Below are 142,968 nucleotides of genomic sequence, written 5' to 3'. Positions count from 1 at the left end.
CTGCACTCCAGCTTGAGTGAAAGAGCAAGCCCCTGTTTCTTAAAAAAAAAAAAAAACAACGGCCGGGCGTGGTGGCTCACAACTGTAATCCCAGCACTTTGGGAGACTGAGGCAGGCAGATCACAAAGTCCAGAGTTCGAGACCAGTCTGACAAACATGGTGAAACCCCATCTCTACTAAAAATACAAAAATTAGCCGGGCATCGTGGTGGGCATGGTGGTGGGTGCCTGTAATCCCAGCTACTCGGGAGGCTGAGGCAGGAGAACTGCTTGAACCTGGGAGGCGGAGGTAACAGTGAGCAGAGATCGTGCCATGGCACTCCAGCCTGGGCAACAGAGCGAGACTCCATCCCAAAAATAAGGAAAAGATACAAAGATCTTGTGTTTTGGCTGGTAGCCAAATATTCAGGGAGGTGTACCTATGAAGCATTGAGGAATTAACTACCTTCAGAGTTCTACATGGAACTCCGATAAAAGTTATTTTTATACCCCAACTGTCCTGACCACACTAGCAATCAACAATCTTTGCTTAGACATCTATTCAGAATGTGTGTAAAAATCTTTTACAGAGCCTCCCAAAATACCCTTTCCCATAGAGTGCCAGAACACTCAGTCTCCTTTGATGAGATCTAAACACAGTAGAAGTCATTTCTTTGGAATCACCATTGTAAGATTTTTCTATATGACTTCTGCAATGTCATAGCAGGATCTCTCTGTTGTTATATTGGTGAACAGATGTAAAGTTTTAGCTTCAATATAAAGGTCACTGCATAAATTCTGTATGCCTTCGTAAGTCCTGTGACATGGTAAATAAAGTAAAAAACCAGCATCTACACAATATGCTATAAAAGTCTCATATCAGTTTTCATCAGCAGATGAAGAGTTACATACCAAACATGTGCAAACATGTAATATTAGAGCTTTCCAACTCAAAAAAAAGACTAAGCTTTTTCTCAAACTAACAATGATTATACTCCTCTGAGGGCTATGAATATGTAGAGTTTGAAGGTTTTATGTCCAACTATTCTTAAAGTTATTTGAGGGCAGGAAAAGGTCACTGGGATTTTTTTTTTAAATCATTTTATAGAAAAACAGCTGAACCGATTTACTCTAACATCTTCCAGCTATGAAATGGGAAGAAATCTGCCCTGCATAAACCTGAACAGCACAACAACATTTCAGAAAGAAAGCAAGGTTTCTTGGCTGAGCGTAATCCCAGCATTTGGGGAGGCCAAGACAGGTGGATCACCTGAGGTCAGGAGTTCTAGACCAGCCTGGCCGACATGGTGAAACCCTATCTCTACTAAGAATACAAAATTAACCGGGCCTGGTGGCACATGCCTGTAATCCCAGCTACTTGGGAGGCTGACGGAGGAGAATTGCTTGAACCTGGGAGGTAGAAGTTGTGGTGAGCTGAGATCACACCACTTTACTCCAGCCTGGGCAATAGAGTGAGACTCTGTCTCAAAAAAAAAAAGGAAAGAAAAGAAAGAAAAGAAAAAAGAGGCTGGGCGCGGTGGCTCAAGCCTGTAATCCTAGCACTTTGGGAGGCCGAGACGGGCGGATCACAAGGTCAGGAGATCGAGACCATCCTGGCTAATACGGTGAAACCCCGTCTCTACTAAAGAATACAAAAAACTAGCCGGGCGACGAGGCGGTCGCCTGTAGTCCCAGCTACTTGGGAGGCTGAGGCAGGAGAATGGCGTAAACCCGGGAGGCGGAGGTTGCAGTGAGCCGAGATCGCACCACCGCACTCCAGCCTGGGCGACAGAGCCAGACTCCGTCTCAAAAAAAAAAAAGAAAAAAAAAGAAAAAGAAAAGAAAAAAGAAAGCGAAAGCTAGAAGACTTCCGTGCTGAAATTTTGAAATTCTTGGATTTGATCAACTGTTATTTATTAAAGTTGCTACCACTCATAAGAATATGACTTCTTGGCCGGGCGCTGGGGCTCACGCCTGTAATCCTTGCACTTTGGGAGGCCGAGGCGGGCAGATCACAAAGTCAGGAGATTGAGACCATCCTGGTTAACACGGTGAAACCCCGTCTCTACTAAAAATATTTTAAAAATTAGCTGGGCTTGGTGGCGGGGCGCCTGTAGTCCCAGCTACTCAGGAGGCTGAGGCAGGAGAATGGCTTGAACCCGGGAGGCAGAGCTTGCAGTGAGCTGAGATCGCACCACTGAACTCCAGCCTGGGCAACAGAGCAAGACTCTGTCTCAAAAAAAAAAAAAAAAAAAGAATATGACTTCTTGGTCGGTGGCTCATGCCTGCAATACCAGCTCTTTAGAAGTCCAAGGTGGGCAGATCACGGGGTCAAGAGATCGAGACCATCCTGGCCAACATCGTGAAATCTGTTTCTACTAAAAAATACAAAAATTAGCTGGGCGTGGTGGGGTGTGCCTGTAATCCCAGCTACTTGGGAGGCTGAGGCAGAAGAATCGCCTCAACCTGGGAGGCGGAGGTTACAGTGAGCGGAGATCGTGCCACTGCACTTCAGCCTGGCAACAGAGCCAGAGTCTGTCTCAAAAAAAAAAAAAAAAAAAAAAAGAATATGACTTCTCATAACAAATAAATCTGAATAAGAACATTTTTTTTCCTGAAAGTTGGGTTATACCAGGTAGAAGAGAAATCAGAAACTCAAAACATCATGACTTAATTGTTACATTTACTACATTTACTATTTCTACTTGTCTACATGTATATAAATAAACAAGGAGTAACATTTAAAGAAGCTGGGCCAGGCATGGTGGTACACACTTGTCATCCCAGCACTTTGGGAGGCTGAGGCAGGAGGATCCCTTGAGCTTGGGAGTTTGAGATCAGCCTGGACAATATACTGAAACCCTCGTCTGTAAAAATAAATAAACAACTGAAAGACTATAGACTATTTCTAAAACCCTATTAAAGTTCAACTTATTCTCACATCACAGATTTCTTTCCTTTTTCTGTCGCCCAGGGTGGAGTGCAGTGGCCCAATCTCGGCTCACTGCAAGCTCCGCCTCCCGGGCTCACTCCTTTCTCCTGCCTCACCCTCCTGAGTAGCTGGGACTACAGGCGACCGCCACCAAGCCCGGCTAATTTTTTTGTATTTTTAGTAGAGACAGGGTTTCACTGTGTTAGCCAGGATAGTCTCGGTCTCCTGACCTCGTGATCCGCTCGCCTCAGCCTCCCAAAGTGCAAGGATTACAGGCATGAGCCACCGCGCCCACCCCTCTTCCCCCAACCCCGACGGAATTTTGCCCTTGTTGCCCAAGCTGGAGTGCAATGGCGCGATCTCGGCTCACTACAACCTCTGCCTCCCGGGTTGAAGCGATTCTCCCGCCTCAGCCTCCCGAGTAGATGGGATTACAGGCGAGCACCACCATGCCAGGCTAATTTTTTGTGTTTTTAGTAGAAACAGGGTTTCACCATGTTAGCCAGGCTGGCCTTGGACTCCTGACCTCAGGTGATCCAGCCACCTCAGCCACCCAAAGTGCTGGGATTATAGGCGTGAGCCGCTGCACCCAGCCATTTTTGGTGTTTGTTTCTTTGTTTTTTGAGATAGAGTCTCGCTCTGTCACCTAAAACTGGAGTGCAGTGGCGCAATCTCAGCTCACTGCAACCTCTGCCTCCCAGGTTCAAGTGATTCTCCTGCCTCAGCCTCCTGAGTAGCTGGGATTACAGGCGTGCACCACCACACCTGGCTAATTTTTGTATTTTTAGTAGAGACAGGGTTTCGTCGTATTGACCAGGCTGGTCTCAAACTCCTAAGCTCAAGTGATCTGCCCACCTCGGCCTCCCAAAATGCTGGGATTGCAAGCATGAGCCATTGCGACCAGCCTCTCCTACATTTTTTAGTTAGTCTTTCACTCTTCACCAAAATATTAATCTTGGCTTTGAGTAGTCTCTGCCTTGTAACTCACTCAATCCTTTATAAAAGTTTGTCTGTGTGTTGTCATACCATCCCCACAAGTGAGATGGTTATGAAACATGGTATATTTGTTCATTCTAACTGATGAGCCTCTTAGAATATATGCAGATTTCCACTGGCTGTAAGAGAAATCTATTTATTGATATGGATAGATATTCAATATTTTATTGAATGTTTTATGGGATTTGGAAGGGGAGAGGAATTGGAATAATGCCCTTGAATTATTTGCCAATATAATTCAAGAAGGAACACTTTAAAGTGGTTAACATAAAAAACATTATGCTATGTATATTTTACTATGATAAAAAAAAAATTCAAGGGGGGAAAATACCAGAAAAACATGAAAAAAAAATAAGTTTACATATATTGAAGGAGTTCTGGGACTACCTTGAATAAACAATATAATGGCATCAAGTTCTTTGATTATGGTATGGCAGATTTATGTATCTCATGCCTAGCAGTAGAGCAAAACTGAAATGGCCAGCCAGTATAAGAAATAAAATCCAGGCCGGGCGCGGTGGCTCACGCCTGTAATCCCAGCACTTTGGGAGGCCCAGGAGGGTGGATCACGAGGTCAGGAGATCGAGACCATCCTGACTAACATGGTGAAACCCCATCTCTACTGAAAATACAAAAAAATGGCCCAGCACGGTGGCTCACGCCTGTAATCCCAGCACTTTGGGAGGCTGAAGCAGGTGGATCACGAGGTCAGGAGATCGAGACCATCCTGGCTAACGCTGTGAAACCCCATCTGTATTGAAAAATACAAAAAATTAGCCAGGCATGGTGGCTAACGCCTGTAGTCTCAGCTACTCAGGAGGCTGAGACAGGAGAATCACTTGAACCCAGGAGGTGGAGCTTGCAGGGAGCCGAGATGGTGCCACTGCACTCCAGCCTGGGTGACAGAGCAAGACTCTGTCTCAAAAAAAAAAAAAAAAAAAAAAAATTAGCCCTGTGTGGTGGCGGGAGCCTGTAGTCCCAACTACTCAGGAGGCTGAGGCAGGAGAACGGCGTGAACCTGGGAGGCGGAGCTTGCAGTGAGCCACTGCACTCCAGCCTGGGCGACAGAGTGAGACTCTGTCTCAAAAAAAAATAAAATAAAAAAATAAAATCCAGCCAGCCATCAGATTTTATGTTAGTGAAGTATGATTATAGTCACTTAAAGAGTAAAAGTAACACTTCTCAATTTTTAATTTCAAGAATTAAGACGTATCTATCATCCTAGAATTACAAAATTTTAAGACAGGAAGAGATCATTTTTTACTAATAAAGAATACTGGCCGGACTGGTCACAGTGGCTCATGCCTGTAATCCCAGCACTTTGGGAGGCTGAGGTGAGCAGATCACAAGGTAAAGAGTTCAAGACCAGCCTGGCCAACATGGTGAAACTCCATCTCTACTAAAAATACAAAAATTAGCCAGGCATGGTGGCTTATGCCTGTAGTTCCAGCTACTTGGGAGGCTGAGGCAGGAGGATCGCTTGAACCCAGGAGGTGGAGGTTGCAGTAAGCTGAGGTTGAGCCACTGCACTCCAGCCTGGGTGACAGAATGAGACTCTGTCTCAAAATATATATATATATATATATATTGGCTGGGCACGGTGGCTCATGTCTGTAATCCTAGCACTTTGGGAGGCCAAGGCGGGTGGATAGATCATTTGTGGCCAGGAGTTCAAGACAAGCCTCCCCAACACGGTGAAACCCCATCTCTACCAAAAATATAAAAATTAGCCAGGTGATAGTGTAATCCCAGCTACTCGAGGGGCTGAGGCAGGAGAATCGCTTGAGCCTGGGAGGCAGAGGTTGTGGTGAGCTGAGATCATACCGCTACACTTCAGTCTGGGCAACAGAGCAAGACTCCGTCTCAAGAAAAAAGAGAATACTGATCCCAGATGAGAATAAAATATTTGCCTCAAATTACACTGTTACTCTAGACTGTGGGTCTTCAATCTTTGATACAACAAATTTGTATTTGGTGCCTAAAACATGCCAGGCATTGTGAATTGTTGGGACTATAGAGATGAGTAGGACACTTAGACCCTGCCCACATGGAAGTGCATGTCAAACAGGATAGCAGACGTAGGTAGATGGCTGCAATGTAGTGTGATGAGTGCAATGGTGCAACTACATACACACTTCCCCAGCAGTACAGAGAGTGATTCTGTCTCAAGAGGTCTTTATGAGAAAATGAGAAAAAGTAAAGAGATGTCTTCATAAAGAGAAGGCATTCTTTTTTTTTTTTTTTTTTTTTTTTGAGACAATGTCTTGTTCTGTCACCAGGCTGGAGTGAAGTGGCAAGATCTCGGCTCACTACAACCTCTGACTCCCTGGTTCAAGGGAGTCTCCTGCCTTAGCCCTCAGCCTCCCAACTAGCTGGGATTACAGGCAAGCACCACCATGCCCAGTTAATTTTTGTATTTTTAGTAGAGATGGGGTTTCACCATGTTGGCCAGGATGGTCTCGATCTCCTGACCTCGTGATCCACCCACCTCGGCCTCCCAAAGTGCTGGGATTACAGGTGTGAGCCACCGCGCCTGGCCAAGAGAAGGCATTCTTTAACCAGATCTCCATTTAATAAGTAAAGTAGGAAGAAAAAGGAGACATCACACAGTCTGAAGTTCAGCATGGCTACAAGGATGGGGGACAGGTGAAAAATGGGGTGGGAGGAAAGAATGGAAAAATCACGCAGCTTGAAGGGAAGATAGAATTGCAGATGTCTAATGAACTTGTGCTAAATCACTTAGATTTTATTCTGGAGGCCACGAAGGCAAGACATTCAAGCTCGAAGTGGAAACTGTATTTTTGAAAGAGAACTCTCACTCACAGTGGGCTGCAGAATGGATTATAAAGAAAGAAACTGGAGCCTGGAAGGTCCATTGCCAAGCTGCAGCAATGGTACACTTACTACTTTATTTTCGTTTTCCAGCGAAGACCTTTGGGACTATGATGTTTTCACCCTCCAATATAAAGCCAAGATGTCAAACTGTGAACTGCAGTTCAACCCTGACCAGTCACTGGCTTCTTCTGAAGCTTCTACTACTTCCCCGTCTTCATATGGACGGAGCATTCCTTTTCCCTCAAATACATCAAAATGTACTCCTAGGGGCCAGGCGCAGTGACTGACACCTATAATCCCAGGATTTTGGGAGGCTGAGGCAGGTGGATCATTTGAGTTCAGGAATTCAAGACCAGCCTGGCCAGCATAGTGAAAGCCTGTCTTGTACTAAAAATACAAAAATTAGCCGGGCGGGATGGCAAGTGCCTGTAATCCCAGCTACTTGGGAGGCTGAGGCAGGAGAATTGCTTGAACCTGGGAGGCAGAAGTTGCAATGAACCAAGATTATGCCACTGTACTCCAGCCTGGGTGACAGAGCAAGACTCCATCTCAAAAAAAAATTAAATTAAATTAAATTTAAAAAAATTTTTGTTCCTGTCTCTAAGACTTTCCTAGAGTGGAGAAATGGGATTGTCTCTCTAAACAATAGTATACAGATGGGCACAAAGAGGATATGGGTTTGCATCTGAAGATACAGATCTGGAAGGCATCTATGAAGCACGAAGTCACAGAAAGAATCCAATCACCCAGGGAAACACACAAAATGGAAGAAAAAGGCTTAAAGAGTGGACAGAAGGCCAGGCACAGTGGTTCACACCTGTAATCCCAGCACTTTGGCAGGCTAAGGCAGGACAATAGCTTGAACCTGGGAGGTGGAGGTTGCAGTGAGTGGAGATCGCCCCATTGCACTCCAGCCTGGGTGACAGATAGAGACTCCAACTCAAGAAAAAAAATGAGTGGCCGGGCGTGGTGGCTCAAGCCTGTAATCCCAGCACTTTGGGAGGCTGAGACGGGTGGATCACGAGGTTAGGAGATCGAGACCATCCTGGCGAACACAGTGAAACCCCGTCTCTACTAAAAAATACAAAAAACTAGCCGGGCGAGGTGGCGGGCGCCTGTAGTCCCAGCTACTCGGGAGGCTGAGGCAGGAGAATGGTGTAAACCCGGGAGACGGAGCTTGCAGTGAGCTGCGATCGTGCCACTGCACTCCAGCCTGGGCGACAGAGTGAGACTCCGTCTCAAAAAAAAAAAAAAAAAAAAAGAGTGGACAGAAGATAGGGAATCAGGCAAAGAAATTAGTGAAGAGTACCCACCTGGAATAACCAGCAAGGGCATCCACAGATATGAAATATCCCAAAGCCATACCAAACAGGCAGGTTATTTATATGTAAGCCAAATTTCAGCTGCCTGCCTGACCCCCACATTCTTCAGTCATCTTGGTTCAATCTATCCTTTAAGATTAAAATATCAGGCTGGGCCCAGTGGCTCACACCGGTAATCCCAGCACTTTGGGGGGCTGAGGTGGGCGGATCACGAGGTCAGAAGTTTGAGACCAGCCTGACCAACACGGTGGAAAGCCATCTCTACTAAAAATGCAAAAATTAGCCGGGCTTGGTGGCGGCGCCTGTAGTCCCAGGCACACAGGAGGCTGAGGCAGGAGAATCGCTTGAACCCAGGAGGCAGAGGTTGCAGTGAGCCGAGATCGCACCACTGTACTCCAGCCTGGGCGACGGAGTGAGACTCCGTCTCAAAAAAAAAAAAGATTAAAATATCCTGTGGAAGTCAGGTGTTGTGGCACATGCCTGTAGTCCCAGTTACTCAGGAGGCTAAGGCAGGAGGATTGCTTGAGCCCAGGAGGTCGAGACTCGAGACTGCAGTGAGCCATGATTGCATCACTGTACTCCAGCCTAGGGGACAGAGCAAGACTTTGTCTCCAAAAAAAAAAAAAAATTATCCTGTGGAACTGCAAATTAATACAATCCGTAAAGCAGGTCACTTGAGAATGTCTACTAAAATTTTAAGCACACGTGTATTTTATCTAGGAATTCTACTCTTAGGGATTTATCCTATAAACATATTGCCACATTTGTAAAACTACTTTTAAAGGATTAGTTAAGTAAATCATGGTACTTTTAACCATGAAATACTACGCAGCCAAAATCTATTAAAAGTGGGGGAGGGGGCTCTATCTGTAACAATATGGAAAGATATAACAAACATATACCATTACATGAAAAAAAAAAAAAAACAGAAGGTTATGCAAAGTATGCTACCAATTGTGTGAGGAAAAAATAATGTGTAAACTTCTGTGTTAAACAAATGTTTAATATCTCTTGAAGAACACTCAAGCAATTGATAACAATGGTGGCTGGGAGCCACTAAGATTAGTGGCTCACACCTGTAATCTCAGCACTTGGTGGATCACCTCAGGTCAGGAGTTCAAGACTAGCCTGGCCAACATGGTGAAACCCTGTCCCTACTAAAAATACAAAAATTAGCTGGGCCTGGTGATGTGTGCCTGTAATCCAGCTATTCTGGAGGCTGAAGCAGGAGAATTTCTTGAACCCACAAGGCAGAGGTTGCAGTAAGCTGGGCTCGAACCACTGCACTCCAGCCTGGGCGACACAGCAAGACTCTGTCTCAAAAACAAACAAACAAAAAACATAACAGTGATATCTACATAGCTAGGAAACTGAAGAGGAAAGGATGCTTATTTTTCATTATATACCCTTTTGAACTTTTTGAATTTTATACCATGTGTATGCAATACCTGTTTAAAAATTAAGGTTAGTTTAAAAAATGAGCTGGGTATGATGGCATGTGCTTGTAATCCCAGCAACTCGCAAGGGTGACGCAGGAGGATCCCTTAAGCCTAAGAATTTGAGACCAGCCTGGACAACCCACCAAGACCCCATCTCAAGATAAAATAAAATATCAAAATAAAATAAATGTTAAAAATAAGCAATTACACCATCCTGGCCAACGTGGTGAAACTCCATCTCTACTAAAAATACAAAAATTGGGCAGGGTGGCGTGCAGCTGTAGTCCCAGCTACTCGGGACCCTGAGGCAGGAGAATTGCTTGAATCTGGGAGGTGGAGGTTGCAGTGAGCTGAGATAGCGCCACTGTACTCCAGCCTGCCAATAAAGCGAGACTCCGTCTCAAAAATAATAATAATAATAATAAGCAATTACATAAGAATTGTTTAAGCAAGAAAACATTTACAATGAAATAAAGAAAAAAAATTTTTTTTTTTTTTGAGACGGAGTCTTGCCGTGTCGCCCAGACTGGAGTGCAGTGGCATGATCTCGACTAACTGAAACCTCTGCCTCCTGGGTTCAAGCAATTCCCCTGACTCAGCCTCCCAAGTAGCTGGGACTATAGGTGCCAGCCACCAAGCCCAGTTAATTTTTGTATTTTTTTTTTTTTTTTTCTGAGACGGAGTCTTGCTCTGTCGCCCAGGCTGGAGTGCAGTGGCACGATCTCAGCTCACTGCAAGCTCCGCCTCCCGGGTTTACGCCATTCTCCTGCCTCAGCCTCCCGAGTAGCTGGGACTACAGGCGCCCGCCACCTCGCCCGGCTAATTTTTTATTGTCTTTTTTTTTCTTTTTTTTTCCTTGTTGTGGAGAACGGGGTCTCGCTGTATTACCCAGGCAGGTCTCGAACTCCTGGGTTCAAGCTATCCTCCCGCCTCTGCCTCCCTGAGAGCTGGGATTACAGGCGTGAGCCACCGCGCCCGGCAAATTTTTTAAATTTTTTTAGTAGAGACGGGGTTTCACCTGGTTAGCCAGGATGGTTTCGATCTCCTGACCTCGTGATCCGCCCGTCTCGGCCTCCCAAAGTGCTGGGATTACAGGCTTGAGCCACCGCGCCCGGCCAATTTTTGTATTTTTAGTAGAGATGGGGCTTCACCATTTTGGTCAGGCTGATCTTGAATTCCTGACCTCAGGTGATCCGCCCACCTTGGCCTCCCAAAATGCTGGCATTACGGGTGGGAGCCACTAATCCTAGTGACTCCCCGCTACCATTGTTATCAATTTCTTGAGTATTCTTCAAGGGATATTAAACATTTGTTTAACATAGAAGTTTACACATTATTTTTTCCTCACACAAATGGTAGCGCCTGGCCAGAAAAAAAATTTTACATTGAAATAACTCACTTTCCCACTTTACCATTAGTTTTACAGGGGAAAACTAACGTCCCTCCTAATATCTTTGAGGATTCTTGGGGAGAAGAGAGGACTTGCATTTCTCCTAGTGACCTCCAATTCTGCTATCTTGATTTCACTGGATTCTTAGGCTCAACTCTCATTCCTGACTCCCACATATACTACTTATCACTGTGAATAGTGGCAGCAGTCACTGACTCTAATTAAGCCTGTTTTTCCCTACAAAGCCCTCCTTAGAGCTCTTTTCAAAACTATGTCTACTAGTAACAGGAATGGGGATGTCTTTTCTCCGTCTAGTTAGTACTCAATCAAAAAAATTGAGCCAGGCACAGTGGCTCACATCTGTAATCCCAACATTTTGAGAGGCCAAGGCATGAGGATTCCTTGAGCCCAGGAGTTCAAGACCAGCCTGGACAACACAGTCAGACCCCATCTCTACAAAAAATTTAAAAAAAAATAGCTGGGCACAGTGGTGTATGCCTGTGGTCCTAGCTATTGAGGGGGACTGAAGTGGGAGGATTGCTTGAGCCCAGGAGTTTGAGGTTGCTGTGAACCGTGATCACTATACTATATTCCAGCCTGGGCAATAGAGCAAAACCCTGTCTCAAAAAAAAAAAAAAGTTTTTTTTGTGGCCAAGTCACTAAATCAAAGTCCTCAACATTTGTCCTAATTCCATATTCACTATTTCTGGCTGTATCCTTCCTCCCTCCTCCAGTGGCTCCACTATAGTCCAGTTGCTCGCCCCGTAGTCTAGACCCAGTCTCTAGGGAGTCCTCTCCTAGCAAGTGGAGCAGGGTAAGGACACTGGACCAATCAGGCCGGGCACAGTGGCTCATACCTGTAATCTCAGTACTTTGGGAGGCTGAGGTGGGTAGATGGCTTGAGGCCAGGAGTTTGAGACCAGCCTGGCCAATATGGTGAAACCTCACCTCTACTAAAAACACAAAAATTATCCAGGTGTGGTGGCACGCAGCTATAAGCCCAGCAACTCAGGAGGCTGAGGCAGGAGAGTCGCTTGAGCCTGGGAGGTAAAGGATGCGATGCAGTGAGCCGAGATTGTACCACTGCACTCCAACCTGTGCAACAGAGCAAGACTCTGTCTCTCAAAAAACAAACAAATAAACAAACAAACAAAGACCAATCAAAGCCTGCCTGCCCAGGAACCTGTGATCCTCCCTAACTTGCTATTTCTGCAATGAATTTTTTGGTCTTGACCACTCTAGGAAGTTCACACAATACTGCATACCTTCTGCCTAAAACACCTTTTTTTTTTTTGAGAGAGAAAGTCTCGCTCTGTCACACAGCGCCCAGGCTGGAGTGCAGTGGCTGGATCGCGGCTCACTACAGTCTCTGCCTCCTGAGTTTAAGCAATTCTCTGCCTCAGCCTCCCAAGTAGCTGGGATTACAGCTGCGCACCACCATGCCCAGTTAATTTTTGTATTTTTAGTAGAGACAGAGTTTTACCATCTGGGCTAGGCTGGTCTGGTCTTGAACAGGCCTGAGCCACTGTGCCCAGTCTAAAACCTCCTTTCTTAAACTATTGTTTCAAGCATCATCTCAAGCAGTTTAGAAGAACTTCTCTGTAACCCCAGTTCTTTGGGAGGTCTCAGGCAGATCGCCTGAGGTCAGGAGTTCGAGACCAGCCTGGCCAACATGGTGAAACCCTGTCTCTACTAAAACTACAAAAATTAGCTTGGTGTGGTGGCACACACCTGTAATCCCAGCTACTTGGTAGGCAGAGGTAGGAGAATCACTTGAACCCAGGAGGCAGAGATTGCAGTGAGCCGAGATCGCACCACTGCACTCCAACCTGGGAGACAGCAAGACTCCATTTAAAAAAAAAAAAAAATCTGACTTTGAAGTCTCCTTCAAGAACTAAAATACTCTGTGCAGGTGAATTTGTTAGCAATGGCTGGTTACGTGTAGTATTCCTAGCAAAGATGCACTCTTAGCTCAGCGCTAGAGGGATGACTAAAGCTGACATGCAGCTGGGTATGGCACCAGAGTTCAAAACTGCTTTAGACAGGATCCCAAAATGGAACCCAGAGGTCAGCCACCTGGATGCTAATCTTCCATCCTGCAGGGTTTATTCTGATAGAATTTCTATATTAGTCCCCACCTAAATCTCATGTCGAACTGTTATTGCCAGTATTGGAAGTGGGGCCTGATGGGAGGTGATTGGATTGTGGGGGTGGATTTCTCATGAATGGTTTAGCACCATCCCCTTGGTGCTGCCCTCACGATAGTGAGTGAGTTCACATAAGCTGGTTATTTAAAAGTGTGTGACACCTCTCCCCAGCTCTCTGTCTTAGTCCTGCTTTCACCATGTGAGACACGTGCTCCCCCTTCACCTTCCACCATGATTCGAAGCTTACCAAGGCCTCCCAGACACAGGTGCCACTATGCTTCCTGTACAGCCTGTAGAGTCATGAGCCAATGAAACCTCTTTTTTTATATACATTACCCAATCTCAGGTATTTCTTATTGCTGGTTTTTTGGTTTTTTTTGTTTGTTTGTTTGTTTGTTTTTTTTGAGACAGAGTCTCACTCTGTCACCCAAGCTGGAGTGCAGTGGCTCGATCTCAGCTCACTGCAACCTCCGCCCCCTGGGGTTCAAGCAGTTCTCCTGCCTCAGCCTCCCGAGTAGCTGGGATTACAGGCGCCTGCCACCACACCTGGCTAATTTTTGTATTTTTAGTACAGACGGGGTTTCACCATGCTGGCCAGGCTGACTTCAAGTGATCCACCTGCCTCAGCCTCCCAAAGTGCTGGGATTACAGGCGTGAGCCACTGTGCCCGGCAGGTATTTCTTTATAGCAATGCAAGAATGGCCTAATACAATTCTATACCATGATATTTGAATTCAGGTGATTCAAATACTATCTCATGTATGACAGGACACCTGGGACCCCCTCCAATATATCTGGGGATTCTTTTTTTTTTTTTTTTTTTTTTTTTTGAGGCGGAGTCTTGCTCTGTCGCCCAGGCTGGAGTGCAGTGGCCGGATCTCAGCTCACTGCAAGCTCCGCCTCCCGGGTTCCCGCCATTCTCCTGCCTCAGCCTCCCAAGTAGCTGGGACTACAGGCGCCCGCCTCGTCACCCGGCTAGTTTTTTGTATTTTTAGTAGAGACGGGGTTTCACTGTGTTCGCCAGGATGGTCTCGATCTCCTGACCTTGTGATCCGCCCGTCTCGGCCTCCCAAAGTGCTGGGATTACAGGCTTGAGCCACCGCGCCCAGCTATATCTGGGGATTCTATGGAAAACAACTCTCTTCTCATCTTTTGTTCCAATGTCCTGTACCTGCTGAATTCTCAGTCCCTCTCACATGTCATCTTGTGAAGCTTTTTTCTCTTTCTTTTCTTTCTTTCCTTTTTTTTTTTTTTTTTTTTTTAAAGACGGAGTCTTGCTCTGTCGCCCAGGCTGGGAGTGCAGTGGTGCAATTTTGGCTCACTGCAACCTCTGCCTCCCAGATTCAAGCAATTCTCCTGCCTCAGCCTCCTGAGTAGCTGGGATTACAGGTTCGTGCCACCACACCTGGTTTTTTTTTGTTTTTGTTTTTGTTTTGTATTTTTAGTAGAGATGAGGTTTCACCATTTTGGTCAGCCTGGTCTCGAACCCCTGGTCTCAATCTGCCCGAGTTGGCGTCCCAAAGTGCTGGAATTATAGACATGAGCCATTGTGCCTGGCCTTCTTTATATATATATATATTTAGACGGCATCTGACTCTGTCACCCAGGCTGGAGTGCAGTTAACACAATCTCAGCTCACTGCAACCTCTGAACCCTAAGTTCAAGCAATTCTCCTGCCTCAGCCTCCCAAGTAGCTGGGATTACAGGTGCCCACCACCAAGCCTGTCTAATTTTTGTATTTTTAGTAGAGATTGGGTTTCACCATGTTGGCCGGTCTGGTCTCAAACTCCTGACCTCAAGTGATCCACCCGCCTCAGCCTCCGAGAGTGCAAGGATTACAGGCATGTGCCATCTTGCCCATCCTTGGGAATTTTTTTTCTTTTTTTCTTTCTTTTTTGTTTTTTTGAGACTGAGTCTCACACTGTTGCCTGGGCTGGAGTGCAGTGGCGCCATCTTGGCTCACTGCAACCTCTGCCTCCCAGGTTCAAGCAATTCTCCTACCCCAGCCTCCTGAGTAGCTGGGATTACAGCCTCCCATGATCATGCCCAGCTAATTTTTTGTATTTTTAGTAGAGACGGGGTTTCACTATGTTGGCCAGGCTGGTCTCGAACTCCTGACCTCATGATCCGCCTGCCTCGGCCTCCCAAAGTGCTGGGATTACAGGCATGAGCCACCATGCCCAGCCTGAGAAGCTTTTCTCTACCTCCAAAATCTCATTTTCAAAGCATCCCACCCTCCGACCCTTCCCTCTTATTCTTTTTCTTTTCTTAAGACAGGGTCTCATTCTGGTTCCCAGGCTGCAGTGCAGTGGCACTATCAGGACTCACTGCAGCCTTGACCTCCTGGGCTCAAGCAATCCTCCCACCTCATTCTCCCAAATAGCTGAGACTATAGGCACATGCCACCACATCCAGCTAATTTTTACTTTTTTTGTAGAGACAGGGTTTCACCAAGTTGCCCAGGCTGGCCTTGAACTCCTGAGCTCAAGTGATTTGCCTGCCTCAGCCTCCCAAATTGCTGGGATTTAAGGCGTGCACCACCTCACTCAGCTGGAACACCATTTTTACTTGCAAGAACAACTGAGAGATGTGTGATTATTTAGGCTTCGGTGTTTGGCACATTGTCTCAATATTAAATGAAGTGAATCTGTCACTTTAAGGAATATAGCTGACACTGTTGGTTGCCAGTAATAAAATTTGAGCTTTCAAGCAAAAACTAGAATTTTCAAAAACTTGAATCTGCCACTGTGAGCTTAAAACCTTCCCAATACTTAAAACTTTTCTGCTGAGATCAATGGTGATAATAACAAATGTGATTCTTTTTTTTTTTTTTTTTTTTTTTTTTTTTTTTTTGAGACGGAGTCTCGCTCTGTCGCCCAGGCTGGAGTGCAGTGGCCGGATCTCAGCTCACTGCAAGCTCCGCCTCCCGGGTTCACGCCATTCTCCTGGCTTAGCCTCCCGAGTAGCTGGGACTACAGGCGCCCGCCAGGTCGCCCGGCTAGTTTTTTGTATTTTTAGTAGAGACGGGGTTTCACCATGTTAGCCAGGATGGTCTCGATCTCGTGACCTCGTGATCCGCCCGTCTCGGCCTCCCAAAGTGCTGGGATTACAGGCTTGAGCCACCGCGCCCGGCCCAAATGTGATTCTTTTAATACTGTGTAATGTAAAGCACCAATATTTGGAAGATCTGCGTGATTCAGGGAAGCAATATTTTCCACATGACCAGTGCATGATGCTACAAAGTTATGTATGGGCAAAAGACCCATTCATAGGGCAAAATAAATCAATGAATTTTTTTTTTTTTTTTTTTTTTTTTTTTTTTTTTTTTTGAGACGGAGTCTTGCTCTGTCACCCAGGCTGGAGTGCTGTGGCCGGATCTCAGCTCACTGCAAGCTCCGCCTCCCGGGTTCACGCCATTCTCCTGTCTCAGCCTCCCGGGTAGCTGGGACTACAGGTGCCGCCACGTCGCCCGGCTAGTTTTTTGTAGTTTTTAGTAGAGACGGGGTTTCACCGTGTTAGCCAGGATGGTCTCGATCGCCTGACCTCGTGATCCGCCCGTCTCGGCCTCCCAAAGTGCTGGGATTACAGGCGTGAGCCACCGCGCCCGGCCTAATGAATTTTAATATAAGAGTACAAAAAGTTCATTGAGGCCAGGCGCGGTGGCTCAAGCCTGTAATCCCAGCACTTTGGGAGGCCGAGACAGGCGGATCACGAGGTCAGGCGATCGAGACCATCCTGGCTAACACGGTGAAACCCTGTCTCTACTAAAAAATACAAAAAACTAGCTGGGCGAGGTGGCAGGCGCCTGTAGTCCCAGCTACTCGGGAGGCTGAGGCAGGAGAATGGCGTAAATCCGGGAGGCGGAGCTTGCAGTGAGCTGCGATCGCGCCACTGCACTCCAGCCTGGGGGACAGAGCGAGACTCCGTCTCAAAAAAAAAAAAAAAAAAAAATGAAAACAAACAAACAAACAAAAAAAGTTCATTGATATGAATTCAGATTCTACACTGCAACTACATTTTAAGAAATTACCACTTGTCAAGTTTTGGTAAGGGACCAAAGAATAACACCTATGATTATCTAAAAATGCTACTAAAATACTCCTCTGCTTTCCAGCTTTATGTCTGTGGAAGGCTGAATTTTCTTCAACTACTTCAACCAAAATAACACTGCAACACATTGATTGCAAAAGCGACTATAAGAAACAAGTGCGGTTTTTGTTTTTTTTGTTTTTTTTTTTTTTTTTTTGCTCTTGTTGCCCAGGCTGGAGTGCAATGGCGCCATCTTGGCTCACCGCAACCTCTGTCTCCCAGGTTCAAGTGATTCTCCTGCCTCAGCCTCCCTAGTAGCTGGGATTACAGGCATGCGCCACCACGCCCGGCACATTTTGTATTTTTAGTAGAGATAGGGTTCCTCCATGTTGGTCAGGCTGGTCTCGAACTCCCGACCTCAGGTAATCCACCCATCTCGGTTTCCCAAAGTGCTGGGATTACAGGCATGAGCCACCGTGCCGGGCCCCAAGTGTCTTTTATTAGACCAAATATAAAACAAATTTGCAAAAATGTGAAACATCATTCTTTTCACTAAATCCTTTTTGTTTTGGAATAAATAGTTATTTTCCTAAAATACATGTCATTTGTGCTAACATGTATAGGGTTTTTGTTATTTTAAAATGAATTAATGATTATATATTTTTTAAAGTTTCTCTAATTTCCAATACAGTAAACATCGATAAATAGAACTTACAAAATCAAAGCTCTTTTTTTTTTAAGAGTAGAAATGGGATGCTGAGACCAAAAAGTTTAAGAACTTCTAGTTCACCGAACAGAAAAAGTCACTTTAGAACGTATCTGTTTTTTGTTCAGGGAAAATCGATGACTGGCCTTCCTTAGTTATGTAAATATATGATGAACAGGCACCTACTGCTCTGGGAGAAGGGGTAAGAGGACCTTTTGTGCCCTGACAAAGTCTGTCCCTCGAAGCTTGGTATACAGAGGTAGTCACTAGGAGTAAATCTGCATGAGGACCAAGAAGCATCCTGGGAAGAAAGCAAACAAACCCTGGCCCCGTCTGTTTGAGATTCAATGTCCTTGCAACCACTCACAAGCCTTGAGAACTGGTAGGAACAAAGGACATCAAAGGCTTCAAAGGGTTAAACTCACCATGAGACAGAGAAGAATTCTGCACAGGTGACCCGGGGCCTAGAAGGCTACATGGGAGGAATCACTCCTGCAGTGTGAAATTGAGGATGGCAAACCTCTCTGGATCTCTGGATCTCTGGATCTCTGGATCCAGCTACTTTGTCCCAGTAATTCTGTCTTGGGAATAATGACTGAGCACGAATATGAACTAGAATAGAGATTCTCTGGGAGCCCGTACGTGGGTATCTGCAGAGACCTGAAATAGCAGTGGCATCATTCCAGCAGTGGGGCTGCAACCCAGCCAGGTGCGGTGCCTCACACCTGTAATCCCAACACTTTGGGAGGCTGAGGTGGGTGGATTATGAGGTCAGGAGAGACCAGCCTGACCAACATGGGAAACCCCATCTTTACTAAAAATACAAAAATTAGCCGAGCGTGGTGGCGCATGCCTGTGATCCCAGCTACTCATGAGGCTGAGGCAGGAGAATCACTTGAACCCAGGAGCCAGAGGTTGCAGTGCACTGAGATCACGCCACTGCACTCCAGCCCGGGCAGTAGTGTGAGACTCTGTCTCAAAAAAAAATAAATTAATTAAAAAAAGCAGCAACCCTAAACCAGAGCCCACTGAGGAACTGATTTAATTCTGTAGCTTTTTTGCTACTTGATGTTTGAGAGCAGACTTGATCGCTTTGAACTGAATAAGCCCCTATTATTCTGGAATAATTGGAGGGTGATGGACAGTTTTAAAAGAGGGATTCTGTGGTCAGGCACATAGCTCATGCCTGTAATCACAGCACTTTAAGAGGCTGAGGCAGGAGGATTGCTTGAACCCAGGAGTTCAAGACGAGTCTGAGCAACATAGCGAGATGCCATCACTACAAGAAGAAAAAAAAAAGGATAAATACAGAGTGCAGAGTGCGTCGGAAACAGATAGAGAGGTATCCAACCAAGTCTAAAGGAAATATAGAAAAAACTTCCCAAAGTACATTAATCAGGACACTTATTGCCAGCTGGTAAAACAAAGAATCCTAAATATCAATGATTTAACACAATTAATTAATATTACATATTTATATTTTTGTTCTGCACCAACAGATTTCCTCTTTCTTCTCTCTCTCTCTCTCTCTCTCTCTCTGTCTCTCTTTTTCTGTTGTTGTTAAGGTGGAGTCTCACTCTGTTGCTGAGGCTAGAGTGCAGTGGCGCGATCATGGCTCAACCTGTGCCTCCCGGGTTCAAGTGATTCTCCTGCCTCAGCCTCACGAGTAACTAGGAGTACAGGCATGTGCCACCACACCCAGCTAACTTTTGTATTTTTAGTAGAGACAGGGTTTTGCCATGTTGGTTAAGCTGGTCTCGAACTCCTGACCTCAAGTGATCTTCCCATATTGGCCTCCCAAAGTGTTGGGATTACAGACATGAGCCACCAAGCCCAGCCAAACCCACAACTTTCACTTACACTCCATTCTCCAGAACCAGTCACATGGCCCCACCTAGATGAAAGAGAAATGGATAATATAGGTTTTCTGGGTCCCAGGAAGGAAATGAAATGGTTTGGTGAACACATAGCATTTTCTCTGCCACACAGAAGTGATTTCTGACTTAAAGAATGAGGGAGTGATGCCCAGCGCGGTGGCTCACACCTGTAATCCCAGCACTTTCGGAGGCTGAGGCAGGTGGATCACCAGAGTTCAGGAGTTCAAGACCAACCTGATTAATGAGGAGGAATCCCGTCTCTACTAAAACTACAAAAATTAGCTGGGCTTGGTGGCACATGCCTGTAATCCCAGCTACTCGGGAGGCTGAGGCAGGAGAATCGGTTGAACCTGGGAAGCAGAGCTTGCAGTGAGCCAAGATGGCGCTATTGCATTACTTCGGGAAACAAGGGCGAAACTCCTCCTCAAAAAAAAAAAAAGAATGAGGGAGTGTATGGAGAAGGTGAAGGTGGAGAGTGAGCATTTTGGATACAGAGCACTGCATATTTATTAAAAGCCCCAGACTGGCTGGGCACGGTGGCTCATGCCTATAATCCTAGCACTTTAAGAGGCTGGGCCAGCGGATCACCTGAGGTCAGGAGTTCGAGACCAGCCTGGCCAACATGGTGAAACCTTGTCTTTACTAAAAATACAAAAATTAGCCAGGCGTAGTGGCATGCATCTGTAGTCCCAGCTACTCAGGAAGCTGAGGCACAAGAATTGCTTGAACCCAGGAAGTGGAGGTTGCAGTGAGCCAAGATCATACCACTGCATTCCAGCCTGGGCGACAGAGGAAGGATCTTGGTGGGAAGTGACTGGAGTCAAAAATGTCAGGGGAAGGTATGATAAGCTGTGAGACTAAAAAAGTAAGCAGGGCCCTATCGTAAAGAGTCTGTGTGCCATGTAAACTAAACTGGGTTTTTATCCAGTTTAGTTTACATGGCACACGTGGAGAGCCATTCAAGGGTTTTAAACAAGGGAGTGATGTGACCGTATCTTAGCTTCTGAAAGATCATTTGGGCTGAGGCATAGAGACCAGATTGGAGGCCAGGCACAGTAGCTCACACCTGTCATTCCAGCACTTTGGGAGACCAGGGTAGGAGGATCATTTGAGGCCAGGAGTTCGAGACCAGCCTGGGCAACATAGCAAGATCCCACCTCTAAAAATAAACTTGCTTAAAAAAATTGTGTGAATGAAGAGTGTGGCAATGAGGGGTGAGCAAGAGGGGGAAAATGGTGTTGTATACTGAGACAAAGAATTTTTTTTTTTTTTTTTTTTTTTTTTTTTTTGAGACGGAGTCTCGCTCTGTCACCCGGGCTGGAGTGCTGTGGCCGGATCTCAGCTCACTGCAAGCTCCGCCTCCCGGGTTCACGCCATTCTCCTGCCTCAGCCTCCCGGGTAGCTGGGACTACAGGCGCCGCTACCTCGCCCGGCTAGTTTTTTGTAGTTTTTAGTAGAGACGGGGTTTCACCGTGTTAGCCAGGATGGTCTCGATCTCCTGACCTCGTGATCCGCCCGTCTCGGCCTCCCAAAGTGCTGGGATTACAGGCTTGAGCCACCGCGCCCGGCAGAATTTTTTTTTTTTTTTTTTTTTTGAGACGGAGCCTCACCCTGTCACCCAGACTGGAATGTGGTGGTGTGATCTCAGCTCACCGCAACCTTCACCTCCAGGTTTCAAATGATTCTCCTGCCTCAGTCTCCCCAGTAGCTGGGATTACAGGTGCATGCCACCACACCTGGCTAATTTTTGTATCTTTAGTAGAGATGGGGTTTCACCATGTTGGTCAGGCTGGTCTTGAACTCCTGACCTTGTGATCTGCCCACCTTGGCCTCCCAAAGTGCTGGGATTACAGGTGTGAGCCACCGTGCCTGGCCAAAGAATATTTTTTTAAAGAGCAGTTTTAAGGGGAAATATAATGTGCTTGGGGAACAGCCAAGTGAAGTCAGAGTTATTTGGAAAACTAGCCCTAAAGACAGATCTTAACAGGAGATGAAAGATGTGATGGGCATCAGTATAGGGATGGTGCTTGAGACTGTAACTGGGGATTACCCAGGCAGGCTGTGAAGAGCAGGAATGGAAGAAGTGATGGACAGTTAAGTGTTTAACAATCACCTCTCCAGCTAAAGGAGGCCTGATTTGTAGCATTTGCTGATGTCTGTGGTCAACTTCAAACTACCAGCTTGTCATCACTGAGCCTAGAGTTGTGAAGAGATGCACCCAATTAGTTTTTATGAGCTGCTGGTAGCCAACTCCATACAACGGTGGATACAAGAGAGCCCTGCATACATATTTAAGAGACAGACAGAATAAAAGAAATCTTGACCGGGCTCAGTGGCTTACGCCTGTAATCCCAGCACTTTGGGTGGCCAATGTGGGTGGATCACTTGAGGTCAGGAGTTCGAGACCAGCCTGGCCAACATTGTGAAACTCTATCTCTACTAAAAATACAAAAATTAGCCAGTCCTGGTTGCACATGCCTGTAATCCCAGCTACACAGGAGGCTGAGGCAGAAGAATTGCTTGAACTCGGGAGGTGGAGGTTGCAGTGAGCCAAGATCAAGACATTGCACTCCAGCTTGGGTGACAGAGTGAGGCTCCATCTCAACAAAAAAAAAAAAAAAAAAAAAAGAGAGAGAGAGAGAAATCCTGAAAGAAGAAACCTCAGAAAGAATATAAAGGAGGAAACAGTTACAGTTGACACTTTCCTCACTCTATTCCCGCAAAAAAAAATCAAATAAATTGAAAACCAAAAATTACCAACTGGATTTAGTATCAAAGAGTCATTAGTATTTTTTTTTTTTTAATTGAAACAGAGTCTTGCTCTGTCACCCAGGGTGGAATGCACTGGCACAATCTCAGCTCACTGCATGCAGCCTCGACCTCCCAGACTCAAGGGATCCTCCCACTTCAGCCTCCCACATAGCTGGGACCAACTACAGGTGCACGCTACCACCCCCAGCTAATTTTCTTTTTTATTTTTTGGAGAGATGGGATCTCATTATGTTGCCCAGGCTGATCTCAACCTGGGCTCAAGCAATCCTCCCATCTCAGCCTCCCAAAATGCTGGGATTACAAGCACGAGCCACTGTTTCTGGCTAGTGTTCTTAATAAGATCACTTTTAATGGAGTAGCAGGAATACAAGACAGATGATGGGGGGCCTAAAAGTAAATGTGAAATCAGATGTTGAAAACCACAAGTGTAGCTGGGTTCGGTGGCTCACACCTGTAATCCTACCACTTTGGGAGGCCAAGGTGGGTGGATCACCTGAGGTCAGGAGTTCAAGATCAGCCTGGCCAAGATGGTGAAACCCCGTCTCTACTAAAAATACAAAAATTAGCTGGGCATGGTGGCACATGCCTGTAATTCCAGCTATTCAGGAGGCTAAGGCAGGAGAATCCCCGGAACTTGGGAGGCAGAGGTTTCAGTGAGCCGAGAGCTCACCATTGTACTCTAGCCTGGGCAACAGAGTAAGACTCTGTCTCAAAAAAAAAAAAAAAAGAAAGAAACCACAAGCGTAGATGATTCTCGGACACCAAAGACAGTGAGGCTGAATTTGATTTTCCAACAGAAAATAGAGCTGGACAAATCATTCAAAACCACAACAGCGCTATCCTTCATTCCTCTCTATTCCACTCCCCCCAAGCATGTGCCTGGATTTCTATAACATTTTATTTTCTATTCTGAGACGGAGTCTCACTCTGTCGCCCAGGTTGGAGTGCAGAGGCTGGATCTCAGCTCACTGCAACCTCCGCCTTCCAGGTTCAAGTGATTCTCCTGCCTCAGCCTCCTGAGTAGCTGAGATTACAGGCGCCTGCCACCATTCCCCGCTAATTTTTTTGCATTTTTAGTAGAGACAGGGTTTCACCATGTTGGCCAGGCTGGTCTCAAACTCCTGACCTCAAGTGATCCACCTGCCTCGGCCTCCCAAAGTGCTGAGATTACAGGTGTGAGCCACTGCGCCTGTCCTGGATTTCTATAACTTTTATGCCTCTCACAATGGACCTCAGAGTGGTACCATTTTCCCAGGAGACATAAGAAAATGTACGCAGTGGCCGTGCGCGGTGGCTCAAGCCTGTAATCCCAGCACTTTGGGAGGCCGAGACGGGCGGATCACGAGGTCAGGAGATCGAGACCATCCTGGCTAACACGGTGAAACCCCGTCTCTACTAAAAATACAAAAACTAGCCAGGCGAAGTGGCGGGCGCCTGTAGTCCCAGCTACTCGGGAGGCTGAGGCAGGAGAATGGCGTAAACCCGGGAGGCGGAGCTTGCAGTGAGCTGAGATCCGGCCACTGCACTCCAGCCCCAGCGACAGAGTGAGACTCTGCCTCAAAAAAAAAAAAAGAAAAAGAAAAAGAAAATGTACGCAGTCTGCGCTGATTCTACTATCGTCAACGTAATTAATGACAGTTCCCAAAATCCCTTTCCTAGTCTGCTCCAAGTTAGAATTGACCAAAAAAGGAATTTGAGTGAAATTTAGAAAGCAGAAGTGAAGCAGGAGTCGTTGCCCTCGGCAGATCTACAGTCTTGTGTGTGGACAGACTCCCAGCTGCCTGGCAAGGCCCCAGCTGATCGTCACTCTCACACTGCATTCAGCTCAACCTCCCAATCACTGGCCATAAGACCAACAGCAGCCCCAGGTAAACCACCTGGGTGTAGTGTGCACGTGCAGACCTGTGAAGGTGACAGCTTCCCAGAGACCCATCTGCGAGCTCTCCCCGTAAGGTCCCACTGCAGGGCCTGAACGGTGCTTGGCCTCTCACATTTCTTTGCAGCTCCAACTTGTCTACCCATTTTGGTGCTTCCAGCCAATTGAATGACGACTTTTTTTTTTTTTTTTAGAGTCAGTTTTGTTCTGTCTCCCAGCCTGGAGTGCGACAGTGCAATCATAGCTCACTGCAACCTCAAACTCCTGGGTTCAAGGGATTCTCCCACCTCAGCCTCCCAAGTAACTGGGACTACAGGCATGTGCCACCCACACCTGGCTAATTTGTTGTTGTTGTTGTTTTAGAGGTGGGGTCTCACTATGTTGCCCAGGCTAGTCTCCAACACCAGCCTCAAGTGATCCTCCTGCCTCGGCCTCCCAAAGTGCTGGGATTATAGGCATGAGCCACAGCACCCAGATGTCGATAACTTTTTGACCCTTCAGCTCCCTCCCAAAACTTAACTTCCCTCATTTCTCTTACATTTGTGTAATGTGTCTAATTTTTTTTCTCTCTCTGTCAATCAGACTTCACTGCAGCCTCCAACTCTTGGGTTCAAGCGATCCTCCCACATCAGCCCTCTGAGTACTGTAGGACTACAGGTGCATCCTGTGACACCCAGCTAATCTTGTTTTCTTTTGTAGAGAAGGAGTCTTGCAATATTGCCCAGATTTATGTCTCTAATTTCTAAAATAAATCCCTTATCTTTTCAGTGCTCTTTTTTCCCCCCATTCCCCACTTCTGCAATACTCTTGACCTCTCTGCTTCCTTAACTGAACCCCGACTGGTATCATTGTTTGTACTGGGCATGAAGTGAAGCCTGAACAAATCTAAAATATGTGGCTTTGGTTTCAGGAGGGGGCAATGGGTAGAGGTTGAAAAAGCAGCATGAAAACTGTTAGCAAAAACTGGGAAAATCATTAACGAAGCATTAGCAGAGGTTGGGAAAGAGGTGAAAAACTGCTACTGCGGACAGGAAATGGTGGTTTGTGTTATACAGCAGTGAAATAAATTGGCAAAACTGTCACCCGTGGTAACTTGGAAGACAGAAAATGTGCCTAATGAACTTTTGGATCTTTTCAAGCAGAATGATGAAAGCACCAGTCAGTTAGTCCTAGCTGCATGTGATAAAATGCTACGAGAGAGGTGAGGGTAAAGAAAGAACTGTGGCTAGCAAGCAGAATTTAGAGGAAAGAGAACACGCAGGACTCGCTTTTGTTGGAAAGCAAAACTTGTTCGCATCTCCAGCTGATCCAGCCTGCAAAACATTCTCAGAGTAAGGGATGGCCTCAGGGCTCTATGAGACCCTTTGCTGGCGGGGTGCAGTGACTCATGTGTGTAATCTCAGGACTTTGGGAGGCTGAACCCAGGAGTTCAAGATCAGCCTGGGCAACAGCAAAAACCCATCTCTACTAAAAACACAAAAATCAGCCAGGTATGGTGGCACGCGCCTGTGGTCCCAACTACTTGGGAGGCTGAGGTGGGAGGATCACTTGAGCCCAGGGGGCCGAGGCTGCTGTGAGCCATGATCCCACAACTGCCCTCCAGCCTGAGTGAAAGAGTGAGACTTTGTCTCAAAACATTAAAACAAAACAAAACAAAACAAAACAAAACAAAAACCCTTTGCTGGCCAGGCATGGTGGCTCAAGCCTGTAATCCCAGCACTTTGGGAGGCCAAGGCAGACAGATCACCTGAGGTCAGGAATTCCAGACTAACCTGGCCAACATGGCAAAACCCCATCTCTACTAAAAATACAAAAATTAGCTGGGTGTAGTGGCAGACGCCTGTAGTCCCAGCTATTCAGGAGGCTGAGGCAGGAGAATCAATTGAACCTGGGAGGTAGAGGTTGCAGTGAGCCAAGATTGTGCCTCTGCACTCCAGCCTGAGCGAGTCTCAAAAACAAAGCAAAACAAAACAACAACAACAAAAGAATAGTCATATTCAGTGGTTCCTAAAATAATTAAAAATAGGGCTGAGGGCCAGGCACGGTGGCTCATGCTTGTAATCCCAGCATTTTGGGAGGTCAACGAGGGTGGATCACCTGAGGTCAGGAGTTCGAGACCAGCCTGGCCAACATGGTGAAACTCTGTCTCTACTAAAAATACAAAAATTAGCTGAGCGTGGTGGCATGCACCTGTTATCCCAGCTACTCAGAAGGCTGAGGCAAGAGAATCGTTTGAACCCGGGAGGCGGAGGTTGCAGTGAACTGAGGTCGTGCCACTGCACTCCAGCCTGGATGACAGAGTGAGACTCTGCCTCAAAAATAATAATAAAAATAATAACAATCGAATTACCGGCGGGGTGCGGGGTCTCACGCCTATAATCCCAGCACTTTGAGAGGCTGAAGCGGGCAGATCATTGGAGGTCGGGAGTTCAAGACCAGCCTGACCAACATAGAGAAACCCCGTTTCTACCAAAAATACAAAATTACAAAATTAGCTGGTCATGGTAGCCCTTGCCTGTAATCCCAGCTACTTGGGATGCAGAGGCAGAAGAATCACTTGAACCCTGGAGGTGGAGGTTGTGGTGATCCGAGATCAAGCCATTGCACTCCAGCCTGAGCAACAAGACCGAAACTCCATCTCAAAAAATAATAATAATAATAACAGAATTACCATATGATGCAGCAACTCCACATCTGGGTATAATCATTAAAAATATAAAAACAGGAGCACTAACAGATACTTGTATACCAGTGTTCCTAGCAGCACTGGTCACAGTAGTCAAAAGGTGGAAGCAACCTGAGTGTCCATCAACAGAAGAATGGATACGTAAAAGGTGATATATACATATAATAGAACATTATTCAGCTTTAAAAGGGAAGACGTTTTTTACGTGGATAAACCTTGAAGGCATTATGCTAAGTGAAATCAGCCAGTCACCAAAAGACACATGCTGTGTAATTCCACTCACATGAGGTATTTAGAGCAATCAAATACATAGAAACAGAAAGTTGAACGGTGGTTGCCAGAAACCGGTGGGAAGGAGGGGATTAAAGAAGAGAGAGTTATGGATTCATGGACCCAGAGTTTCCGTTTTGCAATATGGAAAGTGTTTTGGAGATGGATGGTGGTGATGGTTGAACAACGATGTGAATGTATTTAATGCCATTGAACTATACACTTAAAAATTCTTAAAATGGTAAACGTAATGTATATTTCACAACAATTTTTTTTTGAGACAGGGTCTTGCTCTGTTCCCCAGGCTGGAGGTCAGTGGCGCGATCTCGGTTCCCCAACTGCAACCTCCGCCTCCTAGGTTCAAGCAATTCTTGTGCCTCAGCCTCTTGAGTAACTGGGATTGCAGTCATGCCACCAGTCCAGGCTAATTTTTGCATTTTTAGTAGAGAAGGGATTTCACCATGTTGGCCAGGCTGATCTGGAACTCCTGGCCTCAAGTGATCCACCCAACTCAGCCTCCCAAAGTGCTGGGATTGCAAGTGTAAGCCACAGCGCCCAGCCTACAACAAATTTTTTTAAAACTTAGCCAGGTGGTAGTGGTGCGCGCCTGTAATCCTGGCTACTCGGAAGGCTGAGGTAGAAGAATCGCTTGAGCCTGGGAGGCAGAAATTGCAGCGACCCAAAGTGCTGGGATTACAGGAGTGAGCCACCGGGCCCAGCCTCTCTCAACTTTAGATGGTTGTAGTAGTTGCAAGCATGGATACCTATTCATGTGTAATAAGCCACTCCAAAGCTTAGTGGCTTAGAACAACAATGACTTCTTATTTCTCATGATTCTGTTGGCTATATGGTTCTGCTGATTGGGTGGGGTCTCATGCATGTAGCTCCCAGTGGGTGTGCTGGGTGCTGGACTCCTCTCACCTCATGATCCTTCATCCCAAGCTTCTTTGTGGCATGGTGTTTCTAGAGGACAAAGATGGAAGCTGCAAAAGCTCCTTGGGGTCTAGATTCCGGAACCTATACAACATACTTCTGCAATAGCCCATTAGCCAAAGCAACTGGCAAGACCAGGCCACATTCCAAGGGAATGAGAAGATTCCACTTCTGGATGGGAGAAGTGGCAAAGTCACATTGCAAAGGGCTATGCATTCTAGAAGTGGATTAATTTGTGGCGGCTAAAACAATTGTTGGGCATTATATTATTTTTAGAGTCCAGGCAAATGTCAGTATAATTAATGATATAATTTTGGTTTCTAAAGCATTAAGGAAAGCAATACTCAAATAAACAGGGCCAGGCACTGTGGTTTATGCTTGTAATCCCAGCACTTTGGGAGGCTGAGTATCACTTGGGATACTCATCATTTGGGAAGTAGAAGTATCACTTGAAGACAGGAATTAAAGACCAGTCTGGGCAACATAGTGAGACCCCGTCACTGTAAATTTTTACAAAGTAGCTAGGTGTAGTGGCTCATGCCTGTAGTTCCAGCCACTCCAGAGGCTGAGACAAGAGGATCATTTGAGCCCAGGAGTTCAGGGTTACAATGAGCTATGACCACATCATCATACTGCAGCCTGGGTGACAGTGAGAACTTGTTGCAAAAACAAAGCAAAACAAAAAAACAAAGCTTCTCTCAAATTGTAAGGTTGTTATAAACATCTCCAAAAGTTTATCCTTTTCTCTACACAGACACACACCAGGCATAATTCTCACTCATCATCAGCCATGTAATTTTCCGTTCTTTTTAATACAGAAACTTTCTTTCCCTCTTTCTAGTTTGCTATGGCAGTACTTTCTTCAGTCTTGTAGCTTGGCAGTTACCTAAGTTTCCTACTTATTCTGGCCACTTGCCACCTAGAATATTAAGTCCCCTGAGACATGCTGTCAAAGGCAACACTCCTGGAACTGCCTATTGCATTTTTGTTCCACGCTTGTTGGGAAGAGCAAGACTCCCACAGGGCAAAGCAATCTCCTTTGAATCGAGCAGGAAAAAAAAAAAAAAAAAAAAAAAAAAAAACAACTGGTAAGCGCTGGACTTTGACAAGCAGCTTCTGGTAAAGTCTACAGAACTACTTTTAAGTGGCTGGGTGGGCATTAACTTTTCATGGGGCTTTTTTTGTTGTTGTTACTCAATGATTTTTGGAGGCAGCAGTTATTTTGTAACAACTAAAAAATACCTAAATTCATTCTGAAAAATAGTCTTCCATTTTTTGTTTAATCAGCAAAAAAAAATATGAACTGCTTCCTTTTTTTTTTCCTTTGCAGACAGACAGGGTCTCAGACTGTCGTCCAGGCTGGCTTGAGTGCAGTGACGTGATCACGGCTCACTGCAGCTCAACCACCAGGCTCAAGGTATCCTACCAGTTCAGCCTTGTGAATAGCTAGGACCACATGCGCGCACCACCACGCCTGGCTAGTTTTTTTTTTTCTAATTTTTTTTGTAGAGACGGGGTCTCCCTGTATTGCCTAAGCTGGTTTCAAACTCCTGGGCTCAAGCAATCCTCCTGACTCTGCCTCGTAAGTGCTGGATTTACAGGTATACCCCACCTAAACTGTTTCCTTCATCTACTTTTTACTATTTATTAAATAACTTGAACAGGCTAAGTTTAAGTTCCAAGTTACAAAAATTGTTGAAGAGAGCATTTATTTTTACATCCTAAAAATGTGAGATCTAATGTTGTAGACAAAAGAAGTTAAAAATCTGGTGCAACAAGATGAATACAGAATGAGAAAAGAATTAACTAAAAAGCTTTCTGAATTATCCATAATTAGTTCTAATTTGAATTACTGCCCATGCCAAAATATTACCTCTGAGATTTTATGATTGCTGTATCTGCTATTATTAACTGAGCTAACAACATTTGCTCACAAGGAAATAAAACATATACAAGGAAAAACTGACACCAAAATATAAGCTGACAAATTTTCTGTTGAAAATAAGCTGACATATTTCTATGAAAAATTATGGAGAATTTAAATTATTTTAATTTTTCAAATATTCTATTTGTCTCACTAGAAATTTTTTCTATTTCTCACTAGAAATTCTACAGTTTTGTTTTTTAAGATACGATGTTTTGCTCTGTAGCCCAGGCTGGAGTATAGTGGCACAATCATAGCTCACTGCAGCCTCAAACTCCTGGGCTTAAGCAATTCTCTCGCCTTAGCCTCCCAAAGTGCTGGGATTACAGGCATGAGCCACTGTGCCCCACTCAGAAACTTTACAATTCTTAAAATGTGCAATCAATTATTTCATGAAGCTACTGAATATTTTCATATAAAGAACATGCCATCATCAGTAAATTGATTGATTTCCAATCAATTTACGTAATTTATGAAAGGCCATTATATTGATGTACATAAATGTATATGTGTATTATGAATCAAATTTATTTGAAATCTTCCTGTATAGAATAAATTATGAACTTTTAGATGACATGCATATTTTTCCCATTCTCCTTAATAATATGTTGGGCAGAATTGTTCATCTAAGTTGACTTTGCTTTTTTGTGGTCATTGTTTTTTCTATTTTTATTTACATAGTCAGATGCTAAGTTTTAAGCTTTTGAATAGTATGTCTGTCTGATATATCACTTCTTCCAGGAGCCTCCCTAAGAGCACTATAAATCTGCAGTGAGAAGGAAGTATGGGCAAATGAGTGAGAAAAATGTGAAGGAAATAATCCTTGCTAAACATTGCCACAGTTGAATATTTCACACTTAAATTATTCTCACCATGTTATTTCCAAAGGGTTGCTCATTAGGTTTTCACTTGCCTTGATGACCTTAATTAGGCTTGTTCCAGATTATGAGAACTGTAAAATTAGGAAACTTTCGTTAAACCAACAAACAAAAAAATTAAAACACCCGGATGGTTTTCCAAAGCACATACAGCATTACTTAAGACTATGATTTTCGGCCGAGCGCGGTGGCTCAAGCCTGTAATCCCAGCACTTTGGGAGGCCGAGACGGGCGGATCACAAGGTCAGGAAATCGAGACCATCCTGGCTAACCCGGTGAAACCCCGTCTCTATTAAAAAAGACAAAAAACTAGCCGGGCGACGTAGCGGGCGCCTGTAGTCCCAGCTACTCGGGAGGCTGAGGCAGGAGAATGGCGTAAACCCGGGAGACGGAGCTTGCAGTGAGCTGAGATCCGGCCACTGCACTCCAGCCTGGGCGACAGAGCCAGACTCCGTCTCAAAAAAAAAAAAAAAAAAAAAAAAAAAGACTATGATTTTCAGCTAGTTGGATATATCATATCTACAGCTCTAGCCAGGTCTGTAAGAATTCTGTGACTGAGGCCTAATGGAACCAATTTTCACTCTGGCAGAACAAATTCAAGTTCTAATACTAACTTGAATTCCAGTTTCCTTTGGATGCCAGGAATCAGATCCTTTAAGAGGAAATTGTATCAGCACTTCTGCCTATTAAGTGATATTCCATATAGTTCGTCTAAATAGCTAGCAGGAACAACTGACTCAAGTCAAATCTAAGACAGAAAACAAACGATTTTTTAATTACTGAAATTGTTTTATTATTATTTTAAAATACTAGTCAAGTGCAGTTATTCTGGTGGTGGTGGTGGTGGTGGTGGTGGTGGGTTTGTTTGTTTCTGTTTGTTTGCTTTAGTCTTTTCCTTTCAGGACCTCGATTTTCTGCAAACTTCACTTATCTTGACTGTGGACCACTGATCTTCTTTAAACAGGAACCAATATATTCACTCACCTATACTAACAATCATATTACAGTCACAGACCATTAACTGTCACTCACATTTTTATTACCCTGCATCTGATGAACATTGATACACTTGGGGGTCTTCCTCTGCACTGGGAAAAAAAAAATCATTTAGATAGAATTCTAAAAGTTAGCATGTTTTGTCAATAGCTTCATTGTTCCTCATGCCCATTCATCACATCTTGCTTGCTATTGAAATCCTCCCTTGCTTTGTAACATTATTAAAGTCAGTCATTATTAAAGTCGTCTCAAAAGAGATACCTCTGCAACTTCTAAGATGTTGTCAACCAGGAATCATATTTTCAATACTTCAAATTATATTGTATTTCCAAGCTTTGGAAACAAATATAATATTCTTGCATATTTTCTAAGATGAAATTTCATGTAGACAATGATGTGATAGAAAAGATGATGCTTATCTAATGATTTTGGCATTGCCCCTTGATAACTATGACACTGAGAAAACCAGCATTGGTTTTCCTATTATCAGAACAAATTACAGTCCATGTTCTGGAGTCCTACATGTCTTACATTTAAGAGAGAAAAATCACTGGGAAAAAAAAAAGGAAATAGTTATATCTGTATCCATCTAGTTTCACTAACATATCTTTAAGGTACAGATTTTTTATAACAATCACATATGGCCGGGTGTGGTGGCTCGCGCCTGTAATCCTAGCACTTCGGGAAGCTGAGGTGGGCAGATCACGAGATCAGGAGTTTGAGACCAGCCTGGCCAATATGGTGAAAACCCATCTCTACTAAAAACACAAAAAAATTAGCCGGGTGTGGTGGCGAGCGCCTGTAGTCCCAGCTACTGAGGAGTCGGAGGTAGAAGAATCCCTTGAACCAGGGAGACAGAGGTTGCAGTGAGCCAAAATTGTGCCACTGCACTCCAGCCTGGGTGACAGAGTGAAATTCCATCTCAAAAAAAATAAACATAAAAATAACACCATATGATTTTACAAGACCAACTTAAGGGATTCTTATGTTGCTTTAGTTTTGTTTTTCACAAAAACTAGATTTAACTCAAGCTTCACGAAAAGGCTAAAATAACACACAAATAAGTCCATAGTTCCTAATTTTCCAATCCTTCTTTCAGTAGGCATTGCAGGTCATTTGAACCAGATAGTTTAAATTTTTGATGGTGCAGCTAAGTGAATAAGCATCCCTCCACAGAATGCATGCACTGTTGTGTGATTTTCAATTAATGTGAAATAGTTTTGCCAAAATATGACTGCAAATGTGAAGCTGCTATTCTGAACATTTGGAACAACTATAGCTCATTTTTCATTATGTGTTGTTCTGGTATAAAAATACTGTTTAAGCAGTTCATGAATACTCTTTTCCATTTAATGACAAAGAAATATATTCAGAGTGAACATGATCACTTTATTGGTTACCAAAGATCCTTGGCAAAGTGCAAGCACCGTGAAGAACGAAAGTAAGTCCTCAACAGTTTCCCAACTTCAGTGAAAACCTAAATGGGCCTAGATTTACAGATTATACATTAAGAAAAAGTCTGTGCATGATGTATCTGCTGTGTGTGTATTCGTATGTGGGAAATAAAACAAGCCAGAGAGAAAGTGGGTGGGGGCACAATTGCAAAAAGTTATCTCTCCTAGGAGATTTATTATTGGGAAATGCAGAAACAGGTAATTCAGCACTCTTCTTTCTGGTTGCAATACAACGCTAGGAAAAAAACTAATTTTTTAATAATTTACCATAGAATCTCGTCTCAGACTAGATTATATGTGTATATATGTCCATGTGTACACATACATTTGTCTTTTCTGAATTTTTTTTTTTTTTTTTTTTTTTTTTTTTTTTTGAGACGGAGTCTCGCTCTGTCGCCCAGGCTGGACTGCAGCGGCCGGATCTCAGCTCACTGCAAGCTCCGCCTCCCGGGTTTGCACCATTCTCCTGCCTCAGCCTCCCGAGTAGCTGGGACTACAGGCACCCGCCACCTTGCCCGGCTAGTTTTTTGTCTTTTTTAATAGAGACGGGGTTTCACCGTGTTAGCCGGGATGGTCTCGATCTCCTGACCCCTTGATCCGCCCGTCTCGGCCTCCCAAAGTGCTGGGATTACAGGCTTGAGCCACCGCGCCCGGCCTCAAATCTCTTTCAATCAAAATGAGTTGAGCTTCAAACAGGATCTGGGTGAGACAGAACCTTTTTAAAACTGTGCTCAACTCAGTGAATGCTTTAAAAGTGAATTAATGAATAGTATCCTCAAATGCAACATGCTCCAAGACTGACTGCCTCTCTACATTTTGATTCTGAAAGAAAGTGCTTGGGTTTTTAAAGAACAAAGAAGAAAAGCCTTCATTTTTCCTTCCTTCCCTTCCTCTCCACAATTTAACCAAGCATTTTTTTCTAGGTTCTTTTCTTTAATATAAAAACAATAAAGCTCTTCTGTCTTTCTTCTCTCTTCTTTTCCTCTTTCTATCTCCAGGACCACAAATTTGACTAAAAATAATTGTCCACATGGAATCCTTAATACATCAACATAGGAAGGAGACACTCACTATCCCAAGACTCAGCCCACCTGGCCTAGATTTAAAGTATTCATTACAGGCTGATTAAGTCTGGCGCATGGTTTATCTGGTGAGCGTTCCCTACCCCACTTCTTGTGGCTTTGCTTGCTCATCTAGGGGTTCCTGGAAGGCCCCCAGCACTCCCTAGCAGGGCGCGAGGTAAGTGGAGAGTTTGCCCGGGTGCTGAGTGATGTGCCCGGCAACTTCTGCTTTTTCCCCTGGGGGAAACTGTGACGTTAGAAAGGTGTCTGCAAGCGTTTCTTCTGGTTGGCCTGGAGGTTTCCCGAGCCCCTGGACTGGCGACCCAAACCCCTACACTTCCTGCCCGGTGCTTGGAAGAAACCCAGATCAGCAGACAAATCAACGCGCACCACACACTGTGCCTCAACATCGAGCGCCAACATGTGCCTTTCAGGCCAAACGAGAAAGCACGGACCCCTTGCAAGGAGTATATGACCTCGGCGTGACCCGTGGAGAGGCGGGACCCCAGTGGACAGCGAAGCACGGAGAAGCCTGGGAAGGAGGTGGTGAGAGGGGCACAGTCCAGGCTGCTCCATGCGCACTGGGGTTGTCGCCGCGCGTCCTGCGCGACCCAGTGCCCCTAGAATCTCCAAGACAGCAAATGTGAGCGCGGATTAGTTTCTCTCTTTCCCAGAAAGCGAGGTTTTTATTGAGGGGAAACTTAACTGGGAAAAGTCTGCTCCTACGTTTGTTTTGGTTTTTCGTCTATTTGCTTCCCAATTTAAAAGTGGCCGCCTGGGCGACAGGCTTGCGGTTTTCACAGTGTAAAACGGATTAGAGGAAAAGCTCCAGCCCCTCTCGACTTTCGCTTGCGGTTTGCAACCCCTGGGGAGGGTCTGACCCCGCGGGGCACTTGCCCAGGCGAGCTTCCCTCGCGGCGGCCAGACCCGCTCGCGGACTCGGTTTCCCCGCGGTAGGACCCACTAGGGGGGCCGCTAGGCCCCAGGCCTGGCAGGGCGGAGCCTAGGCCGAGAGCCCCGGGGTTGGAGGTTCCCACGGTGCTGGGAAACTGCGCGCCCCAGGTCCGCAGGCAGCCTCCCTTCCCCCGCGCCCTAGCACCCGCCCTCTGCTCCGCCGCTCCCGGTCCTGGGTGTGCGGGAGTCCCGGGGGTCGCTCTCCTGGAAGCAGCGGAGGAATTTGGAGCAAAAGGCAGGGAATTTACTGCGGATGGCACCGGAACCTGGATTGGCTTGTGCGTTTCCTGCTCTGGGCACGTAGGTTTCCCCTAGAAATCTGGAGTTCGCTGAGGACATTTATTTCCAAGAGATTGTGGGTTCACATACACATACTATTTACATACACATACCATAAGTTCACATACACATACCATTAACTTAATACCATTCCGTTAAAAATAAAGAAAAAAGAAAAACTGCACTTCGATCTTCTCCACTTTCCCTGGTGTCACCAAATAAACAAAGCATGCGGACAGAGTAGGCTGCTGCTGGGGGCTCGAGAGGTGCGCGAGACGAGGTTACCCTGCGGGTCCGCCGTTGCCCCCGGCCTCTAGCACTGCACCTGCCCACGAGTTTGCGAGATGGGAGCGCCGAAGGAGAACCCTGGACCGCCCAGTCTCACCCTAAAAACTTGTATCCAAGAGTCCTACGGTTGTGGTCGTGCCAATCCTCCGCGACCCTTTCCTGCTGGCCTTCTGCTTTTTATAAACGAAAATAAAAATTTGATTTAGGCTTAAAGAAATGCCATTCTGGTCGTTCCTCCCTGAAGCGAGACTTACGCATCCTCATACACTCGCAGGGAATTTTCAATCTCGGCTGTCGAAATCGCTAGCTGGGCATCCGCGGACGAAGTCCTGCAGGTGGTAGGGTCAAGGGATCAAGCAGATAGCAGCAGGGATTAGCACACTCCGGCCGTTCCAGACGGTCAGGCCCGCTGCTCGAGGGAGACATGCAGCGATGGAGCCAGGGCTGTGGGCTGCGGACCACGAGAGCCGCGCACGCGGGCTGGGAACCCGGTGGTGCCACCTTAAGAGTAGGGTTGGCGCAGCGGCTGTGGAGGCGCCCGGTACCTGCAGGGGTCGCTGCTGTCCCGTGGTTTCTCCCGCGCCGCCGCGTGCAGCGGGCCTGGCAGCTCCGGGGCCCCGGTTCCCGGAGGGGGTGGGGACGCTGGGGGAGGAAGGGATCGAAGTGCAGCCGTTAGGTAAGGAACCCGAGCCCTCCCGGATTTAGAAGCGGCCTCAGTGAGGCGTTTGCAGGAGGGAGCTTTCCATCATTCGGCCGCGAGAGAAAACGTGGGGAGGCGCCCTCCCCTACCCCCACCGCCTGCCTTCCTGCCTCCCTCCACCTCCGCTCCCCGACCCCGACCGTGCTTCCCAGACCCTTTGTTCTCGAGGTTGGGAACGGCTGGGTGGGGGTTCCCCGGGGAAGAGGTCCCCCGCGCCACTCGGAGGGGAAGGGACTGTCGCCTGCCCTACACCCCAGCCCTCCCCGGTGCCGTCCCCCTCTCCCCTGGCCCCTTCCATCGCGTGCTTCCGTTCTCACTCGGACTCCCCCAGCTCCCGAGCTCCGGCTCCCCAGCCTGCACGGTCTGCAAGCCCGCCTGCCTTCCCACCTCCCCGCCACCTCCGAGGTCCCCGGGAAGAGGGGAGGACAAGGAGACGTGTGGGGGAGGAGAAACCACAGAGCCTTCTCGGCGCGGAGCATTCCCAGGGACCCTTCCAGGCCCCAACCCCTGGGACCCGCTGCAGAGGCAGGGCTTTCCTGGCGCCGCCGCAGGTCGCAAGGGCCGCCCCCGCCGCGTCGCCGTGGGGCCCACGGGTGCACGGCCCGGGCAGCGAGGCAAGGCGCGCCCTCTCAGCGCCAGGACCCAAGACCCCCAGCTGGAGAGAAGGGGACACCGTGGTCCGCGCCCTGGGGAAGCTAATAGCACGCGAACGCCCCCCTCTTCCCCGCCCCCCACCGTACCCTCTGCAGCGCCACCCGCGTCGCCTCTCCGCCATGCGCCACCCTGAGGGCTCCCGCGATTGTATCTTCTTGAGCACAGTTACCAACGCGTTCAGCTTCGTTTCATACTCGGATGGAGGCGTCGCGGAGGGAAGCGAGGGGACAGGGATGCGGGAGTAAGGGAAAGGTGGGGCGGGAAACCGAGCAGAGAGGTGGGAGACGTGGCTGAGGCAATGGCACCGGGCAGGGCCGCCCGGAGTCCCGAGTCCAGGTCCACGAGGCAGGCCCCGGTGCAGCCGCCCCCCGGCCGAACCCTGCATGTCCTCTGTACTGTAGACGCGAGTCCGCGGAGCGCCACTCACACCCCCACACCCCTGCAAACTCCCACGGTAGAGGGGGCTCTGCACCAGCCGGGTCACAAAGTACGTGCCACCACCCCCCACCCCCAGGTGAAGAGGACACAGCCCGGCGCCGTCAGCTCCAGGCTGCCTGGAGCCCCCTCCGGTCTCTCGGCGTGACCCTGGTCCTCACTGGGCTCGTCGCGAGCTGCGCTAGCTGTTCTTTCAGCAGCGGGTTCCCCAGGACACACCCCGGCCCCACCCCCCGAGAGCTGGCGGCCAGCTCAGGATGCCAGGCGGCCAGGCGGGCGCCCTGCCAAATTCCGCGTTCCTCTCCAGGAGACGGGGAGTTGCGTCCCAGGCTCGGGAAAGCCCGCAGTTCGGGCTTGGGACTCGCTTGCAAAGCCCCCTAAGGCGCCAGGGACGCCTCTGCAGGTTGAATTCCTGCTCCGTATCACTTCAATTTTAATTAATCTTTTAAAACACCGCTGTCACGTCGCTTGCAGAAAATTAATCAAACTTGAATCCTTGTTGCATAGCAAGAATTTCGATCCGAGTCTTTTAAAAAGGACTTGACTTTGCAAAGTCACGTCTTTTACAGTTCCCTCATTCCCCCTTTAGCAAGGGAAATATTGCAAAAGTCAAGACATGTTTGTTTGGTTCTTTCTATCTTCAAAATGAAACTTTGTTTATTTCTGATCTTTATTTTCCTGTCTTTGAACAAACAAACAAAAAAGAGATAAATTGCCTACGTCGGTTAATTCAAAATATAATTACTTTGAATGATCTTTGTTTAAGAGCCCAGATAAACTAAGATAATCTTAATTTTAATGTGACACGACCCCTATTTTTCCTTGTGAATAATGAGAATAAAGCAGTCATTAATTAATACCAAGATATCTCCATACAAGATGGTATCTGGTCTCGCTGAGACACTGAAACATCAGTTGTATTAGTAATTGATACTGTATAATTGAACATGAAGATAGCCGTCTATTTTTAACCTCCAAGCTTAGAGTTTATTTGGTGATTACTGAGCTCCTAATAATTAATTTTTGTTCCTTCTTACTGCATAAATAATTCTTCTGACTCCCAGTTCCCATGCAATGTAGAGGCTTCTCATTAAAACCTACCCCTCAAAATATAAGATTGTGAAGCTATATTGTGCAGCAACTCCTTCTACTCCATTATTTGTGACATATTTGTTCTATTTCATATCTTCCTGGTACATTTCCTTTGCTGTGATTTTCCTACTAAATATATGAGAATATAATTATAACATCTTTTACCACAGCTTTGTCTTTCTGTGATCTCTTGGTTCAGTTTAATAACACAATAGTTAAGACTTCAATTTTTCAAGTTTCTAAAATTTGAGGATGAGTTCCACTGAAGAATCAAAAATACTTGTATAGTGAATTTGCCATGATTATATTCCCAACCTAACACACAGTCCACTTTAACTCACACTTTTCTGTTGTTAAAAATAGACTTTGCTCAAACACATTCCCTTTTTCCAACTTGAGTTGAAGATAGTTCTTACAATTTCCTGGGTTAAATGTACATGCTAACACAACCTTTGACATTAAAAAACAAATTCCCCTCCCATGTTGGAGAGAAGTCTTCCCATTATGGAAATTTAGACTGTAGCTTTAAGGTATCTAATTATTTCTTAGCCTCAGTTATTTTGGGGCATCAGAATGATCTTCACTTTTTAAGTGGAAAAGGTTATGATATTTTTCTCATATATACAAAAAACTCTACTTATTTTTCCAATAAAGTATCTCCCAAGTATGACATGTTTTATACCACACAAATATTCTTAGTACCTCCACTACCAAATCCATGCGTTTTCCTTGTCAGTGCTCTATCTAAAGTGTTGGAAAGTATATAGGGTTTCCACTTTTATTTCCCCCTTAGTATAATTAAAACTTTAGGTCAATATATAACGAAGTGATTCTCTCCACTTGGATTTTATATTTTCCACTATAATTTGGACTGAAATGGGATTAAAACAGGATCTAGAGTTCTAATCTTGGTTGATGTTTTGGTGTATTCACCGTAATGAGTCCTATTCCCTGGGGTCATGAAGCTCCCAAATGTCAATCAAGCAAACTGATTCAGAAATGCCATTGTTCGACTCCCACGTCACTCGCCTTCCTCTCATTTTATTTAACAATACCGGAGTTCTCTGATCAGTCATTCGGAATATGAGGCATTATCTGGGGAAAATTCACAAAGTGTCTTGATCTTTCTTTGGGAGATACTGTTAAGGGGTTTCCGCAAAGCAAAAAGTGCTTGTTTATATTTCTGTCTTTGGACCGCACTGTGGATGGAAAGAACCAATGAATACTGCTTGAAAGAAAATCATACCGTAAATCCGTCAAAAATTAATTTGTCCAGTTGAATGTTACATTTCTATTTTCTATTTTCGTATCGGAAGCACCCTGATTTGTCACCAGAGAAGTATGACCCGGTCTGGGTCCAGTTGACATGCCCCCACTTTCAACCCTGTCTCTTTTCACCACTTAATACTATTAACGTGTTTAGTCTACACTAGTTAACTAGGAATTTATTTGGGGGCGAGGAAGAGCCAACCTTTGTCCCCGGAGTTCTACCCAGCCCACTCAGATACGTCCGGGAGCCTCCGCAACTCGCATTTCCCAGTCGCAACCCTGGGTCATTCCTGCCTCCGTCCCAGCTCCCGGACAGTTCCCAAAGCCAAAGGCGTCGAGCGTGCTACTGGCTCCCACCAGCACAAATTAATAATCAGCTTAACTCGTGGAGGCTTTGAGCCCCAGTGCTCCATTCCCTGAAGCCTCCCAGTGCGGAGCCCGGCTCCTGCGAGGACTTCTTTGGAGGGGGGCAGGGACGGATTTCCTGGGAAAAGCTATCGCTGGCGAGTTGCACCTAGGGAGCTGTGGGCAAGGAGGAACGCACCAATGTCCCAGTTCTGGGTTCTCAGATCGGGATTCCTCCAAAATCGCGACAGCCGCTTAGGTGTTGGGTGCTCGCATTGGCAGCACAGAGCGCCAAATGCACGACCCCGCGCGCCCCGCGCGACCTCCACGAACACTTAGAGCCGAGGTGACAAGGGAAGGCGGCGGAGATGGGAACAGGGGGTGGAGCCGCTCTCTGGTGGAGCACGATCGATCACTTTAAAGTAAAGGGTTCAAAAGTTCCAAGTTCCCCTTTGGAGGGGAGAGGTAATGCTTCCCGCGGCCTGCTTCTCTCTGCGACCCGCAGGTTCCCGGCAGCCGCGCAACCACTGGGGATCTCGGCTGCCGCTTGCGGGAGCCCCTTCCGGGGAACACGCTCTCCGGCTCGCGCAGCCGTGCGACGTTGACGCAGCTGCTAGGGAGCAGTTTGGCTTCCCCGGGAGTACCGGAGTTACTCGGCACAAACGTGATCTCAGCCCGCCGGGCCCGGGGCGCGCGCTTTTCCCTTTCTCAGCAAGCGGGAAAGGCCTGTTGGCAGAGGCCGGCGGAGTGCTGGAGGCCAGGCGGCGCGAGGCTTCGGCGGAAACCTGAGCTCCCTGCGACCTGTTCTGCTAGCGGGGCTGGGGAGAGCCCCAATAAGCCGTCCCAGAGGCGGACCGTGCAAATTCCTGAGAAAAAGCCCTCTAGAAAACACCAAACCCTTCCAAAAGCCGTGGCTCTGCCCCTCCCTCGTCCTGCGGCCTTCCATCCTGTGCGCTCGCATCATCCAGCCGGCCCTCACCTGCGACCTGGCCAAGGGCCTAGCCACCCCTCTGCGTCCCCACCCTGCTCTTAAGCTCCTTCTCCCCCTGACCTTTCTGAGGCCTGGGCAAGGGTAGCCAGGGTGCTGCAGAGGAAATGAAATTGTTCTGGAGATTACAGTGGGGCTTTGGGCCAAAAGGGTTTTTTCCTCCTCCTTTTTCTCATGCTTCCATGTTAAGTGCAAACTTGTATCTCCCGTCACAAGAATAGCTAAATTTTCTCGCTTATTTGCAGTTTTGCAAAGTTCTACACACAGATCAGTGAACCTTAAGCGCCCTTGTTCAGCCCCACATTGTGGAGGTTTGTCAGGGGCCCTGGGCAGTGAGCGTAATGACAGGTGAATCCAGCAGCCCCAGGGGGAGCCCGACCTAACCCCAGGACTTACAGTAGGCCGGGGGACCAGAGGCTCCCCACACAGCTCCCAGCAACAGGTACCCTACACCAGAGCAGGCCTTCAGGGTTCTTCGGCTTAGGCCCTGGGCCCAGAAACTCCCTCAGTGACCTGGGACAGAGAGACCCCACCCACATGTCTTCCCCCAAGGTGATTCCTTCTCTCCAAATTACCCTTGGGTCACACAAGAACAAGAATCTCTGCTCTCTGTGCCACCTGCCTAGACACAGCCAGGCCTTGTTTCAGCTGCAGCAGAGGCCCTCACAGTGTAAGCCCATTGGTGCTTGTTCTTCTGACATGATTTAAAATAAAGAAGAGGAGGAGGAAAGGCAGAAGAAGAAGCAGGGAAGAGAAGGATGGGGGGCGGGGAGGAAGAGGAGCAGGGGAGATGAAGAATAAAAGATGACCAAAGGGGATCAGCACAAAATGGAACGATTCCTTTCTTACCCAAATTGCCCCATAACTCAGTCTTTCCCACACTCTAGAAGAGAGATAACTGGTTGCAATAACTATTAATACTTTCTCAAAGTAACTTTCCTGAGTGAATTTTACTCTTGCACCTGACTGGACCCAACCTACCCCTCTCCCCAACCTGAAGAGAGGAATGGGCCATGTAGCTTTGGGGAGACAAATAGCTTTATAAGGCATAATAGCCTCCTTGTAGCCAGTCATCACTCCACAGAAAGCCAGGGAGATTCAAGCTGCGAAAACCTAGGTGCTTTGTTGCATAACCAATCTCAGCCTTAATCCAGCCAAGGTCAGCCCACATTAGATTCCCAAGAAATGGGCTTAGGGTTCCTCCTCCTGCCTGGACCATTCCCAGGTAAGGAGATCCTCGCAGACAAATACATCTAGTACTTACAACCAAACTCCAAGTGAGAGCAAGTCATCATTTCTGATGAGAGTAGAAGACCATGGTAGAGAAGGGAGGAGGTGTAGATATGTATAAAGAGAGAGAGAGAGACATGTTTGCTTTTGCCCAACTCTGCAATTCTAGCCTGACTCAGTCCATCCTCACTCAACTACCAGGGTAAAATAGAAATCAGCCTCTGGGTTATCAGAGAGAGAGTAGTGGTTGTGTGTGTATGTGTTGGGGGATGGGGGTTGTTGCTTTCTCCAACCCCAGGCTTGTGTATAAGGAAGGATATCACAGGTAGGAAAAGATGGAGTAGAGGGAAAGAGAGGCCAGAGCAGAACCACAGTCTACAGTCGCTCTGAGGAAGTCATCCTCATTAAAGAAATCCTTTGTATGATGCTGCATGTCTTTCTCAGATTTGTGGCAGCCACACTGAAGGAGGAGGCAGCTGCAGGAGCTGCCGCCGCTGCATGCAGGCATCCAGCAGTGTGTCCCTAGCAGCCGACTTGGTGTCCCCGGTGTGAAGAGCCCAGGCTTTGCCCATCAGGCTGTGACTGAAAACAATCCCCCCGCTCCAAGCAGCCTCCACAGTGACTACCCCAAATCCCTAAACAGATTCCTGGACTGAGAGAACACAGTTCATAGCATGAATGTCTAAGAGCTGGATTCAGTTAAAAAACATAAATAACAGAAAATCCTACCCAATTATGAAATCACTAATGAAATCATGTGTGGTAGTGGGTATTTGTCCCTGCATGGATCACAGTTTCATACTTTTGTCCCCAGAATGACATTTCAAAAATATTCTTCCCTAAGTAGCACCAAAGGCTGTTTTTATGGCCTGCTATTGTGAATCAACCTTCTGTAAACCATATTGTGCATTTTCCCCTGGATTTTAGTGAAAGAAGAATTGTGCAAAGCAACTGCTTTGTCCCGATGCTGAAACAAAGACTAACGCAGAGGAAAGAGGCAGCCTCTCCAAAATGTGCTCTTCTCTGATTTGGGAGGAAAGCTCCCAGAGTGACCAGCCCATAATTGTGGTTGATATTTAATCCCCCTTGGTACAAAGGCTCACCGTTTCACTAAGCAGAAGCACCATTGAGATATGACTAACCTTTAGGGCTATATCCCAAATGGAGAGTCCAGGGCCTACACTTGGATTGTCTAGGCCTCTTCTAACCTGAACAAAAAGGATCTGGAGAAAATCACATTTTTCTCTTCACAACAAAGCATTCCTAATCACTTCAGCTTGTTGGTGAATTTTTATTCCCATGTCCACTTGGGGTATTGAAATCGATTGCTGCAATATTTAATATATTACACTCCTAGGATCATTGCTCTCCTAAGACCGAATTCTCTCCCTCATGCCCTCAACTCAGCCCAGTTTCTACCCTCCCACTCCCATCTGTCCAGGTCCTCTGTTTATCTGTCCACATAAAGCCTTTAATTCTCAGCCCAGCCAGGCAACTTCACGTTTATTCTGTTTTCTTCTGGTATGGAAAATGCTGAAAGCTGTAGGCAGCAGTGCACTTAAAAGGGAAAATGAGGAGCTTAGTAGATTGGATAAAATTAACCTGCCACAAACAACCTCATTAAAGAACTGCCTACCAAGAGTTAAGAATTAATAGCAAAATGGATGGGAAAAAACCCTTCAGTGAAGAGACCTTAAACCTCTTTCCTTGAAAGGTGCATAATTTACAAGCCCAACCTAACATTCAGTTTTATTTCCCTTTCCTAGTGACCTGTCCCATAACCTTGTAATCCACTGTGGGGGTGTTTTCTCTTTTGTCCCTTTCTTCTGGTTACACACCCATAGGTTTGCAAGCCCAAATATTTTCTGATATTTTTGGTTCAAAAATGCACTTAAATTGTTTGGAGCCTTTTAATTTAGAAAGACACTTTAAGAGACTCCTGGAATACCCTTTGGGAATTGTTAGATGATTTGAAGAGTGCCCTTAAAAGAACTGTGTTTGAATAGGAGGGGGGCTGAGGGAATCATGCAGAAAGAAGCATGAAAACCCAGAGTGAGGACATTTTGTAGATTTAGTGTTCTGATGGCACTGTGGTTTATTTTGCACGTGAAGTTCAAATTTAAGTAAAGCCCATGTATATGGGCTGTAAGTTGCTTTTCTAATGTTTTATTGGGCAGTGTATTCTATATTGGCATTTTATATGCATAATCTCATTTCGATGCAGAGCTGCATACTAAATCCTGGAGCAAGCAGATGAGAATGCTATATGGATATTACACTCAGTTTCATTGGCTTCAATGAGACTTTGCACATCACGATTTCTATTGTAATGGCTTATCTTTGGCTAAAATTTTACACGTTGACATGCTATTCCTTTGGCCAGGATCCTGAATGAAGAAACCATGTCAATGGAACAGCCATAATGATTCCATTCACATTATAGCAGGTAACTGGGATCAATGGTTCTAACAGAATTCATAAAAGACTTCCTGCTTCCCTTCTTTTTTTTTTTTTTTTTTTTTGAGACAGAGTCTCTGTCGCCCAGAATGGAGTGCAGTGGCATGATCTCTGCTCACTGTAACCCCTGCCTGCCTCCCGAGGCAGGTTCAAACGTTTCTCCTGCCTCAGCCTCCCGAGGAGCTGGGATTACAGGCACCCACCACCATGCCGGGCTAATTTTTGTATTTTTAATAGAGATGGAGTTTCAACACGTTGGCCACGCTGGTCTCAAACCCCTGACCTCAAGTGATCTGCCTGCCTCCTCAGCCTCCCAAAGTGCTGGGATTACAGGCATGAGCCACCATGCCCAGCCTTCTCTTTTTCTTAATATTATTTTTTTGCACTTTTTTTTTTTTCTTGAAGGAGATCACAGTTAAAATCAATCTTGGAGTATACACTAAAGTAGTGGTTCAAAACAGGAAAAGATAGGATATTCACAATCAGGATGCTTCCAATTCATCTAGAAATCCTTCTGTTGTGTCAGGATATTATATGTAGTGCCTTCATGTGTGGTAGGATCAGATCCTTTTCAGATAAACCAGTTAGAGACTCACAGAAAGGACAAAATTTAGAAATACTTGTAACCTCCTTAAGTCTACAAAATAAGTTATATTTCTTTCCAACTTACATTCTACAAAATAAGTTGTTTTTCTCCTATTTAATGGTAATCTTAAAATACAAACACAGACTGAAATGTATAAGATAATAAGAAATATTGGCTATATTAGGGAAAGTAGATGTTTCAGAGGTAGTTTCTTTAAAGAAGATAACAGAAGTGCGCAACTAATTTCCTAATTTACTTTTAAATTTATGGTGCATAAAGATGTAAAAGGATAAAAAACACAATAATTAAAATATATTTTTTAATTTTCTTAAAGTCATGAGTAGCAAAACAATTGAACAATTTGAATGATTTGAATGTTAACCAAGATCTTCCACTTACAAATCTTCCTTATTTAGGAAAGGGGGGAAAAAAAAAAGAGATCCCACCTCTTTTTAAAATCAGATAAGAAACATTCCGGTAGTAGTGATGTACACCCTTTTAATTATCAATCATAAATGTTTAAGTTTGTTTAAAAAGTCTTTATTATTAACAGAAAAAATAAAAATTGGCTTCCTGAAGGCCAATTTGCCACATGATGTATAACACTGGGAACAAAATTAAAAGCATCTCTTTACGTTTGCATCTGGCAATGTGCTGCATGTTAGAACCATAGCCATGTGTTTATGGAGTGCAGCTCTCCTGGTCTTGAGATACATGCTGTTTTTTATAGCCTAACCAGAATAGCTCAGCACATGCAGGACAAGAGGCTGGAAAGCCCTGGCCCCTCACCCCAGCAAGGAAGCTCAGGATCACTGCAGGCTTCTCTCAGCATTGGTTTAAGTCCAGATCTTACCCTCTTTCCACTTCTGGGGCAAATATTACTAAATATGGGTATTTTCCAATATAGCCTTCACCTGGGTGCAAGGTTTAGGTAGGGGGAAGGGAAGAAGGAGAAAAGCTGAAAGAGTAGGAGGAGAGAGAAAACAGAAGATACAGGGAAAAGGAGAGAAAGGTAAATAAACCTGTTCAAGGCAATTCCCATTATATCATGCAGGTTTGACTTTGAATGGATAGGATAACTAGACATCTGAAAGCTTAACCAGCCACACTGGTCTGCATATTTGGACCCAACGTAGAGGAAGAAAACTAATCTCAGACATTTGCACCACTGACAATCAGGGTATTCATTTGAAGGGAGGCGGTGGCGGGGTTGGGGGGGGTGGGTAGAGATGAGAGAATGAATGTAAAATGTGTCTTTATTCCTGAATATCCAAGAATCTAGGCCCTTGCTGAGAATGAAACCCCTGCCTACTAACCAAGTGGTAGCCTTCAGAGCTCTTATATATCTAACTTTTACAGGAAAGGGAGAGGAGGTCAGCTACCTCCACTCAGTGCAGCCTCTCTTCCACACAGTGTTTCCTTTCTACTGCTCATCATTTACCACAAGTATTGTGTTTTTCCTGGAACCAACTTAAACTGATCTTAAAGAGGGCAAGCACTAACAACAGAAATTCCATTTCAACCTCCGGTGCCCTACATGTGCTTCTCCCAGCCTCCGGGAGAATTCTGAGTTTGTTTGTTTGTTTGTTTGTTTTGGTGGCTTGAGGACGAGGAGGGTAAGCTGCCACTCAGGTGGTTTCTCTTTTTTTCTTTTCCCTCCCTTCCTTCTGTGCACTGGGGCTGGAGAAGGCCTTTGCAGAGCTGCCCTCTGCTAGCCTGGTGATATTTTAGGGTCTAAGTCAACTGACTGCTGAGCCTTTTCCATGCAAAAAGGGTCCAACACAAACGTGTTGATGGCAATGATTAGATGAATAACTGCATCTTACTGGAAGGCCTCTAGACTGCCTGCTACTATCTCTCCACCTTTTTCTTTCTTGTTCCAGTTATCTACTCTGAAGGAAGATCCAGACAGCAGGAATTAAGGAATCAGGGACACCCTGGCATCCTAGGTATTTGGGTTGTTTCCCATATATTCTTTTTAGACTATATACATACACATCTGTGGGCAGCAAGCTCTTCTGATTCTCTTTTGGAATCCCTCCCACCCCCCACATACACACCTCTACGGCCTTAAACATTTCTTGCAAAAGGGGACAACAACTGCCCTTCCCCGCCCTGTCCCCCTCGCGCCCCCCGCCCCGCCACACGCACACACCCGGTTAGGCACCAGTCGCCCCGCAGCCATGGCCGCAGCCGGAAAAGAATAGAGAGCTCGCTGTGCTGCAATCGAAGCAGCTCAGCTCTGGGCGAAGAAGACAGCGTGGGAGCTAAGTAGTGGCACAGGATAGGGCTGCTCCCTGACCAGTAAAGCATTTATTCAGCTGAGCAAACGTTTTCGGAGCATGGCACTGCTAGGTGCTGCTGTTCGGTCCCAGGAAAATAAAGAAAGGGAGATGGCAGTCCGCAAGCCAAATGTCAGAGGAGACCTGTATGGAAGCCATCGACAAGAGTTTCACACCACAGGTTTTGGGGTCGTGTTTTTCCAAGCAAACCCGAGTGATCTTTAGGGAAAGCCAAATACACTAGACGAAAACATCCTGTTTTGAGAGGCAGGAACGGTGGAAGCACAGCTATCTGAGAGTGCGTTAATCAGTCAGGATAGGGGCTTGGAAGCCCAGGGCTTGAATTTGGTGAATTCGTGCAATTTGGAGCATTTCGACTTAGTATTGATCCCTAAACTCAATTTTGAAAACAGCCTCCATTGCAGAAGTGTGGGTTGTGTTATCCCAGTATTTGCACTCATCGATTGGGCTAAAATAAAATCCATCATACTCTCCGCAAAGAAGGAAGAGGCAAGGACAGTCACAAGAGGAATAGCAGAAAGTGCATAGTTAATATGGGTTGTACGCGAATCCGTGAAACAAGTGCCTTAAACCCAGGGGGATTTCACGTAATAGCTAATTTGGTGAGAGCTAGCGCGCAAGCAAGCAGAGGGCCATCTTAGAAGGGAAGGAAGATAGCTGAATATAGGCTTTTCCGACTGGAATTAACATCTCCTTGTGATTTGCATTAGCTGATGTCTAAACCCTCACATGCAGCCCACCTAACCCAGGTTTTCTTCCACCCTTGTAGGCCCAGTAAGGAATTGTCTTCCTTCTAACTGCACTGCCAGAGCTCAGAGGCTGCGGAGAGGCGGCTGCTGCTTTTCCCCCGACCCACCGGGTCCTAAATCCCGGGAAAGGCCTCGGGGCCGAGGCCGGGGAGGCACTCTCCGCTTGTCCTCTCCCGTCCTGCAGGACCCCAACGGGTCCTCTCCTCAAAGTTAATCCAAGGAATCCAGCGCCTGCCTGGTTTTGCCCATACCCTTTCCAGGTCCCAACTGGGTGGAAAGGGAAGTGGAGGAGATGGGAAAAGGAGATAGGAATATTTTATCTTAAAGAAGACATTCTTTTTCCTTGTTCAACACACAAAACCAAAACCCATTCCTCTTATTTCTCGTCTTCCGATTCCATTTTAGTTTCTAATGGAGTGTGTGTGTGTGTGTGTGTGTGTGTGTGTGTGTGTGTGTGTGTGTGTGTGTGTGTAAGAGGGAGAGAGAGGGAGAAAAAGAGAGGGCGAGAGAGGGGAAAGAAACAGGGGGTGAGGGAAAGAAGAGAGAGATGGAGATCCCTTTAAACAAAAGACAAGAGGCCTGAGCTGGGGCCTGGAGCTGTCCCCGGAGCCTGCTCTGTCCCGCAGACCCTGCGGTCTCCAGGCCCGGTAGGCATTTTTGGGTTCCGCAGACCTGGCCGAACCGGCCCGATTCCGCGTTCCAAGCGTCTGGAGAACTGGAGACAAAGCCCAAGATCTAATTCCACCGCAGCGCGGCTCGAGCCGGCGCCCCAGACCCGCAGGCCTAGGCGCGACCCCCGGCGGCCTGTGGCCGTAGAGGGGAGCCCGGGGCCCCTCGGCCTCCCCGTTGCCCTCTCGGCCGGGGTCCCCCCGGCCCGCCCGGTTCCCCCTGCCGCACTCAGCCAGCTGCTTTTGGGGGCCTGCGAGTTCCAAACACGCCTTCCCATTAATTAAAACCTAGAAAGCCTGGCCACTTTCTTCCCAGGCCAAGGCAGCACCTCCAGAGGTCCCCGCGGCACTCTCGGCCGGCGACGGCTCCCGCGCTGGGCCTTGGAGGCCGAGCGGCCATTTACTGCCCTGTGATTGCGCCGAGGACCAGGTTAGCTCATAAAGCCTTTCACACTCAACAATGGGGATTTTCTCAACAATTAACAAGAAACAACATAATAAAGCCATTTACAAAGACCTTGCTATTTACTATAAATTAGGCACTCTTTAAGAGACCAGTGCGTAATTTCACACACTTTACAACTGGGGCTGCATTTTAAACACCCGGGAAAACAAGCTTGTTGCACTTTCCTGTGACCTAGCTGCGGTGCACCTCTGTTTCCCCTCTTCCCCGGTAGCAGCTTTGTTTGCATTGCTGCACTCCAACCTCCCCAACCGAGGGTGGCTTTCCAGGTCACTGTCTCACGTTTCCCGTTTCCAGGCCATCATTCCCCTTGCAGATGCACGGAGAGGTTCTCAGGGACAGGAACCACGCGCCAAACCCAGCCAGCCGGGCCTCATCCCATTTCTCCCACTGTGGGAGTTGCGCCCGGCCCTGCCTGCGCCCCCCCCGCCCTCCCCACCACCCAGGGCCTCTGGTCTTGGGCCACTTCCCAGAAGGCGTTCGCGGCCACGCTGGCCCAGGGGAAAGCCGCAACCCTTTGCCACTGGCGATCCACACGCGCCTTTTGGAGGCCTTGGCCAGCCCTCCTCCCAATGCGAAGAGCTGGGCCCCATTTGCCTGGGGAGCGGAGATGAGGCCTAGGCGAGAAGGTGAGAAACGGCGAGGCTGCGTGTGCGTGTGCCAGGGTGGGCGATGACTTCGGGACACACAAAAGGAGCGCCAAGTGAGGGGAGGCGTTCCAGGCCCCGAGGGCCGGCCCCCGCGCGCCCTGCGGCCCCCCGCTCCCACCGGGCCTGGTCCCAAGGCCGACTGGCAGAGAGGCTGCGCGGGAGGTGCCGCGGCGCGGGCCCTGCCGCCCGCCCCGGGGGTCGACATCGTCACCCATTCAGAGGACCGCAAGATCTGGGCGGGAAAACAAAAGTCACAAAGAAATTTGTTTGCCACCATGCAAAATGGCGGCACTTAAACATCTTTCTTGTGGTGGTGGCCCTGGCCAGAGAGCCCGGAGCTGCCCTAGGTTTAGCGCGGTGCGTCCTAGAGCTCGGCGGCCGGGGGCAAGCGAGGAGGAAAGGGACCCCGAAAGCCCCGCGGCCCCCAAGCCGGCCCTTAGCCCGCAGCTCATGGCGCGATCAGCCGGCCCCTGCCTTCCCTCCCAGCCCGCCAGGCCCCAAGCCAGCGCCAGCAGCCCCCGGCCACTGACCGCTGTTTACAAACACAGCCTGAGGGCGGGGTGGGCAGGCCGGAGCGCAGGCTGGCGGCGTGGGGGCGGCCGCGCGCCCCGGAGGACGCCACCAGCAGAGAGGAACGAGGAGTTGGTGCGAGCAAGCGGGCCCGGCAGCTGGAAAGGACTGAACGCCTTGTTTTTGAAACTGTCAATTCCCTCAACCCCTATTGTGAGGGCTTCATGCAAAACATCTCAGGCCTTTTAAAGTAGGAGCTTGTGAGGCCGCCACAGTTTGAAAAGGAGCGAGAGAAGAGCGGGGGCCCAGGGCATGGGCGAAGAATGATAGCTGAGCCCCCCTAAGCCCACCCCACCTACTCTGTGTGTGTGTGTGTGTTTTTTTTTTTTTTTGCAAAGGAGGGCCTGCCAAACAGGTAAATTACAGCCCTCCCCCACCTCCTAGATCTGCCCTACGTCCCCATCCCCCCAGGCTAGTTTGCAAAATGCCCTTTGGCCTAGGGAGCAAACCAAAACCAAAGCTAGCATCAAAAATAGTTCTTCCTTACAGGGAAGGGGAAAATCCTGGAATGACTGGGGTGACCGGGTGGACTCGCTAAGGTGGATGCCCTGTTCCTCCTTGCCAATTTCCTGAGGTTAGGTGATGGGAAGCATTTTTTTTTTCCCCTTCCTAGTTTGGCTCTGGGAACTCCTTTTTACATCCTTCCCAGCAGGAAGTTATTTTTAAGGTGAAGCAAAACTCACCACATTTTCTTTATTTTTTTAGATGCTAATGCTTTATTAAAAAAAAAAAAAAAAAAAAAAACCTTTACCATGAAGGATTTTTGTTTTTGTTTTTGAAAGAAAAAAAAATGCTTTTGAGGAATTAGTTTCTATATCTCTTCCTGCATGCAAACAAAACCGTCATTCTCATATCAGCAGAAACTCCCAATTTTTGTTGATTAGAACTTTGAGGAATTTCTAGACCATTGAAAGTCACCCAGACACACAAAAGATAAAAATCCAACACCAGCCCCATGTAGTTTGTGTTATTGTTGTTTAGTGGTGGCTCCTTGTTGATTTTCAAATAAACAACCATTATTGAGATTACTCCACTGTAATCAAGTAAGCCAGTAGAAAAGAACACCCACTTTAAAAAGTAAATAGTTGAAAAAGAGCAAGCTGTATTTTCTATAAAGGCGGATAACCTGACTGTGGAAGACAGTACACACACCTCTTAAAAAAAAATTTAAATTTTCATTTCACAGTCTTACCAGGAAATTACTTTTATAGGAGACCAAAAATAAGTTTGTTGACCCAAAAAGTTAGAAAAAGAGCCTTTTCCTTTTTTCCCTCATGTCTCTAAATGTTGGACTTTAGACACAGGAATCAGTCACCCTGGAGCCATATAGTGCTTGTTTTTTTGTTTTTAATTCTATGCCCTGAAAACATCTAAATGTAAAAATGTAATCTATCAATGGAGTTAACTTGTTTTTCTCTCAATAAGGCTTAACTTTCTGAACAAATGGGACATTTATAGCAGCTGAGAAAAGTCTAGATATTGTCATTAATCATAAAACAACCAAAATAATATAAACAGTACTGAGAATAATTCCCACATCAGAATGGGGAAACAACTAAGGGGCTAGCAGGAATTGAAAGAATACCTTGTATTTGCAAGTTACTGCATACTAGTTGGTACACTTTCCTTACAGAAGCACTAACTCAGGTTTTGCTGTGGTTGGCTGGCTTATAGTAGTACTGTGGGGCGAAATTTGTGTTGACTTTAATTTCTTTCCTTTTGCTGGTATCACCCTGGAAAGCCTCGGCCTCCATGCTGTTCATTCTCCAGCTCCTATAAACTGAAACTATTGATTCTATGAGAGTTAGAGACTAAGTGTCAAAGCTGGAGGCCAATATTTTATGTCAGAAATTCCATAGGGTATATTTGTTTTAAATTGTGCTTATTCCATCTTACAGTCCTTCCACACCCAAGATCTGTAGACTTCAAATATATTCTCGCTTTATAATTTAGGAACAATGAGTCCTTAGCCAACAAGAGAAGTACTAGTCTACATGTAGTAGTCACCGTACTTTGAACTTTCTTAACTTAGAAGTAATTAAAGAGTAGAAATTACACACTTCCAATGTGTGTGTCACACTTTTTACAGATTGATTTTTCAGGACAACTTACTGCATCTAAATTCTGTATTGCCTTCCGAAGAGAAAATAACTCAGACTATAAAGCCAATTGTTTAGCTTTCTGGGGCTTTAACTATAACATGGACTGGTCTTTGGAATTATATACAAACAAGAATTCAAGGATACCATCCCCAAATTTTTACTTTGACCATATCTACCATTCCAATAAAAAATAATCCAGTGAACCTACACCTGGCATGGCAACATTCAAGAAGGAAAGGAAGGAAGGCAGTTGAAAGCATCTGTTTACTCCATCCAAATATATTTGGATGCAGGTATTCTCAGCCTCAGTCCTTTACAATAAGAGGAAAACCACAGAGCATAGTCAGCAATTAGGGGCTGAGGCCATCCAGATCTATCTGAAACATTTATAGACAAAAGGAAAATTTCAAAGGGAATAGGAACTAAAAGGTTAAGGAAAAACAAAAACAATAGACTGAATTTCCATGAGAAATAGTGACTTAAATTCACACAGTAAACATTTCATTGGTGTTTTGTTTTGTTTTGTGATTTATGATCTATAGATGCAACTTCTTAGATTCAAGATAGCAAGGATCTGAGATACATAATTTGTCAGACTAAAGGAGGTGGGCCAGAAATTATTAGATTCAACTTTCATTAAAACAATCACTGATCTCTGCTTCACTTTCTTAAGCCTGAAACTTTTCCTACTTGATTTGTAACAAGTTTGTAAAGTTTTGCTGTTACTTAGAAAGAAATCCACCAGTGTTTTGCACAGAACCTGACTGGCCTCGGTCACACCGTATTACAACAAAACACTACACCCAATAAATGCATTTCTTTCAGGTAAAAACATTACAAGTGAAAATGTCAACAAAACCATTCAATCCTGTTAACCGTTCTTCAATCTGGAATAAGTAGAAATGTATGGAACCAGGAATTTTAAACAGTGTTTTTAATTGAAAATAAAGCTAAAGCATGCTTTTCAACAGTGCAAATTTCCATAATTTTGATTTACTGCTTCCATCATCACAACACAGTACACCAGCATGGCCCTTATCCAGGGCTAGACCCTAGCATTTGCATGTTGAACTACTTTGATTTTAAGTGCAAATATAGATAGTCACCTCTGATTGTCACTTGCAGTAGAAACTCTCCTGCTCTATACACAGGATGGTCTGAAAACAGAAGTTTTAGAGAGATGCAGAAAAAATATAAGGTAATAAAATCCAAGTGCCTGAGTTCTGGTACCAAAAAGCCCTGAAAAAACTGTTATTTTTCATTTGGGGTATTGCAACTCTGACCTCTCATTTTCTTTTTCTTGGTTGTATTTACTGATTTGTCACTATCAAGAGTTCGACCATAAAATATTCTGCTATTAAGAGAAATATTTCAGCCCTGGCATGGTGGATCACACCTGTAATCCCAGCACTTTGGGAGGCCGAGGCAGGCGGATCACCTGAGGTCAGGAGTTCGGGACCAGCCTGGTCAACATGGTGAAACTCTGCCTCTACTAAAAATACAAAAATTAGCCGGACATGGTGGCGCGCACCTGTAATCCCAGCTACTCAGGAGGCTGAGGCAGGAGAATCATTTGAACCTGGGAGGTGGAGGTTGCAGTGAGCTGAGATTGTGCCACTACACTCCAGCCTGGGCGACATAGCGAGACTCTCTCCTAAACAACAACAACAACAACAACAACAACAACAACAACAAAAAATATATATATATTTCAATTGTTTTGGGAGTTTGAAGAGTCATGTTTAGACCACAAGATAAGCAGGACTATAGTAAGAGTCACCTTATTTAAAACCTTTGGGTGAGAACACAGAACGGACTTTTCCAATTGCAAGGAGTGGCTTTAAAAGTAAAATCACACCCTTTACAAAAAAAATACAATTCCATATTTATTTTACTCAGTATGTATGAGGCAGCTTTTACTAGCATTTAATCAGGACTCACACCCCAATCTTTCCACTAAAAAAAAAAAAAAAAAAAAAAAAGTTAAGTGCAACTACTCTTGAAGAGAGAATGAGGGGAGTCAAAAGAAAAAGATACCCCACAAACAAGAGCTCCAGAAAATGACATTTTGGGCTCACAGAAACTTCTTGCTACCTCACCTCACCTCACTGTGTAACCATGTAACCTAACAAACTTTCACTGAATTAACAGTTACACTTTCAGCTCTGAAATCTAGTGCATAAACTTAATGGCTCATTGTAATATTTATTATTCAACCTTTTGACATTTATTTGTAGCAGTTGAATTGAGGTACCGGGTGCATTATTAGCATTGAAACAGTAAAGTGTTCCAGCTCTACGGTAATAACTGAGTTTTACTTGAGTCTTTAGCCTGAAGTAGTCTGTGGAATGTAAACCAACCCTTCTCCCACCCCACCCCCACCCTACTCCAGAAAAAAAAAAAACCCGCAACGGAAAAAAAGTAATCCGATTTCTGTCTTCAAAATGCGATAAACCAGGACTCCAAAGGGGGTGTAACACATTAACGGACTTGTACAAACCATCCTGTGCAGTTTACAACAAAAGGAAGGTAATATGCTTCAAGAAAATATCTTCCAAAACATTTTTATGAATTAAATTTCCTGAATTTGTGACTAGGTGGAAGAGGTATTGCAGAACCGCCCAGCTGCCATTTCCATATAGGATGGGCCTTGTGAGGAGTTTGAGAATCCTTAGTGGTGTTTAAGGAATACGCCGGCCACAAGTCCCCATCTCTCCCAATAATGAGTGATGGTGGACAAGGAAAATTTGCCATGAAATTAAATGGCCTTTTCACTGCTGATGCTACATTGCTGGCTACCTTTTTGCGTCTGTTTATAACTGTAAAATCATCCAGTGTTCCTTCATGTGTCTCAGTTTTACCTGTAGGACGAGGGCTTCTAGCTGATTTCAAATTTGGTTTGACTGGAGGTGTCTGAAGGACAGGTCGCTTTCCCAGTACTAGTGTCCGGTAATTTTTTCTTACCCTGGCACCAAATTTATATTCCCCATCCTCAGGTTTTGGAGAACCTAAAGTGCATGAAAGGCCCTGACTTTGAGCCAGTGGATTTAAGGAAGGAGTTTCTTTTTCAGGGCATGCAAAACCTTCCTTGGCTGTGGTTAACAAGGCGTCCTCCTCTTTACTCTCAGTCACACTGTAAAACTCACCCTTTGTATCATTGCACTCGCACTTTAGCTTATTTGTAAAAAGATGAGGTTCATATTCTTCATTAGCACTACTGTCTTCTACTTTGATTTTAATATTGTGCAGAAATGGCAATGTCTCGTCGCCTGTGTCAGTGCAGGGATTCTCGGCTTTAGTTGCTGCTGCTCCTGCAGCGTTCACTTCAGGATCAGTCTGCGAAGAGGGCAAATCCGTAGCAAATTCAGGACAATGAAGGATTTTGGAATCTTTTTCTGAATTTGCTTCTGCTCCTGAAGAATGATTATTTAAGAATCTAGCAGCTATTGTGTTGTTATCTGCACAGTGTGTAGTAGGAGTTGCTTGTAGGCATTTCCTAGCCTCTCGGAGTATTCTTTGTTGTGGAAATGCATTGTTTGTCTTTGGGCTAGGTGAAGAGGCCCCCTCTGCCAGGCAGTTAATTGTCAGGTCAGTTCTCTTTACAGTATTGGAAATTTCAGAGTGTGGGAATGTAATCTCAGATACCCTATCGTTCCTTATCTCTGCGAAACAACTCCCCAGGCTGGCCGGGCAGTACACTGGAGACGCTTTGGGGGCCCAGCTCTGCAGATTCCACTCCTCCGGCGACTCCGCTTTGACACTACTCTTGAGGTCGGGAAGTCTGCCGGCATCCTCGAAAGCAGCGGGTTTGGTTGCAGCGGCGGCGGAGGCCAGATGGTACAAGAAGTTGGCCTGCGCCTGCACGCTGGGAGGCTTGCAGAAGCTGGTACGCCTGAATCGGATGCTCTGCACTGACACTTGGCTGGAGCCGGAGCTGGAGTCCGACTCGGTGGACGAGTCCTCCTCCTCCGAGCTGACTTCACTGGAATCCGAGGCCCCGCTGCCCCCCTCCTCCTCCTCCTCCTCTTCCTCCTCCTCCTCCTCTCCCTCCTCCTCCTCTTCCTCCGAGGACACAGAGTTGCTGGAACTGGACAAACTGGAGCCAAAATCCGAGTCGTTGGCCGCGTGGTCCGAGTAGGAGCTGGACTCGGAGTCGCTGCTGCAACTCTCGGGAAAGCTGCCCAGATGGGGCTGCGGCCGGTGGTGGTGAGGGGGGTGGTGACTCTGCTGCGGCGGCTGGGCCCGGTGGTGGTGGTGGTGGTGGTGATGGTGGTGGTGGTGGTGGTGGTGCGGAGGCGGGCAGAAACCGTTGACCAGATGAAACCTCTCCAGGCAAGTGGCCCCGGCGGCAGCCGCCGCCGCGGCAGCCGCCGCCGCCGCCGCCGCGGCCGCCTTGGCTTTGTAGGACCTGGGCAGCAGTAGCAGGCGCCGCGCGCCGGCGTGGGGCGCGAGCAAGCAGTCCTTGGTGCCGCCGCGCTTGCGTTTGCAGCGGTAGCTCAGGCTTCCCGGGCCTCTGGCGCCCGCCCCTGCCTTGGGCTGGGGCCCGGCCGCGGATGCCTGGTAATAGGCGGCAGCGGCAGCGGCGGCGGCGGCGGCGGCAGCGGCGGCGGCGGCGGCGGCGGCCGGGTGCTTGCTGCACAGCAGGCTCCGAAAATAAGCGGGGTCCGAGGGGAAGGCGACGTAGTTTCCCTGGAGCGGGGCAGTTTCATAGTTTAGAGGGGGTTTGCACGGCGAACGCACAATCTCCGGGTAGTGCGAGCCCGGGTATTTGCTAAAAATCTGAGGTAGATGGGCGGCGGGGCGCGCGGTGGCGGCGCCCGGGCGCGGGGACTGCGCGCTGATTGGCAGGGGCCGCGCGGCTCCGCTCAGGCCCCGCCAAAGTTGGTGCTTGTCCTTCCAAAATCCCGGGCGGGGGCTGGCCGCGGCGGCGCGCTCTGGCGGCGGCGCCTTTGTGGCCAGGGCCCGGCCGACCCGCCTGCGCTTGGTCTTGAGGACGCGCTCGGTTTTGCAGGAGGTGTAGAGCGCTTCCACGTCTTCCCGGGAGATGAGCGTGCATTTGGCTGCGTGGAAGGCGATGCTGTTGATTGCCTTGAGTTTCCGCAACTCCTCCAGATCGCAGTGGTGCTTCTTCACTTTCAGATGATCCATGCGCTTGTGCACGGTCGTCCTCGGGATGTTTTTCAGCAGATCTGTGAAGACTTGGGAGAGGGCAAACATTTGCTTTCCTTTAATGATGAGGTAGCCGAGCCTCACGCCATCCACCTCTTCAAAACCTGATTTCAGGTCTCCCATCTCGGGCACTAAATGATCCCCACCATTTGCAGTAAATATATACGTGACGCATACATACACATGTATGTATGTTAATCCTCCGCCAGATGCTGCGTGTGTCTCAAGGCATCCTGCTAATAAAATAACAAAGACTGTTATTCCCGGCGAAGGAAGTGCCAAACTCTAGGCGAAATTATTGGGGGGGGAAACCCCATGAAATTACACTGACTTGATTCTTGCTTTTTTGTTGTTGTTGTTTTCGTTTTTTTAAAAAAGAGGGAAAAAACCATCCGGTTTCTGATCTGCCAATGTGTTGGTCTGAGTCCCCGATGCAGATCAGTACCTGGGCCCCTCTATTCCTTCCTTCTCCATTGGAGCACTATGATAATGGAATGTGAAGGGAGAAAGAGAAAAGAAATGCAGCTGCTATTCCCGCCGCTGCTTTAGCTACAAATAAAATGACAGAGTGAAGTGAGCTCGTCCGGAGACACCTTCATCAATTAATTCCCCTAAAGCCAGCGCTGATTGGACACTCCTGACAGGTGATGCAATAAAAATTGATATTCCACCCCTTCCCCCCAAAATCTCCCACTAATTAGCATACCCTTATACTGCCACCTCCCCTCCCAAAGTAAATAATACAGTCGGTATATAAATCTTTCCATTAAACTATCGGAGCTCAGAAACAGCCTGACTCACAGACTTCATAAGAAGCAGTGTGTGTACGGTTAAGGAAGAAAAAAAAAACCAAAAAAAAAAAAAAAAAAAAAAAACCGCACCGTATATTCGCCTTTAAAGAAATACTGCCTATTTTTTCCTTTATTTGCATTTTACCGATACAGCTATTATCATTTCAAAGAAAAGCATTTAAAAAACATTATCAAGCCGAAAGAGATATACCCCACCCCCTTTTCCTTTTGGAAAATGGAGCTTAAGCGAAAATGTGCAGAATAGCCTGGTATTTCCCTTACAGGAGTGGGGAAGAAGACCGGCTAGGAGCTCCAAAGTTAAACCCGCCCCGTGAACCACCCCAGTGCGAACTTACGTTTGGAATTTCTCTCGATTTTCCTTTTTTTTTTTTTTTTTTTTTTCCCCCTGAAATGCCTTTTTACAACCAGAAACAAAGTTATTTGACCAGGGAAGCAGTTCAAGGCTCCAGCTCTGAAACACTGTAACAATTCAACTGGATTTCGGTTCTCTGCTGGGTGGTGGGGTGGGGAGGAGGTAGTTTCACGTCAGACCCATAACAAAGCATAGATAAGCCAGAAATGTGTACACTTTTCCACAATTAACCGTACTGGATTGGAGGCGGGATCGTCCAAGAGTCCCCAGCAAAGCCTTTGCCAGGGTCCTGTTCACCACAGGTCAGAATTCCAGGGAGCAGATTGCTTCCTTCTGCAGCAAAGAAAAGAAAATGTCAAACGCCCAAGGTGCTTCCAGAGGTTTTACGTAATAACAATGAAAAGGAAGTGCTGATGTACGTTGCAGACTGTTTCAGTGGTTTGTGATGCTTTGGGTTAGTAGTTTAGGTGAATCTTCCACAACTCCCAGTTTTTCCATCAAAGTCAAGCATCTGCTTTAACAAAATCACTTCGGATGAAAATCAATGTGGTTTAACCTCTTCTTAGTCAAATTAAGGCATATTTTGGTGTCATTTTCAAGGATATCCAACATATTGCCAAATGAGAGCAAGGGTCCTCCCAGTCGCATTACCACGATCCCAAGGCGGCTCGTTGGCTGCTCTGCAAAATTCGGCAAAATCTTCTTAACTGTTCGGTGTTTGCAACTACAACATAAATGCAACTCAGGCATTTATGTGTTTCCTTGTTCCTCCAAAAATAGACACATCCGCGTGATTAAAAGAATAAACGGATATTTCTGAGCCTGCAAGACAAAAAAAATTATACAATAATTTCTTTCTTCACATTCAAAAGTTCCATCTTCCCCTGCTCTGGTCTGGCTGGCATGAGCAGGTATGGCTCAAAAAAGAAAACAGAAAGATAAAAACAGAGGAATCAGACATACAAAAAGGTAGTTTGCTTGACAAGATGAAATCTCGGCCATAATTCCCCACCCCCACCCTCATCTTCTTTGTAATTTCCCAGGAATTTTGAAGAGAATTGGGAATTTCAAGAAGTGCATCCGGAAATTAAGGAAGTCTATTTAAGACAGTCTGTAACTCAGGAGGTTGGGATTTGAAAAGTCAGCCCCTGAACTACTGTTGCACTCAGCACAGATGTAATCGCCGCTCTTCAACTTAATCAATGTGTGTACAAACCGCGATGTCTAGTTCTTGCCTTTGAAATCTAAAGCTAGCATTTCCATCCAAGAAATCAGAGCTACAGCAAATTACATTTTTGTCCCTTGAATGAAAAAAGGATCATTGAATGGATCTCGTGATATTTCAGGCTTTAAACGTAACCGAGAGGCAGCAATGAACAATGCCTCGTCACAGCTAATACCATCCACCGAGTTGGCTTTCTTTTGCATCTGGATCTATTACACCGCGTTTTTCTCTTTCACTTTCACAAGAGGCAAAATGCACAAGGTTTAAGCAGAAAGCGAAGTTTTCAGGAAAAGCAGATGCTCGTGTTTGTTTTTAAAAGTAGAATGACCAGAGTCTTTCTATTGCCAGCAACAATAATGTCGTTTTAAAATTCCTTCTGATGCACTTATATAGTACTGCCAGCCCTCTCCCTCCCACCCCCACCCCCGCCCATTCCCCTCCCCCAGCTTTAAGATTTAGACCAAAGAGTCAGCCAAGAAATAGTAAACTCAGAAAAAGCCTTTGAGAAGACAGTACAAAAGGTTGGCTAGAGCATCTTTTTTTTTTTCCAGGTAGTTTCAGTTGTTCTCCATTCCTGTTTAGATTCTCTCTCTCTCTCTCTCTCTCTCTTCCCCCCTCCCCCAGTCCTCCTACACATAGCAACATGATTTAGTAGCCATTTCAAAACTACCTTCTTTTCCTCTCTCTTCCTCTCTTTCCACCTTTAAAATTATTGGCAATATAGGTGGTTTTGAAAACTAGTAGCATTTTTTTTTTTTTTTAACTAAGGGCAAATCTGTTGAGTGAAATAGAGAAAAATAAAGTCTAGGGGATTTGACTTTGTGCAAGTATCTCTATATGTACACTCAGACACCTTTACACTTATACATTTTTAATACTACTATTACACATCTTTCTTCTTAATACATTCTTTTGTTCCTTTAACTTCCCCATCCTTGTGTGTATGTGTGTGTTAGGCTCCAGCACTCTTGCTCGAGTGAGTGCATACACACACGCACACGCACACGCACACGCACACATACACACACAAACACAGAATGTGACAGACAGCTTTCTTGTGGCCATCAGCACACGTTGCATATCCGGGGTCTTCTCCAGGCACATTGGGGGTCGATCCCGATAAAAAGATCTAGCAGAGGCCCCTGAGTGCTCACACATGAAAGGCAGGGGACTTTAAGATGGATTTGCATGCACACCGGGGATTTCGATCAATAGCTACCAACATTTATGGCTTAGATTATTAATGCGAAAGCTGGCCAAAAGAATGGGGATGAAAAATTAAAGGTGTCTGTTATCAATTATGCTTAAAGTTATGCAATAATTTACTTACTTTGCCTGATGTGCAGATCCAGATGTATAAAGTACTATTCTTCAAAAGCCAGGGGGTTTCTTTGATAAATTTGTTGACCATGTCAGCTGCCTCTACAATCAAAGATGAACCCAATTCAGATAATGGACTGTATTCAAATTCTTTTTTAAGAAAAGATGTATCAACTTCTATGTTTCTCAAATGCATGTACATATGTGGATAGATATGTCCAAATTAACATTTATATCTATATTCTTCTCTGTGGGTCCAGGGAATTATTGTGAATTTAGGCACATGTATAATATGCATTGAGTTTAATTAAATGTGATTATTTACTCAGTGAGGAATGCCTAATCTACACACTATTGTAAAAAATGCTTTAGCTTTGGAAACAAAGCTGCTTGCAAAAGGAAAATCCTCTTTAGCAAATACAGATTGAAATATATTCCTAATGTTCACTTACTTCTGCATTTATTGTAAAAAATCAGCACTTTCAGTTTTTAAAGTGAAGGGCCATGAAAATATGAACATATTTGTCTTTACTTATTCCATATGAATGTGCTAGATTTACCTTCAGATGCTCTATTTTGATTTATTTTCACTGTATTTTATGTTTAAATACCATTGCAATTCAGTCTGACCTCTTTCCTCTGGAGCGAAGTAATGCACACGGCATTTACAGTCTTTTAAATGGTTAGCTGGGAAATGCAATAGCAATTTGCAGGAGTAGTTTACTAATGGGGAAAGTTCTTTTGAAAACCTGAAGGAAAACCTAAGAGTACTTTTGCATTTCTACACTACAACTGTCATATAATTAAAGTATTGAAGAGCATTAAAATAATCCTTTTCCTTCCAAGCTTTCACCCATACATACATAATTTAAATGAGGATCACCCCCCCCCCCCCCCCCGCAACTCTTCACCATATACATTTGTTTTAGTGATTGCTGGGCACATTTTGTTCAAAGTGAATTCAGACAGAAAAGAGTAAGGAACATCACAAAGGCCTCAACAATGTAAGTATGCTGGTTAAAAGAATAAAAGAAGGCCCTTGTGCTGTTAACTAAAAGTAACTATAATATTCACAAGATAAAAGTTTAAAATAATAATAAAGTCTCATATGGCTGAATTAGTTGAGGATATAAGACAATAAAATCTCAACAGTTCTTTAGCTAAGTTTATCTAATATCACATCTTCTCTGCTTTTTGGTATGGAAAAATGGGAATGGAGGAGTAGAAAATGGCTAAATTGAGAAACAAATGATAACTTAGTATATTTCCCTTAATTTTTTTTCTTTCTGGTTCATTTAAACAAATCAGGGTAAATCTCCAAAAGGGCCCATCCCTCTGTTCTTAGGCATTTAAAAACCCTGTCTTTAACAGAAGTTTGGGACACAGGGTATATGCCATGTTGTCTACTGACCCATAATCAAAATGCAGTGACCTTCTACCCTTTTTTTGCCCCCTGACCCATCTTGAATTCAATGCAGCCTTTATAAATTTGCAAATCCTTGGAGGTAAAGGGGTTTTTGTGAGGCTTTGTTCTGAAAAAGCCCTAAGAGTGTGCTCTCTAAATTAGACAAAGGTAAAGCAACAAATCCTAGTGGATGAGACTTTACACAGGTGAGCGATAGGCACCTCCAGATAACATATATTGCAAGCTGAAAACCAGTTATAAACATAGGAGACAAGGAGGTTATGGATTGCATCAAATTAGAGTGAGGTACAAATCACTTTCATGATGTAAGAAACAGTTAGGCCACAATCTTCCTGCTCTTCTCATCTCAAGGGCTGTGGGGGACCCTAGTGACCAAGGAAGGAATGGGGAGGGTGGGGGGAAGGGGACAGGGAGGAAAAGAAAGGAGTGAGACTTGATCTGAATCTGCAAGCACATTCCCTTATCTTTCCTGCTATCAGCCAGTTTAAAGGACACCATAATTATGATAGTGATAAAACAATGCCTGCTTATGTGTGCTGAATAAATAAAGAATGTTTACAGCTCAAGAATCTTTTAATTCCAATTAAATGCTATCAAAGAAAAGCCACTTTTCCTACTGCAACCGCCTTTCCCCCCAATTATCTTGTTTTGTTGCAATATTTTCCTATGAGACACAAGGGCCTTTCACAATTGATCCTGAATGCAAAAGAAAAAAAATCAGAGAAAGTAGAGTTTGACCTTCAGATATTAAATAATACACAAATACCCAGAACCACAATTTGTTAGGGTTGCCCAAGTTTTTGTTTATTTTATACAAGGGCCAAACATGTAGAGACTGAAGTGGTGACACCAAGCATTGAGGCCTACCTATGGGCTGCTCAGCCATACTGAAATCCTGAGCCACCAGGAGGGGAGAGAGGAGAGACAAGACATGAGGAGCCTGATGGTCTCTGGAAAGGGAATCCTCTTCTGGTTCTGTTCCCCTGGCTTCAGCCCAAATCCTTCTAGGAGCACTGGAGCCAATCACTGTCTTTCACTGCTGCAGCTACTGGGAACCTACAAAAAAGCGGGAGATTAAAAAAAGAAAAGAAAAATAAATTAAAAAATCACAAGTTCGAATTTATGGATACACAAGTATCATTTCATATTCATGACATCAGCAAATCACATCATAATCAGATTTGAGCAAAGTTTGGGCACTAATGCCCAAAAGGCTAGACACTCAACACTGACAGTATCACATATTAACCAGAAAATTCGCTTTTATATTATGGAATCATAGGGTGAAAATTAAGTCTTTTAACTTTGAAAAGCTTACTTTTCACTTCTGAGGCCAATTTTTACACTAATAAATTTCAAGTAAACATCTCCTTTAAAGTTGTTCCACAACATTTTAATTCAAACTTCTACTTCCTTTCTCAGTTGGGGTAGTGTTTTGTTTGTTTTAAAAGAAACACATGGCACAACAAACGTTATGGAAAACGCACTCATTCCGTTAAATGCCGATACAAACCTGCCTTTTACTCCATCTGTCTAAGCAGCGCATTGCTAAGTATAAAGTTAAAAAAATATTTTTCTCAAAGACATATCTATTATTTATTGGCAAATACTGTTTGGTGATGTGGTGCAAAAACACAATGGTAAAAAATCTCGGGATATTTGTAAGTTTTCTGGAGAGTTGCAGGCCCCTTTCCTTTTGAAAGTTTAGAGCTCCAATATCCTCAATTCTACTGGCAGAATTAGGATGGACTTAGAGGGTCCTAAACGTGACCGATTCACTAAGGCGGGGGTGGGGGGTGGGGGGGGGTTACAGCTTGCAGCAACGTGCTCGGCAACTTAATCCTACGCTAAAAGAGGGCAGAGAGCGAAAAAGAATGGAATACAAACTCTCCCGACATCCATAGTTACTTTCAAGGTGGATTGTGTATTTTAAGGCTGATGGGAACGTCTGGTTTTTGGAGCAAAAAGAAGAGAAGGTAAGTGTTTGTCCTTGTATCCACCAGTTCGTAGAGAAACAATGAAAGAACAAAGGGAACCACTTCCCCATCTGAACATTTTCTGTATCTCCCTCCGTTTCAAGCCAAAAAGCTTGGGAAGGGATGCGCTTTATTCTACCTTAAGTAGTGGTTGCCGGCTTGTTGAACTAAGAATGAGAAAAAAGTTGAGAGGCAGATATAGACTAAATAACAATAAAAAAAAGTCTTGCTGTGGCGGATCTCCACCGCGCCAGTCTCAGCAACTTGCAGCAGAAGTTGCTTAATGCACGGAGGCAAAGCCCAAGGAACCCTTTGCACACCAGATTTCGAACTCAGTCATTTAAATAGCCTTTCTTGCTGTTTGAAGGGGTTTCTGCGCACAAAATGTGTAGGTAGTGGCTATGGGAGAGATGTACTATCTAGGTCGAAAAATGAGCTCATGGCTATCTGGAAAAGAATTTTTAAAAAGGAAAGGGGATTCAAGTATCACGTTACTGTTTGCTAATAGAAGAAATGGCAGCACTGGCTGGGAAAGGAGAGGGATTCATACTGAAATGCATTTGCTTTGGGGTACGCTGGTTATCCGCGTCTGGCTTTGTGGGTCTGCGTGGCTGAGTAAGTGACCGAGTGCCTTCGGCATTATATAAATGGATCGATGTGTGGGAGAGTCCCCAAAGCCGTCGAGCACGTGAAACGTGATTTTTTACTGCCCTCCAAGCGGCGACCAAGCCCCGCTCCACCCCAGCCCACCTCAAAATCCGTATATTACCTGCCCTGTTACAGTGACACATGTTTATGTTTATAGCCCTGGTTTGTAGTAGTGTCAAGAGCCGCAGCAAGAGGAGGGGGAGGAGAGAGGAGAGGGAGGAGTAAATTCAACCACCCCCACTTGTTGTTAAAGCAAATTTACTGCGTTATTGCAAGCTCGGGACGGGGGGCTGGGATGAGAGTTGAGAGGAAGGGTTGAGTTGGGAAGTGTGTTGGCGGTGGAAGGGGGGGTGGGGTTAGGAGATCCGCAATGGAGCTCCTCTCCCCAGCAGCCCAGGAAAAGCAGCTCGGTCAATAGGGGAGCATGCTGGCGCGGTTGAAAACAAAAAGGTTCCTCCTGCTCGCTGCGTTCACGTAGGGGGCTCTGCTCGCGGGGCTCCAGGGCCCTGACCTCTGACCCCGACTCCTCTCCGCTCTCTCCCGGTGCCGCGCGGCCACTTTTTACCCAGGATCCCTCGCGCGGGCCGCGCTCGTGCCGAGCTGGAGTCCTTCCTAATCCTCCATTCCCGGCTCTCCGTCCCCGCCCCCGCCCCCGCCCCCGCCCCCGCCGCCAGCCCCGGGGGAGGATTCTCCGGCGGGGAACCCCCGCCCCACCCCCACCCCCACCCCCACCCCCACCCCGACTGCCCCAGCGGAGTCGGCCGCAGCGAGTCCGCGTGGGGCCGGGAGGGCTGGGCCTCCCCTGCCGCGCCGGGCCTGCGAGGGAGGGGAGGGACGGGGAGACGAGGGGAGGCGGCGCCGGCCTCCCGGCTAAGCTGCCCCACTGAGGCCTGGACCTGTTGACTGCGATTGGCCCGCCTCATCCCGCGCCCTCTCTCTGCCCGCCGCGGCCCCATCCCTTCCGCGGCGTCGCGGGGAGGAAATGGGAATGGCTGCCCTCCTCTCCGCCTCCCTCCAACTTTCCTTTTTTTCTTTGGGTGTGGAGTTGGGGGGGTATGAGAAAGCCCAGGCAACTCCACCGCCGCCCCATCCTGCCTCCAAAAGTCTCGTCACGCCCGACCCGCCGCCGCCCTCCCAGCCCCCACGACTTAAAACCGCCTCCCCTCCTGGCAGCGGCGCCCCGGCCCGGAGCCCGAGAGCCCTCGATGCCCCCGCCGCGCCTCCCCCGCCTGGCCTGGCCCAGCGGCGTCCCCAGCGAATTGTGTCGCTTTTCTGCCCTGGAAGCTCCCTCGGCCACGTTCCACTTTTTTTCCCAGTCCCAGGAGGCGTAAGATAAAACCTCTGATTTGCTGCGTGCTGCCGGGCACATTCTCTGCCCTCTCGTCCGAAGGCACTGGATGGAGAGTTTAAAATAATAGCATTTACAGGAGGAAATAAAGAGCGAGGGGATGGTTCTTTGGCCGGTTTTAAGACATACATGCGTTTATTATTTTTTTTAAAGACAAGATGTCTTAAGGGTTAAAAGCGTTCTGGGGTTTGCTGTTATTTCCTTCTAGATTTGGGGTTTCCTGAGGAAATCCTTTCCGGAGGGAAAATAGCAAATCAACATTAAGATGGAAGCGAGACTTCTCAGCCACTTTTGGAAATCAAGGGGGAAACTGTAAAAATACTTTCAGAAAAGGGCGGGAAGGCAGCGGCTGCGGGGAAGAAGCTGGAGTCTTGGGAGGAAGCGCCGTGGGTCGGTGTCGCGGAAAGGAGGGCCAGCCAGGTTCGGGAGGGGAAGAAGACGTGCGGGTGGCGGGGCGAGCGTCGGGCCGGGCAGCTGGAGGAAGGCGCGGCGGGACGGGCGAGCGCGTAGAGGCAGGCGGGGAGGGCCTCGGGGGGCGGGGGCCGGGCGCGGGTCTGGCGTGGCGGAGGAAGCGGGACTCGGCTTCTCGCGCCCGTCGGGCCGCCCCCATTGTTCTACCCTAGCGCCGCCGTTAGCCGAGCGCGTCCTGACCTAGGGAGGGGTCCCGCGGGCTAACCCGACCCCCGCCAGCACCTCCCCGGGCTCCTGAGCTCCGGCCGGGTCGGGTCGGGCCGGCGCGGCAAGTTTTATGGTCAGACTCAGCCAGCAAGGGGGTTCCCAGTTGAAGACCTCGGAGGAAGGAGCCTTTACAGCATGCTGCCAAATTAAAGGAAGCCGGGCAAGCCTGCAACGCACACGTTATGAGAAAACGGGAAAGCAACGTAGATATGTTTATAAAGTGATAAATAGATAAGAAACACACGTTGGCAGTTGTTGTTCTGGATCCGGAAAGTTACAGTAGATTATATAGTGTTTGAAATATCTTGAAATGTATGGATTCAAAAACCCATTTAAAAAAAAAGCTTCAAAGGAATTCGGAAAAGCACGTTTCGCTACCCTTATTACCGATTACGCAGCTCTTCTTTGTACACAAGAAGTCTAGTTTTAAAAGGAAAGGCTGAGCTAGCTCTTTCAAAAACGGGCTTCCTTTAACGTGAAGTGCGTTTTCAAAATAGGGAATTTCAAAAGGGAAAAACGTTTAAGTTGCTTTTAAGCCACATTTTGGAAACAAATAATTGCAATCCACTTAATAAACTCCGTTTTCCTTTGTGAGACATGTGGAAGAAATATTTCTGCCCAACGTCACAGTTGTTTTTTTTTAAATGAAGATTTCCAACAAGTGCTTGCGAGTCTTGTCGACAAGACCAAAGTCATCGTGCGTGAAAGGCCAAGAAGAAATAATTTCAATCCTGTGGTCCAAACCTTAGTAGGGCAAGAGAGTAATTTCGACTTAGGTTTATGATAGACTTTGCGGAAATTCCTTCTAAAATACTCATTACTAGTCTGTGTGTTATGAAGCACTGTTTCCCAAGGTAGATTTTAAAAAACCAATTAGAATTGATCTTTAATGGAATATTATATTTACACGTCATCTTGAAAACATTTGACAGAGTTTTGAATTACAAGAAAGAAGTTAACAGATGATGCTCATAAATAGCATCTGTTTGAAAAGACCCCGTAAGAGTCAGTTAAAGGTAGTGATGGTTGTATTTTTGCATTTGAAATGCTATAGAAGTTGCTTGCCTTTTAACACTTTCATTTTGCGGGTCTTCTTTCTAAACTTGCATTTCCTCATGGAAATCATTCAGTTATTTCGAGATATAGGGAGAAATTCTTATGTAAGAAATCATTTGAGGCGTAACTATGGAAAGGTTTGAACAGAAAAAAAAAATCGGTGTTGAAAATCAAGTTTTTTCAATCTATTCATTCGTTCCACACTCATCCTCCCACAGTTCCCCCATCAATTTACATTTTTTATTTATAAGTCTTTGAATATTTAGAATAGCTTTACATGTTTATCTGTTATGTAGTTGATAGTAGAAGGTGAATCGTTTTACATCATTCACTGTTTCAGACATTTTTTGTTTCATTTAAAGTAAAAATATGCTTAGGAGTCATGATATTCTTGTGAGAAAAACAACAAATGGATGGAAAAAGGGCATGAATGGGGGTGGGGATGGAGAGGGACAAGTAGCATTCCTGGTCAGTCTTTGTGATACCTTTCTTTAATTTTATGTCATTATATTTTCCACTTCTGCTTGCACCAACGATCATTGCTTTTTTAATTGGGGTAAAGTGCCACCATATAAAAATTACCTACCTTCTGGCTCTCAAGCGCCGCAGTAAAATAAGGCTGACAAAAAGTGATCCGAGGCTTGTGTGTTTAATTCGCCAGGAATGTTAAGCTTCATAAGATTCACCCTATGGGGTCATGTTGGTCCTTGGCACTGTTACTGTACAGTTTCAAGAGGTAAATATGCACATTACAGATTTAAAAAATCTAAGATGTACTAGACAAACAGTTTACTAATCGAAGGAATAAAAAATGAATTTGTCAACCTCATTCTTTCTCGGACACAATGCACTTAATTAACATATTCTTGGGCTTGTTTCTGGATTTGGTAAGCAGTGGCCCCTTTTGGAGAGGAAAACATTTAAATCTTAAAAAGTGATCTTCTTTGGTCCGAATAGGATTTATAAATTCAGTTTAATTTCTTCTTTTTTTTTCAGTCTAAGATATGTTGCATTTCTTTCAAGGTTCTCTTCCATTTCAAAAACTGATTTTCCTCTTTTCCACGTCCAGAATCTTTTCACTTAGATAATCTTACGTAGCCTATAAACAGACACCCAAATATGTCACTTTAATCGCACTTTAATTATAACAGAGATGCAGATCTTCAGTGTCAGTAAAAAATGAGAACATGGACCTTACAATACACACTGTATTGATGATACTCTGAAAAGTCAAAATACAACACCTTTCAGTATTACTGCATCATGGAAAAAAAAAGTTCAACTCTGAATCGTTATGAGGTTTATGTAACACCTAGAATACCTAAAGGCATCTTTTAGATAGCATTTTTATATTGATAATTACATGGTGTTTTACTCAAAAAATGTAAATACAGCCATTTGATATCAATTTTTATAGCAAAACAAATAGCTCTGAGGCCAAACACAGTTAACCAAACCAAACCTTTTAAATATTAGACCTTGATTCTTAAAAAGATTTTTATTTAGATTACACACAATTTAAATTTCAGAATTATCTACCAAACTTTCAGAAAATTAAGTGTATCTAACAACGATATTAATTATAATTGATTCTAAGTTGGAGCCTGTTTTGTAATAAAATGATGACTTCTACATGAAAAGGTGGCAAACATTTGAGGGCTATTTAGAATAGCCAATTCTAAACTATCTGGTAAATAAAAACTGATATTAATTTCAACTATTGAAAATCTTCAGAGAAACCAATTCACCTGAAAATTTTTGTTAATCATTACTTACAAATTTTAGTTCAATTGTACATACAAAATAAAATATTGCTTTACTTTGAAGAATAAAACTCATAGCGTAATTAGCTTTTAAACACCAATTTAGGACATTAAACAAACATTTACCCTGGACCTACTACGTGCAAGACACTTGCTAGGTGTGATGGTGAGTAAAAAATAATCACCTAGTAAGATTTACAAGTTTTATTAAATAGAATTTTTGAAAAAGCTGTTAACAGAATCTCAATTCAAAACCTAATTGCAAAGAATATTTTTATATGAAATTTCAAATAGTGCTTCATGATATAGGTGCCATGGTGGTTTTGCATCTATAAAGACACAATACTCATTTATGGTGACATAAATAACAAAGCTAGTTTCAGAAACACCTTCAGTATATTAATCCTACTAGCACAAATATATGGCTTATAATAAACTTTTAACGTAAAAGGTAAAAACTCTTGGGTACCAAATGAGCAAAACAAAAAACAGAGATTCCTTTATGTAAAAGAAGATATATCTGAAAGTCTGCACAGATCATAAGAGAGTGTCTTTTTGAGTTTTCTAACTAATTTATTTAGAGACAAGATGATAGACTTCAATGAGGTTTAGCAGATGCAGGAATTCTAATTGCTTTTTGTTTAAAAAACTTAGTCGCAGAGCCAATGTAGAATTTCACACACTATGGAAGTTAAGAATCTGAGTTCAGGAAAGTGTATCTAGTCTCAGCATTACAGAAGTATACCTCATATGGATGTAGAAATAGACCTCAGTTTCTACACCCCATTGTAGAAATTTATATACCTTGACAATGGGTACAATAGACTAAATATAATATGCACAAACAGAAGGCAAATACAACTTTAATTTACAAAGGAGATAAATGTGAATAGTACTAACCTCTGAACTGAATATGGTTTTAAATATTTCTTTCATTTATGTAAATATGGAAAAGCAAATACAGAAATTTGGTGCCTACCTTAAAGAATAAAGAAAATTATCGGAAGATATATTACCCATAGAGCAAAAATACATCTTCCCATTATAGTAGGGTTAGAGGTTACATCATAAAATACTTTTACTTGAGTTTTTTGTGGTTTGCCTCAGATGATTAGTTTGGAGAAACAGACGGGCTGGTACTGAGTTAGCTGCTCTTATGTGAAGCAGTATTTAGAGACAATAGGGTTTCATTTTATCCTAGAGATACTACATATACTTTTTTGAAGGATATTTTGAGAATATAACATAAAATTTTAGGGTAACATTTTATGACTGAAATTGTTCTTTTTCACAAAGTTATTTTATAACTCCTATGGTAATTTATTTTCATATTGCTAAGTATTTTAAAAGGCATACTTGCACTTTAACAACTCTGCCAATGTAATTACAAGTTTTATCCATTTCGAGGTAGGAAAATTAGCATATTCAGCCAATTGTTACATACATGACTATATATATGTGTCTCACAAAGGACAAATACAACTTTTTCATTGCTATATTCCCCAAATCCAAAACAGTCCCTAGTACACAGTAAATGTTCAATAAATATTTACTGAATGAATAATTAATTGCGTATTTGAACTGTTTTACTGTTTTATACTGTCTGCTTTTCTTCCTTTTCACTTAGCATTTTATAGAAATATACAAAATATTATACTTCAGATATATAAGAAAAAGTTTGATATCTGGTACATGACTTAAAATGAAAATGAGTTATTTACACGCATGTTTTTTCATATACTTTTCATACTCAACATATGTTAAAATCTGTTTTGAATAATTTGAATTATATTTTGTGAACACTTAGGTATACATCTTTAACAAAATTTGTTTCAGATAGTATTTATATACAGGCCTGTTATGAAATAATATATTTTCCCTATCTTTAAAAATTTCTGAAACCTCTTACAAATGATAATTTTTTTTGTTTTGTTTAGGAAATAGCAAGTGTTTACTTACATTTGTTTTAACTGTTAAAGAATAGGGCAAGGTACCCATCCTTCTTTACATACAAATTCATTCCTTCACAAGAACTAAGCTCCAATGCATTAAAAATAAAACAAATGTATTTTTAAATAATTTAATGCATTAAGGCTTGGCTGCAGTGTTTGGGAGGGGAAGTTTCACACAGATTTTTAACTCAAAATTGCTCTATAGTAAGAGTCTGAACAGGACTTGGATATTGAGCTGGTGTCCTTTGTATAAGGGTGAAGATAAAATATATGGTTAAGATACACAAAACAGTATAGTTTTGTTTGAAGGCCGTTTTAGTTTTATACATTTTTAAGGCAGTTAAAAAATATAATTATTATATATCCAGAAATGTATTAATTGTTGTCACATCCCAAAAAAGAATTCACATTATGTAGTCTTATAGTCACCTTTTCTAAATGCACTATGTGAATTCTCATTGTTTTAGTGTACGTTTTAATTGCCATTACTTTGTATATTTCAGCTTTTAAAATATCTGAATTTGCTATATATGCTCTCATTGTGCTGTATACCTATTATTACTCTTGCACAGATTTCTAGCAATTAATTTGAAATAGAAAAACAGTCATGATACCTTTTCTTCCCCCCTTTATCAGAAGAACATTTAGAAGGCTTTTAAAGCCGAAACCATTATATTATCTTTTGGTGACCGACTAGGAGAACTTGGATTCTCTATGCTTTAGCACTGCAAAAGTGCATCTTCCAGATCAGCACGTTTATAATACGAATTCCTGAGAACCATTTTGTACCTGCAACGTATTAATCAAAAGTCATGAATTCGCCTTTTAACTGGGCTTGTCATTTAAACTATCTATACATAATTCTGATTTCATGCTAAACTTTTCTAATTAGACATTTTTTTGCTTAAACATTAATATTGGGCTTATACGGATGCATAAGGAATAGGGCGAGAGTGGAAGATTTTAGTTTAAAACTGCTCAGTATCCAGCTAATTAATCTATGCAGATAGGCCTAATCCATTTTCCATTTGTTTGTGAGGTGGGAGCTCTCATCTTTCTGCCACTTTTAAATGACCTCACATTTCCAAGTATAAATTTGGAGAAGAGACCCGAATCAGAGGAATCCTCCATCATAACTGGACGCCACTGTCTGATGGCGTTAATTATCTTTTAGCGACTGACTAGGAGGGCTAGAGTTCCTTCTTCCTTTTGGTGTAGTACAACTGCATTTTCCAGATCATCATACTATATTGCTAATTCCTGATAAACAACCATTTGTCCTGCACAGCGAGCTGAGGGGCTCCTTGGCGTTCCCTCTCCGAGTGCAGCCCTAACCCGGGCTTTTGACCTTCAGCCTGTGATGCACTTTCGTTTGCCACTGGGGCCCATGTAGTGCGTAAATGGGCGGCAGATTTGTAGGTCTTCCAGCGGGAGAACTTTGGGAAGAGTCCAGGACGTGAATTTAATGGGTGGAGAGGCTGTGGCAGCCCTGTGAAGTTAGGGCGGCCAACTGCAGGAAGCCATGCTTCATTACACCCTTCATGGGAGCTGGCACACTCGCCCCACCCTCGTTACCCACCGGCCAGTCCTGGAGGAAAAGGCCGGCAGGTAGGTTCCCAGGGCAGGGAGATGATGACCCCGGGGAGTCCCCTCTGGCGATTCTGAGAAAACCCCTTCCCAGCCCTGGTCGTCCGCCTCCACCGCCACCTCCCAGGCCTCTTCCCGACGTGCACACGCGGCCCGCGCCACCAGCGCTGCAGAGGGCGGCCCTAACGTCCCCGCCCCCGCGTGCGCGCCCCCGCGCCCTCGCGTCGGCTCATTCCTGCCTCCGCGCGCCGCCGGCTCCCCTCGCGCCCACCCCAGCACACCTCGGCGGCGGCGAACGGCGCGGGGGAGGGGGACGGGGCCCGAGAGGTAGGCCGGGGGCAGCCGGCCGGCCGCGGCGGCGCGCACGCAGGGCTCGCCTCGCCCAGGCCTCCTCCCTCACGCCGGCCGCAGGGCGGGCGCGCACGCCGAGTGACGCTCGGAGGAGGAAGCGCAGCCCCCTTCCCCTCCCTCGCTGCCCCTGGCCCAGCGGGAGCCCCCCCAGTGCGCCTGTGCGGAGGCCTACTTGATTATGTGTGCCCTCTCCGGGCGCCCGCGTTAGCGGCCGGGTGGAGGTGGGGAGGGAAGACGCTGAGGAGGAGGAGGAGGAGGAGGCGGAGGAGGCGGTGGAGGGGAGGTGGGGGGAATCAGCAAGGACATGGCTCCTGACTCCTGTGCGGAACGTGAGTGACTGAGCGGCAAAGCCCGAGTGAGCGAGCGGTGGGCGGCAGGGCCGGGCCGGGCGGGGGACGCCGGGGCGGGCGCTGGGGTCTGTGTGGGGGGGAAGTACTAATCGGCTTGCATGTGTTTTTTAATGGTCCCCCCAACTCCCTCTTAGATGGTCTCTAGCGACCGGCCCGTGTCACTGGAGGACGAGGTCTCCCATAGTATGAAGGAGATGATTGGAGGCTGTTGCGTTTGCTCAGACGAGAGAGGCTGGGCCGAGAACCCGCTGGTTTATTGCGACGGGCACGGCTGCAGCGTCGCGGTGCATCAAGGTAAACACCCAACCGCCCGCCGGGGCGCGCCGGCCTTCGCCCAACGGTCACCGCCGCCCCCACCTGGGCCGCAACCGCCGGCGTCCCCGCCCCGTGCCGCGGCCGCGGGAGGGACGCGGAGGGTCCGCGCCGGGGCGCGGGGGCTGTGGGCCGCGCATGTGGGAGAAAGTGCGTGTGGCCCGGACTGTCATGTGATTCCGCTCTCACTCTCTCAAGTGTCATTCGGCCGCCTCCTGTGCCTGGGGCCGGGGGCTGCTGACTCGGCGGGGCGGGGCAGGGCGGCGGCCGCGCCCTCGAGATCGGGGCGGGGCGGGGGCGGGGGCGGCGCGCACCCCCCCCCCGGGGTCGCAGGGGCCATGGGGGGTGGGTTTGGGAGAGTGGAGCCCCCTCCTCTCCCCTGGCCTGCCGCCGCCTGTCTGCCGCAGCGTTTGCAGACTTCCTGTGGCGTGGAGACGGGCTCGGGAACTGGGCGCTGGGGCGGGGAGGCCTGGGGTCGCCTTGCTTTAGATGGGTAGGGATGCGGGGCTCGTTGCACCCCGAGCCAGAAGGCTCGGGCCCTACCGCCGCCCCCCGGTAGCTGCCTGCGGAGGAGATGGCAGAGTCCGTTACTGACCATGCGGGAGTGGCTGGGCTGCTGCAGCGCCTGTGGGGTGGCCGCGGCAGGCCACCACCAGCCTAGGTGGCTGAAGAGAAGAGGTGGCGGTGCTAAGTGACTTTTGGGGAGCGTCTTAGTTTATTTCTGGTTGTTAGCAGTTGGTGAGGCTTTTGGATATACAAGAAGGCCGAGGACACTAATAAGATACTTTTCTGGCCTTTGAAGCGGCCGACTTGTCCCCATTTCGCGTGGTAAGGAATCCAGGACAAAACAGTCTACGTTCTTTTTTGGTGGTTCCTTGTCCCTTCGCATTTCTGAATCTGGCATTAAGTGATGCAGATATTGTTAGTCGTCTGTTGGAAGGGACTACCACCAAAGGGAAGACAGAAAAATTTGAACATGTGCTAAAGTGCATTTTGTAGAGAAACGAATGTCACACTTGGGAAGGGAGACTTAGATACAGTGGTGATGATTCTGAGGTAGTGAACTAACTTACTCTGAGAATGCTGTTGTTTCCAGACTTATTTTTTTACTTTTTATTTTGTTGAGACAGAGTCTTGCTCTGTCACCCAGGCTGTAGTGCAGTGGCGCCATCTCCCCTTAGTGCAACCTCCGCCTCCCTGGTTCAGGCGATTGATTCTCCTGCCTCAGCTTCCCGAGTAGCTGGGATAACAAGCAAACTCTAGCACACCCGGCTAATTTCTTATATTTTTTAGTAGAGATGGGGTTTCGCCATGTTGGCCAGGCTGGTCTCAAACTCCAGACCTCAGGTGATCCTCTTGCCTTGGCCTCCCAAAGTGCCGGGATTAACGGCGTGAGCCCCTGCGCCTGGCCCTAGACTTTTAAAGAAGAGCAAAGTTGCATGTCTTGCTTTTTTAGCGAGTGAATACAATGTGTGACAAAACCAGATACTGATTTTAAGGTCATCCCGTGTTCACTGGCATTTTGAAGGCTATTTCTTATGAATTGGATGATAAACTATCAAAATTTGATAGTAATTTCTGTCTTCCAGTATAGAAAATTTTCATTGAAATCTTAAATTTTCCTTCCTAGGAGGACACCTGAATAAAGTTTTGGGGCACTGACGCTGTGTTTTGGATACCTATGCCGTGTTTTTGATACCTATGCCGTGTTTTTTGACTGATAGAACATTTATAGTCAGACACATTTTACAAATTCTTTCTTTTGGAGACAGGTCTCACTTTGTTACTCAGACTGGCATGCAGGATGCTATTACAGCTCACTGCAGCCTTGACCTCTCAAGCCATCATCCCACTTCAGCCTCCCCAGTAGCTGGGACCACAGGCCAGGACAGCCATGTCGGGCTAATTTTGCATTTTTGGTAGAGATGGGGTTTCACCACGTCGCCTAGGTTGGTCTCGACTTTTTTTTTTTTTTTTTTGAGACGGAGTTTTGCTCTTGTTACTCAGGCTGGAGTGCAATGGTGCCATCTCGGCTCACTGCAACCTCTGCCTCCCGGGTTCAAGTGATTCTCCTACCTCAGCCTACCGAATAGTTGGGATTGCAGGCATGGACCACCATGTCCAGCTAATTTTTGTGTTTTTTTTGTGGAGACGGGGGTTTCTCCATGTTGGTCAGGCTGGTCTTAAACCCCCGACCTCAGGGTGATCTGCCCGCCTTGGCCTTCCAAAGTGCTGGGATTATAGGCGCGAGTCACTGTGCCTGGCCTAGTCTCGAACTTTTGAACTCAAGGGATCTGCCTGCCTTGGTCTCATAAAGTGCTGGGATTACAGGCATGAGCTGCCTTGCCTAGTCCTACAAATGTTTAATAGGAAATAGAAGTTTAGCTTTTGGAGAAGTTTAACTAGTTGGAGTTTTAAAAAGTTATACTGAATTTATGTTCTGCCGTGATCATACAGGGGGTAGTACTCTGCTTTGTGAATTTATATTCTCTCTTTATATTTTTTTGAGGCAGAGACTCCCTCTGTCGCCCAGGCTGGAATGCAATATGGCAGTCTTGGCTCACTGCAGCCTCTACTTCCAAGGTTCAAGTGATTCTCCTGCCTCAGCCTCCTGAGTAGCTGGGACTACAGGCACCGCCACTACACCTGGCTAATTTTTTTTTTTTTTTGAGATGGAGTTTTGCTCTTGTTGTCCAGGCTGGAGTGCAGTGGCGTGATCTCGGCTCAGTGAAACCTTCGCCTCCCGAGTTCAACTGATTCTCCTGCCTCAGCCTCCCAAATAGCTGGGATTATGGGCGCCTATCACCATGCCCAGCTAATTTTTAAAAAATTTTTAGTAGAGACGGGGTTTCACCATGTTGGCCAGGCTGGTCTCGAACTCCTGACCTCAGGTGATCTGCCTGCCTTGGCCTCCCAAAGTGCTAGGATTACAGGCATGAGCCACCCCACCCGACCTGAATTTATGTTCTTTAAATGCTTTCCAGTATTTAAGATATTTTCAGATTTTTGCCTAGCAAGCTCAAACAAAAATCTGCTTGGTTATTAGTGTTTTTAGAATTTTGGAAAATTTTCAGTTTTGAGCTAATTATTAACTTTGAAAACCAATTTTAAAACAAGACTATGATTAGATTTGTGATGTATACTTAGATCATTTGGAGCATTCACATCATTATGTAGTTAGAAATAAGCATACTTTTTTTTTTTTTTTTGAGATAGTGTCTCCCTGTGTTGGTCAGGCTGGAGCACAGTGGTGTGATTATGGCTTACTGCAGCCTTGGCTTCACAGGCTCAGGTCAGCCTCCTGAGTAGCTGGGACTATAGGCACATACCACCATGCCCAGCTAATTTTTTTTTTTTTTTTTTAATTTGAGATGAGTTTCACTCTTATTGCCCAGGCTAGTGTGCAATGGTGGGTGCCATCTTACCTCACTGCAACCTCTGCCTCCCAGGTTCAGGCGATTCTCCTGCCTCAGCCTCCTGAGTAGTAGGATTATAAGCATGTGCCACCACGCCTGGCTAATTTTGTCTTTTCAGTAGGGACAGGGTTTCTCCACGTTGGTCAGGCTGGTCTTCACCTCCCAACCTTGGGTGATCCGCCTGCTTCAGCCTCTCAAAGTGCTGGGATTACAGGTGTGAGCCACTGCGCCTAGCCTAATGAAAATTTTTTTTTTTTTTTTTTTTTTTGTGGAGATGGAGTCTTACTGTATTGCCTAGACTGTTCTGGAACTCCTGGGCTCCAGCAGCCCTCCCACCTCGACCTCCCAAAATGCTGGGATTACAGGCATGAACCATTGCACCCAGCCTTGATTTATTTAGATGAGGTAACACAAAAGAGTTGCATTTAAAATTTTTACTTTTTTATTTTTTTTTATTTTTATTTTTTTGAGACAGAGTCTCGCTCTGTCACCCAGGCTGGAGTGCTGTGGCCAGATCTCAGCTCATTGCAAGCTCCGCCTTCCGGGTTCACGCCATTCGCCTGCCTCAGCCTCCCGGGTAGCTGGGACTACAGGCGCCGCCACCTCGCCCGGCTAGTTTTTTGTAGTTTTTAGTAGAGACGGGGTTTCACCGCGTTAGCCAGGATGGTCTCGATCTCCTGACCTCGTGATCCGCCTGTCTCGGCCTCCCAAAGTGCTGGGATTACAGGCTTGAGCCACCGCGCCCGGCCAAATTTTTACTTTTTAATTAAGTAAGCTGTATATGTGATAAATAGGATATGAACTGTTTTACTTTGTAAAGAGGTAGTTTACTTGAATAGTGACAGGTAGATTAATAGGGCTTTGAAAGGGTATTTGATTTTTCCATAGTTCTTCGAATCTTAACATTTTAATATATTTCATTTTTCAACAGCTTGCTATGGCATTGTTCAAGTACCCACTGGACCATGGTTTTGCCGGAAATGTGAATCTCAGGAGAGAGCAGCCAGAGTGGTAAGGACTATTTATCAAAAACATTAAACTTTAGTGAGTAGCTTTGGAAATTAGGAATTGCACTCCTGTTGTAGTTTGCGGGGTTGTCAGTCATTTCTTCAAATATCATAATGTAAGAGATAATTTAGGCCAAATATTGACTTGGAGTATTAAACAGATTTTGTAAAACTGAAAAACAAATGGAATCAAGTGAGTATATTTTGGATATTTTGAAAACATAAAAATACGTAGTCATATTTGGACTTTGTTAACTAGTTACAGAATCAAGAAAGCTTGAAGTTTGAAGGTTTCACTGACTAATCATAGTTAAAATATAATGGAAATAGAAACATAAGGAAGTTAAATTGATAATTCTGTTAGGTTTTGTTTAATGGGAATAAAACAATAATTTTAGTGACTATCATATTCTTTTTACTATATCTTTGGGTGTATAGTTTAACTTCGAACACTCACTGATTTCAGGCATTCATTCCCTTTGGCAAACCAACATCATAATCTTTTTTGTTGTTGTTGTTTACTTGGGTGGCTACCTTATTTCAGAACTTTTGTTGGCGGGTGCAGTGGTTCACACCTGTAATCCCAGCACTTTGGGAGGCCAAGGTGGGAGGATCATGAGGTCAAAAGATGGAGACCACTCTGGCCAACATGGTGAAGCCCCGTCTCTACTACAAATACAAAAATTAGCTGGGTGTGGCATGCACCTGTAGTCCCAGCTACTCAGGAGACTGAGGCAGGAGAATTGCTTGAACCCGGGAGGCAGAGGTTGCAGTGAGCTGAGATGGCGCCATTCCACTCCAGCTTGGGCAATAAGAGCAAAACTCCATCTCAAAAAAAAAAAAAAAAGTTAGAAAAATTAGCTGGGCGTGGTGGCATGCGCCTATAATCCCAGCTGTTTGGGAGGCTGAGGCAGGAAAATAGCTTGAACCTGGGAGGCGAGGTTGCAGTGAGCTGAGATCACGCCATTGCACTCCAACCTCGGTGACAGAGCAAGACTCTCAGGAAAGAAAAAAAAAAAAAAAGGAGGTAGGTGGGGCGCAGTGACTCACACCTGTAATCCCAACACTTTGGGAAGCCGAGGCAGGAGGATTGCTTGAGTCCAGGAGTTTGAAACCAGCCTGGTCAACTTAGTCTCTACAAAAGAAAAATTTTAAAAATTAGTTGGGGCTGGGCACAGTGGCTCATGCCTGTAATTCCAGCACTTTGAGAGGCTGAGGTGGGCGGATCACTTGAGATCAGGAGTTCGAGACCAGCCTGTCAGCCTGGCCGACATGGTAAAACCCCATCTCTGCTAAAAACACAAAAAATTAACTGGATATGGCAGTGCGCATCTGTAGTCTAGCTACTCTGGGGACTGAGACAGGAGAATCGCTTGAATGAGGGAGGTGGAAGTTGCAGTGAGCCAAGATTGTGCCACTGCACTCCAGCCTGGGTGACAGGGTGACACTGTTTCAAAAAAAAAAAAATTAGTTGGGCGTGGTGGCTTCCACCTGTAGTCCCAGCTACTCTGGAAGCTGAGACAGGAGGATTGCTTGAGCCTGGGAGGTTGAGGCTGCAGTGAACCATGACTCCAGCCTGGGTGACAGAGTGAGAGACTATCTCACAAAAAACAAAATGAAGGAGGTATGTTTATCCTTTGTGGCCACAAGCATTTTTCCCATTTGGATTTCTGGAAATATCAGAAATATATTTTATTTTCATTAGTTATGCAAACATACTACCATTTAAAATGTGATAGTTCCTTTTTTTAAATCTTACTATGTTTATCGATTTATTATTTATTCCACGACATCTTGTTATAGCAAGTTCCTTTCTTTTGATGTTGATTATGGAATTAGACTGAAGGTAGAAAACAAACATTACAGCTTCTTTATCTAGGCATATAGCAAAAGCAGAAGCTTTTGTGTTTGCCTGGGCAATTTTTGACCAGTAGAAATAATGAGCTGGGTGCCGTGACTCATGCCTGTAATCCTTGCACTGTGGGAGGACAAAGTGGTTGGATCACCTGGGGTCAGGAGTTTGAGACCAGCCTGGGCAACATGGTGAGACCCCACCTCTACTAAAAATGCAAAAATTAGCTGGGTGTGGTGGTGTGCACCTGTAATGCCAGCCACTTGGGAGACTGAGGCAGGAGAATTGCTTGGACTTGGGAGGCAGAGGTTGCAGTGAGCTGAGGTTGCGCCACTGCACTCCAGCCTGGCGACAAAGCGAGACTCGTCTCGAAAAAGAAATAATGCTTGAGTAGCCTATAAAAGTATGTTGAGTCTCAGAGCTATTTTTATTTTATTATTTTGAGGCAGTCTCGCTGTGTTCTCCAGGCTGGAGTGGAGTGGCGCAATCATGGCTCAACGCAGCCTTGAAGTCCTGAGCTCAAGTGATCCTTCTGCCTCAGCTTCCTGAGTAGACCTGCAGCGCTACACCCAGCTGATTTTGTTTTTTCAGACAGTCTTGCTCTGTCGCCCTGGCTGGAGTGAAGTAGCGCCATCTCTGCTCACTGCAACCTCTGCCTCCTGGATTCAAACGATTCTCCTCCTTCAGTCTCACATGTAGCTGGGACTACAGACATGCGCCACCACACTCAGCTAATTTTTGTACTTTTAGTAGAGATGGGGTTTCATCATGTTGGCCAGACTGGTTTCGAACTCCAGACCTCAGGTGATCTGCCTGCTTTGGATTCCCAAAGTGCTGGGATTATGGGCATGAGCTACCATGCCCAGCCTGAATTTTATTAGAAATGAGGTCTTGCTGGTCTCGAATTCCTGAGCTCAAGCAGTCCTCCTACCTCAGCCTCCCAAAGTGGTGGGATTACAGGTGTGAGCATCCGTGCCTGGCCAGAGCAATGTTTTTATAGTTCTGATGATATGTTTTGGTTCTGTGTGAGAATGCACTTTAGTAGAATTACAGCTGTTACTTTAATGGGATTTAGCAAATGGAGGATGAAATCAATCATAGAAAGTTGGGGACTTGGTAAAATCTTTATAGAGCTACTCTGACTTTTTTTTCTTTGTGTCATGTTACGGTTTTTGGTGACTAGGTCACTACACAGTGGAACCTATGGTTTATTAGTAAACACTGACAAGGAGATGTGGCTGTTCCGGGGGGTGTCACAGTAGATTGAAGGCTGGAAGAGATAAGAAAATAAGGTAGGTATTAAGAGAGAGAAGATAATGAATAGAGAATGTCAGAAAGCCAGCATCATTTGCCTCAAATGCCACTTGTTACCTGCTTCTCTTTTATTCTCTCTAAGGACATGGTCAAAGTGTCAATGTGAATAAAGTAGTTATCTTAAAAGGTATATTAGGGCCAGGTGCAGTGGCTCAAGCCTGTCCCAGCACTTTGGGTGGCTGAGGTAGGCAGATCTCATGAGGTCAGGAGTTTGACACCAGCCTGGCTAACATGGTAAAACCCCGTTTCTACTAAAAATATAAAAAATTAGCTGGGCATTGTGGCATACACCTGTAATCCCAGCTACTTGGGAGACTGAGGCAGGAGATTCGCTCAAACCCGGGAGGCAGAGGTTGCAGTGAGCTGAGATCGTGCCATTGCACTCCCGCTTGGGTGTAAGAGTGAAACTATCTCCAAAAAAAAAAAAAGTATATTAGATGCTGCTGGGTGCCGGGACTTGTGCCTGTAATCCTAGTGCTTTGAGAGGCCAAGGTGAGAGATCACGCCTAAGTTGGAGATCAGCCTGGGCAACATAGTGACACCTTATCTCTACAAAAAGAAAAAAATAATTAGCCATATGTGGTGGTGTACTTGTAGTCCTAGCTATGTGGGAAGCTGAGGCAGGAGGATCCATTGAGCCCATGAGTTTGAGGTTGCAATGAGCTATAATCACACTACTGCACACTAGTCCAGGTGACAAAGTGAAACCCTGTCTCTTTAAGAAAAAGAAGTTTTTGTGGGAGGGCATTTTATTTTAACATCATTTGGTGGGATGTGGGTGATATTAAGGATTTTTTTTTTTTGAGACGGAATTTCACTCTGTTGCTCAGGCTGGAGTGCAATGGCGTGATCTCGGCTCACTGCAACATCTGCCTCCTGGGTTCAAACAGTTCTCCTGCCTCAGCCTCCAGAGTAGCTGGGGTTACAGACACAGACGCCTGCTACCATGCCTGGCTAGTTTTTTTTGTTGTTGTTGTTACAGAGTTTCGCTTTTGTTGCCTAGTCTAGAGCGCGATCTCGGGTCACCACAACCTCTGTAATATACGTTATACATATATATGCATATATACATACATATATAGCTATATCGTGTATATACATATATATGGTGTGTGTGTGTATATATATATATTTGGAGATGGAGTTTAGCTCTTGTTGCCCAGGCTGGGAGTACAATGGCGTGATCTTGGCTCACCGCAACCTCCGCCTCCCGAGTTCAAGCAGTTCTCTTGCCTCAGCCTCCAGAGTAGCTGGGATTACAGACAATTGCCACCATGCCCGGCTAAATTTTGTATTTATACTCCACAACCTCCGCCTCCCGGATTCAAGTGATTCGCCTGGCTCAGTCTCCCCAGTAGCTGGGTTTACAGACATGTGCCACTATGCCTGGCTAATTTTTGTGTTTTTAGTAGAGACAGGGCTTCTCCATTTTGGCCAGGCTAGTCTTGAACTCCTGACCTTAGGTGATCCACCCGCCTCAGCCTCCCAAAGTGCTGGGATTACAGGCGTGAGCCACGTTGCCTGGCCATGGATTTTTAAAGAAAGGCAAAAGCATAACCTTTTCTACATTCCTGTAGTGTGTGATTATATATATGTAATATACATGTGTTATATATACACATATATTTTGGAGACGGAGTTTAGCTCTTGTTGCCCAGGCTGGAGTGCAGTGGCATGATCTTGGCTCACCGCAACCTCTGCCTCCTGGGTTCAAGTGATTCTCCTGCCTTAGCCTCCCGAGTAGCTGGGATTACAGGCATGTGCCACCACCGCCAGCTAAGTTTTGTATTTTTAGTAGAGATGGGGTTTCTCCATGTTGGTCAGGCTGGTCTCAAGCTCCTGACCTCGGGTGATCTGCCCGCTTCGGCCTCCCAAAGTGCTGGGATTACCATTGTGAGCCACTGTGCCTGGCCTGTAGTGTATAATTATAAAAGGCAGGTCCTTTGTAAGAAACAGATAAGCAAAGAAAGGGCGTTGTCTTATAAGGACACAGGAGCCAAGAACCCTAACATGGAAATGTGTTTGAGCCAGAAAGGGACTTGAATTAGTCTTAGGAATCTTTTTTCTACTTTTGTCTGCATACCTGCTTCCATTCTTTTCTTTCTGCAGATTTACTGTGCTACTTGTTCCAACAATGAGTAGCTAACTTTTTTTTTTGAGACGGAGTCTCGCTCTGTGGCCCAGGCTGGAGCGCAGTGCGTTTACGCCATTCTCCTGCCTCAGCCTCCGGAGTAGCTGGGACTACAGGCGCCCACCATCTCGCCCGGCTAGTTTTTTTTTTGTATTTTTTTTTAGTAGAGACAGGGTTTCACCGTGTTATCCAGGATGGTCTCGATCTCCTGACCTCGTGATCTGCCCGTCTTGGCCTCCCAAAGTGCTGGGATTACAGGCTTGAGCCACCGCGCCCGGCCTGGGTAGCTAACTTTTTAAGTTGTTTACTATGTGCCACGTACCGTGCTAAACGTTTTTTGCCAGTTATTTCATTTAAGCATCCTATCACATCTATGAGGTGGATGTTATTCTTGTTTTATGGGTAAGGATACTATAGTTTTAAGGGAAATAGATGTTTTATGAGAGTCTGGGATGTGATTAAGCTCTTAACCACTATGTTACCTCTTAACCACCATGTTGCCTCCTCTGGTGAAAGATGACGATAGCTCAGCTCCTGATATTTATTTTCTATCTCCTGTCTAAAAAGCGAGTAAATTCAGTCCCAATCTCATGTTCCTTTGAGAAACAATAAAACAAAAACCCAACTTTGGTTTGGCTTGGATGAGGTACCTAACTCTGGACCATTTTGTTATGGTGAGACAATAGGGTCAAGTTACTTAGAGGAAGAACTCTGTGGACTGGAGATAGTTCACTTCTCAGGGAAGGGGGATTTTGACCTGGCAGTACCCTGACAGATACTGAGCAGTAAAGATTCAGAAAAGTAAAGGAGCATTTTCAGAAAAGTAAATTGGTACTACATAGAATGAACTTGAAAGGGAAGGTTAGAGATGGACTTAGGATGCTACTACTATAAAGATGTGGGAATAGAAAGGGAGTAGAAAAGAAGGGAGCATTTTGAAGGATGAAATTACAGAAATGGATATTAGGTAAAGGGAAGGGAATAATCAAAGATGATTCTTAGATATCAAGGTGCTCACTCATTTAATGGTGATACCATTAAAAAATATTAGAGCAGTTGTAGTAGAGGAAGGAGAGCAAGTGAAGAGTAAAGAGAGACCTGTTTTGGGCATGTTGGTTTTGATGCTACTAAGATTTTTGTATTGGAGCCCAGGCGCGGTGGCTCATGCCTGTAATCCCAGCACTTTGGGAGGCCGAGGCGGGCGGATCACCTGAGGTCGGGAGTTTGAGACCAGCCTGACCAACATGGAGAAAACCCGTCTCTACTAAAAATACAAAATTAGCCGGGTGCGGTGGCGCATGCCTGTAATCCCAGCTACTTGGGAGGCTGAGGCAGGAGAATCGCTTGAACCTGGGAGGCGGAGGTTGTGGTGAGCCGAGGTCGCGCCATTGCACTCTAGCCTGAATAACAAGAGCGAAACTCCATCTCAAAAAAAAAAAAAATAAGATTTTTGTATTGGAAATTTAGGATACACTTACAGAGTGAAGTCAGAGTTGAAGCTGCATAGAGGGAAAACTGGGAACCACATGCCTTTTTTTTTCCTAGAGAGGAGAAATGTTTACATTTGGGAGAGTAAGAGAACTGATTACCAAGGATTGATAGTGAACTGTCAGGAAAACAAACTAAAAAGTACAGTCGCCACAGAGACAGCCACAGAGACAACTAGGTGTTCAGGAAAGAAAAGTTGATAGTAACGGTGCTGCCAGGAATGCTGAAGGGCTAAGAAAAGTTTTTGAAACAGCCAGTACAGATTCTTCGTTTGGGTAGAACCCTGGTTATAGGGCATGGAAGACAGTAGAGGATTTGATTGTTGTGTGGAAAGTATAAGGAAAGAGAAAAATGAAAGGAGATGAGGTTGAGGAAAGTTTGGTTTTTAAAGGAAGTTCTTTGTAGACATTCATTATTTAGAAAAAGCACCCTGTCTCCCAAAATAGAAAATTGAACACATTTTCTCATGACTTTTTTTGTAGTTACGTATTTAGAGACAGGGTCTCGCTCTTTGCCCACACTGGAATCAGTGGTGCGAGTTTAGTTCACTGCAGCGTCGAACTCTGGGACTCAAGGAATCTTCTCACTTCAGTCTCCTGAGTAGATAGGACTGTAGGCACGTACCACTATGTCCCTCTAATTTAAAAATTTTTAGTAAAGACAAGGTCTTATTATGTTGCCCAGGCTGGTCTCGAACACCTGATTTCAAGAGATCCTTCCGTGTTGTCCTCCTAAAGTGTTGGGATTTCAGGCGTGAGCCAACATGCCCGGCTTATTTTTTATTTAGCGAGCATTTGTTCTGAATTACTGCAGGCTGAAGTGACTTATTAGAAATTTTATCTACTGATATAATTTTGATGAGATACAGAGGAATTTTAAAAAATTAATTTTTTTTGAGACAGTCTGGCTCCCTCTCCCAGGTTGGAGTGCAGTGGTGTGATCTCGGCTCACTGCAACCTCTGCTTCCTGGGTTCCAGTGATTCTTGTGCTTCAGCCTCCTGAATAGCTGGGATTATAGGCATGTGCCGCAATGCTTGGCTAGTTTTTGTATTTTTAGTAGAAACTGGGTTTTACAGTGTTGCTCAGGCTGGTCTCGAACTCCTGGGCTCTAGTAGTCCCTCCTGCCTTGGCCTCCCAAAGAGCTAAGATTACAGGTGTAAATGACTGTTCCTGGGCAGAGAGGACATTTTAGATTTTAAATATTCTACTTTGCTTTTTTTTTTTTGAGATGGAGTCTTACTCTGTGGCCCAGGCTGGAGTGCAGTGGTGTGATCTCTGCTCACTGCAACCTCCACCTCCCAGGTTCAAGCGATTCTCCTGCCTCAACCTCCCGAGTAGCTGAGACTACAGGCACACCCCACCACTCCTGGCTAATATTTTTTTTTTTAGACAGAGTCTCTGTCTCCCAGGCTGGAGTGCAGTGGCACAATCTCAGCTCACTGCAACCTCTGTCTTCCTGGGTCCAAGCGATTCTCCTGCCTCAGCCTCCTGAGTAGCTGGGATTACGGGTGCCCGGTTAATTTTTTGTTTGTTTGTTTGTTTTGGGATGGAGTTTCGCTCTTGTTGCCCAGGCTGGAGTATAATGGCGCAATCTCGGCTCACCACAACCTCCGCCTCCCAGGTTCAAGCTATTCTCCTGCCTCAACCTCCGGAGTAGCTGGGTTTACAGGCACGCACCACCACACCTGGCTGATTTTGTATAGTAGATACGGGGTTTCTCCATGTTGGTCAGACTGGTCTTGAACTCCCGACCTCAGGTGATCCGCCTGCCTCGGCCTCCCAAAGTCCTGGGATTATAGGCGTGAACCCCCATGCCTGGCCCTACTCCTAGCTAATTTTTGTATTTTTAGTAGCGATGGGGTTTCACCATATTGGCCAGCCTGGTCTTGAACACCTGACCTCAGGTGATCCGCCTGCCTGGGCCTCTCAAAGTGCTGGGATTACAGGCATGAGCCACCGCGCCCAGTCCTACTCCTGGCTAATTTTTGTATTTTTAGTAGAAATGGGGTTTTTACCATGTTGGCCAGGCTGACCTCAGGTAATCCTCCTGCCTTGGCCTCCCAAAGTGCTGGGATTACAGGCATGAGCTATCCCGCCTGACCCCTTCATTCTTTTATTGTTTTAATTCTCTGCTGATTTGGAGGTGATATGCTCTGTTTCTTTTCTTTTAGTGATTACACTTAAAAGTTCTAACATGCATTCTTAATGTTTTTCTGAGTCTTAATATCCGTTCTCCTTTTCAACAAAGCAAAGGTCCTTGGGATGCCTCGATTCCCTTTGTTGTTTTTCCCTCGCACAATCTGTGTTACTGTTGTATTGTTGTCTTTATTATTCTACTGTTTTTTTTTTTTATATAAGATAGGGTCTCACTATGTTGCCCAGGCTGGTCTGGAACTCTTGGGCTGATGTGATCCTCTCACTTTAGCCTTCTAATTAGCTGGAATTACTCCATGTTTTTTTTTTTTTTTTTTTTTTGAGACGGAGTCTCGCTCTGTCGCCCGGGCTGGAGTGCAGTGACCGGATCTCAGCTCACTGCAAGCTCCGCCTTCCAGGTTCACGCCATTCTCCTGCCTCAGCCTCCCGAGTAGCTGAGACTACAGGCGCCCGCCACTACGCCCGGCTAGTTTTTTGTATTTTTTAGTAGAGACGGGGTTTCACCGGGTTAGCCAGGATGGTCTCGATCTCCTGACCTCGTGATCCGCCCGTCTCGGCCTCCCAAAGTGCTGGGATTACAGGCTTGAGCCACCACGTCCGGCCTTTTTTTTTTTTTTTTTGGTGTTGGAGTCTCACTGTTGCCCAGGCTGGAGTGCAGTGGTGTGATCTTGGCTCACTGCAACCTCCGCCTTTTCATGTTCAAGTGATTCTCACGGGTTCAAGTGATTCTCATGCCTCAGCGTCTTGAATAGCTGGGACTACAGGCATATGCCACCATGTCCAGCTAATTTTTGTATTTTTAGTAGGGACGGGTTTTCACCATGTTGGCCAGTCTGTTCTTGAACTCCTGACCTCAGGTGATTCTCCCTCTTCGGCCTCCCAAAGTGCTGGTATTATAGGCTTGAGACACTGTGTGTCTTACTTTGAATCTTAATGTGTTTACAAAAAAAAAGTTATTTATAGTTAGGCTTAATATTACTGATGTTTTTGTTCAACCTAGCCTTTTATTTTCCTTGTTTATGGGTTCATTTTTTTTCTTTTGAAGGTTTTGGTATTTTTTCTCAGGGTCTGAGGCTAGTAAGAAATAAGTAAGAAAGCTGTATTAGTCTTTTTGTGTCTACGAATTTCATTATTTTGCTCTCTTGGGAGCTAGTTTGAATCCTTTGATAATAGCTATTTTTCTGTAACTAAAGATTTTATTCTAGTTTGTCTTCTGGTGTCTGTTGGTTGATAAACAGTCTTTTGAGTTTATTTATCCTGTTTGAGACTTGGTCTGCGTTTTCATTGTAAGGACTCAGTGTTCTTCCATTTTTTGTATTCTGCTCTATCTCTTCAAATACTGTAATCTTCTCATTAACTTTTTTCCTAGAACTGTTAGGTATATGTTTGAGATTTTCATTCTGTTTTTTTTCTTTTAATTTGTTTTTTGTATTTTCTATCTTAACTTTTTTTTTTTTTTCTTTTTAAGATGGAATCTCACTTTGTTGCCCAGGCTAGAGTGCTGTGGTGCGATCTCGGCTCCCTGCAAGCTCGGCCTCCCAGGTTCATGCCATTCTTCTGCCTCAGCCGCCCGAGTAGCTGGGACTACAGGCGCCCGCCACTACGCCCAGCTAATTTTTTCTATTTTTAGTAGAGACGGGGTTTCTCTGTGTTAGCCAGGATGGTTTTGATCTCCTGACTTCGTGATCCCCCTACCTCGGCCTCCCAAAGTGCTGGGATTACAGGCGTGAGCCACCGTGCCCGGCCTTTCTATCTTATCTTTGCATTATGGGTAATATCTTTAACTCTGTCTTCAGATTTATGCTTATTTTTAATTAAATGAATTCATTTTTTTCTGAGTAAATTATTTCTAGAATTTTTGTGTGATTTTATTTTTCAATTTGTCTCTTTTTTCAGGGTATCTTGCTTTATTGTTTGAATAATTATATTCTTTTTTTTATTTGAACATTTAAAACATACTTATTGTAAAGATTCTCAGATTTTGGAATTCTTTCATTTGTTAACTCTGGTGATAGATGTCTTCATATATTGTGCAATTTTTGACTGCAAGCTAATCTTCAGGTGGGGTTGTCTTTCTTGGGATTGCTGTTCCTCTACCATGAGTTGTGAAGATGTCACTGTGGGGTTTTTGCCTTTGCTCTCTGTCTTTTAAGAATTGTGTTTGGGGCCGGGGGCGGTGGCTCAAACCTGTAATCCCAGCACTTTGGGAGGCCGAGATGGGCGGATCACGAGGTCAGGAGATCGAGACCATCCTGGCTAACACTGTGAAACCCCGTCTCTACTAAAAAATACAAAAAACTAGCCGGGCGAGGTGGCGGGCGCCTGTAGTCCCAGCTACTTGGGAGGCTGAGGTAGGAGAATGGCGTAAACCCAGGAGGTGGAGCTTGCAGTGAGCTGAGATCCGGCCACTGCACTCCAGCCTGCGCAACAGAGCCAGACTCTGTCTCAAAAAAAAAAAAAAAAAAAAAAAAAAAGAATTGTGTTTGGCTGGCCGGGCACGGTGGCTCAAGCCTGTAATCCCAGCACTTTGGGAGGCCGAGATGGGCGGATCACGAGGTTAGGAGATCGAGACCATCCTGGCTAACCCGGTGAAACCCCGTCTCTACTAAAAAAATACAAAAAACTAGCCGGGCGAAGTGGCGGACGCCTATAGTCCCAGCTACTCGGGAGGCTGAGGCAGGAGAATGGCGTAAACCCGGGAGGGGGAGCTTGCAGTGAGCTGAGATCCGGCCACTGCACTCCAGCCTGGGCAGCAGAGCGAGACTCCGTCTCAAAAAAAAAAAAAAAAAAAAAGATTTGTGTTTGGCTGACCAGATTATAATGGTTTCTAAAGTCAGGAGGTTATTTTTTTTTTTTTGAGACAGAGTCTCGCTCTGTCACCCAGGCTGGAGTACAGTAGCGCAATCTCGGCTCACTGCAACCTGCACCTCCTGGATTCAAGCAATTCTCCTGCGTCAGCCTCCCCAGTAGCTGGGATTACAGGTGCATGCCACCACTCCTGGCAAATTTTTTGTATTTTTAGTAGAGACGGGGTTTCACTGTGTTTTGATCTCCTGACCTCGTGATCTGCCCGCCTTGGCCTCCCAAAGTGCTGAGATTACAGGCATGAGTCACTGTGCCCGGCCAGTTATTTTTTTACTTAAAAGCAAAAGGCATTTTGAAGCTTTTATGACAGCTCTCTTAAGTCATTAGGGAGTATGCTTTTTCTGTCTTCTTACTGTATCATCCTTAGTGCATAGTTTTCATATTCAGGGTTATCCCATGGTCAAAGCACAGCAGCTGGAACTGCAGTCATTGTGACTACAAAATAAGTTCCAGGCAGAACGAAGGGGAGAAAGGGGAGAGAGTAAGGTTCAAGTGTGCTTCTCTAACTGAGTTGTACTTTTTTTTTTTTTTTTTTTTGAGAGAGAGCCTTGCTCTATTACCCAGGCTGGAGTACAGTGGCCGCAATCCTCTGCCTCCCAAGTTCTCCTGCCTTAGCTTCCTGAGTCACTGGGATTACAGGCATGTGCTGCCACGCCTGGCTAATTTTTGTATTTTTAGTAGAGATGGGGTTTCGCCATGTTGGCCAGCCTGGTCTCGAACTCATGTCCTCAGGTGATCTGCCCACCTTGGCCTCCCAAAACGCTGGAATTACAGGCATGAGCCACCGCGCCTGGCCCTGAGTTGTACTCTTAAATTAATTCTTGAGGCTCTGCTCAACAATTTATGCTTAATTTTACTGGCTCTTATGGAGCCTGCAAAATGCGGTCATAAAGTTGGGCCCATTGATAAACTGGTTAAAGGGAGAGTTTTGTTAGTAGGGAAGAAGGAGAAAATGGACTGGGATTGGTAGCTGCAGAATCTGTTACAGTTTGCCTAATGGGGTTCATTGCTCCAGGCCAGTCTCTTAAGTTTTTTTCTTGACTTGAATTTCTGCATCCTTCAGATAACGGATTTTGGGCCCCATACCTTCTCTCAGCATCCCCTTGGATTTCTAGAATGACTTGTCTACTCATGTCTGGAGCAAGCATCTAATTTCTGTGCAGCTTCTCTAGTCTTAGTAGTCCAGGGCATGTTTTTCTAGAGTTTCTTCCTGTTATGACATGGGCCCTTATCAGCTCTTGTCCTTGTGTAGGGAACCCAGTTAGAGCTTTTCTCCGTATCTTTAGTCTATGTTGCTGTCATAGTCAGTCCTACCCTCTAAAGTATTGTTTCTGATAGCTTCGTTAACTGCCTCAGCTTCAATTAATACTAATTCCTTTAGCTGTTTGTTTTTGAGACAGGGTCTTGCCCTTACCCAGGCTAGAGTGCAGTGATGTGATCTCAGCTCACTGCAACCTCCGCCTCCTGGATTCAAGCGATTCTTCTGCCTTAGCCTCCTGAGGCACTACAGATGGGCGCCACCAAGCCCAGCTAATTTTTGTATTTTTAGTAGAGATGAGGTTTTGCGTGTTGTCCAGGCTGGTCTCGAACTTCTGACCTCAAGTGATTTGCCTGACTCAGCCTCCCAAAGTTCTGGGATTACAGACATGAGCTATCATGCCCGGCCTCATTTAGCTTTAAAATTCTTTTTTATTTCTGACACCTGGAGATTTACCTTTATTCACATAATTAAAAATTATGTGAAAACAATTAAAAATTATTTTTAGATTTATTTTTGATTTGTTTATTTTTTTGAGACGGAGTCTTACTCTGTCACTCAGGCTGGAGTGCAGTGATGCGATCTTGGCTCACTGCAACCTCTGCCTCCTGGGTTCAGGGGTTCAAGTGATTCTCCTGCCTTAGCCTCCTGAGTAGCTGGGATTGCAGGCGCGCGCCACCACACCCGGCTGATTTTTGTATTTTTAGTAGAGACGGGGTTTTACCACATTGGTCAGGCTGGTCTCGAACTTCTGACCTCATGATCTGCCTGCCTCAGCCTCCCAAAGTGCTGGGATTATAGGCGTGAGCCACAGTGCCCGGCCAACTTATCTTGGATTTCTAATTGCAAGAAGCCAGGGTGAGTACCGAAAAGCACTCGGATTGTATCTTTTTTTTTTTTTATAACACAAATAACTTTTTTATTTCTGTACAAGCTTTTTACCCTGTACACTTTAAATAGAATGTCTTTAAAGTTGAACATTTACTAAATTTTTTTTCGTTACTGCTGACTCATAATCTAGTATTTGATTTTAAATTCAGCATAATATCCTAAGTTCCTATAGCTTTCAAAGAGGTGGTTTTCAAAAATTAACAGATTTGGTGCTTACCATCATAGATAACACAGCCAGTTTTACTAGCTTGTTTCTTGAATTCCTTTTCCTTTTAATGTGAGAAAAGCCTAGCATAAGGGCAGGAATGACATAGGTGCTTAATACTTGTTTGTAGTCTTTTCTAACCTGCCTACAAAACTAGTAAGAGTTGAAAACATAGATATACTTTGATAAATTGCCTAGCATATGGTGTATCTGTTTATTCTGTTTTTGTGTTTAGACTTTTTTTTTTAAAAATTAAGTCTAATGGTTTCTCTCTCTCTCTCTCTTTTTTTTTTTTTTAAGGCAGAGTCTCGCTCTGTTGCCCAGGCTAAAGTACAGTGGTGTGATCTCAGCCCACTGCAACCTCTGCTTCCTGGGTTCAAGCGATTCTCCTGCCTCAGCCTCCCAAGTAGGTGGGATTATAGGCACGCACCACCATGCCTGGGCAATTTTTGTATTTTTAGTAGAGACGGGGTTTCACCATGTTGGCCAGGCTGGTCTCGAACTCCTGACCTCAGGTCATCCTCCCACCTCAACCTCCCAGGTAGCTGGGACTACAGGTACACACCACCATGCCTGTCTAATTTCTAAATTTTTTGTATAGATGGGGTCTCACTATGTTGCTAGGCTGGTCTTGATCTCCTGGGTTCAAGGGATCCTCCAGTCTTGGCCTCCCAAAGTACTGGGACTACAGGCATGAGCTACCGTTCCTGGTTTTTGCAAATTTTGAAGACAAAAGTATACAACAGTGTTATTACTTTCTGGTGTTAATTTTTCTTTTTTTCTCTGTGATTAATATTTGTCCTGTATTTCAACTTTCCTTGTGTGTGTTTTTTTTTTTTTCCCTAAGGCTGTAAGACTAAATCTTTGTATATCTTCTCACTGCTTTTTTTGTTTGTTTGTTTGTTTGAGATGGAGTTTTGCTCTTGTCACCCAGACTGGAGTATAGTGGCGGTAATCTCAGCTCACTGCAACCTCCACCTCCTGGATTCAAGCGATTCTCCTGCCTCAGCCTCCTGAGTACCAAGGATTACAGGCGCCAACACGTCCGGCTAGTTTTTGTATTTTTAGTAGAGAGGGAGTTTCACCACGTTGGCCAGGCTGGTCTCGAACTCCTGACCTCAGGTGATCCACCTGCCTCGGCCTCCCAAAGTGCTAGGATTACAGGTGTGAGCCACCACGTCTGGCCTCTCTCATTGCTTGCTTAAATAATCTGCGTGGTTATTGTATTAGGTAGTTTATAGATTCACTTTTCCTTTCCTTCCTTTTATCTTCTTTCCTGTTTATTTTCTTCTTCCTCTTCTTTCCCTCTTCTCTTTTTCCTCTCTTTGATTTTATTCTTCTCTCCTTCCTTACCCCTTCCTCCTCCCTCTTTCCTCTCTCCTCTTTTACTTTCCCTTGTCTCACTCTCCTCCCCCTTCCTTTCCTTTTTAAACCAGGGACCTTCTTCTGGGTACCATCTGCTTGCTCCCATCTGGACTGTTTGCTCTTTAGGTTTGCTATATAGATACTGGAACATCTCTTCACCATTATCTTGGCGTTTTCTTCTTGCTTATATTGGATTCCCTGTTTTTCTAGCCCCCTACTCCCCTGTTTCTTTATATTTAAGAAGGCACATCTTCTGGCAGCTTCATAGGAGAAGTCACATGAGAAATAAATTAGGGTTTGCATAGTTAATAAAATGGGATTGCTATCTTACTTGATTGTTTGACAGAATACATAGAATTCTTGGTTGGAAATCATTTTCCTTCAGAATTTGAAGGTATTTCTCTACTGCCTTTTAGCTGTTAGTGTTACTGTTAGCAAGTCCAAAGCAGTTCTACTTTCTTTTTTTTTTTTTTTTTTTGAGATGGAGTCTCACTCTGTCACCCAGGCTGGGGTGCAGTAGTGTGATCTCTGCTCACTACAACCTCTGCATCCCGGGTTCAAGAGATTTTCCTGCCTCAGCCTCCCTAGTAGCTACGACTACAGGCGTGTGCCACTATGCCTAGCTCAGTTTGTTTTTTTTTTTAGATGGAGTCTCGCTCTTTTGCCCAGGCTGGAGTACAGTGGTGCAATCTCGGCTCACTGCAACCTCCACCTCCCAGGTTCAAGCAATTCTCCTGCCTCAGCCTCCTGAGTAGCTGGGATTATAGGCGCCCACCACCACACCCAGCTAATTTTTGTATTTTTAGTAGAGATGGGGTTTCACTATGTTGGTCAGGCTGGTCTCCAACCCCTGACCTCGTGATCCACCCACCTCGGCCTCCCAAAGTGCTGGGATTACAGGCGGGAGCCACCATGCCCGGCCAGTTTTATATTTTTAGGAGAGATGGGGGTTTTGCCATATTGGCCAGGGTAAAAAAAAACTCCTGGCCTCAGGTAATCCACCTCCCTCGGCCTCCTAAAGTGTTGGGATACAGACGTGAGTCACTGCACCCGGCTGCAATTCTGATTTCTTTTTCTTTCTTTCTTTTTTTTTTTTTTGAGACAGGGTCTCTCTGTCACCCAGGCTGAAGTGCAATGGTGTGATCTTGGCTCACTGTAAACTCTGCCTCCTGGGTTCAAGTGATTCTCTTGCCTCAGCCTCCCGAGTAGCTGAGATTACAGGCGTGTGCCACCATGCCTGGCTAATTTGTATTTTTGGTAGAGATGGGGTTTCACCATATTGGCCAGGCTGGTTTTGAACTCCTGAACACAAGTGATCCACCCGCCTCAGCGTCCCACAGTTTTGGAATTACAGGCATGAGCCACTGCACCCGGCCTATTCTGATTTCTTTTTAATCATTTGTGTGTGGTAGTTCTCTCTGGATTTAGTATTTTTCTCTTTAACCTGGTTATTCTGATATTCACGATGGTTTGCTTTTCTTTTACACATTGTACTAGGTACACAGTGATCCTTTTGATTTGTTAGCTCATGTTTTGGAATGTGAGTTTAGGTCAGAGAGAAAGTTTTTGAATGATTCCTTTGAAAATTTCCTCTATTCTGTTTTGTTTGCCTTTTCTGTATTTTAAAAAAAAATTTGGATGTTGGACTTTCTAATTTGATCCTATAATTTTTGTATTTTCTGTTTCAGTTGTATAGCTCTTTTTACTCTATTTTCTGAGGTGATTCCCCACTTTCTCTTACAACTCTTTACTTAAAAATTTTTTTGTTTGTGGCCAGGCGTGGTGGCTCACGCCTGTAATCCCAGCACTTTGGGAGGCTGAGGCGGGTGCATCACGAGGTCAGGAGATCGAGAGCATCCTGGCTAACAAGGTGGAACCCCGTCTCTACTAAAAATACAAAAAATTAGCCGGGTGTGGTGGCGGGCGCCTGTGGTCCCAGCTACTTGGGAGGCTGAGGCAGGGGAATGGCGTGAACCCGGGAGGCGGAGCTTGCAGTGAGCCGAGATCGTGCCACTGCATTCCAGTCTGGGAGACACAGGGAGACTCCATCTCAAAAAATAAATAAATAAATAAAAAGAAAGTGATTCTCTCAGCCTTCCATAGTGTTGGGATTATAGGCATGCTACTACTCCTGGCACTCCTTCACTTAATTTTTTTTTTTTTTTTTGGGAGACAGAGTCTTGCTCTGCCTCCAGGCTAGAGTGCAGTGATGCGATCTCAGCTCACTGCAGCCTCTGCCTGCCGGGTTCAAGCGATTCCCCTACCTCAGCCTGCCAGGTAGCTGGGATTACAGGCATGCGCCACCACGCCCGGCTAATTTTTTTCTTTTTTTTTGTATTTTAGTAGAGACCATGTTGGCCAAGATGGTCTCGATCTCCTGACCTCATGATCTGCCTGCTTCGGCCTCCCAAAGTGCTGGGACTACGGGTGTGAGCCACCGGGCGCGGCCCCTTCACTTAAATTTTTCAAGTCTGTTATACCAATTTCTTTCTTTCTTCTTTTTTCTTTCTTTCTTTTTGTTTTGAGACAGAGTCTTGCTGTGTTGCCCAGGCTAAGGTGCATTGGTATGATCTTGGCACACTGCAACCCCCACCTCCTGGGTTCAAGCGGTTCTCAGGCCTCAGCCTCCCTAGTAGCTGCGATTACAGGTGCACGCCACCATGCCCAGCTAATTTTGTATTTTTAGTAGAGACTGGGTTTCACCATGTTGGTCAGGCTGGTCTTGAGCTCCTGACCTCAGGTGATCCACCCACCTTGGCCTCCCAAAGTGCTGGGATTACAGGCGTGAGCCACCGCACCTGGCCATGCTTTTTAATTTCTAAGGACTCTTTATGCTCTCTGGCTGCTCCTTATTTTTGTAATCTTCTGTTCAAGTTTCTTGGATACAGTTTATTTTCATTTAAATTTGATTTAATTTTATTTTTTTGAGACAAGAGTCTTGCCTGTCACCCAGGCTGCAGTGCAGTGGCGTGATATTGGCTCACTGCAGCCCCCGCCTCCTGGGTTCAAGCAATTCTCCCACCTCAGCCTCCTCAGTAGCTGGGATTACAGGCGCCTGCCACCACGCCTGGGTAATTTTTGTATTTTTAGTAGAGACTGGGTTTTGCCATGTTGGCCATGCTGGTGTGAAACTCCTGACCTCAGGTGATCCACCCTCCTCGACCTCCCAGAGTGCTGGGATTATAGGCATGACTCGCAATGCCTAGCTGATACTTTAATTGGAGGTTTTTGTTTTGTTTCAGTTACGAAATTTTCTTCTGCTCCTTGAAGTCTTCTTTTGTACTGTTTTGGCCTGTCTTTCGTGTTAGTGACTTTATGTAAAAATCTGGTGATTCTCAGCCATTGATTCAAATTTAAGACAATTTTTTTTTTTTATTTTTGATATTTATTTATTTATTTATTTATTTTTGAGAGGGAGTTTTGCTCTTATTGCCCAGGCTGGCATGATCTTGGGTTGCTGCAACCTCCTCCTCCCAGGTTCAAGTAATTCTCCTGCCTCAGCCTCCCGAGTAGCTGGGATTACAGGCATGCACCACCATGCCCGGCTAATTTTGTATTTTTAGTAGAAACGGGGTTTCTCCACGTTGGTCAGGCTGGTCTTGAACTCCCAACCTCAGGTGATCCACCCGCCTCGGTTTCCCAAAGTGCTGGGATTACAGGTGTGAGCCACTGGGCCTGGCCTTTTTTTTCTTTTTTTTTTTTGACATGCAGTCTCGCTCTGTTGCCTAGGCTGGAGTACAGTGGTGCAATCTCGGCTCACTGCACAACCTTCGCCTCCTGGGTTCAAGCAATTCTCCTGCCTCCACCTCCTGAGTAGCTGGGACTACAGGCATGCACCACCACACCTGACTAATTTTTGTATTTTTAATAGAGACAGGGTTTCCCCATGTTGACCAGGCTAGTCTCAAACTCCTGACCTGACCTCAGGTGATCCACCCGCCTCGGCCTCACATAGTACTGGGATTACAGGCATGAGACATTGTGCCCAGCCTCAAATTTAAGACAAATTCCTAATGAGTGGATTGGAAGTTCTGTGTGAGGAGACATTGTTGAGTGATAGACTGCATTATAAATGATCTAGCGGGGTTCCAAGCTTATTAAGAGAGAAATACATCTGATCACGATCACCTGTTTGGGGTTGACAAACCTGGTTACCAATATTCCTTCAGCCAGATGGATGTTGGAATTTGAGGATTTCGAATTACACTTTTATGATTCTTGTTTTTCTTCAGCTGCTCCTGGTGTCCCTCAGTCTAGATTTTTACATTTACCCTCTCTAGAAAATTAACCTTTGCAGTTTTCTAGGGCAGGCGAGAGCCAGTTACGTGTTAGTATGTAGTGGATAAGGGGATTGTTTTGATTGCTTTTCAGATGGTATACAATTCCTCTTGGTTAGTAGCCTCATCTGGAAACGTCCCTCCTGGATACATAGAACATCACTGCGCATGTGCATCTCCCCTCCCCCGATGCCTGGTATCTAATGTTCCTCCAGTTTCTGGTGCTCTAATGCATTGCTTTTGGACTTGTCTTACTTAACTGCAGCGGCTTTCTTTGGTCCTAAGTCATTTCCCACTCGTCATATGTCCTTTCAAGTTTCCGGGGATAGTCTTTTTTATATTTATGGCTTTATGCCCTTTATCTCAGTTGTCATTTGGCGTTTCAAGAAGGAGAGGTGGTAGTGTTTAATTGGAATTAACTACTTGTGTTTCTGATGTGGTCTTTTTATATTTCTGACAGGGTCTTGTTTTACCAAGTACTAGTCATCAGTCTATCCTGTTTACTTGATTTTTTTTCCCATTCAACTCACAAACATTTTTGAATCATCCCATGAATTCTACTTTCCATTTACATTTTTGCCCTTTTATCTTTTCCTCTTTGCTGACAAGCTTCCTGAAAAAATAAAACTAGTTGATATATTCACTTCTTCGAATGCCTACTGTGTTGTTATTTTTTCCCTTGTGCTTAATGATTGAGATATAACTCAGTTATTATAAGTAATAGCATATAAAATCTGTATTTGATATAACGCTTTCATCATGGACACTGTCCATTTTGTTCTTCAGTGACTCTTAACATAAAAGATCCATGTACAAGAAGTTCTTTTAATAATAAAGCATCAGGAAAATTATCTCCTTTGCGTATCTGGTATATTTCCTCCTTTTTGATAGATCCGTGAAATACATTCTGTTTATCTTTTTGTCCTGGTTACCAGGCAGCCTAGAACCAAATCTGGTCTTTAGTTACATCAGCTGTATTAATATCATTATTAGTATATTTGTTCCCTCTTTCTCCTTCCATGGGGTTTAGGACTTCACCTCTTATCTCTGTTTCTCTGCGTGTTGATTTCATTCTCTCACACTACAGACTCTACTTCATGAGGCTGGAACCATGACTGCTGGCAGCTCTTGTTTCCATCCCCTTCTACCAGAAGAAGGGGCTTTCTTGAAGAATCCTGGAAAGGACTCTGATTGGCCTGTCTTGGATCATGTGCCCATCATCTCTGTGGCTGGAGTGGGGAGGGTACTGTGAATGGCAACCCTCACTAGAACTACATAGTTGGAGTCAGGGGTAAGAGCAGTTTCCATAATGCAGGGGGGTGGGTGCTGTTTGCAAAAGAAGGGGGATGCTTGTGAAGCAGAAAAACAATAGATGTCTATCATACTGGCTCTTATTATTTTTCTTTTTTTCTTTTTTTTTTTTTGGAGACAGAGTCTCGCTCTGTTGCCCAGGCTGGAGTACAATGGTGCGATCTGGGCTCACTGCAACCTCTGCCTCCCAGGTTCAAGCAATTCTTCTGCCTCAGCCTCCCAAGTAGCTGGGATTACAGGTGCCCGCCACCATATCTGGCTAATTTTTTTGTATTTTTAGTAGAAATGGGGTTTTGCCATGTTGGCGTGGCTGGTCTCAACTACTGACCTCCGGTGATCCACTCACCTCGGCCTCCCAAAGTGCTGGAATTACAGGCATGAGCCTCTGTGCACGGCCTTCTTTTTCTTCTTTTAATTGTTATAATACTTGTCTTTTATTGTAGACTGCCTCAAATCCTTTTCTAAAAATTTTAGGTTTCAGTACATTAAATATCCTAAAATAACATAAACTCCTATTCATTCACTCATCAAGGGTGCAGTGAGCTATGATCCTGCCACTGTACTTCAGCCTGGGTGACAGAGTGAGATCCTATCTCTAAGAAAAAAGAAAAAATCAAAGAGATCATGGGCTTAGATGAACTAAATATATGACTGAGCAAGTTTCTTATCTTCTTTTTTTTAAAAAAAAATTTTTTTTTAAATTTAGATTTTTAATTAAAGAATAGAGGTGGGGTTTTGCTACGTTGCCCAGACTGGTCTTGAACTCCTGGCCTCAAGCGATCCTCCTTCCTTGGCCTCCCAAGGTGCTGGGATTATAGGCATGAGTCATTGTGCCCAACCTCTTTGCAAAACATTTTTAGTTTTTAAAATTTTAAATAGAGACATCTATTTGTTTTGACACTATTCCTCTCAGTTCCACAGTGGCACTGTCATAAATAAGCTATTAATATTTGTATGGATTTCTTTCTGGACTCTGTGTTCTTTTTATGTGCCTTTGTGGGAGAACCACAGTTTTAAAATTACTATAGCTTTATATTAATAATAACTGGATACAAGATATCAGATAGAATTAGTCCTTCTATATTGTGTTCCTTTTTTTGTTATTGTTTTAAGTATCTTGCCACTTCTTAGCTTTTGCATTTGATAAATATTTGGAACCATAATGTTCCACAAAAATGTTGCTAGTGTTTTGAGTTTGCGTTGATTGTGTATATCAATTTGGGGAGAATGGACTTCTTTCTTTTTGAGACAGAGTCTTGCTGTGTCACCCAGGCTGGAGTGCAGTGGTGCGATCTCGGCTCACTGCACCCTCCGACTCCTGGGTTCAAGCGATTCTCCTGCCTCAGCCTCCTAGGAAGCTGAGACTACAGGCGTCTGCCACTATGCCTGGCTGATTTTTGTATTTTTAGTAGAGAAGGGGTTTCATTATGTTGTCCAGGCTGCTCTCGAATTCCTGACCTTGTGATCCGCCTTGCCCTCCCAAAGTGCTGGGATTACAGGCATGAGCCACTGCGCCTGGTGAGAATGGACATCTTTATAGTTTTGAATTTTTCAATCCATGAACATGGTAATCTGATTATTCAGATTTTCCTTACTCATTGTGATAAAATACATATAATACAAAATATAGCATTTTAACCATTTTTGTGTATGCAGTTCAGTGGCATTAAGTACATTCACAGTGTTTTATAATCATCAGCAGTATATATTTCCAGAACTAATCCCAAAGAGAAATTCTGTACCCCGTAAGCATAACTCTCATTTCACCCTCTCTGTAGCCCCTGGTAACTTCTGTTTTCTTTCAAGTTGCCTAGTTTAGCTACCTCATGTAAGTGGAATCTTATATTTGATCTTTTGTATGTAGCTTATTTCACTTTGAATGTTTTCAGGGTTCATCTATGTTGTAGCATGTATCAGAATTTGAATCTTATTTATAGCTGAATATTACATAAGCCATTATTATGTATATACCGTATTTTGTTTATCCATTCATCTGTTGATGGAAACTTGGGTTGTTTCTACCTTTTTGCTATTGTGAATAATGCTAAGCTGAACATTGGTATTCTACCATCTGTTTTAATCTCTTTTTTTTTTTGGGTGGGGGACTATACATTAGGAATGAAGTTGCTAGATCGTATGGTAATTCTGTTTGGCTTTTTTTATTCTTTTTTTTTTTTTCCCTGAGACGGAGTTTCACTCTTGTTGCCCATGCTGGAGTGCAATGGCATGATCTCGGCTCACTGCATCCTCCACCTCCCGGTTTCAAGTGATTCTCCTGCCTCAGCCTCCTGAGTAGCTGGGACTACAGGCGTGTGCCACTACGCCTGACTAATTTTGTGTTTTTAGTAGAGACGGGGTTTCTCCATTGTTGGTCAGGCTGGTCTCAATCTCTTGACCTCAGATGATCTGCTGGCCTAGGCCTCCCAAAGTGCTGGGATTTGAGCCACCGCGCCCGGCCTGTTTGGCCTTTTGAGGAACTGCCAAAATGTTTTTCACAGAGACTTCAGCATTTTGTATTCCTACCAACAATGCATGAAGGTTCAGTTTTTTTCCACTCAAGTCTTTTTCAGTTTTCTTCAACTCTTGTTATTTTCTGTTGTTGTTGTTACTGTTTTTGAGACAGGGTCTTTTTCTGTCACTCAGCATTGAAGTGCAGTGGCTTGAACATGGCTCACTGGAGTGTCAACCTCCTGGGATCAGGCATTTGTCCCACCTACACTCCTGTGTAGCTGGGACCACAGGCACACACCACCACCACTGCCACCTCATTTTATTGATTTTATTTTATTTTAGTTTAGTTTTTTTTGAGACGGAGTCTTGCTCTGTCGCCCAGGCTGGAGTGCAGTGGCCGGATCTCAGCTCACTGCAAGCTCCGCCTCCCGGGTTCACGCCATTCTCTTGCCTCAGCCTCCCGAGTAGCTGGGACTACAGGCGCCCGCCACCTCGCCCAGCTAGTTTTTTTTTTTGTATTTTTTAGTAGAGATGGGGTTTCACTGGGTTAGCCAGGATGGTCTCGATCTCCTGACCTTGTGATCCGCCCGTCTCGGCCTCCCAAAGTGCTGGGATTACAGGCTTGAGCCACCACACCTGGCCTTTTTTATTGATTTTTGTAGAGAGGCAGCTTCACTATGTTGTCCAGGCTGATTTTGAACTTCTGGACTCAAGCAGTTCTCCTGCCTCAGCCTCCCCAAAGTATTAGGATTACAAGTGTGAGTCATGATACCTGGTCAGTTTTCTGGTTTTTGATGATAGCCATGCTAATGATGTGAAGTGGTATCTTGTTTTGATTTGCATTTTCCCAGTGATTAGTGATACAAGCATCTTTTCATCTGCTTGTTGGCCATTTGTGTGTATTCTTTGGAGAAATGTCTGTTCAGGTCCTTTGCCCTTTTTGTATGACTTTCTGTTGTTGAAATATCAGTATTCTTTATCTACTTCTAGATCCTAGACCCAGTATCTAATTTTAGACTCCAGACGGTTCTTAGATAATATGATTTGTGAATACTTTATCCCATTCTGTGTGTTGTCTTTTCACACTGTTGATAGTCATGTCCTTTTATGCACAGAGATTTTAATTGTGATGAAGTCCAATTTATCTTTTTTTAGTTTTTGTTTTCTTTGCTTTTGGTATATCCAAGAAATGATTGTCAAATTTAGTGCAGTGAAGATTTCCCCCTGTGTTTTCTTCTAAATGTTTCTATAATTGTTTCTCCTTTTTTCTTTTTTTTTGAGACGGATCGTTGCTCTGTTGCCCAGGCTGGAATGCAGTGGCGTGATCTCGGCTCACTGCAACTTCTGCCTCCTGGGTTCAAGCGATTCTCCTGCCTCAACCTCCCGAGTAGCTGGGACTACAGGTGCGTGCCACCACCACCCAGCTAATTTTTGTATTTTTAGTACAGACGGGGTTTCTTCATGTTGGTCAGGCTGATCTCAAACTCCCAGTCTCAGGTGATCCCCCCGCCTCAGACTCCCTGGGATTACAGGCACGAGCCACCGCACCCAGCAACACTGTTTTGATTACTGTAGCTTTGTAGTAAGTTTTGAAATCAGGAAGTGTGATGTCTTCAAATTTATTCTTCCTTTTCAAGATTGTTTTGACTATTTGAGGTCCCTTGAGATTCTTCATGAGTTTTAGAATGTATATTTTTTTTATTTCTGCAAAAAGCATTCTTGGGATTTTGATAGGGATTTGATTGAATGTGTAGATTGCTTTGGAGTAGTAACATCTTAGCAACATTAAGGTGTTACAATCCAAAAACATGAAATGTCTCTCCATTTATTTATGTTGTCTTCAGTTTATTTCAGTAAAGTTTTGTGATTTTTCTGTGTACAAGTCCTGCATTTTCTTCATTGCTGACTTACATATACTTGTTTTTTCTTTTTTTTTTTTGAGACGGAGTTTTGCTCTTGTTGCCCAGGCTGGAGTGCAATGGCGTGATCTTGGCTCACCGCAACCTCCGCCTCCTGGGTTCAAGCAATTCTCCTGCCTCAGCCTCCCGAGTAGCTGGGATTACAGGCATGCGCCACCACGCCTGGGTAATTTTGTATTTTTAGGAGAGATGGGATTTCTCCATGCAGGTCAGGCTGGTCTTGAGCTCCCAACCTCAGGTTCCTGGTGCTTCTTATTGCACTATCTTCGCAGAATCCTCTCCCTTCCTGTTGTGCTTTTATAGCCACACCCGCTTTCCTCCTGCCACCAGACTTAGTCATAACCACTAATGTATTCTTCATTTTGGGAATTTTGTTATCTCAAGGATGTTATATATTATATAAATGGGATGATAGAACTTGTAATTTTCTGGAAGCCGGGAGCGTGGCTTAAGCCTGTAATCCCAGCACTTTGGGAGGCTGAGGTGGGTGGGTCACTTGAGGTCAGGAGTTCGAAGCCAGCCTGGCCACCATAGTTTAACCCTGTCTTTACTAAAGATACAAAAATTAGCCAGGTGCGGTGGCACACACCTGTAATCTCAGCTGATTGGGAGGCTGAGACATGAGAATTGCTTGAACCCAGGAGGCAGAGGTTGCAGTGAGCTGAGATTGTGCCACTGCACTCCATCCTGGGTGACAGAGTGAGAGACTGTCTAAAAACAAAACAAAACAACATGTAACTTTCTGAGATTGAGTTTTTTTACACTAGGTTTAATTCCTTGGAGATTCCTCCAGGTTGTTGCTTAGTGTTTGTTACAGTTATACCGCGTTTTGTTTAATTAGCAGTTTTGTTTATTTACTTATTTGCTGAAAGATAATCTCAGTTATTTCCACTTGTAGGTTATTAAGAATAAAGCTGCTGTAAACGTTACACGGGTTTTCATGTGAACATAAGTCTTCATTTATTAATTTTGATGGGCGGTAGTGATATCTTATTGTGTGTATTATTATTATTATTATTAATTTTTTTTTTTTTTTTTGAGACGGAGTCTTGCTCTGTCGCCCAGTGGCATGATCTGGGCTCACAGCAAGCTCTGCCTCCCGGGTTCATGCCATTCTCCTGCCTCAGCTTCCCGGGTAGCTGGAACTACAGGCGCCTGCCACCACACTTGGCTAATTTTTTGTATTTTTAGTAGAGACAGCGTTTTACCATGTTAGCCAGGATGGTCTCGATCTCCTGACCTCGTGATCCTTCTGCCTCGGCCTCCCAAAGTGCTGGGATTACAGGCGTGAGCCACTGCGCCCAGCCTATATTATTATTTTTTTGAGACAGTGTCTTGCTCTGTTACTTAGGCTTTGAAGGGCAGTGTCATGCTCATGACTCATTGCCGCCTTAACCCTCCGAGTAGCTGGGACTATGGGTGTATGCCACTACACCCAGCCAATGTTTTTAAAAATATGTTTTTGGAGAGATGGGGTCTTGCTATGTTGCTTAGGCTGGTTTTGAACTTCTGAGCTAAAGCTGTGCTCCAGACTGGTCTCCTAAAGTGCTGGGATTACAGGCCACTACACATGCCTCATTGTGTTTTTAATACGTATTTACTTAGTGGCTAATGATGTTGAGCATCTTTTCAGGTGCTTATTTGGTACCTTTTTTTTTTTTTTTAAATATGGAACACTTTAAGAATTTGCATGTCATCACTGTGCAGAGAGCATGCTAATCTTCTCTGTATTGATTGAATTTTGGTATATATGCTCCTGAGACAAGCACTAATACTTTTATGTATCCTCTGTTCATCACTTTTGTCTATTTTCTTTTTCTTTCTTTTTTTTTGAGACAGAGTCTCCCCATCTCTACTAAAAAAATACAAAAATTAGCTGGGCATGGTGGCACATGCCTGTGGTCCCAGCTACTTGGGAGGCTGAGGCAGGAGAATTGATTGAACCTGGGAAACAGAGGTTGCAGTGAGCTGAGATTGCACCACTGTACTCCAGCCTCAGCGACTGAGTGAGACCCTGTCTTAAAAAAAAAAGAAAAAAAGGCTTGGCACGTTGGCTCACACCTGTAATCCCAGTACTTTGGGAGGCCAAGATGGGAGGCGGAGGTTGCGGTGAGCCGAGATCGCACCATTGCACTCCAGTCTGGGGAACAAGAGCGAAACTCCGTCTCAAAAAAAAAAAAAAAGTATTCCACTCTTGGTGGGTGGAATGTTCTCTAAATGTCCATGGATCCAGTTAGTTCATGGGGTTGAATTCAATGTTCTTTCTGTGAATACATGTGTAGTTTTAACAGTTGTTACAGAGAAATACTGAAGTCTCTATAGTGGATTTATGCGTTTCTCCATTCTCTTCCATCAGTTTTTCTGTCATATATTTTGTACTCTTGTTTTGGTGCACACACATTTAGGAATGTTATGTCCTCTTGGTGGATTGACCTCTTTCTCAATAAATAATTTCCTTCTTAGTCTCTAGTACTTTTTCTTTGCTCTGAAGTATGCTATTTCTGATATTAATATAGTCACTCCACCTTTTCTTTAATTAATGTTTGCATCACGTATCTTTTTAATGTTTTTTTGCTTTCAGCGTGCTTATTCGAAGTAAATTTTTTGTACACAAAATAGTGTTAGGTTATGTTTTCTTTCTTTTTCTTTTCTGTTTTTTTTTTTGAGATGGAATCTTGCACTGTTGCCTGGGCTGGAGTGCAATGGCGTCATCTTGGTTCACTGCAACCTCCGCTTCCTGGGTTGAAATGATTCTCCTGCCTCAGCCTCCCAAGTAGCTGGGATTATAGGTGCCCGCCACCATGCCTGGTCAATTTTTTACATTTTTAGTAGAGACGGGGTTTCACTATGTTGACCAAGCTGGTCTCAAACTCTTGACCTCGTGATCTGCCTTCCTTGGCCTCCCAAAGTGCTGGGATTACAGGTGTGAGTTACTGCACCTGGCCTTTTTTTTTTTTTTTTTTTTTTTTGAGACATGGTCTTGCTCTGTCACCCAGGCTGGATTGCAGTGGCAGTCATGGTTTACTGCAACGTGGACCTCCTGGGCTCAAACAGTTCCCCCACCTCAGCCTCCCAAATAACTGGGACCACACATGTGCACCATCACACCTGGCTAATTTTTTTATTATTTGTAGGGACGAGGTCTTGTTATGTTGCCCAGCCTGGTCTCGAACTCCTGAGCTCAAGAGACCCTCCTGTCATGGCCTCCCAAACTGCTGGCATTATAGGCGTGAGCCACCATGCTTGGCTTTAGGTTATGCTTTTAAAATCTAGTTTGTCAATCTTGTCTCTTTTTTTTTTTTGAGATGGAGTATCGCTGTCACCCTGGGTGGAGTGCAGTGGTATGATCTCAGCTCACTGCAACCTCTGCCTAGTGGGTTCAAACGATTCTCCTGCCTCAGCCTCCAGAGTAGCTATTATAGGCACACACCACCACGCCTGGCTAAATTTTTTTTTGTATTTTTAGCAGAGACGGATTTTCACCATGTTGGCCAGGCTGGTCTCGAACACTGAACCTCAAGTGATCTGCTCTCCTCGGCCTCCCACAGTGCTGGGATTACAGTCATTACACTGCACCTGGCCAGTTTTTGTCTTTTATTTGCTGTATTTAGGTATTTGGGTCATTTACATAGTTACAGATGTTGTCAGACTCCCCCCCCCGCCTTTTTTTTTTGAGACAAAGTCTTACTTGCCCAGGCTGGAAGTGCAGTGGCTCAATCTTGGCCCACTGCAACCTTTGCCTCCTGATTTCAAGCAGTTCTTGTGCCTCAGTCTCCCAAGTAGATGAGATTACAAGCATGTGCCACCACACCTGGCTAATTTTTATATTTTTAGTAGAGATAGGGTTTCACCATGTTGGCCAGGCTGGTCTTGAACTCCCGGCCTTAGGTGATTCACCCACCTTGGCCTCCCAAAGTGCTAGAATTACAGGCCTGAGCCACCATGCCTCGTTTTAGTTTTTGTTTTTTTATTGTTCTTTTTCCTGCTTTCTTTTGGGTTATTTGAACATTTTTGGAATTCCATTTTTCTTGTCTTTTTTTTTTTTTCTACCCCAATTCACTATGCCAAAACCATTTTTCTTTATTGTGTTTTATATCTGTTTGTTTTAGTTTGTTGATATGGTTTGGATAGTTCTTCCACTGAAATTTTGTTTTCTTCTTCTTTTTTGAGACAAAATTTTGCTCTCATTGCCCAGGCTGAAGCCCAATGACACGATCTTATTGCAACAGACAGAGCTCAACGCAACCTCTGCCTTCCAGCTTCAAGCGATTCTTCTGCCTCAGCCTCCCAAGTAGCTGGGATTACAGGCATATGCCACCATACCCAGCTACTTTTGTATTTTTAGTAGAGACGGAGTTTGTACATGTTGGTCAGGCTGTTTTTGAACTCCTGACCTGAGGTGATCTACCCACCTCGGCCTCCCAAAGTGATGGGATTATAGGAATGAGCCACCGTGGCTGGCCTAAACATATTTTTTGGGAGGCCGGGGTGGGTTAGTCACCTGGGGTCAGGGGTTCGAAACCAGCCTGGCCAACATGGTGAAACCCTGTCTCTACTAAAAATGCAAAAATTAGCCAGGTTTGATGGCGGCACCTGTAATCCCAGCTACCCAGGAGACTGAGGCAGGAGAATCGCTTGAACTTGGGAGGCGGAGCTTGCGGTGAGCTGAGATCATGCCAATGCTCTCCGGCTTGGGCAACAGAGTGAGACTGTCTCACAAAACAAACAAAAAACAACAAACAAACAAAATTTGTTTCAGTTAATTCTGATACATCTCTGAGATATTAGAATTAAGATATCTCGATGTTTGCATTTGTTTATTGCCTTTTTCCATTCAATCTGAAATCTTTCCAATTCTTGGTATCTTTTTTTTTTTGATATGGAATCTCGTTCTGTCGCCCAGGCTGGAGTGCAGTGGCACAGTCTTGGCTCACTGCAACTTCTGCCTCCTGGGTTCACGTGATTGTCCTGCCTCAGCCTCCTGAGTAGCTGGGATTACAGGCACCCGCCACCACACCGGCTAATTTTTTTTTTTTTTTTTTTTTTTTTTTTTTTTTTTTTTTTGAGACGGAGTCTCACTCTGTCGCCCAGGCTGGAGTGCTGTGGCCGGTTCTCAGCTCACTGCAAGCTCCGCCTCCTGGGTTCACGCCATTCTCCTGCCTCAGCCTCCCGAGTAGCTGGGACTACAGGTGCCCGCCACCTCGCCCGGCTAATTTTTTGTATTTTTTAGTAGAGACAGGGCTTCACCGTGTTAGCCAGGATGGTCTCGATCACCTGACCTCGTGATCCGCCCGTCTCGGCCTCCCAAAGTGCTGGGATTACAGGCTTGAGCCACCGTGCCCGGCCTTATTTTTGTGTGTATTTTTAGTAGAGATAGGGTTTCACTATGTTGGCCAGACTGGTCTCGAACTCCTGACCTCGTGATCTGCCCGCTTCGGCCTCCCAAAGTGCTGGGATTAATAGACGTGAGCCACTACACCCCGCCAATTCTTGGTATCTTTTTGGTATCAAAAATTTGAAACCTGGGCATTTTTGTATTGTCATGAGACTATGCATCTTACTTAAACAACTGTTTTAACTAGTGTTCTCTTAACACTTATCTAACGGGTAGAGTGTTGGTGCCACCTTGTTAAGCCAGGTAGGGAATGAAGTTCAGGTTCTCTGCCTTGTCTGTGTTGACATTTGAGGCAAACTCCCTTTTAGTTCTTTGCAGAGTTGGGAGTTGTGGCTCCCCACCTGATCTCTGTGGTGGATGTGGCCTCGTTTGTTACTGTGTGTGGGTGAAAGTTCTGACTCTCTGCTAGGTCTTCGCTGCTACCACTCCAGTAGGGACAGGGAGAGATGCCTTATTACTGGCAGATGGTGGTGGAAGTCCAGGCTTCCCCACTTCTCTCCACTGATACAGTAGGCAGTGGATGCTCATTGACTAGCCAATTGGAATGAAAGTTCCAGTCTCCTGCTTAATTTGCTCTGACACTACCTGGTGGAAATCTTGGATTATTGTCATTACAGTCTCATAAGGGTGAATATCTAGGTTCCCCATGTAATCATTGCTGGTATGGGTCGGGCTAGTTTTTCTGTGGTGTTATCCTGGATTAGAGCAGTTACTCTTCAAAAGTTTTCTTTCTGGTTAACGTACTGTTAACATACCACTTTACTGGTAATTTGGTCTGGAGAGAGAAGGCTTTTGTTGAGGCTTCTTTTCTCTTTTTTGGAGACAGAGTCTCTTTCTATCACCCAGGCTGGAATGCAGTGGCACGATCTCTGCTCACTGCAAACTCTGCCTCCTGAGTTCAAGCGATTCTCATGCCTCAGCCTCTGGAGTAACTGGGATTATAGGCACCTGCCAACATGCCTGGCTAATTTTTATTTTTAGTAGAGATGGGGTTTTGCCATGTTGGCCAGGCTGGTCTCCCAACTCCTGACCTCTGGTGATCCACCCACCTTGGCTTCCTAAAGTGCCAGGATTATAGGCTTGAGCCACCGCGTCCGGCCCTGTTGGGGGGTTCCTTTTTTTTGGTCTGTGCCCATCGGTGTTTCTGATGTACTCACTTCTTCCATTCCCGGAGTAGTATACATTAGGCAAAAAGAAAAATACCCAGGGAATTTACTACTATATTGTGCCTTGTGCCCTGTGATCCTGAGCTAATTTACCTTCTCTCCACCTTTCAGAGAATATTCGTTTTATTTGTAATGTTCACATTTTGAATTTGTACTTAGTGGGAGGAATAGGGAAAAGTATGTCCATTCCATCTTCCCAGAACTGTAAGTGTAACCTTTGATTTCATTGAGTGTGCCCTATTTTTCTGTTTCCTATTTCATTGACTTCTGCTCTGATCTTTCTTTTGCTCTTCTGGTTTCTTAAGGAAGAAGGTGAAATCACTGATTTGTTTCTTTTCTAGTATAGTCATGTAATTGTATAAATTTCTCTTTCAATTACTGCTTTAACTATCTTAAAAATACTTGATATTTTTGTCTTTTTTTTTTTTTTAACCCCATGGTTATTTTATTTCATTTTATATTTTGAGACAGATTCTCGCTCTGTCGCCCAGGCTGGAGTGCAGTGGCGCAATCTTGGCTCACTGCAGCCTCCACCTCCCGAGTTCAAACAGTTCTCTGCCTCAGCCTTCTGAGTAGCTGCAGTTATAGGCGCCTGCTACCATGCCCAGCTAATTTTTGTATTTTTAGTAGAGATGGGGTTTCACCATCTTGGCCAGGCTGGTCTTGAACTCCTGACCTTGTGATACACCTGCCTCGACCTCCCATAGTACTGGAATTACAGGTGTGAGCCACTGCTCCCGGCCCCCATTGGTTTTTTTTTTTTTTTTTTTTTTTTTTTTTTTTTTTTTTTTTTTGAGACGGAGTCTCGCTCTGTCACCCAGGCTGGAGTGCTGTGGCCGGATCTCAGCTCACTGCAAGCTGCAAGCTCCGCCTCCCGGGTTCACGCCATTCTCCTGTCTCAGCCTCCCGAGTAGCTGGGACTACAGGCGCCGCCGCGTCACCCGGCTAGTTTTTTGTAGTTTTTAGTAGAGACGGGGTTTCACCGTGTTAGCCAGGATGGTCTCGATCTCCTGACCTTGTGATCCGCCCGTCTCGGCCTCCCAAAGTGCTGGGATTACAGGCTTGAGCCACCGCGCCCGGTCCCCATTGGTTATTTTAAAAGTATGTTTTCATTCCAAATTCTGGGATTGTCTATTGATTTTTTTTTTTTTCCTGTCACTGATTTCTAAATTAATATCAAAGTGGTAAGAAAAAATTCATGGTAAGACCTGAAACCTTTTAAATTTACCAAGAGTTGTTTTTTTGGCCTGAATATGGTATATCTTGGTGAATGTTCCAAATGCACTTGAACAGAATGTGTATTCTGGTAGTTTGTGTAGAGTGTTCTATAATTAGTTAGGTCCGTTTGGTTAATGGTGTTATTGAAGCTTCTGTATCCTTACCGATTTTCTGTCTACTGGTCATATTATTATTATCATTCCTTTTTTTTGAACATGATGTCGCTGTGTCACCTAGGCTGGAGTGCAGTGGCATGCACAATCATAGCTCATTAAGCCTCCACCTCCTGGGCTCAAGTGATCCTCCCACTTCAGCCTCCACAGTAGCTGAGTCTACAGGCATATGCTAGCACACCCAGCCAATTTCTTTTTCTTTTTTTTTTTTTTTTTTTTTTGAGATGGAATCTCGCTCTCGCCCAGGCTGGAGTGCAGTGGCGTCATCTCGGCTCACTGCAACCTCCACCTCCTGGGTTCAAGCGATTCTCCTGCCTCAGCCTCCTGAATAGCTAGGATTACTCTTGTGCGCCACCATGCCTGGCTAATTTTTGTATTTTTAGTAGAGACGGGGTTTCACCATGTTGGCCAGGCTGGACTCGAATTCCTGACCTCAGGTGTTCTGCCCGCCTCAGGCTTCCAAAGTGCTGGGATTACAAGGTGTGAGCCACCACGCCCAGCCTGCCCAGTTAATTTTTAAAAATCTTTTTGTAGAGACAGGGTCTCCCTGTGTTGCTCAGGTTGGTCTTGAACTCCTGTGCTCAAGAAATCCTGTCTCGGCCTCCCAAAGTTCAGGAATAACGGATGTGATTCTCCACGCCTGGCCTGGTTCTGTTACATAGAGAGGTTTGCTGAAATTTTAAAATATAAGTGTAGATTCTTTCATTTATTCTTACAGTTCTCTCATTTTTGCTTTATTTATTTTGAGGCCCCATTATTAATAGGTAAATAAATGTTTAGGATTTTTGCGTGTTCTTGGGTAAATTAAACTCAATGTATATAAAATGATGCTCTTTTTTCCTGATAACATTTTTATTTTTGTCTACTTTACATGATAGTATTACAACGATTTCAACTTTCTTTTGATTTTGTAGTGTGTAATAAGACCTTTTTCTTTGGCTGCATTAGAATTTAAGTTTCTGATTTTAGTCATTTTGGTCATAGTTTACCTTATTTTTTGGAGATGGGCTTTTACTGTCGCCTGGGCTGGAGTGCAGTGGCACAATCATGGCTCACTATGGCCTTGACCTCTTCCTGCCTTAGCCTTTCCGAGTAGCTAGAAGGACCACAGGTGTGTGCCACTATCCGTGGCTAATTTTTGTGTGTATTTTTTGTGTGTTTTGTTTTTTTTTTTGAGACGGATTTTCGCCCTTGTTGCCCAGGCTGGAGTGCAATGGCACGATCTCGGCTTACCGCAGTCTCCGCCACCCGGGTTCAAGCAATTCTTCTGCCTCAGTCTCCTGAGTAGCTGGGATTACAGGCATGCACCACCATGCCCAACTAGTTTTGTATTTTTAGTGGAGACGGGGTTTGTCCATGTTGGTCAGGCTGGTCTCGAACTCCCAACCTCAGGTGACCTGCCTGCCTTGGCCTCCCAAAGTGCTGGGATTACAGGTGTGAGCCACCATGCCAGGCCAATTGTGTGTGTGTGTGTGTGTCTGTGTGTGTGTTTTAAGAGATGGGATTCTGCAATGTTGCCCACACTGGTCTTGAACTCCTGGCCTGAAGTGATTTTCCCACCTCAGCCTCCCAAAGTGCTGGGATTACAGGCGTGAACCACTGTGCTCAGCCACTTTTCTTCATGTTTCTAGTGACTGATAGTTCATTAAAAGAGTGCCTTGTTATATATGCTTACAATTTCCATCAAATATGTGAAAGTTGTTGTCCATGATTTCTAAAGTTCTTTTTTCTTTTTTTTTTTTTTGAGACGGAGTCTCGCTCTGTCGCCCAAGCTGGAGTGCAGTGGCCGGATCTCAGCTCACTGCAAGCTCCGCCTCTCGGGTTCACGCCATTCTCCTGCCTCAGCCTCCCGAGTAGAGTAGCTGGGACTACAGGCGCCCGCCACCTCGCCCGGCTAGTTTTTTGTACTTTTTAGTAGAGACGGGGTTTCACCGTGTTAGCCAGGATGGTCTCGATCTCCTGACCTCGTGATCCGCCCGCCTCGGCCTCCCAAAGTGCTGGGATTACAGGCTTGAGCCACCGCGCCCGGCCTCTAAAGTTCTTTTTTCTATATTATCTCCTGTTTTGTGGCTCTACTGGCAAGTATGTTTGGCCTCTTTAAAGTTATTTCTGTTATCATGTATTATATTTTTTAGTGTTTTTTTCTTTTCTGTTTTTCATTTAGGTTAGTAATTTTGGTTTCATGTGTTGTAAATCTCAATGTGTATTTTTCATCTTAGACTTTGTAATTTTCATCTTTAGAAGTTCAAATTTTAAAAATATTTCATATTTTTACTTAATATGTTCTAGCTTTCTGATCATACGAAATATCATCATACTTGTTTTAAAGGACTTGTCTACTAATTCTATTTTCTGTTTCATTTCAAAATTGGTTTGTTTTTTGTTTCATTATGGGGTGTAATTTCCTGCTTCTATGTAAGTCTTACAAATTTTGATTGACTTTTTAGCCAGTGTGAATTTTACCTTGTTTTCTAGTTTCTCTAGTTTTGTTTGCCTTTTAAAAGTATTTGTGGACTTTGTTCTGTGGCATTATTAAGTTGCTTGAAAACAGTTTCTTTCTGCTGGGTCTTTTATGTTTTCTTTAATTGGACCAGGGCTGTGTTTAGGGTTAATTCTTTCCTCCTTCTGAAGCCTTTTCTTTCTTAGTACTCCGATGTCATATCTCCAGTGTGATCTAAATTATATCACATCATTTCCTTTTGGACTTTTGGGTATGGGTACTATTCACATCCTTATGTCATTTCTGGATGCTATTACCTCTAATTCTTTTGGTGATTTCTCACCTTGCCCTTGGATAGCTCCTTTACATTGCGCGTGCTGATTTCATTCAACCAAAAGTTGTAGGGTGAGCCTTTGTAGATCTCTTCATTTCTCTCTCTCTCTCCAGCTCTCTACTCAGTGCTGGTCTCCCTTGTGAGCTCTAGGCACCTTGGCCTGCTTGGACTTCCAGCTCCATTTCCTCAACTTGGGGAGACCACAGGCTCTGCCTGTGTTCCTCCTCCCTGTTCCGCGACCTGGAAACTCTCTCAAGGCAGTAAGCTGGGCACACGTGTGGCCCATTTGTTTTTTGTCTTCCAGGGATCACTGTCTTTTGTTACTTGTCCAATATCTTCAGTGCTATGGTTTCATTCATTTTATTAGGCTTTTATTATTTCGCACAAGGAGGCTAAAATCTGGTCCCCTTTATTCACTCCATCTTGACCAGAATTGGTATCATTGTGGTTTCAATTTACATTTTCATGATAACTGGTGATATTGAGCACGTTTTAGCTTGTGTGTTGACCATTTGTGTGTTCTCTTTTGTGATGAGTTTGTTCATTTAGCCTTTACTGTTCTTTATTTTCTTTTTTCATCTGTTTGAGTTGCAGAAGGTGTTTATATGTCCTAAATACTGATCCTTTGTCAGATAAATGTTTTGTAAATACTTTCCCCAAGTCTGTGTGGTTTACCTATTTATTTTAACTGTACCTTTTGATGAGCAGAAATATTTATATCTGATAAGTTTAATTTATCAGTGTTTTCTTTTGTAGTTATTGCTTACTGTGAGCTAAGACACTTTTGCCTAACCTCGAAGTCATGAAGGTAATTTCCTTTATTTCCTCTAAAAGGTTTTGCTTTTGCTAATTTATATTTAGGTCTGTGATGCATCTGAAATTATTTTTGTAGGTTTGAGTATTTTGCATATGGCTATCCAGTTGTTTTTCACCATTTGTTGAAAAGAGTCTCCTTTTCTCACTGGGTTGCTTTGGGAACATCACATGACTGCTTAAGTGGGATCTCTTTCAGAAATCTTTCTTCTGCTCCAAAAATCTGTTTGTCTAGCCCTGTTAGAGTATTCTGATTATTTTGTAACTTTATATTTGAAGTCAGAATTGCAAGTCCTAAAACCTTTTTCTTCTTTTTCGGAGTTCTGCATATTCTACGTCCTTCACATTTTCATATAAATTTTAATACTGTCTTTTCTGTCTTCTCCAAAAAAGGCTGATGGGATCATGATTATAATTGTCTTGAATCTGTTAATCAGTTTGAGGAGAACTGACATCTTAACAACCATTGAGTCTTAATCATTAGTATAGTATATCTCTCCATTTATTTAGGTCTTTTTTGTTTTGTCTGAGCAGTCGTTTGTTGCTTTTAGCCTTTGGTCTTACATGTCTTCTGTTTTTAAAATTACTTATTTGAGACAAAGTCTCACTCTGTTGCCTTGCTGGAGTGCAGTGGCACAATCTTGACTCACTCCATCTCCTGGGTTCACATAGTTTTCCTGCCTCAGCCTTCCAAGCTGCTGGGTTTACAGGCATGTACCACTAAGCCCAGCTAATTCTTATATTTTTAGTAGAGACGGGGTTTCACCACGTTGGCCAGGCGGGTCAACTCCTGACCTCGAATGATCTGCCTGCTTCAGCCTCCGAAAGTGCTGGGGTTACAGGCATGAGCCACCAGTATTTTGTCTTTTATTGATGGTATTTTAAAATATTAAATACATTTTTTAGCAATTATAAAGTATTATGAAAATTTCTAATGTTTTGTTGGAAATAGAATTTTTGTGTATTGACTTCTTACAACCTTAAGTCATATTAATTCTACTAGTTTTTTAGATAGATTACTTAGATTTTTCTAATAGATGATTGTCATAAAACACTGTTTTATCTCTTTTTTTCCCCAGTTGTAATTCCTTTTATTCTCTTCCCTTACAGAATGGACTTAATCTTTTTTTCATTCTTTGAGGACAGCATTCAGTGTTACACCATCAATTATAAGTTAGCTGTAGGGGTTTTACTGATGAAGTTTATCAGATTGCTTTCAAATACAGGTCTTATTACTATTTAGATATGGCAAGACCAGCAGAACCCAGCATGACCGCCATTGAAAAGATAGTTTGTTATAGTCACAGACCCCAAGAGGAATAATCATGCCATGCCATGGAGAATACACAGTTGAGTAAGGGCTAGCCCTAGCTTCCTGAGGGTTTGTGTCATGAATGGATATTGAGTTTTCTCAAAAGCTTTTACTGTATCGAGATAATGCTATATATTTAAAGATATTAATGTAGATTTCATTGTTTTATTTTCAAATGTTATACTAAATGCCATTTGGTGTCATGGTGTATTCTTTTTTTTTGGAGATGGGTACAGTGGTACAATCTCTGCTCAGTATAACCTCTACCTCCTGGGTTCAAGTGATTCTCCTGCCTCAGCCTCCCGAGTAGCTGGAATTACAAGCATGAGCCACCATGCCCGGCTAATTTTTTTTTGTGGAGACAGGGTTTCACCATGTTGGCCAGGCAGGTCTCCTGATCTCAAGTGATCCTCCCGCCTTTGCCTCTGAAAGTGCTGGGATTACTTTTGTAATCCATGTGAGCCACTGCAACTGGCCTATTCTTCCTATATATTGTTGGATTTAAATTGCTAATAGTAAATATTTTTGCATCTTTGTATGTGAGGGATTTTGGCACAAACTTGTTGCTTTTTGTCAGGTGCTGGTATTTTTGGTATATTCTTTTTTTTTTTTTTTCCAGACAGAGTCTCGCTCTGCCCCCAGGCTGGAGTGCAGTGGCCGGATCTCAGCTCACTGCAAGCTACGCCTCCCGGGTTCACGCCATTCTCCTGCCTCAGCCTCCCGAGTAGCTGGGACTACAGGCGCCCGCCACCTCGCCCAGCTAATTTTTTTGTATTTTTAGTAGAGACAGGGTTTCACCGTGTTAGCCAGGATGGTTTCGATCTCCTGACCTCGTGATTCGCCCGTCTCGGCCTCCCAAAGTGCTGGGATTACAGGCTTGAGCCACCGCGCCCGGCCTATTTTTGGTGTATTCATTGGTATTCTTCATGCTAAACTTAGAAAATGATTTGGGAAGCCTTGTCTTCTCTGTTTTCTGGAAATGTATGTGTGAGATTGATGCTATTTTTCCTTTAGTGTTTGAAGGAACTTATCAGTGAAAAAATCTGAGTCTAGAGTTTTCTTTTTGGGAAGGATTTTCATAATGAATTCAACTTAAAATGCTTCTCAGATTTTCTGTTTTATCAGTTTTGATAAGTTTTATTTTCAAATAATTTTTTCTTTTCATCTAAGCTGTTGAATTGGTTAGCCTAAAGTCATTAAGAATAATCTTTGGCCCTCTTAATATCTTTGGGATCATAGAGGTAATTCCCATTTTATTCTTGATATTGGTAATTTGTATTCTTCCTATTAAAAAAAAAATTTAGCTTGCAGATTGTCAACTTTGTAGGTCTTTCCAAAGTGCTACCAGAAAGGGGGTCCCATTCCAGACCCCAAGAGAGGAGTTCTTGGATCTTGTGCATGAAATAATTTGAGACGGTTTCATAGAGTAAAGTGAAAGCAAGTTTATTAAGAAAGTAAAGGAATAGACTGGGCGCGGTGGCTCAAGCCTGTAATCCCAGCACTTTAGGAGGCCGAGACGGGCGGATCACGAGGTCAGGAGATCGAGACCATCCTGGCGAACACGGTGAAACCCCGTCTCTACTAAAAAATACAAAAACTAGCCGGGCGAGGTGGCGGGCGCCTGTAGTCCCAACTTGGGAGGCTGAGGCAGGAGAATGGCGTAAACCCGGGAGGCGGAGCTTGCAGTGAGCTGAGATCCGGCCACTGCACTCCAGTCCCGGCGACAGAGTGAGACTCCGTCTCAAAAAAAAAAAAAAAAAAGAAAGTAAAGGAATAAAAGAATGGCTACTCAATAGGCAGAGCAGTGCCATGGGCCACTGATTTCCCATTTTTATGAGTATTTCTTGATTGTCTGCTCAACAAGGGGTGGATTATTCTTGAGTTTTCTGGGAAAGGGGTGGGCAATTCCCAGAACTAGTGGTTCCTCCCCTTTTTAGAGTATATTGGGTAACTTCCTGGCATTGCTATGGCATTTGTAAACTGTCATGGAGCTTGTGGGAGTGTCTCTTAGCATGTTAATGTATTATAATTAGTGTATAATGAGCAGTGATGATGACCAGAGGTCAGTTTGGTCACCATCTTGGCTTTGGTGGGTTTTGGCCTCCTCCTTTATTACAACCTGTTTTATCAGCAAGGTTTTTATGTCTTGTATCTTGTGCCAGCCTCCTATCTCATTCTGTGACTTAGAATGCATAACTTACTGGGAATGGCAGCCCAGCATTACTCAGCCTTGTTTTACCCAGCCCCTGTTCAAGATAGAGGCACTCTGGTTCAGAGGTCTCTGACAAAAGGACCAACTTTGACTTCAAATGTTCTGTTACTTTTCTGTTTCATTTCTTCTGCTCTTATTTTTACTATTTTTTTTTCTACTTACTTTGGGCTTACTTTACCCTTTTATATGTAGGTTCTTTAGGTAGAACCCTACTTACTTTATTTTGTTTTGTTTTATTTTGAGACAGAGTTTTGTGCTGCCACCCGGGCTAGAGTGCAGTGGTGTGATCTTGGCTTACTGCACCCTCCGCATCCCGGGTTCAAGCGATTCTCCTGCCTCAGCTCAGCCTCCTGAGTAGCTTGGATTATAGATACCCGCTACCACGCCCAGCTAATTTTTGTATTTTTAATAGAGACGGGGTTTCACCATGTAGACCAGGCTGGTCTTGAGCTTGCGACCTCAGGTGATCCACCTGCTTTGGCCTTCCAAAGTGGTGGGATTACAGGCGTGAGCCACCACACCCGGCTGCTAGTCATTAATTTTATATCTTTTTTTCTGATGTGGTTAGGAACATAATCTGTATGATTTCCATTATTTTCATTTTATTGTGTCCTGCTTTGTGGCTCAGTATGTGGTCTTTCATGGGGAATGCACCAAGTTTACCTGAAAAGAATGTTTATAGTGGTTTTAACATTGCTCAGATGATGATGATGATGATGATTATTTGGTCTGGTTTTGTCAATCACAAAGAGGAGTGTGAAAATATCTTACCTTGTTTGGGGCACTGAGTATTCCGAGTGTTTATGCCTTATGCTCATTTTTGCTTCATCTATTTTGAAGCCTTGTTTTTAGGTGCATACATTTATAATTATTATGAATTCTTCATTGTCTGACTTACTGTGAAATGCCCCTCCCTCTCTTTACTGTTTAGCCACTCACCATCTTTTTTTGTTGTTGTTTGTTTGTTTTGAGATGAGGTTTTACTCTGTCACCCAGACTGGAGTGCAGTGGTGTGATCTCGGCTCACTGCAGCCTTTGCCTCCCAGGTTCAAGCAGTTCAGCTGTTTCAGCCACCCTGGTAGCTGGGACTATAGGTGTGTGCCACCATGCCTGGCTAGTTTTTGTATTTTTAGTAGAGATGGGGCTTTGCCATGTTGGCCAGGCTGGTCTCGAAACCCTGGCCTCAAGTGATTAAGTTCCCGCCTTGGCCTCCCAAAGTGTTGGGATTACAGGCGTGAGCCACTGCGCACCTATCCTATCCATTTACTTTTGACCTGTTTGTCTCTTCACTTAAAGTGTGTTTCTTACAGATACCTTGTGATTGAGTTTTACTTTTCTATCTGTGCTAATAAACTAATTTTTAAAATTATTTATTTATTTATTTATTTTGATTCGGAGTTTTGCTATTGTTGCCCAGGCTGGAGTGCAATGGTGCGATCTCAGCTCACCGCAACCTCTGCCTCCCAGGTTCAAGTGATTCTCCTGCCTCAGCCTCACGAGCAGCTAGGATTATAGGCATGCACCATCACGCCTGGCTAGTTTTTATATTTTTAGTAGAGATGGGGTTTCTCCACGTTGGTCAGGCTGGTCTTGAATTCCCGACCTCAGGTGATCTGCCCGCCTCAACCTCGCTAACTGCTGGGATTGTAGGCATGAGCCACCGCACCTGGCCGTTTTTTTTTTTTTTTTTTTTGAGACAGTCTCTACATCACTACAATCAATTTGAGAATACTTGGATCCTCTCAAAAAGAAGCCCTTAGACCCATTAACAGTCACCCTCCATTACCCTACTTCCCCAGCTCCTGGCAATCACTAATCTTCATTTCTGTCTCTATCCCTATTTGGGACGTTTCATATAAATGGAATCATATGATATATGGTATATTGTGAGTAGCTTCTTTCTCCTAGCGTAATGTACAAGCATTTGTTTTGTAGCATTAGAACTTCATTCCCTTTTGTTGTCAAATAATATTCTATTGCATGGCTATGCTACATTTTCTTTACTCATTCATTAATTGATTGATAAACATTTAGGTTGTATATACTTTTGCAGTATTATGAATAATGTTACCATTATGAACATTTGTCTGCAAATCCAGACATTTGTTTTCAGTTCTCTTAGGCGTAGGATTTTTGTTTCATGCTGTCTTTGAAAAACTGATGAAGAGGCTGTACACATTTTAAATTACCAGCAACAATATATGAAGGTTTTAATTTCTCCATCTCTTTGCCAACATTTTTTATTGTTTGGCTTTTGATTTTAGCTATCCTACAGGGCATGAGGTAGTATCTCATTGTGGTGTTGATTTTTATTTATTTTTTTCATTATATTATTTTTTAGATGGAGTCTCAGTCTGTTGTCCAGGCTGGAGTGCAGTGATGCGATATCTTGGCCCACGGCAAACTCTGCCTGCCGGGTTCAAGCGATTCTCTTGCCCCAGCTTCCTGAGTACCTGGGATTACAGGTGCCCGCCACCATGCTGGCTAATTTTTGTATTTTTAGTAGAGACGAAGTTTCACCATGATGGCCAGGCTAGTCTCAAACTCCCAACCTCAGGTGATGCACCCGCATAGGCCTCCCAAAGTGCTGGGATTACAGGCGTGAGCTGCCGCACCCGGCCTGGTGTTGGTTTTTAATCCTTAATGATTAATGACGTTAATCATCTTTTCATGTGCTTATTGGTCATTTATATATTTTCTTTGGAGAAGTGTCTATTTGGATCCTTTGTTCAGTTTTTAGCTGGGCTGTATAGCTTTTTATTTTTGAGTAGAAGAGCTCTGTATCCTGGTTACAAACTACTTATCAGACATGTGACTTGTAAATATTTCTTCCATCCTTTTTACTTTCCTGATAGTTTTGTTTGTAGCAAAAAAGTCTGTAGGTTTGGTAAATTCTAGTTATTTTTTCTTTTATTGCCTCTGCTTTTAGTGTTATGTCTAAAAACTGTTGTTCAACCAAGTCCTGAAGACTTACCTCCTGTGTTTTTTCCTAAAGTTTTATAGTTTTAGCTCTTACATTTAGATCTGCGATTCACTTTTGAAGGGGTAATTTTTTAATATAATATTAGGAAGGGTTTCAACTTAATTCTTTTGCACATTCCTCTAGCAATTTCTTTACTCTTTTCCGTCTGTTTTTTTGTTTTTGTTTTTGTTTTTTTTTTGAGACGGAGTCTCGCTCTGTGGCCCAGGCTGGAGTGCAGTGGCCCGATCTCAGCTCACTACAAGCTCCGCCTCCCGGGTTTATGCCATTCTCCTGCCTCAGCCTCCTGAGTAGCTGGGACTACAGGCGCCCGCCACCTCGCCCGGCTAGTTTTTTGTATTTTTTAGTAGAGACGGGGTTTCACCGTATTAGCCAGGATGGTCTCGATCTCCTGACCTCGTGATCCGCCCGTCTCGGCCTCCCAAAGTGCTGGGATTACAGGCTTGAGCCACCGCGCCTGGCCTCAGTCTGTTTTTATAGTATTGCCACTTATGGGTAATATTGTACAAGTCATAAAGTATACAAAGCTTGTAAATTTTTCTTTCTTTTTTTTTTTTTTTGAGACGGAGTCTCGCTCTGTCGCCCAGGCTGGAGTGCTGTGGCCGGATCTCCGCTCACTGCAAGCTCCGCCTCCCGGGTTCACGCCATTCTCCTGTCTCAGCCTCCCGAGTAGCAGGGACTACAGGCGCCGCCACGTCGTCCGGCTAGTTTTTTGTAGTTTTTAATAGAGACGGGGTTTCACCGTGTTAGCCAGGATGGTCTCGATCTCCTGACCTCGTGATCCGCCCGTCTCGGCCTCCCAAAGTGCTGGGATTACAGGCTTGAGCCACCGCGCCCGGCCAAATTTTTCTTTTATATCACCTCTTTGTTGTCAGTCATGCTACTGTCATGTGTGTTGGAACTACGTATATTATAAGCCCTGGAAAACAAGAATATAATTTTGGCTTTCAATAATCATGTAATGTTAAGAACTAAAGAGCTAAAAGTCTTCTAAGTTTACCCAGATATTTACCATTTGTGATAGTCTTCTTTGTCTTCTGAAGATTTGCATTTTCTGGCCTCATTTCTCTTAATTCTGAAGAATTTCTTTAGCCTTTCTTGCAAGGCGTATCTTTTGGTGATAAGTTGTGTTTGCTTTCTTTTATCTGAAAGTACATATTTCACCTTTATTTTTGAAGGGCATTGTGGTTGGATATAGAATTCTGTGTTGACAGTGCTTTATCTTTTAGCAATTTAAGTATTTTGGCTTCCATATTTTATGATGAGAAATCTGCCATTTATCCAGTCACTGTTCCCTCTGTGTAATGTAACATTTTCTTTTGGTGCTTCAAGATTTCTCCCTCTGTGTTTGCTTTTTAGCAAGGCATTTGACTCTTTGAGGTTTGTTGAGATTCTTAAATCTGTGCATTTGTCTTTTTTCAAATTGAAGAGATTTTCAGCCATCATTTCTTCAAAATTTTTTTTCCTGCCTCATATTCTTTCTCTTTTCTTTTTTAGGCCTTTGGTTATGCATGTAAGACCTTTTGGTACTGTACTGTGGGTCCCTGAAGCCCTGTTTTTTTTTTTTTTTTTTTTTTTTTTGAGATGAGATCTCACTCTGTCACCCAGGCTTGAGTTCTGTGGTGTGACCTCGACCCCTTGGGCTGAAGTGATCCTCCCATCTCAGCCTCCCGAATAGCTGGACTACCGGCTCGCGTCACCACGTCCAGCTAATTTTTTGTATTTTTAGTAGAGATGGGATTTCACCGTGTTGCCTAGGCTGGTCTTGAACTCCTAACCTCAAGTGATCCACCCACTTCGGCCTCCCAAAGTGCTGGGATTACAAGTGAGAGCCACTGCAGCCAGCCAGACTTTTATAAAAAAGTTTTTTGGTTATAAATGGTTATATAAAATATCTTTGTACCTACATACTCATGTCTTGAAAGTAAAGTATATAAATGATATAAAAGACACAAAGGTAATTTATAAATGCTGTATCTTACATTATTTGCTTTGGTTCTCTAGAAGTGAAGTAATTAAATTGGATTTTTTCTTGATTCATACTGCTTAATTGCTGTCCAAAAGAATAGGATTATGGTGTCATCGAAATCATACAAAAATGAATATTGACTTTTTTTTTTGACGACAGTCTCGCTCTGTTGCCCAGGCTGGAGTGCGGTGGCTTGATCTCAGCTCACTGCAACCTCTGCCTCCCAGGTTCAAGTGATTCTCGTGGCTCAGCCTTCTGAGCAGCTGGGATTACAGGTGCCTGCCACCACGCCTGGCTAAATTTTTTGTTTTTTTGGAGCTGGAGTCTTGCTCTGTCGCCAGGCTGGAGTGCAGTGGTGTGATCTCAGCTCACTGCAACCTCCACCTCCCAGGTTCAAGTGATTCTCCTGCCTCAGCCTTCCGAGTAGCTGGGACTACAGGCATGTGCCACCATGTCCAGCTAATTTTTGTATTTTTTGTAGAGACAGGGTTTCATCATGTTGGCCAGGATGGCCTGATCTCTCGTGATCCACCTGCCTTGGCCTCCCAAAGTGCTGGGATTACAGGTGTGAGCCATGGTGCCCGGCCTCATTTTTGTATTTTTAGTAGTGATGGGGTTTCGCCATGTTCGCCAGGCTGGTTTTGAACTTCTGACCTTATGTCATCTGCCCGCCTTGGCCTCCCAGAGTGCTGCAATTATAGGCATGAGCCATCGCACCTGGCCTGTTTTTTTAAATTCAATTTTTTTTTTCTTTTTTTCTTTTTGGTTATAGCATCAATGGGATGTTTGTGATTTTGTTCCCTTTATCCCTTCATCATGTAGTTCTTGAGTTACTGTGCCTGGAGACTGTGTCTGATGTTAGGGGTGGCTAGCTACAGCCATAACATGGAGCTTGTAATCTAGCAGAGGAGTTAACTTAATTGCATAGTTAATTGTAATTGTAATATATCTCAAGAAGGAAAGCATAAGTAAATCATAATATGTCACCTAACCTCATCCGGAGATTCAGAGACCTTGTCTTTGATGAAGTGACTTTACTTTAAGCAAGGACCTGCAGGATAAATAGAAGTTATCCAGCTGCAGAAGAGGGTGTAGTGAATGATAATACTCCATTTAGAGTAAAAACAATCCATTAAAAGCCTCTGAAGTGGGAATGAGCTGTGGAGAATTTATAGAATTGAAAGAAGAAAAAGCCAGCATTGCCCATAACGTGAAATGTTGGAAAGAGGGAAGCTTGTGGAGATAGGAAAGGGTTATATGATGCAGGAAAACTACTGGAGTGTTTTCATTGTTTTGTTTTGTTTTTTGTTTTTGAGATGGAGTCTCGCTCTGTCACTGGGCTGGAGTACAGTGGTGTGATCTTGGCTCACTGCAACCTCCGCCTCCCAGGTTCAAGCAATTCTCCTGCCTCAGTCTCCTGAGTAGCTGGGACTACAGGTGCTCCACCACACCCAGATGATTTTTGTATTTTTAGTAGAGATGGGGTTTCACCATGTTGGCCACGATGGTCTCGATCTCTTGACCTGATGATCTGCCTGCCTCAGCCTCCCAAAGTGCCGGGACTACAGGCTTGAGCCACCGCGCCCGGCCTTTTGAAGTGTTTTTTAGTGGGCAGTGGTATATTTGGATTTGCATTTCTGAAGTTCATTGTTTTGTGAAAAGTTCCTTCTGCAGATTGGTGATAGTTGGTTAAGAGTGAATATTAGGAGACTACAGTCATTTTCCATTATCTGCAGTTTTGCTTTCCTTAGTTAGTTACCCATGGTCAACCCCTCTGAAAATAGGTGGGTAGAGTACGGTGAGGTAGAATCATGTGTTGTGTAATGCAGGAGGGAGGTATGTTCTTAGAAATACCTCATTAGGTGATTTCATCATTGCACAATCATCTTAGAATGTTCTTAAAGCTATACTTTGTAACCTAGTACGTACGTAGGCTACATGGTATATAGCCTGTTGCTCCTATGCTGCAATCTTGTACATTTCATAGCTGAATCCTGTAAGCAACTTAACATAATGGTAAGTATTTGTGTTTTTAAACATAGAAAAGGTACAGCTAAAATAATGGTATGAAAGATTAAAAAAAAAAAATTGTACTTGTATAGGGCTTTACCATGAATGAAGCTTGTAGGACTAGAAGTTGCTCTGGGTGAGTCAGTAAGTGGTGAGTGAATGTGAAAGCCTTTGACATTTTTGTATACTACTGATAGGGTTTGACTGTGTATCCCCACCCGAATCTCATCTCGAATTGTAATCCCTATGTGTTGAAGGAGGGAGGTGACTGGATAATGGGGGCAGTTTCCCCCATCCCATTCTCATGATAGTGAGTGAATTCTCTTGAGATCTGATGGTTTTGAAAGTGGCAGTTTTTTCCTATGTACACATTCTATTTCTTTTTTTTTTTTTTTTTTGAGACGGAGTTTCGCTCTGCCACCCAGGCTGGAGTGCAGTGGCCAGATCTCAGCTCACTGCAAACTCCGCCTCCCGGGTTTATGCCATTCTCCTGCCTCAGCCTCCCGAGTAGCTGGGACTATAGGTGCCTGCCACGTCGCCCGGCTAGTTTTTTGTATTTTTAGTAGAGACAGGGTTTCACCATGTTAGCCAGGATGGTCTCGATCTCCTGACCTCGTGATCCGCCCGTCTCGGCCTCCCAAAGTGCTGGGATTACAGGCTTGAGCCACCGCGCCCAGCCCACATTCTCTTTCTTTTGCTTGCTGCTATATAAGACATGCTTGCTTCCCCTCCTACCATGATTGAAAGATTCCTGAGGTCTCCTCAGCCATGTGGAACTATGAGTCAATTAAACCTCTTTTCTTTATAAATTGCCCAGTCTCGGGTAGTTCTTTATAGCAGTGAGATAATGGACTGCTACAATTACTGTAGACTTTATAAACATTGTACACTTAATGTACACTAAATTTGTTTTAAAAATTACTCTGTCATGTTACTATGGCTATTATATCATTACGTCACTAGGCAATAGGAGTTTTTCAGTTCCATTTAATCTCATGGAACCAGCATTGTATATACTGTTGTTGTTAGGCAGACTGTATTTTAAGAGAGACCACATTCACATAACTTTTCTTGTAGTAGATTGTTGTAATTTTTTTTTTTTTTTAATTTTTTTGAGGTGGGGTCTCTCTCTTTTGCCCAGGCTGGAGTGCAGTGGCATGATCTTGGCTCACTGCAACCTCCTAGGTTCAATCAATTTTTGTGCCTTAGCCTCCTGCTTGGCTGGGACTGTAGGTGTGTGCCACCACATTCAGCTAATTTTTTTGTATTTTTAGTAGAGATGGGGTTTCACCATGTTGGCCAGACTGGTCTCAAACTCCTGACCTCAGGTGATCTGCCCGCCTCAGCCTCCCAAAGTCCTGGGATTATAGGTGTGAGCCACTACACCCGGCCTGTTCTATTTTATTATTGTTGTTAATCTGTTACTGTGCCTAATTTATAAATTAAACTTTTTTATAGGTATGTATGTATAGCAAAAAAACAGAATCAAGTGCTTACTAGTGCCATTTGTTGTTTCAGATATCCACTGGGGTTCTTAGAATGTTTCTCCCATGGATGATTGGGGGATTACTGCATTTAGAAGGTGACTGAAGTGGTCTTGATGAAAGGTGATGCTGGCTTTAAGTAGGGTAATAGTGGAGATGGAGAGAGATAGGCACATCTCACCACTTTTGAGGAAGAGGAAGGGCACAATACAGTTATGGATTAAAAGTGAGGTTAGGGAGTAAGGTATGAAGTGGTCAAAGATTATGACCACTAGGTGTCTTGCATGAGCAATGGGTCATTGAAAATATCATTACCAATATATGGAAAGAGCAGGAAGAGCAGGTTTTGTCATAAATTGTGGAGTGTTTTAGGTGTCTATGTAGGCTGGGTGCGGTGGCTTATGCCTGTGATCCTAGCACTTAGGAGGCTGAGGTGGGTGGATCACTTGAGGCCAGAAGTTTGAGACCAACCTGGGCAACATGACGAAACCCCATCTCCACTAAAAATAGAAAAAGTTAGTTGGACATGGTGGCACACACCTGTAATCCCAGCTCCTTGGGAGGCTGAGGCAGGAGAATTGCTTGAACCCTGGAGGTGGAGGTTGCAGTGAGCCGAGATCGAGCCACTGCACTCCAGCCTGGGCAACAGAGCAAGACTCCGTCTCAAAATAAAATAAAGTGTTTACGTAGTATATAGAGTTTTATACCTGAACCTAAGGACAGATACAAATAGATAAAGTTTGGGAGTCACTGTTATTTTTATAATTTATTGGTAATGGAAATTTGGACAATGAATAAGATTGCCTAGTGTTTCACGTGAAATAGTGAGACATCTTAGGCCAGAGCCCTGAGGAACTTCACCAATTTAAGGTTTGATAGGGTGATCAGAAAGGTGCTGGCAAAGAGGTAATAGGAAAATCAGGAGAGTGAAATACTGAAAGGCAAGAAATATAGCGATATTAGTCTGTTTTAGATTAAAGGAATACCGGAAACTGGGTAGATTATTAATATAAAGAAAAGAGGTTTATTTGGTTCACAGTTCTGTAGGCTGTACAAGCATACCACCAACACCTTTGGTCTGAGGAAAGTTTTACTCATGGGGGAGTGGGAATGGGGACCAAGAGTGTCACATGGTGAGAGAAGGGAGCAAGATGGCAGGCTCTTTTTACCAATCAGATCTCACGTGAACTAACAACAGCAAGAAACTCACTCATTACCACAAGGAAAACACCAAGACATTCACGAGGGATCTGCCCAAACACCTTTTGCTAGGCTCCACCTTCAGCATTGGGATTAAATTTTTACATGAGATTTGGAGGCACAAATATCCAAACTTTATTAATAGGTTCTATTTTATTTTTTTTGAAATGGAGTTTTGCTCTTGTTGCCCAGGCCGGCACAATCTCGGCTCACTGCAACCTCCGCCTTCTGGTTTCAATCAATTCTCCTGCCTCAGCCTCCCTCAGCTGGGACTACAAGCATATGCCACCACACCCAGCTAAATTTTTGTATTTTTAGTAGAAATGGGATTTCATCACACTGACCAGGATGATCTTGATCTCTTCACCTCATGATCCACCTCCCAAAGTGCTGGGATTATAGGCGTGAGCCACTGTGCCCGGCCAATAGGCTCTATTTCTTAAACAATTATTTTTTGTAGAGATGAAGTCTCACTTTGCTGTTGAGGCTGGTCTCGAACTCCTGACCTCAAATGGTCCTTCTGTTTTGGCCTCCGAAAGTGCTGCGATTATATGTGTGAGGCACTGCACCCGGCCTCAGTAGGCTTTTATGGCTTATACTTTCTGTATTTTTAAAACTATTGCAACTTAATTTTCTACTCTAATTTTTTGTTGTAATTTATATATGTAAGTGTATATATATTTATATGTAGGATGTGTATATATAGTGTGTGTATATATGTAAAGTGTGTGTATATATGTATATAATGTGTGTGTATGTATACATACATACACATATAGGTATATATATGTGTGTGTGTATATATATATATATACACACACACACACTTTTTGTTTGTTTGTTTGTTTTTTTGAGATAGGGTCTACTCTGTAACCCAGGCTGGAGTGCATTGGCATAATCGTGGCTCACTGCAGCTTTGACCTTCCGGGCTCAATTGATCTGCCCGCCTCAGCCTGCTGAGTAGCTCTACTACAGGTGTGCCACCACCACACCCAGCGAATTTGTGTGTGTGTGTGGTGTGTGTGTGTGTGTGTTTTTTGTAGAGGTGGGATTTTGCCATGTTGCCCAGGCTGGTCTTGAACCCCTGGGCTCAAGCAATCTGCCTACCTCAGCCTCCCAGAGTGTTGGGATTACAGGTGTGATCCACTGTGCTCGGCCTATATTACTATATTGTGTGCTGCAAAACCTCTTTTGGAAACAAAGTGAGATATAAATAATGCTCAAGTGTGACGTTCAGGAACATATTCTTGATAGTAAGACAATGCCATTGAAACTTACTGTGTTTCATAAGAAGTGGTAGTGCTGGCTCTACATTTATTTTTGGTTTTAAATTCTGAGCATGGGAGGGAGAGGGATCCACAATAAAATTTGAGTACCATTGTCTTTGAATAATAATAGCTGATTAGCCTAATACCTTTCAGAAGGGAAATCAGCATACATGAAATCATTTCTTGCCACTTAAATTAAAATTCTACGTTCTTGAGTTTGGCTCTTTAAGAGAAACCAGACCTACTTGATGGCAGTCATCCTCGCTGTGACCGTAAGACAGGAAGTAAACAGATAACAGGCAGATATTAAAAGCCTTGCCCCATTCCTGTGTTGAGAGGACCTTTTTGTTTCTCCTCCCACTCTCCAGGTAAATGATCCCAGCATCTTTATGTTTTTATTGATGTAAGATTTAAAAAACTGTGGCAGGAGTTTTTTTTGTTTGTTTGGTTTCTTTTAGATGGAGTTTCCCTCTTGTTGCCCAGACTGAAGTGCAATGGCGTGACTTGGCTCACCATAACCTCCGCCTCCCGGGTTCAAACAGTTCTCCTGCCTCAGCCTCCTCAGTAGCTGGGATTACAGGCATGTGCCGCCACGCCTGGCTGATTTTTTATTTTTAGTAGAGACATGGTTTCTCCATGTTGGTCAGGCTGGTCTCGAACTCCCAACCTTAGGTAATCCACCCGCCTCGGCCTCCCAAAGTTCTAAGATTACAGGCGTGAGCCACCGCGCCTGGCTCATGGCAGGTGTTTAAAAGTTAAAATGTACTTTAAAAAAATTACTTGTCCTCTGAAGGAGATCACATGTCATCGAGAACAACTGTTTGTGAAGAATGTTCTGAAATATTCTTGGGGGACAAATAGTACAAATGCTGCTCTCACATTTTCAGTAGTTTTGAAGTTGCAGGGAAGATACTACATTTTGGATAATCTGAAATATTTATTCATTACCTGTTTCTTTTTTTTTTATAGAGATGTGAACTTTGTCCCCATAAGGATGGAGCTTTAAAAAGAACAGATAATGGGGGTAAGTGCAGAGATTTCTTGAAAAAAATGTTATTGAAAACTGGGGCAGTGGAGTATTTTCAGATACCTGGTAGTTTATTTTATTTCATCAAATTAAACAGGGTTTTCTACTCATTTTTAACAGTAGTGGCTATAATTTATGAATCCTTATTGTATTGACCCACAAGTTTTCTACTTTGTGAACAAACTTAAGCATTGGCTATTTTATGCAGAATGATCTATTAAATACATACTTCTAATTAAAATTCTTATTTTTTTGGCTGGACGAAGTGGCTCACACCTGTAATCCCAGCACTTTGGGAGGCCGAGGGAGGCGGATCACCTGAGGTCGAGTTCAAGACCAGCCTGGCCAACGTGGTGAAACCTGGTTTCTACTAAAAATAGAAAAATTAGCTGGGTGTGGTGGTGCGTGCCTGTAGTCCCAGCTACTTGGGAGGCTGAGGCAGGAGAATCGCTTGACCTCGGGGGGCAGAGGTTGCAATGAGCCAAGATTGAACCATTGCTCATTAGCCTGCGTGGCAGAAGGAGATTGTCTCCAAAAAAAAAAAAGTCTGTTTTTAAAAATGGATATAGTTTCTTATGTTAAGATTTTTTTTTTTTAAAAAATGAGCCACATTTTTTTGTTGTGGTGGTTAGACCTAAAATCTGTTGTTTTAGATTCTTTTTTTCTCTTTTGTGTATCTCTAGACAGATGATGTTTCTAGTGAATGCTAATTTTATTTAACTCTGAGGATCTTTGTTGCTTGAATATAAAGAAATGTTGACTTTTAGGCTGGGTGTGCTGCCCAACACCTGTAATCCTAGCTCTTTGAGAGGCCAAGATAGGAGGCTCACTGGAGCATAGGAGTCTGAGACCAGCCTGGGCAACATAGGGAGACCTTGGTCTCTGCAAAAGTAAATATAAAAAATAAAAATAAAAAGACTTAGTTACACATGGTGGCACATGCCTGTAGTTCCAGCTACTTGGGAAGCTGAGCAGGAGGATGGCTTGAGCCTGGGAGGTCGAGGCTGCAATGAGCCATGGTCACACCACTGAACTTCAGTCCCTGGGATGGGTGAGGATGAGACCCTGTCTCCAAAAAACAAAACAAAAAAAAAAAGAAAAGAAAAAAAAAAAAGAAATGCTGACTTCTGTATCACATTTTGTCATACTTTCCTATGGACCCTTGTGTATTACTCATTTTCTTCTCCACTTTCAGTTATCTTTGTCAGAGAAATCATATTTTTCTATAGCTCAGTACTATTCTGAAATGTGTAGACATGAGTTTATTAGACCATGGCATATATGATGAGGCAGCTAAAAAAAGTAGAGGTTTAGCTACTGTTACTATACTCTTCTCCATTTTGGGTAGCCACCTCTAAAGTAGTTTTGGCATAAATTAGAGTAATGGTGTCAGTAAATAAAAGGTAAAAATACAATGATTTTGGTTAGCTATATATATTTTACAGTTGGGTCTTCAGACTATGTTATATAGTCAGATTGTAGAAAATTTAAAAATATATTGAAAACTCTTCTTGTTATTCCTGTTCCCCATCTGCCCAGTTTATCAATAGCTTTCCTGCTACCATGTAATTACTACTTTCTTACATATCTTTCTAGGTTTCTTTTGCATATTCAAATGTGAACAGACAAATACTTAATTACTCCCTCCATCTTTATACAAATTGGTTAATATTATATACTCTCTTCTGCGTCTTAATTTTTTTCACTGAACAATTTATCTTATTTTTTTTTCTTTTTTTTGAGACTTTGCTTTTCTTTTTTCTTTGATTTTCTGTTTTTTTGAAGCTTCGCTCATTCGCCCAGGCTGGAGTGCAGTGGTGCAGTCTCAGCTCACTGCAACCTCCACCTTCTGGGCTCAAGTGATTCTCCTGCTTCAGCCTCCCAAGTTGCTGGGATTACAGGTATGTGCCACCACGCCCTGCTCATTTTTATATTTTTAGTAGAGGTGGAGTTTCACGATGTTGGCCAGGCTGGTGTTGACCTCCTGACCTCAAATGATCCTACTGCCTCAGCCTTCCAAAGTGCTGAGATTATACGTGTGAGCCACTGTACCCGGCATGAACAATTTATCTTGTTTTCAGTATAGAGCTTTTTTTTTCTTTTTAACCATGTTATCTAATATCTTTTTTTTTTTTTTTTTTTTTTGAGACGGAGTCTTGCTCTGCCGCCCAGGCTGGAGTGCAGTGGCCGGCTCTCAGCTCACTGCAAGCTCCGCCTCCCGGGTTGACGCCATTCTCCTTTCTCAGCCTCCCGAGTAGCTGGGACTACAGGCGCCCGCCTCGTCGCCCGGCTGGTTTTTTGTATTTTTTAGTAGAGACGGGGTTTCACCGTATTAGCCAGGATGGTCTCGATCTCCTGACCTCGTGATCTGCCCGTCTCGGCCTCCCAAAGTGCTGGGATTACAGGCTTGAGCCACCGCGCCTGGCCCATGTTATCTAATATCTAATCAGTCAGTGTTGATGCACTTTTTGATTTACTTTGGTGACTAACTCTTGTATATATGTCATTTTGCTTGTTTACAAGTATATCTACAGGATTATTAATTTCCATAGGTGGAAACATTGGGTCAAAGGAGTTTTGCAGTTAATTTTGATAGATAGTCTGAAATTATTCACCCTGTAGTTTTATCAATATATGTTCCCAGTTTTACCAATATATGAATAAAAAAGCTGTTCTTCATACCTTTGGTAATCTAACAGGTAAAAGTTTGTATATCCAAGCAGTAGTTTTGCATTTCTCTTAATACTAGTGAAGTTCACATCTTTTTATAGTTTGAAGAGCAATTTGTTTTTTCTCTTCTGTGGTCTGCTTTTTGACTTGGTTGTGGATCTTTTTCTTTGTTTATTGAGACAATCTCCCTCTGTCACGTAGGCTGGTGTGCAGTGACTTGATCTTGGCTCACTGCAGCCTCTCCCTCCCCCGTTCAAGGGATTCTCCTGCCTCACTCACCTGAATAGCTGGGATTATGGGCGCGTGCCACCATGCCCAGCTGATTTTTTTACTTTTAGTAGAGATAGGATCCACCCACCTCGGACTCCCAAACTGGTGGGACTACAGGTGTGAGCCACCGTGCCCAGCCACAGTTGTTGATCTTTTTAGTTTGATTTATTGGAGTGTTCATAAGGAGCCCCTCATATATTATTATGCTGTTTTGATATGAATTGGACTACTTTTTACCCATCTGGTTAGTCTTTATTTATATTGTGCTTTAAAAAAAATTTTTTTTTTACCATGCGTGAGTTTTTGACTTTAATTTTTTCAGTTTATTAATCTGTCATGACATCTGCATTTTGAGTTGTTAGAAAGACCTTCACTATTCCGAAGTTTTTTTTTTTTTTTTTTTTTTTTTAAGTGATAGGTTTTCATTCTGTAGTTCAGGCTGGAGTGCAAGTAGCAGGATCCTAGCTCACTGTAGCTTTTTAGTCCCGGGCTCAAGTGATCTTCCTGCCTCAGCTTTGAGAGTGTTGGAATCCCTGCACCTGGTATAAACCTTCCATCTTATTAAATGTTTTGTGTTTGTCTTTCCTATTCTGATTTGTTTCACTCGTTCCATTCTACCCTATTAGCTTTAAAAAAAGTTAATGTTACTATGTGCTTTTTTCCTTTCTGAATCCTCTAAAACTCTTAGGATACTGTAAATTCACTTGCCAATCTCCTGACATACATTTTATTTTTGTCATGTACTTTAATTCTCTGTTTCTTTAAGAATTATAGTGGTTTTGTCAGGTGTTTGTTGAGGATTATGCTGGTCACTTAAAATGAAACAGTTTGTGTAAATTTGGTGTTATTTTTCTTTGAATTCTATATAGAACTTTGTGAGAAACTGAAACTTTTCTGGGAAAATTTTTGATAAATTCGTTTTTTGGCAAAAGTATAGGGACATTCTTGTAAACTACCGATGGAGTCCTTGGCCCCTTACCCTTCCCCTACCCTATGTCAAAGGGGAAGGTAAAGGGCCATTTGCCCTTCCTGTAAGTGTGGGAACCTTGACTTTTCCCTTCCATGCCTCCCATGCGGCCAGGCCATCACGCCTCCCTCCTTCCTCCCTCCTCCTCCCTCCTTCTTCCTCCTTCCTTCCTTCCTTCCTTCCTTCCTTCCTTCCTTCCCTCTCCTCCCTCCCTCCCTCCCTCCCTCCCTCAGGCCATTTGGGCCTGGCCTATTTTTGTATTACTTAAGTCAATTCATTTGCGTGCGCCTCTATTTTTCCAAGAAATTTGACTACTTTGTATAAGTTGCTGAAATTGTTGGACTGACGTTGCCAATAGTATTATTATTATTATTATTATTATTATTTTGAGATGGAGTCTTGCTTTGTCACCCAAGCTGGAGTGCAGTGGTGGCACGATCTCGGCTCACTGCAGACTTCACCTCCCGGGTTCAAGTGATTCTCTGCCTCAGCCTTCGAGTAGCTGGGATTACAGGCAGGCACCACCACGCCCAGCTAATTTCTGTGTTTTCAGTAGAGATAGGATCTCACCATTTTGGCCAGTCTGGTCTTGAACTCCTGACCTCAGGTGATCCACCAGCCTTGGCCTCCCAGAGTGCTGGGATTACAGGTGCAAGCCACCACGCCTGGCCACCAATAGTACTTTATTATTATTTTGCTAATTTTGCTGGCATTGGCAGTAATTACCTCATTGTTATTCTTGATGTTGGTGATTTGTGTTCTGGTTTTTTCTTTGTTTTTATTTTTATTTTTTTGACCAGTCCAAATAGAATTGTTCAATTTTGTTGACCTTTTTAAAGAAAGTTTTGGGCTTTGTTAATTTTTATTTCATCTTCCTGTTTTCTATTTTGTTAAACTTCTGCTCTTTATTATTTCCTTCCTACTACTTACTATGTGTTATATATTCCTCTTCTTTTCTAACTTATAAAGGTGGAACCTTAGGTCTTTTAATTTAGATTTTCTTTTCTAATGAAAATATATATGCTGTAAGTTGTTCTCTATTGCTTTTATTGAATCCCAGAAGTTGTGTTTTTTTGTTTTTGTTTTTGTTGTTTTTTTTTTTTTTGCTGTTGTTATTGTTTTGAGACAGGGCCTTAGTTTGTCACCCAGGCTGGAGGGCAGTGGTGTGATCCCGGCTTACTGAAGCCTCGACCTCCTGGGTTCAAGCGATCCTCCTACCTTAGGCCCTAAAGTAGCTGGGAGTACAGGTGCATGCCACCTTATCCAGTGAATGTTTTTTGTATTTGTTGTAGAGACAGGGTCTCACCATGTTGCCCAGGCTGGTCTCGAACTCCTGAGCTCAAGTGATTAACAGGCGTGAGCCACTGCCCCCAGCCTACATCTCAAGTTTTGATAAATTTCATGTTTGTTGCCATTCTGTTCAAGACATTTTCCAGTTTCCCTTGTGGCTTTCTCTTGAACATCTTAGTCTGTCTTTGACAGAAGTAGAAGTCTGCTATTTGTTCTTAACATTGATTTTCCCTCTTATTTCTTATTTCTCTTTGTTGTTTCTGTGTTTATTTTTTAGTGCTGTATTTTAGTCAGTTTAACAATGCAACTGGTTAGTATTGCATGTAAATTTAATTAATTATATTAAATTGCCTTAAATTGCCTTCTTGGCCATATCTCTTCCTATATATATTCAAGTATTTATATTTATCTATATAGTGGTTGTGGTAGGGATTATAATTTTCTTATCAGTAAATTCAGTCTACTGAGTGTACCACTTTTTTTTTTTTTCTTTTTGAAACGGACTGTTGCTGTGTTGCCCAGGCTGGACTGCAGTGGCACTATCTCGGCTCACTGCAACCTCCACCTCCCGGGTTCAAGCAGTTCTCCTGCTTCAGCCTCCTGAGTAGCTGGGACTACAGGCACACACCACCACACTCAGCTAATTTTTGTATTTTTAGTAGAGACATGGTTTCGCTATATTGGCCAGGCTTGTCTGAAATTCCTGACCTCAAGTGATCTGCCCACCTTGGCTATCCAAAGTGTTGGGATTACAGGCATGAGCCACCGCACCCGGCCTGTGTGTATCACTTAACACGAAATGTAGAATGAAACCATATAAACTTCTTTTATCTGTTCCTTTTCCAGTCTTTGTTATAGTTTTATACGAAAGCTGCGTACATTCACAAACCTTTCCAGTCTTTTAATATTTAATGGTCATTTGTATTATAAATGAGTGTGAAGGCATTATTGTTCCATATGTTCATCATATATTAAATGTACCTACATGTTTATCGCTCTTTATATTTTTCTTCAGTTCTGAACTTCCTTCTGGAATCATTTTCCTGTTACTCAAGGAAAATTGTTTGGTGTTCCCTTTAATGGAAATCTTTATTTTATTTTATTTTATTTTATTTTTTTATTTTTTTTGAGACGGAGTCTCGCTCTGTCGCCCGGGCTGGAGTGCAGTGGCCGGATCTCAGCTCACTGCAAGCTCCGCCTCCCGGGTTTACGCCATTCTCCTTTCTCAGCCTCCCGAGTAGCTGGACTACAGGTGCCCGCCACCTCGCCCGGCTAGTTTTTTGTATTTTTTAGTAGAGACGGGGTTTCACCGTGTTAGCCAGGATGGTCTCGATCTCCTGACCTCGTGATCCGCCCGTCTCGGCCTCCCACAGTTCTGGGATTACAGGCTTGAGCCACCGCGCCCGGCCCTATTTTATTTTTTTTTTTTGAGACGGAGTCTCGCTCTGTCGCCCAGGCTGGAGTGCAGTGGCCGGATCTCCGCTCACTGCAAGCTCCGCCTCCTGGGTTCACGCCATTCTCCTGCGTCAGCCTCCTGAGTAGCTGGGACTACAGGCGCCCGCCACCTCGCCCGGCTAGTTTTTTTTGTATTTTTTTAGTAGAGACGGGGTTTCACTGGGTTAGCCAGGATGGTCTCGATCTCCTGACCTCGTGATCCACCCGTCTCAGCCTCCCAAAGTGCTGGGATTACAGGCTTGAGCCACCACGTCTGGCGGAAATCTTTTTTTAAAAAAATGTTTTCTGGCTTTATTTAGCTACCTAGTTTTTTGTTTGATAATTTGCCTTTTGTCTTTAAGATTTTCATTTCTTTCCCTTAGTTTTCTGTAGTTTTATTAATGTCCCTTGGTGTATATCTTATATTACTCTGATTTATAGTGGTTCTTAAGTCAGTGGCTTTGGGTCTTCTGTTCTGGAAATTTTTTAGGTATTATCAATTCAGATACTGCTTTCATGCCATTTTCTCTCTTATATTTCTCTGAGACTCTGATTACGTGTGTGTTAGACCCATCTGCCTATTACATTTTTCATGTGTCTTATTCCATTTTTTGTATTTCTTGCTTTTGTGTTTTGTGCTAACATTCTGGATTTCTTCTGACCTGTTTTGTTCGTACTAATTCTCTTTTCATCCATGTCTAAACCATTGTTAATCCCACCCATTGATTTTTTTTTTTTTTTTTTTTTTCTTGAGATAGGGTCTCTATCACCGAGGCTGGATTGCAGTGGCACAATTATAGTTCATAGCAACCTCCAACTCCTGGGCTCAAGCAATCCTCCCACCTTAACCTCCTGAGTAGCTGGGACTATAGGTGCATGCCGCTGCACCTGGCTCATTATTTTTTTTTTGTAGAGATGGGGGTCTCACTTTATTGCCTAGGGTTGTCTTGAATTCCTGATCCACCTCAGCCTTCCAAAGTACTGGGCTTACAGATGTGAGCCACTGTGCCTGACTGATTTCTACATTTCCGCTTTACTTGTGGAATTTTAATTTAGTATTATAGTTTTCAGTTCTTTGCATCAATTTAGAATTTTGTCTTGTGTGTACTTGATCATAGTAAGCATACTTACTTTAAAATCTTTATCTGATAACTCAAATACTGATCTGTTTTGATTTTCTTGTTTCTCCTTATTTTTGTTCATATTGTCTTGTCTGTCATGTGTTTGGTACTTACTGTGCTGGAAATTATATGTAATTAAGAAAGTTTAGGCTGGGTGTGGCATCTTATATCTGTAATCCCACCACTTTGGGAAGCTGAGACTGGCGGATCACTTGAGGTCAGGAGTTCGAGACCAGCCTGGTCAACATAATGAAACCCCATCTTTACTAGAAATACAAAAATTAGCCAGCTGTGGTGGTGGGCACCTGCAATTCCAGCTACTTAGGAGGCTGAGGCAGGAGAATTGCTTGAACTGGGAGGAAGTTGCAGTGAGCCGAGATCATGCCAGTGCAGTCCAGCCTGGGTGACAGACCAAGGCTTTGTCTCAGAAAAAAAAAGGGTAGAAATTATTTGTAGCCAAGATGATAACTGTTTTCTTTTAGAGAGGATAGATGTATATTTGCATCTGCTTGGTGCCTTAGGGGTTGTAATTTAAGATTATCTTGGTCAAATTTCAGATTTTGAGATGGTCAGAGCCCTGGTGTAGTCTCTTTGAGGGTCTGTGTACTTTTAGCTTATTCTTACCCCTGGTTTGCCCTTCAGTGTTGCATCTGAAAGGAGAGGGGTTTACTTGTTCCCTTTTTCTCTTGGTTGTTTGTGAATGTACATCCCTGTACTATTAGGCCTCTGAGTTTGTCAAAAGTACCCTTCAGGCCGGGCGCAGTGGCTCACGCCTGTAATCCCAGCTTTTTGGGAGGCTGAGTTGGGTGGATCACCTGAGGTCGGGAGTTCAAGACCAGCCTGACCAACATGGAGAAACCCCACCCCTACTAAAAATACAAAATTTAGCCAGGTGTGGTGGTGCACGCCTGTAATCCTGGGAGGCTGAGGCAGGAGCATTGCTTGAACCTGGGAGGCAAAGGTTGCAGTGAGCCGAGATTGCACCGTTGCACTCCAGCCTGGGCCACAAGAGTGAAACTCTCTCTCCAAAAAAAAAAAAAAAAAAAAAGTTCCCTTCATCCTCACCACTGCTTTCTCTGAAATAGACAAATGTTCCCTGGGCAAAAGTGGCCAAAAACTGTACCTAGGACTTTCATTCTCTTCCAGTTTTAGCCCAGAAACTCCTCACTATCATATCAGCTCTTTAATACCTTCAGTTGGGAGGCTGAGGCAGGAGAATTGCTTGAATCCGGGAGGCGGAGGTTGCGGTGAGCCGAGATCGCACCGTTGCACTCCGGCCTGGGCAACAATAGTGAAACTCTGTCTCAAAAAATATATACATATATATTTAATATGAAATTTAACACATTTCAAATTAAAATAGTGAAATGATTGTTATTACTAATATTAAAAATATTGACACTAAGATAAAAATAATTTCATGTTGACATTTAAAATGATTAAGATTATTAAATTTTATCATAAGTATTAAACTTTTAAAAACTCTTTTTATAGTGGTTCTCAGAGGTAGTGTTGATGTGAATATTTGGTCACCTGTATAAGAAGTGTTATTGCCGACATCTGAATTTATGAATGTTTCCCTTTATTTATATTACTGTACATCATAACTGGGGAAATGATTAAGAATGCTTTTTTTTAGTAGTGGTTTGAGTATTCTCAAGCAATGGAAGTAAGACAGCAATGAGAATTTGTTAATGTCCTTGTTGTGTGTTTGTTTCAACAGACATTTGAGGGATCTGTTAAGGAAGTTAATGATGTTAATTTGCTTTTGATAAAACTGAAAGTATGACATTTATTTATTTATTTTTAGGTTGGGCCCATGTGGTTTGTGCCCTGTATATTCCAGAGGTACAATTTGCCAATGTTTCCACAATGGAACCAATTGTTTTACAGTCTGTTCCGCATGATCGTTATAATAAGGTACAGTGGATATTATTTTATTACTGTTTGAATATCACTGCTGGGAATTAGAAAGGAAGTTTTTGTGTTTTTAAAATTACAGGTCTCCATCAAATTCAGGGGAGATTTGGAAAAAAAATTACTACACCAAACTACGGTTATTAAAATGTTGTTAATATGTTACTAAGGTCACAGGAGTACAAAGCAAGCAAAACTGTCTTACCTTTTATAGTAACCTAGGTATTTAGTATTCTACGATTTACAGGATATTTTAATCCTTAGAGATGGGCCCTTTATGAATTATCTACCTCTTTTGTTCTTTCAAGTATCAAGAGTCTGTTAAATTTGAATTATTATTTTGCATAATATTCATTATAATGTATCACATTCTTTTTTGAGAAACAGTCCTATATTAGAATGTTACCTGTCTCCCCTGCCAAAGTTATTTGTACCCCAAGATATGGTTTTTATTGTTCACCTTAAAAAAAAAAAGTTTGCTTTTTTCCTGTATATTTTTCTTCATTTAGTACATATATATTATTGTTTTATTCTCCTCTCCATTTTAGGTTTCACTGTTACCCAGTGTGCCTTTAGATATAGTTTTACTATTTAATTGAAGGTACACATTCCATCCTTGGAAGAAATAGCAGCCAGCTTTAAGATTTTAAATGTTTTTGTGTAAAAAAACTTTTTATTATGTAATTAATATTTATTTTAAAAACTTGAAAATACATACAAGTAAATACATATAAGACAAAAATCATTCATAATCTTCTTATTCAAGCTCATCCAGGTTTTTTCCTG

General features: G+C 44.2%; 3 protein-coding genes, 1 long non-coding RNA gene and 1 other non-coding gene across 12 annotated transcripts; 1 reads left to right on the top strand and 4 right to left on the bottom strand.

The window, feature by feature from the left end:
* Positions 1 to 35,973: 35,973 nt before the first annotated feature.
* MIR1915HG (MIR1915 host gene) lies at positions 35,974 to 37,761 on the bottom strand. Its single transcript, XM_010367589.2, has 2 exons — positions 37,463 to 37,761; positions 35,974 to 36,664 (listed from the first exon to the last, which is right to left on the bottom strand). Exons 1-2 carry the CDS (start codon positions 37,759 to 37,761, stop codon positions 36,367 to 36,369), a joined length of 597 nt encoding a protein of 198 aa, XP_010365891.2. The 3' UTR covers positions 35,974 to 36,366.
* A 17,933-nt stretch (positions 37,762 to 55,694) lies between these two features.
* SKIDA1 (SKI/DACH domain containing 1) lies at positions 55,695 to 58,575 on the bottom strand. The gene has a single exon (XM_010367579.2). It carries the CDS (start codon positions 58,573 to 58,575, stop codon positions 55,849 to 55,851), a length of 2,727 nt encoding a protein of 908 aa, XP_010365881.2. The 3' UTR covers positions 55,695 to 55,848.
* Positions 58,576 to 59,339: 764 nt separating this feature from the next.
* Positions 59,340 to 67,185, bottom strand: LOC104665683. The gene is made up of 4 exons (XR_004060009.1): positions 67,108 to 67,185; positions 64,455 to 64,643; positions 62,172 to 62,263; positions 59,340 to 60,438 (listed from the first exon to the last, which is right to left on the bottom strand). It is a non-coding gene; the product is annotated as an uncharacterized LOC104665683 (long non-coding RNA).
* A 6,939-nt stretch (positions 67,186 to 74,124) lies between these two features.
* LOC104659067 (protein AF-10-like) lies at positions 74,125 to 142,503 on the top strand. Of its 8 annotated transcripts, none has more exons than XM_030940586.1 (5): positions 74,862 to 74,922; positions 75,431 to 75,590; positions 79,956 to 80,035; positions 132,456 to 132,510; positions 142,076 to 142,503. In XM_030940586.1, exons 2-5 carry the CDS (start codon positions 75,431 to 75,433, stop codon positions 142,234 to 142,236), a joined length of 456 nt encoding a protein of 151 aa, XP_030796446.1. In that variant the 5' UTR covers positions 74,862 to 74,922; the 3' UTR covers positions 142,237 to 142,503. The 8 variants fall into 8 exon arrangements, with proteins under 8 accessions (XP_030796450.1, XP_030796446.1, XP_030796449.1 ...); XM_030940587.1 differs by lacking the exons at positions 74,862 to 74,922; positions 132,456 to 132,510; positions 142,076 to 142,503 and adding exons at positions 74,954 to 75,301; positions 94,490 to 94,595; positions 99,926 to 100,481; XM_030940585.1 differs by lacking the exon at positions 74,862 to 74,922 and adding an exon at positions 74,977 to 75,301 and having other exon boundaries at positions 142,076 to 142,500.
* On the bottom strand, positions 107,175 to 107,281 carry LOC115900537. The gene has a single exon (XR_004060221.1). It is a non-coding gene; the product is annotated as a U6 spliceosomal RNA (small nuclear RNA).
* Positions 142,504 to 142,968: the final 465 nt, after the last annotated feature.

The sequence above is a fragment of the Rhinopithecus roxellana genome, chromosome 11 (assembly GCF_007565055.1).
Source record: "Rhinopithecus roxellana isolate Shanxi Qingling chromosome 11, ASM756505v1, whole genome shotgun sequence".
NCBI lineage: Eukaryota > Metazoa > Chordata > Mammalia > Primates > Cercopithecidae > Rhinopithecus > Rhinopithecus roxellana.
The sequence above is the reverse complement of the archived record's forward strand: the minus strand, read 5'-3'. Positions and strand labels throughout refer to the sequence as shown.

Bases quoted from the DNA above. Each gene is read 5' to 3' on its own strand.
- LOC104659067 (XM_030940586.1), top strand. From the start codon at position 75,431: ATGGTCTCTAGCGACCGGCCCGTGTCACTGGAGGACGAGGTCTCCCAT. The intron at 75,591-79,955 runs GTAAACACCCAA...ATTTTTCAACAG, and splicing joins CAGCGTCGCGGTGCATCAAG to CTTGCTATGGCATTGTTCAA. The intron at 80,036-132,455 runs GTAAGGACTATT...TTTTTTTTATAG, and splicing joins AGGAGAGAGCAGCCAGAGTG to AGATGTGAACTTTGTCCCCA.
- SKIDA1 (XM_010367579.2), bottom strand. From the start codon at position 58,575: ATGGGAGACCTGAAATCAGGTTTTGAAGAGGTGGATGGCGTGAGGCTC.
- MIR1915HG (XM_010367589.2), bottom strand. From the start codon at position 37,761: ATGCAGGGTTCGGCCGGGGGGCGGCTGCACCGGGGCCTGCCTCGTGGA. The intron at 36,665-37,462 runs GTACGGTGGGGG...TTCCTCCCCCAG, and splicing joins CGCGGGTGGCGCTGCAGAGG to CGTCCCCACCCCCTCCGGGA.